Raw genomic sequence first — 144,179 nt, forward strand, 5'->3', positions numbered from 1 at the left:
AACAGCATGGTCTGGTATTTTTTCAAACTGGTTACCTTTCCTTTCCCACCGCAGGAAGCCAGAGGGGATTTTTTTCCCTGTTATCCACTATCAGAACCCGGTTGGGCTCTAGGAAATAAAACTCAGACTTCCACTGTGTATGCCCCCCTAGAGTTTTTAACTCAGACTTGTCCACATTGAGTGTCCAGAAATTTGTCATTTACAGTTCATGTTTCCCACCCAGTACTGGCTTCTGGAGAGATTTCTGTTTGCGAGTTTCCTATGAATATGAACATTTATTTTATCATCATTTGTTGTTGATTTGGTGACATGGTTTCCGCCACTGTAACATCCATAATGTTTGAATATTTCTGGCAGTAAAAATATATGTGGGCTGGGTGCAGTGGCTCACGCCTGTAATCCTAGCATTTTGGGCGGCTGAGGTGGGCGGATCACCTGAGGTCAGGAGTTCGAGACCAGCCTGGCCAACATGGCAAAACCCCTATCTCTAATACAAAAATTAGCCGAGTGTGGTGGCAGGTGTCTATAATCCAAGCTACTCAGGAAGCTGAGGCAGGAGAATTGCTTGAACCCGGGGGGTGGGGGGACATGGGACAGGGAGATGAAGGTTGCAGTGAGCTGAGATCACGCCCCTGCACTCCAGCCTGAGTGACAGAGTGAAACTCTGTCTCAAAAAAAAAAAAAAAAAGTATATGTGTATTTTTATACTCAGACATTTCCACAACTGGAATTTGGTGACATTCAACATGGTTATTAGAGGCATTAGAATACATTAAAACCATAATGTGATTAAACTAATTACATTATTCATCTGATTGATTTGAACCAGCACGTATCTTGGATTCAAAATTGAAAATGACAGATAAGAGTCTTTATTAGGCGATTAAAGAACTTATAATGCTTTATCTTTCAATATGAAAAATCTGTCTCTCCATGCATTCTAATTTGTAGTAATTCACACATGAACTAAAGCCCTTTATTTTATTCCATAAAAATGAGTGAGGAAAATGACTTCTAATTTTTTTTTTTTTTTTTTGAGACGGAGTCTTGTTCTGTCGCCCACGCTGGAGTGCAGTGGCTGGATCTCAGCTCACTGCAAGCTCTGACTCCCGGGTTTATGCCATTCTCCTGCCTCAGCCTCCCGAGTAGCTGGGACTACAGGCACCCGCCACCTCGCCCGGCTAGTTTTTTGTATTTTTTAGTAGAGATGGGGTTTCACTGTATTAGCCAGGATGGTCTCGATCTCCTGACCTCGTGATCCGCCCGTCTCGGCCTCCCAAAGTGCTGGGATTACAGGCTTGAGCCACCGCGCCCGGCCGACTTCTAATTATTAACACGATTTTTTAACAATCAGAAATTCTATGAAGACCTTTTCAGATTTAAACTTTAAAACAACCCCTTTAAGAAGTTGCTACTATTACAGCCCTTTCATGGAGAAAACACAGGCAGCTCAGAGAGGTTACAAGAGTTACCCAAGCTCACACAGCTAAGCTGGGATTTGAGCTAAGGCAACTTGACAAAGAGTTCCATCTCTTTTTATTTTTAACAATATAAAGTATGATTTTTAAATTTTAATTTAATATTTTAAATTTATTTAGAGACTGTGTCTTGCTCAGTCGCCCAGGTTGGAGTACAGTGGTGTGATCTTGGCTCACTGCAACATCCTCGACCCTCCCACCTGAAGCCCCCTCAACCCCAAATCATTTACTTAAGAATCTGATCTGATGCCCCGACACCACAGCAGTCACCTCTTATCCATAGAGGATACATTCCAAAACCCCTAGTGGATGCCTGAAACCATAGATAGTACCAAACCCTATATATTACTATGTTTAATTCTACACATGCATAGTTACGATAAAGTTTAGTTTATAAATTAAGCACTATAACAGATTAACAATAATATTAAAATAGAATAATTATAACAAATGTGGCAGCAGCTTCTTCATTGCCAGACACTGCCTTCTCCAGTAACTTCTACATTTTTCAGTCTAAAACTATTCCTGAATCTATGTAACCATCTCTTACAGCAAATGGCTTGGTGTCACTCATTTCAGGGGCTCCCTTGCTGAAGTCTTTGTGCAGGCTTAATGCTTTCTGGTACAACACATTGCTGTGACTAGAAACACATTTCTGTTCATCTCTTCCACCCATAAATTTAATAATTTTTCCATCTTAACTAAGCGTTTATCACGCCCTGAGGCTGTAAGTTTTGCAGTTCGAGGTGTGACAGCAAAACTAGCACAAATTTATTTTTCCTTCTTAAAAATTTTATAGATAAAAGATTCATTCTTACCATAGATCTTAGCAACCTCAGCATATAATTTTGTTTTCTTTTCTTATTAAGTCAAGAACTTTCACCTTCTCACTTAAAGGAAGCACTTTACAGCTTCCCTTTGGCATATTTAAATTACCAGCATCACTGTTCTTGCATTTGGGGACCATTATCAAGTGAAATAAGAATTACTTGAACACAAGCACTGTAATACCGTGACAGTCTACCTGATAACCAAGACAGCTACTAAGTGGCTTATGGGTAAAGTGAGTAGACAGCAGGGATATGCTGGACAAGGGACAATTCACATCCTGAGCTGGATGAAGCAGGATAGCAAGGGATTTCATCATGCTACTAACAGTGCATAATGTAAAACTTATGAATTCTTTATTTTTGGAATTTTCCATTTAATATTTCTGGACCATGATTGATTACAGGTAACTAAAACACAGAAAGCAAAACAGCAGATAACGGGGGATTACTGTATTTTGTACAAACAAGGACATTCTCTTGCATAAGCACAATAGAACCATCAAAGTCAGGAAGTTAACCTGATACATTACCACTATCTAATCCTCAGATTTCATTTAAGTTTTTCTCATTGACCCAATAATGTCTTTTTTATGAGAAATGGATCAGGTTCAGAATCACATATTGCTTTTAAATGTCAGATCTCTTTAATCTCCTTCAATCTGGAATAGTTTCTCAGTTTGCTTAATTTTCAAAATGTTGGCACTTCTGAAAATTATGGGCCAGTTATTTTGCAGAATATTCCTCAGTTTCAGGGTTTTCTGTGTGGGTTTTGATTGGATCCAAGTTACTAATCTTTAACAGGTGAATCACAAAGATGATGCTGTGTTCTCATTGCATCATATCCAGAGGCATACATTTATGTTCATGTTAATCTCTTGATTAAGGCGGCGTGTACAGATTTCTCTGCTATGAAGTTATTTTTGTTCCTTTTTAATTAAAATAATTTTAGGAGAGGTTATTTGAAGATATTAAATATCCTTTCTTCATTAAACTTTTAGTTTATTCATTTATTATTTATATCAGTATTATCGCATAGATTTCTACTTTAAGACTTACAGTCCACTACTATCATGATTTATTTCTATGTTTATTTTAGCCAGTGAAAGCTCATTTATGCTGGCTTCTGTGTCCATTTGACATGGTAACATCATTTTTTGGATCACTTTTTTACTGTTTGGTACAGTTGCTTTGAATCAGCCATTTCTTCTAGGTTCTCTGGTTCCTTTGAGTGGAGAAGAATATTTGGAAGCCCAGATTCAAGTGCTAGGTGTGCTCATTACTATTGAGGTTTTGTTCCTATATCTTTTCACAAAATGAGGAATATTGTATATACACTTCCCGAATACCTATTTTCATTTTTACTTTTATCTCTCTACATTGAAATATATCAATTCACACCAACACCTCCAATTCTAATCCAATACCCCAGAGTTAACTGTAATTTTTTCCCTTTCCTTATTTGTAACTTCCTTCTCAGAAAGTTAGAGCCTATCTCAGATTATCCATTCTTTTGTCTATTTGATCAATCTGTACGCAATCTCCCATCTCCACCACAATCCCTCTCTTCATTCTTTTTATTATTTATTGATTTATTTATTTATTTACGTTTTGAGACAGCGTCTTGCTCTGTCACCCAGGCTGGAGTGCAGTGGCATGATCTCAGCTCACTGCAAGCTCCACCTCCCGGGTTCACACCTTTCTCCTGCCTCAGCCTCCCAAGTAACTGGGACTACAGGTGTCCACCACCACGCCCGGCGAATTTTTTTTTCTTTTTTTTTTTTTTGGTATTTTTAGTACAGACGGGATTTCACCATGTTATCAGAACCCAACATTTGCCCTGGAACACTTCTCCACGTGAAAAATCTCTTCATCTACCTCAGCTCCAAAACTTCTCCAGGGCTTTTATCCACATGGATAATTTTATCACCTTGCTTGGACTCTACACCTTACACCAAGCTGAATATTCCTCTTGCCCCATAATATGTAGGTGCCCTCATCACCACACTTGGACTAAACAAGCCTAACATGAATCCCCTTCCTAAAACTGACACCCAACACCAGTACACCTATGGTGTGAATGTTTGTGCCCCTCCAAAATTCATGTTGAAACTTAGTCTCGAATGTAATAGTAATAAGAGATGGAGCCTTGAGAAAGCGATTAAGCCGTGAGGGGTCCTCTCTAATTTGAATGCAATTAAGGTAAGAAACTTAGTTGTTTACCCTTCCTTCTTCTGCCATATGGAGACACAGCAACGAGATGCCTTTTTAGCAGGAGAGAGCAGCCCTCAACAGACACTGAATCTGCTGGTGCCTTGACCTTTGACTTCCTATTCTCCAGAACTGGGAAATAAATTTCTGCTCTCTATAAATTATTTAATCTCAGGTGTTTTATGATAGCAACACAAATGGACTCCGACAATCACATCAGACCTTTCTCCTGCAGAAAGCCTTTTTCACACTGGAGCCTAGTTCTTATCCACTCACATGAGCAAGGAGGAAAATGAGCCTTTTACACTGAATCCACATTCTAATTTCATTTATAAGTATTTGTACGTCACATGATAAATAAAAGCTGTTATTAAATCTACCTGCCCAGAAAAAGAGAGAAGATTAAGTAATTCATTTTACCCTGATTTCCGAGATACCCTAATCAAAATAAAGCAGGTTACAGAATTCGTTTCCCAGTGATTCCATCTTTCCGATCTTGCCCATCTTTCCCGGGACATGATATCTATCTCTTTGAGTAGCTTCTGTAAAGCATCAGGAAGATACAGACTTAATGAGCAGGACAAATTCCATTTTATTCTGACAGAAAATGCTGAAGCATTCAGCCTTTTAGGCTCTTAACTGCTTTAGTCTCTGCTAGCACAGAGGATGAATTCCTTTCGTGGTAAGCTCTGCTCTATACATAAAAAGACATCACTTTTAAATCAGCCTCCAATATTATCATAATAGCTAATTATTTCATTTATGCCACTTTGTGCTCCCAACTAATTTAAAAGGTTCAAGAATCACATTGTATTCATCTTCGTATGTGTAGTGCTGAAACAACATAAGCACTTAATAAATTTTTAATGAATGATTGGATAACTGAGTAAATGAGTGAACAGAAGGAGCTATAAAATGAAACTTCTTTCAACACTCATCATAATGCAAAGCAATGAAGCTTCATAACCAAACCATCAGCATACATGTAAATACACACATACACACACACACACCCACCCCCTATTTTGTTTACCAATACGTGTTGCTATAAAGGACAAGCATTCTCATATTTCTTATGAAGAAACCAGGGTGACATGTGAGCCATTATAATTTCAAAGCCTCTTCTTTCTTAATCTTTGAAACATCTATCTATGATTATAAGACGAAGAGTCTCTTTTCATGTCTTCCCCTGTTCCGTATCATACATTAGAGCATATAGGATCATCTTCAAGGTATGAGGTTGTGCATAAGCAAGAATTTATGTTTTTGCTTTAACAGACACACACAAACAGTAGTGAATAGGGATGGGCTAATTCTGACCACCAATCTATCAACACCTATGATCCGCATTTAGTATATATATAGTTCTAAACCATATAAATCTGTTCCTGTCTATGCAGAATTTTATAATTCTAATACTACTAATATCCAATATAATTTGAATAGCCAGTGAGTGCTGAACAAGAAATCTTTTAGGTCGGGTGCTGTGGTTCATACCTGCAATCCCAGCACTTTGGGAGGTCAAGGCAGGTGGATTGCCTGAGCTCAGAAGTTTGAGACCAGCCTGGTCAGCATGGTGAAACCCCATCTTTACTAAAAATACAAAATTAGCTGGGCATGGTGGTGCAGGCCTGTAATCCCAGCTATTCAGGAGGCTGAGGCAGGAAAATTTCTTGAACCGGGAAGTGGAGATTGTGGCGAGCCAAGATCATGCCATTGCACTCCAGCCTGGGCAACAAGAGCAAAACTCCATCAAACAAAAACAAAAACAAAAAACTATCAGTGAAGATATTACTAGTGAAAAACTTTAAATCAGCTGTCTTAAATATGTTTAATTTAGATAAAAGAAACTATGGACAAAAATCAGGAGAACACTATATTAACAAACAAGAAATGCCAATTTAGAGATAGAAATTACAAAAAAAGAATTAAATAGAAATTCTGAAGCTGAAAATTGCAATCACTAGAATTAGAAATTCACTAGATGTTTGATTTTTTTGGGGAGTTTCACTCTGTCGCCCAGGCTGGAGTGCGGTGGCGCAATCTCGGCTCACTGTAAGCTCCGCCTCCTGGGTTCATGCCATTCTCCTGCCTCAGCCTCCCAAGTAGCTGAGACTACAGGCTCCTGCCACCATGCCCGGCTAATTTTTTGTATTCTTAGTGGAGACGGGGTTTCACCGTGTTAGCCAGGATGGTCTCGATCTCCTGACCTCATGATCTGCCCGCCTTGGCCTCCCAAAGTGCTGGGATTTGTGAGCCACCACACCCAGTCCACTAGATGATTTTAACAACAGATTTGAGCAAACGGTAGAAAGAAGCAGCAAATAACGAAATAAAAAAATTTCCAGATCGAGGAGCAGATAGAAAATTTTAAAATGAACAGAATCTGAGAACCTATAAGACACAATAAAACATACAAACATATGGCCAGGCGTGGCGGCTCATGCCTGTAATCCCAGCACTTTGGGAGGCCAAGGTGGGCAGATCACGAGGTCAGGAGATCGAGACCATCCTGGCAAACACGGTGAAACCCCGTCTCTACTAAAAAATACAAAAAAAAAAATAGCCAGGCGTGGTGGTGGGTGCTTGTATTCCCAGCTAGTTGGGAGGCTGAGGCAAGAGAATGGCTTGAACCCGGGAGGCGGAGCTTGCAGTGAGCCGAGATCATGTCATTGCACTCCAGCCTGGGCGACAGAGTGAGACTCAGTCTAAAAAACAAAAAGTAAAAAATAAAAAAAACATACAAACATATACATCATAGAAATTCTAGAAGAAGAAGAGAGAAAGAGGCAGAAAAAATGTTGAGGAAATAATGGCTGGTACTTCCTAAATCTGAGAAAGACATGAAAGTCTACCTCCTAGAAACTCAACAAACTCAGGACAGGATAAATGTGAACAGGGCCACATCAAGACATCAACTATTGTCAGTTTGTTAAAAGCCAAAGAGAAAGAGAGAATCCTAAAAGCAGCAAGAGAGAAGAAACTCATTATGTACAAGGGGCCCTCAATAAAAATCACACTGATTTCCCATTTGAAATCATGAAGGTCAGAAGGCACTGAGAAAACCTACTTAGCGTGCTAAAACAAAACAAAACTGTCAATCAGGAATTCTGTATCTGACAAAAATACCCTTCAGGAATGAAGGACAAATTAAGAGATTCCCAGATAAATAAATGCTAAGAAAGTTTTTGTTATTAGTGGGCCTGTCCATGAAATTAAGGGACACTAGACAGTAACTCAAAGCCATAGGACAAAATACAGAACATTAGTAAAGGTAACTACTTAGGTATATTTAAGTCTGTATTCTTCTATATTTGGTGGGTAAATTAATTTTTTCTTTATGACTTAAAAGGCAAATGCATTAAACAATAATTATAAATCTACGCTAATGGCCACACAATATATAAAGATGTAATAACAATTTTAATATATTGTTACAATAACAATATAAAAAGGGGAAGAGGCAGAGACATATAGGATCAGAATGTTGCATACCATTAAAACTAAGTTAGTATTATTCAAGCTAGTTTGTTATAAGTTTAAGATGGTAGTTGTAAAGCCCAAGGTAATCACTAAAAAAATAACAAAAATAAACAGAAAATGAAAGAAGAAAATAAAGATAGTACATTACAAAATATCAAATAAGTGAAAAAAAAGTCAGTAATAGAGGAATTGAACAAAAAACAGATAGACATATAGAAAACCAATAACTAAATGTCAGAAGTTAGCCCTTCCTTACAGCAACTACTTTAAACATAAACTCTCCAATTAAAATGAAGAAATTGTCAGAATAGATTTTATTTTATTTTTATTGTTCTTTTTTTGTGACAGGATCTGGCTTTTACTCAGACTGGAGTGCAGTAGCATGATCGCGGCCCACTGCAGCCTCAACCACCCTGCCTCAGGTGATCCTCGAACCTCAGTCTCCCAAGCAGCTGGGACTACAGGTACGCACCACCATGTCTGGCTAATTTTAAAATTTTTTGTAGAGGCAGAGTTTCACCAAGTTGTCCAGGCTGGTCTCAAACTCTCAGGCTCAAGCGATCCACCCACTTTGACTTCCCAAAGTGCTGGGATTACAGGCATAAACCACCACACCCAGTCAACAGAATAGATTTTAAAAATCTACCTATAATTATGTTCAAGAGACTTATTTATTTATTTATTTATTTATTTATTTATTTATTTATTTAGAGACAGTTTTGCTCTTGTTGCCCAGGTTGGAGTGCAACGGCACAATCTCGGTTCACTGCAATCTCCACCTCCCAGGTTCAAGCGATTCTTCTGCCGCAGCCTGCCAATTAGCTGGAATTACAGGCATGTGCCACCATGCCCAGCTAATTTTTTGTATTTAGTAGAGATGGGGTTTCACCGTGTTGGTCAGGCTGGTCTCAAACTCCTGACTTCAGGTAATCCACCCACCTCAGCCTCCCAAAGTTCTGGGATTACAGGTGTGAGCCACCACATCTGGCCTAAGAGACTCATTTTAGATACAAAGACACAAAGAGATTGAAAGCAAAAACATGTAAAATGATACTACATGCAAAGAGTGATGACAAGCGAGATGGAGTGGCTATAGGATTATCAGACAAAATAGGTTTTCACGTCAAAAAAGATTAACAGAGACAAAGGATGACATTATGTCTTAATAAAAGATACAATCAATCAAAAAGATGTAAAAAAAGTTTTTTTTTGAGCATGTACCTAACAACTAGGCCCAAATATATGTAAAACAATAACTGGCAAAATTGAAAGTATAGATATTTTTACGATAATAGTTGGAAGTTTCAATACCCAATTTCAATAATTAATAGAACAACCAGACAGAAGATCAATAAGGAAATAGAGAATTTCTAATAGGTTTATTATAATTTTAGAGCCTACAGACATACCAAACTGTCTACCCGAAAAAGTACCAGATACGTGTTCTTAAGTACTCACGGAACAGTATCCAACATAGATCACATGTTAGGCCACAAAACAAATTTAAGTAAATTTTAAAAGACTGAAGTTAAACGAAATATATTTTTAACTACAATGGAATGAAACTAAATTTAAACAGAAGTGGAAATCTCACAAATATGTGGAAATTAAACAACGTATTCCTAAACAACCAATGAGTCAAAGAAATCATAAAGGAAGCTAGAAAATGTCTTGAGATAAGTGAAAATAACAACACAACATATGAAAACTCATGGGACACAGCAAAAGCAGTACTCAGAGAGAAATTTATATGACTATAATGAAAAAGAAAAATATCTCAAATTGATTCCCTAACTGTATACCTTGAAGTACTAGAAAAAGAAGAGCAAACTAAACTCAAAACTAGCAGAAGGAAGGAAATAATAAAAATTAAAGTGGAAATAAATGAAAAAGATAGAAAAACAATAGAAAATCAATAAAATCAAAAGTTTGTTCCTTGAAAATATCAACAAAATGGAAAAATCTTTAGCTAGAATGACTATTAATAAAAAGGAGAAGATTCAAATTACTGAAATTAGAACAAAAAGAGGAGACATTACAACTAACTTACAGAAGTGAAAAGGGTCATAAGAGAATACTGTGAACCATTGGCAGTTGCATGACAAGTTAGATAACCCAAATAAAATAGACAAATTCTTAGAAATGCATGAAATAAAGGGACTGTCTCAAGAAGAAATAGATGACCAGGAAGGGTGACTTATGCCTCTAATCCCAACACTTTGAGGGGCCAAGGAATGAGGATCACTTGAGGCCAGAAGCTCAAAAGCAGCCTGGATAACATAGTTAGACCTCCTTTCTACAAAAAAAAAAAAAAAAAAAAAAAAAAATTAGCTAGATGTGGTGATGTGCACCTGTGGTCCTAGTTATTCAGAAATTTAAGACAGGAGGATCTCTTGACTGGGAGGCTAATGCTACAGTGAACTCTAATTACACCACTGCCTCCAGCTTGGGTGACAGAGTAAAACTGTCTCAAAAAAAAAAAAAAAAAAAAAAAAAAAAAAAAGGGGGAAGAAATAGACAATCTAAACAGGCCTAAAAAAATAAAATCAGTAATCAAAATCAGTAATCAAAAATCTCACCAAACAAAAAAATAAAAAGGCTCAAGACCAGACTGTTTCACTGATAAGTTCTACCAAACACTAGAGGAATTAACACCACATAAATTCTTCTCAAACGCTTTCAAAAAATTGAAGAGGAGATACTTTGTAACTCATTCTATGAGACTAGCATTACCCTGATACCAAAACAACAATAAAAACACCACAAGAAAAAAAAAAAAAGCTATCCTTTATGGAGATAAATGCAAAAATACTTAATGAAACAACAGCAAAGTTAATTCAGCTGCATATTAAAAGAACTATACATCATTATCAAGTGGGATTTATCCCATTATTCATGGTTATTTAGCACACTAAAATCAATGTAATATACTATATCAATATAATGAAGAAAAACAAAAACACGTCATTTCAATTGATGCAGAAAAAAAGTACTTGACAAAATTCAACACCTTTGTATGGCAAAAACGCAGAATAAACTATTAACAGAAAGAACTTCCTCAAAACGGTAAAAGTCAGATGTGAAAAACCCACAGCTAACATCATATTCAATGTTGAAAAACTGAAAGTTTTTCTCATAATATCAGGAACAAGATAGGATGTCTACTTTCACTACATCTATTCAATATAATACTTGAAGGTCTATTCAGAGTAATTAGGCAAGAAAAAGAAATAAAAGGCATTCAAATGGGAAAAAAAGTAGTTAAAACGAATTCTATTCATAGATAGTTTAATCTTGTATGTAGAACGTCTTAAAGAATGTACAAGAAAAAGATGTTAAAGCTAATAAACATCTTCAGCAAAGTTGTAAGATACAAAATGAACATGCAAAAATCAGTTCGTATACTACTGGTAAACAATCCAAAAACGAATTTTTTTAAAAAAAATCCACATACAGCCAGGTCACCATGGCTCATGCCCGTAATCCCAGCACTCTGGGAGGCCAAGGTAGGTGGATCACCCGAGGTCAGGAGTTCAAGACCAGCCTGACCAACATGATGAAATCCCACCTCTACTAAAAATACAAAAATTAGCCTGGTGCAGTGGCGCACACCTGTAATCTCAGCTACTCTGGAGGCTGAGGCAGGAGAATTGCTTGAACTCAGGAGGCGGAGGTTGTGTTGAGCCAAAATCAGGCCATGGCACTCCAGCCTAGGTGACAGAGCAAGACTCCGTCTCAAAAAATAAAATAAAATAAAATAAAATAAAATAAATAAGAAGAGGCTGGGCGAGGTGCTCACTTTGGGAGTCCAAGGCGGACCGATCACAAGGTCAGGAGATCGAGACCATCCTGGCTAACACGGTGAAACCCCGTCTCTACTAAAAATACAAAAAATTAGCCGGGCGTGGTGGCAGGCGCCTGTAGTCCCAGCTACTCGGGAGGCTGAGGCAGGAGAATGGTGTGAACCTGAGAGGCGGAGCTTGCAGTGAGCCGAGATCGTGCCACTACAATCCAGCCTGGGCGACAGAGTGAGACTTTTTTCTTTTCCTTTTTTTTTTTTTTTTTTTTTTTTTTGAGGTGGAGTCTCTCTCTGTCACCCAGGTTGGAGTGCAGTGGCGCGATCTCAGCTCACTGCAAACTCCGCTTCCTGGGTTAACACCATTCTCCCGCCTCAGCCTCCCGAGTAGCTGGAACTACAGGCGCCCGCCACCACACCCAGCTAATTTCTTGTATTTTTAGTAGAGATGGGGTTTTACCGTGTTTGCCAGGATGGTCTCAATCTCCTGACCTCGAGATCGGCCCGCCTCAGCCTCTCAAAGTGCTGGGATTACAGGTGTCGGCCACTGCGCCCAGCCAAAATCCCCCTTACTCTTAATAGTAGCTCTTAGTAATTTTCCACCCACTGACCCTCAGTCTGTTCCTTGGCTATCAATTCCCACTTGCACATGCTGTATCTGGAGTTGAGCTCAATTTCTGTCTCCCACTCTTGTGGTCCCTATGTGCAGGACTCTCTAACTGATCCTGAATAAAGTCTGCCTTATACTTACCAATATCTGTGCTTTGATAAGTATAATTGAATAACTTTTACTTTAATAAGGCCCTTGAAATTATGTACAACTGTCTCTAAGACAGTCTTTTTTATTAGACAGGGCTTCATTCTGTTGCCCAAGCTGGTGTGATCACAGCTCACTGTAGCCTTGAATTTCTGGGTTCAAAGGATCTGCTCACCTCAGCGTCCCAAGTAGCAGGCTAATTTTTTATAGTTTTTTGGTAGAGATGATGTCTCTTTATGTTGCTCTGGCTGGTCTTGAACTCCCTACCTCAAGTGATCCTCCAACCTTGGCCCCCTAAAGCGCTGGGATTACAGGTGTGAGCCAATGTGCCCAACCAACTTTCTGGCTGTTTTTGAAAATGATGTTTATCAGGTTAACAGGAGACTTCAGACCTGAGTATTATTTGTCTCCATCTATTGTGAATCCCGGTATTTGTTACATACAGTTCATTGTATTGGAAAATGAGACCATCAAGTGTGTTCTCAGGATGAAAATAAGCACAGTTTAGGAGGACAGACAGTACTATGTCAAGTTAGTGAAACTGCAGAGAATTGGGAATAAATCAAATAATATGTATTTTGTACTGTTAGTAGCAAGACAATATTCCCCTTTTTGATACTTTTTTAGTTATTTAATTTTTTAAAATATTTTTGTTATTCTGTCTCTTAGAGTTAGCCTAATTTTAGAAATAAAGGAATTGAGACAGAGTTCAAGGACATGCCAAGTCATAGTCAATGCTTCCTTGAGGGGTTTGTACCAAATAGATGGATACAAAGTTCAAACAATGATCTCTGATTTCTGACCTTTTACTTCAAAACTCTGTTTGCTAGTTTTCTTTTATTGTTATTATTATTATTATTAATATTTTATTTTTTCTTTTAAGATGGAGTCTTGCTCTGTCGCCCAGGCTGGAGTGCAGTGGCGCAATCTCGGCTCACTGCAACCTCTGCCTCCCAAGTTCCAGCAATTCTCCTGCCCCAGCCTCCTGAGTAGCTAAGATTACAGCTGTGCACCACCACACCTAGCTAAATTTTTTTTGGTATTTTTAGTAGAGACAGGGTTTTACCATGTTGGCCAGGCTGGTCTTGAATTCCTGATCTTGTGATCTGCCCGCCTTGGCCTCCCAAAGTCCTGGGAGTACGGGTGTGAGCCACTGTGCCTGGCCCTGTTTGCTAGTTTTCTATATGCTGAATTAATGCCTTTTTTCCCCAGGTTTCATTTTTATTCTCCTTCAGAATATGTGATTAGGATTGCATTTTAATTTTTTTTATGTTGAATGATAGCATTTACTAATTTTCTTTTTTTATTTGTTTGAGATGGAGTCTCATTCTGTTGCCCAAGCTGGAGTGCAGTGGTGCGATCTCAGCTCACTGCAACCTCTACCTCCTGGGTTCAAGCAATTCTTGTGTCTCAGTCTCCCGAGTAGCTGGGATTACAGGCCCCTTCCACCACACATGGCTAATTTTTGTATTTTTTAGTAGAGGCAAGGTTTCACCATTTTGGCCAGGTTGGTCTCGAACTCCTGACCTCAAGTGATCCACCCACCTCAGCCTCCCAAAGTGCTGGGATTACAGACGTGAGCCGCTGTGCCTGGCCTACTCATTTTCAAAAAGAGTGACACAACTTCTAACAATTGCTGATCAGATAAAATCAGGGATGTTCTATACTTTGATTAGAAGGCTGAATTTGGAGAGAAAGCTGGGAGAAAAATGAGATTTTCCTGTAGCTCACTGGCTAATAAATATACCTCCAGGTGAAGGGAGTCACAGCGAGTATTTTGGCACCGCTTTTAGTTAATTAAAAGCTAGACTACACATACTAACTATTTGTAATTGGGCTATCTTCTTTGAACTACTATTTACTTAATTGTAAACATGAGAGTACACTGGTATTTTGCTTTACAAATGGAATATCAGAAGTATTGCATTCATTTAGTCTGATTGATTTGTGTCCTATGAAACAGAATGAAACATTGGGTAGAACTAAATCAGGGTATTAATATTTGTCTACTATCTTCTAATTAAAATGATTTTCTGTTAACATTTTGTTTCCCATGCTATTAATAGTGAAGGAAAAGACCGGGTGCGGTGGCTGTTGCCTGTTAACCCCAGCATTTTGGGAGGTGGAGGCAGGTGGATCACCTGAGGTCGGGAGTTTGAGACCAGCCTGGCCAACATGGTGAAACGCTGTCTCTACTAAAAATACAAAAATTAGCCGGGCCTGGCAGTGGATGCCTGTAATCCCAGCTGCTTGGGAGGCTGAGGCAGGAGAATCACTTGAATCCATGAGGCGGAGGTTGCAATGAGCTGAGATCATGCCAGTGCACTCCAGCCTGGGCGAGAAGTGAGACTCAAAATAACAAGGAGGAGGAGTGGGGGAGGGGGAGAAGGAGTAGAAAGAGAAGGAGGAGGAGGAGGAGAGGGAAAAAAACCGCTTCCTTTATTCTGGTAAAATGTTTAACATTTTTCTTCTTTCCTTCCCCCAGCCCCCAAAAGTCGTAATTCTATCCCTTTCATGATTTATAAGAGCTCTCCTGAGGCATTCATACGCATACTTTGAAGGTCTTGTGTGTTATTGTTCGTTAGTGATTCTTATAATAATTAAATCATTTTCCTAAATCCAAATTTTACTTTTGACTAACCTATTTGGTTCTAATGTGTATATACACAGGTTCTAATGTGTATATAATGTGTATAATTCACAGGGTCCTCTATTCTCAAAATCAGCAACGCTTCTTTGGATGCTCTGCAAGAGGCATTCAAGGTTAAAAGTCAGCATGACTCTCCCAGCGAACCTTGTACCTTCATACCCACCCCCATCCCAGCCACGGAGGAGTTTCCTCCTCTCACTTCCCCCAGAGAAGGAAGCTCAACAATATTAGCACACAAATGCAAAATAACCAGCCAGGATTCTTCCTAGGAATACAAATTAGGGGCAGGTAGTTGAAGAGCTTAGAAAGCTGAAATTGTTCACTATGAAAGGATGAATAGATGTGAGACTGAAAGTGGGGTAAAGTGTTCAGCTTTTGTCATTTAAAGTGATGTATTTAACTCTTTGCCTTCTAGAGACTACCCTTTGCCAAATAATAGAGCTTTACAATCAAGAGTTCCTGGGTTAAAAAAAAAAAAAAAAAAAAGGTATTGAGCTTCCTTTTAAAAATTAGATATTGGTTTCACTAGAGCATAAGTCTGACAAAAAAATACAGTAGAGAGCTTTATGGCATTGAATAACTTATTAGCAGATCTTTTAATTTTTTTAAAAAAGAGAGTCTATATTAGCTGATTAGTACATTTTCTTTTTTTTCTTTTGGCTGCCACTTTTAGCTAAATGCAAATCATGTTTTACTGCATTTACATTTGGCCGAGTTTTAACTTGAGAGGTGTGTTTGGCTGAAAGCTTGAATTTTATTTTCCAATTAGATTTACCTTATTTAGTAGTCAATGGGATAGTCTTGCCACAGTTCTTCTGTAATAATTATAAGATGAATGCCCAAACAAGTCATTTTCTAGATTGCTGAAGCTTTGGGTACGTATCCTGGATATCCAGAAAGTAACATTGTGGGGAGAATAATCAACACTGCACGCACATTCTCAAGCTAAAATCTGACTAGTTCAGCATGACGCTGCATCAGTGGCTAAAAACCAAACTTAAGGGCAGGAAGATGCGTTAGTGTCTTATGAGACAACAGAGGAACACAAAAGTATAAAGTTAACTAATAAAACTCAGGGTTTCTACAACAACAGCGTGTTTTGACCTTGGGCTAAAATTTTTGTTTGGTTTGCTTTTATTAAGAGAGTATTTCCTAGCCGGGCACAGTGGCACACACCTGTAGCCCCAGGTACTTGGGAGGCTGAGGCAGGAGGATCACATGAGTGCAGGAGGTCAAGTAAACCATGACTGTGCCTCTGCACTCCAGCCTGGGTGACAGAGCAAGACTCTCTTTCAAAAAAAAAAAAAGGTATTTCTTCTTTTGAAGATACCAACCTTTGCTCTGATAGAGATCATAAATGATGTACTATATTTATGAAATCCCTTCTGTGTACCCTTCAACCAGACTGTGCTCATCTTTGGTAGGACAATTTGGACCAACAAGTTATAATTGCTGAAGAAGATATAATGTCACTGAAGCACAGAGAAAGTATGTAAGACATAAATAAATCCTAAGATATCCAAAATTGGTTTTTTTTTTTGGCGGTGGGGGGAGTGTACGGGGGCGGCGAGGAAAGAGTTTCACTCTTGTTGCCCAGGCTGGAATCCAATGGTGCTATCTTGGCTCACTGCAACCTCTGCCTCCTGGGTTTCGGCTATTCTCTGGCCTCAGCCTCCCGAGTAGCTGGGATTGCAGGCGCATGCCACAGTGACTGGCTAATTTTTGTATTTTTAGTAGAGATGGGGTTTTACCATGTTGGCGAGGTTGGTCTCGAAATCCTGGACTCAGGTGATCTACCCACCTCAGCCTCCCAAAGTGCTGGGATTATAGGTGTGAGCCACCGCGCCCAGCCTCAAAATTGTTTTTTATACAATGGTATTGGGGTAGGGTAACTGGGAGATATACAAGTATTAGAGGATGTAGGCAGCCATGCATATAATGAGATTTTACATCTATTATGGCATTAAATTTAGAATATTTCTACTGTATAGGAGGAAAGCCCAGAAAGTTATGATTTTTTGCTTTACTTTTTTTTTTTTTTTTGAGACGGAGTCTCGCTCTGTCGCCCAGGCTGGAGTGCAGTACCGTGATCTCGGCTCACTGCAAGTTCCGCCTCTCGGTTCACGCCATTCTCCTGCCTCAGCCTCCCGAGTACCTGGGACTACAGGCGCACACCACAGCGCCCGGCTAATTTTTTGTATTCTTAGTAGAGACGGGGTTTCACCGTGTTAGTCAGGATGGTCTCGATTTCCTGATCTCGTGATCCGCCCGTCTTGGCCTCCCAAAGTGCTGGGATTACAGGCGTGAGCCACGGGGACTGGCCTTGCTTTACTTTTACAATGACACTTTTAACAAAAGGCAACCTATTACCTTGCACACTTTTTTCTCCTATTTCTCCAGTGATATATAGTTTTTTGAGGACAAAATGTCCTTTCCTTTCTCAGTGTCTTGAATAGTCCTATTTACAATATTAGTGCTTAAAAATATCTTTAGGACAGGGTGTGGTAGCTCACACCTGTATTCTCAGCACTTTGGGATGCTGAGACAGGAAAATAGCTTGAGACCAGGAGTTAGACCAGCCTAGTTATCATAGTGAGACCCTGTCTCTACTTTATATATAAATAAATAACAAAACAAACAAATAAAATAAAAATACTTCTAGTGGCTTAAGGGTACCACACCAAATCCCTGTGTCCTCATAGATAACACAGAGGTATTTACCATCTTTGATTTCTGCTCTGAAATCTATCAATAGTAAAATCCACATATAAAATCTAGGAAATGATTATTTATATCAGACACAGTTCTAAGAAAGACACTCTATGAAAATTGTCATGATTTTTGTCAAGGGATTTCCCTAGAAGGCTCCTTTGCAGTCTCCTTCTCTTTAGGTTGACATTGGGATTGGAGAGTAGAAGCCTCTCACCGTCCTTCTTGTTTTGTTTCTTGATTATTTTTGACATTTTTTAAAGTAACCTTGTAAAATCATGATGAATACAGGTATAATAGGATGGAAGTTAGCCAATAAAGACTTAAATTCTGGAATTAGATAAAGTTTGAATAGAAGGAGGTTCTGCTGTTTATTACTAGTTGTGTTATCTTCAGCATTCCCTAACATCTTTGAGCTTTGGTATATTATCTACAGATGAAGAATAATAATATCTACTTCACAATAGGTTGTGAGGATTAAATGGAATCCTGTTTGTAGGTAGCCTAGCCTAGTAACTGCTTAGTGTAGCTGTTCAATCCATGTTAAACCATGTTCTTCCAGAGAATGAGCAGAATTTGCTTATTGTAGCTGGGTTATTCATAGGGAGGATGACTTTAGGATGGATAAATCCAGGAGCTCAACCTACTATCAATGTGAGACTAAACTGGGTTTTGAGGAGGAAGCTGTTGAAGGATGCACACTGAAGACTGAAATTCAGAAAAGATCAAGGTAGACTGGTTTGAATAAGAGGCTCTCTGCTATTAACCCATTTTCTCTCTCAAACCCCTAGTTCTACCTTTCAGTAGACTATAAACTCTTGACTCTATCTCATTCCTGGATACTGAACTTCTATATCCAAGAGTTTCTGGACTCTGTTTGGATGTTCTACATACATCTCAAACCAAACATGCCCCAAACTGAATATATAATACAAAATTACATCTAGAAAGGAGAAATAAGTTCTAGTGTTCTATGGAATTGGAGGGTGACGGTAGTTAACAATTCATTGTGTATTTTCAGATAGCCAGAAGAGAAGATTTTGAATGAAGAAGTGATCAATGTTTTGGGTAATGGATATGCTAATTAAATTACCCTGAGTTGATCATTACACATTGTATATATGTACTGAAATATCACACTGTACTCCATGAATATATACAATTATTATGTGTCAATTAAAAATAAATAACTGAATGTTTGAATTTCTCCATCCAAATCCACTCTACATCTTGCATTCCCTAACTTGGTGATTGGTGTTGATATGTAACCTGGAAAACTGAATTGAATCATTAACTTGATCTTTGTCGAGTACATTCAATCGGTCATTGGCTCATGTACACTCTTCTTCTTAAAGTCATTTGTTCTGAACCTTTAACATTACTCATATTTTAAACTTGTTCTTTGATGCACTCCCTAGCTTACATACATACAATTCTCTTCACCTCAAATGCTATTCACTTCCCTTCTCCACCTCAGGAATAACTAGTCCTATTTCAAAAAGCAACTCCACTGTCCCCTCTGTTAAGCTTTTCTCAATGTGTTCAGTGGCAGCTTGCTCCCACTCTGTGATTCAGTAGCATCCATCTAAAGAGAGGAAATTTAGAATATACTTCATCCTATTGTTTATTATTAATTTTTCATAAATGTCTCCATTTTTAAGTTATAAAACTAATCTTAATAGAAAAAAAAACAAGAAAGTATTCATAATAAATGATTTAGCAATGTATAAAGTAAAAAGTAAAAGTCTTGCATATTCATTCCCAGAAAAAATTGCCACACCTTCTTCTTTGAAACAGAGTCTCACTCTGTTGCCCAGGCTGGAGTGCAGTGGCACTATCATGATTCATGTAGCCTTGGCCTCCTAAGCTAAATTCATCCTCCCACCTCAGTCTCCCTAGTAGCTGGGACTACAGGCGCATGCCACCACATCTGGCTAATTTTTGTATTTTTTGTAGAGACAGGGTTTTGTCATGTTGCCCAGGCCAGTCTCCTACTCCTGGGCTCAAGCAATCTGCCGGCGGCAGCCTCCCAAAGTGTTGGGATTGTAGGAGTGAGCCACTATGCCCAGCCAAAATCACCACACTTAACCATTTGGTATGTATCCTTCCACCCTAAATAAAGAGAAACATACACATACACATTCACACATGTACATGAGTACAAATACACACATATTTGTAAGAATGAGACTTGAAATACAGATGATTCTATTCTCTGATTTTATATTTTTATATATTGCATAATACTAATTAATACTTAAATGTTTTAACTTACTCATATGGAATACATTTTTATCTGGTAGAGCAATTATGTAACTTCTAAAACTTTTTTGCTAATTTTATGTTCTTACTTATTAGAGTCAGTGAATAAAGCTCAACAAAATTGTATTTTTATTGGGATGGAAACAAACTAATAAATAATTCATAAAGAACACGTATCTTTAAAAAATGTAGGCTTCTCATTCATAAATATGGTGTAATTTTTCACTTGCTAAAAATCTACTTATATTTTTAGACACTTTGAAGTTTTCTTGATACAGGTTTTATATATTTTTATTGTCAGTGCTCAATTTATTGATACTGTGAATAGAATATTTCTTCCCTTGTTTTGTTCTGCTTTCTGCTTTTGTAAGAGCTATTGCTTTTTGTTTATATTTCTTATATCAACATACCTTAATTGAACTGTTACTAAGTTTGAAAGTTATTTATAAGATACACTGATTTTCAGGCGGGGCTTGGTGGCTCACGCCTGTAATCCCGGCACTTTGGAAGGCCGAGGCGAGCGGATCACGAGGTCAGGAGATTGAGACCCCATCTCTACTAAAAAAAAAACTCAAAAAATTAGCCAGGCATGGTGGCGGGCGCCTATAGTCGCAGCTACTCAGGAGGCTGAGGCAGGAGAATAGTGTGAACCCGGGAGGTGGAGCTTGCACTTGTAGTGAGCCGAGATTGCGTCACTGCACTCCAGCCTGGGTGACAGTGCCAGACTGTAAAAAAAAAAAAAAAAAAAAAAAAAAAGATACATTGATTTTCTTTTCTTTTTTTTTTTCTTTTTTTTGAGACAGATTCTTGCGGTGTCACCCAGGCTGGAGTGCAGTGGCACAATCTTGGCTCACTGCAACCTCCACCTCCCGGGTTCAAGCAATTCTCCTGCCTCAGCCTTCTGAGTAGCTGGGATTACAGGCGCCTGCCACCACACCCAGCTAATTTTTGTATTTTCAGTAGAGATGGGATTTCATCATGTTGGTCAGGCTGGTCTTGAACTCCTGACCTTGTGATCCGCCCACCTCGGCCTCCCAAAGTGCTGGGATTAAGGTGTGAGCCACCGTGCCTGGCCTGATACCCTGATTTTCTCAATAAACAGTCATGTCACCTGCAAATAAATGATATTGCCCCAAACTTCCTATCCATTTTTTCCAGCTGAGTACACTGGATAGGATCTCTAGAACAATCTGGAATAAGAAGCGCATTGGCAATATTCAGGAGGGTGCACGTATGCCCTGAGTAAGATGCTGCAGAACTGGCCTCAAGGCCTCTGTGGACGGATATAAAAGGAAACAGGTTTCAAAGGACGGTGCTCTAGGGCACCGTGTGCTCCATGGAAGACCTCCTGTTCCTCAGCTTTGCTGACATTCACAGTCTCAGATATAGCAACTTTCCTAAGAACCATCTGGAAAAATCCCATCATGTTCTTAACCACTGTTTTTGTCCCAGTCACGAGACATTTAAGACCGCCTGCTCATTCTTTATTCCCCAGACTCTAATCCCCAAAGAGTTTGGTAAAACACTTTTTCTGACCTCATCTCTTACTGTTCCTCATCTCCTTTCACCCTTTCACCATGCCGTCTGGAACTCCACATCATCTTCTGTGAAATTTTTGCCTTCTCACTCTGGAACCTAACCTTGTCCTGAAGCCATCATTTTCCTAAGGTCCTTGCAAGAGACATCTGTTTTCTCTCTTATAGCCCTACTATCACTAGGCCTGGTGGTAGATTAGGTATCCTGTGTTCTGGAATAGTTTGAACAACATAGGAATTATAATTTCTTAAAATTATTTTATATATAGAATAGCCTATAAATCTCAGGACTTGACATGCTTCTAGTTGTAAATCTTTAACAACCTTTTCAATGTTTCTGTGTTGCCCATCTATTCATATTTCAGTCTCCTTGAATAAATCTTGCGAATTCATATATTTTTAGGAAAGTTTCAATTTGATCCAGATTTTCAGATTGTTTAATAAACAACCCCAACTCATTAAAAGTTATTTTCTTTAGGCCAGGTGTGGTGGCTCATGCCTGTAGTTCCACTGCTTTGGGAGGCCGAGGCAGGGGGACAACTTGAGACCAGGAGTTTGAGACCAGCCTGGCCAATACAGTGAAACCCCGTCTCTACTAAAAAGGTATGAAAATAGGCAGGGTGTGGTGGTGCATGCCTGTAATCCCAGCTACTTGGAGACTGAGGCATGAGAATAGCCTGAATTGGGGAAGCGGAGGTTGCAGTGAGCCGAGATCGTGCCACTGGACTCCATCCAGGTCTGGGTTACAGAGCCAGACCCTGTCTCAAAAAAAAAAAAAAATATATATATATATATATAATTATATATATCATGTTCTTTGAGTGCAGCATCATTAATTTCCCTTTTCCTTTTTTTTTTTTTTTTTTTCCTGAGATGGAGTTTCGCTCTTGTTGCCCAGGCTGGAGTGCAATGGCCGGATCTCAGCTCACCGCAACCTCCGCCTCCTGGGTTCAAATGATTCTCCTGCCTCAGCCTCCTGAGTAGCTGGGATTATAGGCATGTGCCATCACGCCCGCCTAATTTTGTATTTTTAGTAGAGAAGGGGTTTCTCCATGCTTGTCAGGCTGGTCTGGAACTTCCAACCTCAGGTGATCCTCGTGCCTTGGCCTCCCAAAGTGCTGGGATTATAGGCCTGAGCCACTGTGCTCAGTCCATTGGTTTCTCTTTAAGCCGATATCAAATTGAGGGAAACCACCTTGAAATCCCCTGTGTATCATAAAATTGAATTTTTTGCTTTATATACCTGATGAAGGAATAGAAGCACTGAGGTCTTTGCAGGCATGTTTATTGAGGGAGGGGATTGTGACCTATTTCTTTGACTTGGCTCATCACGTGTGTTAGAGGCATTGAACACTCAAAAGGGGATTATATTGACTGTGCCAGATGGAGTCAGAATTTCTTCATTTCCTGCATAGGTTCATTGGGTGTCAAACTAGGTACCTCACTTATCTCCTTTATTTTTCCTGTACTACCTACGTTGAGTATACTTATATATCTGTTCAAATCTTGGACAATCCTATATCCTGAAAGTATCAAAACAGGAGTACTGTGCCTTGCTATTATATTAAGACATTAAACCAATTAAATTGAGACCCTAATATGGACAAAATACTATACTGAGAAATATAAAGAAAAATGAGACATGGTCTTTGCCATCCAAGAACTGACAATCCGCCGGGCGCGGTGGCGCAAGCCTGTAATCCCAGCACTTTGGGAGGCTGAGACGGGCGGATCACGAGGTCAGGAGATCGAGACCATCCCGGCTAACACGGTGAAACCCCGTCTCTACTAAAAAATACAAAAAACTAGCCGGGCGAGGTGGCGGCGCCTGTAGTCCCAGCTACTCGGGAGGCTGAGGCAGGAGAATGGCGTGAACCCGGGGGGCGGAGCTTGCAGTGAGCCGAGATCGCGCCACTGCACTCCAACCTGGGCGACAGAGCGAGACTCCGTCTCCAAAAAAAAAAAAAAAAAAAAAAAAAAAAAAAGGAACTGACAATCCAATTGGCAAAACGTGTGTTGAAGAAGCTCCAGTAAAAGTCAGTTTATAAAATAATTACTGGCTGGGCGCGGTGGCTCACGCCTGTAATCCCAGCACTTTGGGAGTCCGAGGTGGGTGGATCACGAGGTCAGGAGATGGAGACCATCCTGGCTAACATGGTGGAACCCCGTCTCTACTAAAAATACAAAAATTAAGTGGCACGTGCCTGCAATCCCAGCTCCTCGGGAGGCAGGAGAATCGCTTGAACCCAGGACGTGGAGGTTGCAGTGAGCCAAGATCGTGCCACCGCACTTCAGCCTGGGTAAGAGAGCGAGACTCCGTTTAAAAAGAAAAAAATTATGAAACATCACTATGGTATTATTCTATTCAAATGTCGATCCAGTCAGTTTTCATATACCCAGTGCTATACTGGACATTATTTGTACAAAGACTAGTAGTCCTCAAGAAGCTAATGATTTAGCAGAGAATCTCAGATATATAAAATTAGCCACACTCTGATGTAATTTATTCATCTCTGTGATGAATAAAATGCCACGTGAGAGTCCAAAAGAAAGTTGTGTCTCGGTAAGGAAATGAGTGGCTGAGAAGATGATAAATTTAACTAACACAGGAAATGCAGGCAAAATAGCTCATTTTAGTGGGATGCTCATTTTAGCGGTTGGAGCTGAAGATTAAATTTTGAAATCAGCTTCACTTTAATAATAACTAAAACACTGGGGACAAATGCCCTTGCCTGGGGAAAGAATCTGTAGTAAGATAAGATTTAAAAAAAAAAAAAATCAGGCTAGAATCATGGGAAAAATTCAGGATGTGCTGACGTTCAAAACGGGTGCTGTGAGAGTCTAAGGAAGGCAAAGTTTCATTCTGGCTGAGATCATCAGGGAAGGTATTTTGGAGGAAGTGAGATTCACAATGGAATTTAAAAGTACAGATGAGGAGAGCATATAATATTATAGAAGATGGAAAGATCTAGTTCTCTAGATCTAGAGAACTATTTGAATAATAGTTGATGAATACTGCTTCAGAAATGTAGTTTATACATAAGAGTAAAGCTGAGGAGAGTTGGAGAGAAATTGTACAATGATTGTTACAGCTGGTTATTTCAAGGCATCAACTAGTGGGGGATATGTTTGGCTATGGAAGAATTTTGAGCAGGAGAGTTTCAGAATCAGTTGTGAATTTCAGAAAGAAAGCTTTTGGAAAGCTCTCTGTGGAAAAGTAAGACCCTCTATCCTTTTGCAGGCCAGATCTCCAAATGGCCCTTGTGTTAGGGAACCAGGGAGAAATCTCTGTCTTTCCTAGGCAGAAAAAGGAGATGGAAGGATATTTTTTTTTCTTCAAGATCCTAGGTAATCTTTAACTCAGACCCCTATCTGACCCATGAACTAGAGAAATAGACTCATTAATCATCTAATTATGAAAAATCTGGCTTTTAACTTGAGCAAATGTATAAACTAGTTATGACAGGCTGTCAGAAGAAAAATATCTTTCATCATCCCTGTAACTTAAAGAACGGAGTCTTAAATTGTGTATTATTTATAACATTGAAAACTTGGAAATTGTTCAAAAGTTTGTCACTGATGAATAAATTATTTGTGACTTTATAATTATTTACATTTCAGATATATATTTGTTCTTACAAGTAGATAAAAAATGATTTTTTATCTATGAAATTCTGTAGCTTCCTTTATTTACACATCTCAGTGATTTATGAAACACATATTTATGCTTTTTTATTAAAAAAGAAGAAGAAGAAAAAATGGTTTAGAATTGTTATTCTTGGAAATAGTTCTGTTTATGCATGGCTTTTAAGTTTTTAAAAATCAATTTAAAGAGGGTCTTCCATTATACTTTACTTTTCATTTCATATTTTACATATTTTTTCCTGAAACACTAACATTGAAATGCTTTCGGTTGTAAATTTCTGGGGGAATATAGAAATGGCATTATTGAAAAGCATAAAGAAGATTAAAAAGAACCAGGAGAGATGCAAATGACATTTCAAATAAGGATGTCGAAAGCTTCTTCATGTCATTTGCTATTTGCAGGAAGGGTGAGAAGTTTTGCTAGCTAATGTTGACAATTGTTTAGAAAACTTTTTACAAGAATTGGAAGGACATGCGACTTTCCCATGAGGAGAAGAGAGCAGGTATTTCGCCAGGTTGACGTTAACCTCAAGTACCAGAGACAGAAATGAAACTTACTCTTCTGAGAGAGTTAGCAGTGGTGTTCAACATTTTGCAAACTCTCCCCAGAGTCTGTTGCAAAATTTGTGCCCAGCAATGTTCATACCTTATTCATGCTCCATAAAAGAGAGGTCAAGGGATGTTAGAGTTTGTTGATTTCAACAGCCTGAGAATTTGAGTCCAGTGGGATTAAAATCCCCTCTCACTTCCTTTATGAAGCCACTGTGCTATTATTTGAATAAGTTGTCTGGGTATCTTTTTGATTTCTGTGAGGCACTACAGTAAGGAGAGATGCCATGATGAGAATCAGAACTCACTTATTAAGCACACGTTTACTCTGGGCATAGACCTAGACACTGGAGGTTTCTATCAGCTAACTTGAACATTAATATTCACGACATACAGGCAGCAGAACAACATTAAGACAAAATATACATAATCGGAAAGGCAGTTTTCCTAAACTGTGTTTTGAGATATGTTCATATATGTTCCTTGAAAATAAACAGGTAAAATATCCATTCAAAGTACAAGATGGATTAATAGATTTTCTTGTAATTAAGTATGAAAAGTTCATTGATACGATTTTGGATTCTATATTTCAACTAACCCTTAAGAAACTACCAGATGCTAAATTTCAGTATAGTACTACAGAATAACCACAATTTTCTGAAAATGTTATTTAGAAACTCGTGCTTTTTAAACTACATATAATACCAGATTTTCTTCAACTACTTCATCCAAAACAACATTTCACAAGACAGCAATAGCAGATAGGAGTATTCAACTGTCTACTTTTAAGCCAGACATTAAAGTGATTTGCACAAATGTAAAACAATGCTACTGTTTTCATTGATTTTTGCTTTTTAAAACAGTTTTCATAAAAATATGTATATTAACACATTAGGGTATATGTATTGTAGCTATTTTATTTATCTATTTTTATTTTACTTATTTTTTTAAGCAGGATCTTGTTCTATCATCCAGGCTGGAGTGCAGTGGTGTGATCACAGTTCACTACAGCCTTGACTTCCCAGGTTCCAACAATCTTGCCACCTCAGTCTCCCGAGTAGCTGGGACTACAGGTGCACACCACCACGCCCAGCTCGTTTTTATATTTTTACTGGATTCGGGGTTTCACCACATTGCCCAGGCTGGTCTCGAACTTTTTGGCTGAAGTGATCTGCCAGCCTCAGTCTCCTGAAGTGCTGGGATTACAGGTGTCAGCCATTGTGTCTGGCTGTAGCTATTTTTAATTAATTAATTAATTAATAGTTTATAAATTTTAAAAATGGCTTTTAGGGTCAAATGCACTTGAGAAATGAAGATAGAATATTGAATGTCTTCAAATAAGAATAAGTCTCAATCGTATTAACAATACAAGAACAAATTGGTTCTTTTTTTTTTTTTTTTTTTTTTTTTGAGACGGAGTCTCGCTCTGTCGCCCGGGCTGGAGTGCAGTGGCCGGATCTCAGCTCACTGCAAGCTCCGCCTCCCGGGTTCACGCCATTCTCCTGCCTCAGCCTCCTGAGTAGCTGGGACTACAGGCACCCGCCACCTCGCCCGGCTAGTTTTTTGTATTTTTTAGTAGAGACAGGGTTTCACCGTGTTCGCCAGGATGGTCTCGATCTCCTGACCTCGTGATTCACCCGTCTCGGCCTCCCAAAGTGCTGGGATTACAGGCTTGAGCCACCGCGCCCGGCCTGGTTCTTTTTTTTTTTTTTTTTGAGATGGAGGAGTCTCACTCTGTCGCCCAGGCTGGAGTGCAGTGGCCCGATCTCAGGGTTTACACCATTCTCCTGCCTCAGCCTCCCGAGTAGCTGGGACTACAGTCACCCACCACCTCACCTGGCTAGTTTTTTGTATTGTTTTAGTAGAGATGGGGTTTCACCATGTTAGCCAGGATGGTCTTGATCTCCTGACCTCGTGATCTACCCGTCTCGGCCTCCCAAAGTGCTGGGATTACAGGCTTGAGTCACCGTGCCCGGCCAACAAGTTCGTTCTTATTGCAAATAGTAAAACCACCATCACTGAATATACCTGATTTTTAAATTAATTTAATGTTTTATGATACAATGATTTAAAATTTTGATTCTAGATTTACTTAATATTGATCATTGGTTTGGCAGCTCTAAATGTTGGAAAAAAGACACATACAATTACATAAAATAATGCTTTAGGTGTTTCATTGCTAACAATAGTAAATATTTCACATATCTCCCTTCACTCCCATTTCCTCTCAGACTAATCTTTTTCTCTTGTATCATGACTGATAATGAACTTAGGCTTGGAATAGGAATATCAACTGTCATTTTCTTACTTCTCACCTGTGCTTACATTATTAGAATTACAATTTTTGGTCTTTATTTAGACTGTAAGTATGAGGCTAAGGTTGGTTTAAACTAGTTGATATAATGGACCAACACACCTAACCCAGGACACATAACTGTCAAATGTTGGTACATACTGAAAGCAAAGTGGTCAGGCGCGGTGGCTCATGCCTGTAATCCCAGCACTTTGGTAGACTGAGGCGCGCAAATCACCTGAGGTCGGGAGTTCGAGACCAGCCTGATCAACATGGAGAAACCCCATGTCTACTAAAAATACTAAATTAGCCGGGCTTGGTGGCACATACCTGTAATTCCAGCTACTCGGGAGGCTGAAGCAGGAAAATCACTTGAACCCAGCAGGCAGAGGTTGTGGTGAGCTGAGATCGCGCCATTGCACTCCAGCCTGGGCAACAAGACCAAAACTCCGTTTTTTTAAAAAAAGAAAGAAAGAGAGAGAGAGAGGAAGGAAGGAAGAGAGGAAGGGAGGGAGGGAAGGAAGCAAAGCTTGAGTGAAAGAGCCATGACCAGCCCCTTTCCTCTCCGTGAGGTGCAGCTCACCACACATGAATGCCTGGCACAAGGACCAGACCTTGTCATCACTAGTAGGTACCCCTATAATAAATATAATGAATGACACTTTGAGAGGCCAAGGCAGGTGGATCACTTGAATCCAGGAGTCCAAGACCAGCCTGGGAAACATAGCGAAACCTTGGCTCTACAAAACACACGCACATACCCATATTAGCTGGGTGTGGTGGCACATACCTGTAGCCCACCTACTTGGGAGGCTGAGGCAGGAGGCTGAGGCAGAGTTGCAGTGAGCTGTGATTGCACCCCTGCACTCCAGCCTGGGTGAAAAAGTGAGACTCTGTTTCAAAACAAAATAAAACAAAACAAAAACCCAATTATTTATTATTATTATTATCATCATTATTATTATTATTTGAGATGGAATTTAGCTCTTGTTGCCCAGGCTGGAATGCAATGGCACGATCTTGGCTCACCACAACCTCTGCCTGCCGGGTTCAAGCAATTCTCCTGCCTCAGCCTCCCCAGTAGCTGGGATTACAGGCATGCACAAACATGCCTGGCTAATTTAGTATTTTTAGTAGAGATGGGGTTTCTCCATGTTGGTCAGGCTGGTCTTGAACTCCCGACCTCGGGTGATCCACCTGCCTCGGCCTCCCAAAGTGCTGGGATTACAGGCATGGGAATAGGCGCCCGGCCTATTTGTTATTATTTTTAAGATAAAAAATAGGTATGGTCTTTCTATATGCCTATGCTTCACTGTACATACCTTTCAGAGGCATACCTCATTTTATAGATAATTTCTCTAGACCATTCAGGCTAAAAGAGAAAACCTGGTCAGAAATATAAGCTTCAATAAAAACAAACAAAATAAACATAATTTTTTTTTTTTTTTTTGAGAAGGAGTCTTGCTCTGTTGCCAGGCTGGGGTACAATGGCACAATCCCGGCTCACTGCAACCTCCACCTCCCGGGTTCAAGTGATTCTCCTGCCTCAGCCTCCTGAGGCAGGCATGCGCCACCACGTGATTACAGGCACGCACCACCACGCCCAGCTAATTTTTGTGTTTTTAGTAGAGACAGGGTTTCACCATATTGGTCAGGCTGTTCTCGATCTCTTGACCTTGTGATCCACCCACCTTGGCCTCCCAAAGTGCTGGGATTACAGGTGTGAGCCACCACGCCTGGCATAAACATAATTTTTGACTGATGAGGAAAACAATTTTATTACTTCTTGAAAATTAACAGCACTTTTGAATCATAAAAGGTGTGGATCACTTGAGGCCAGGACTTCAAGACCAGCCTGTTCAAAGCCCCATTGCTACTAAAAATACAAACATTAGCTGGGTGTGGTGGCTCCAGCCTGTAGACCCAGCTGCTCCGGAGGCTGAGGCAAGAGAATTGTTTGAACCTGGGAGGCAGAGGTTGCAGTGAACCAAGATCACTCCACTGCACTCCATCCTGGGTGACAAGGCGAGACCCTGTCTCAAAAAAAAAAAAAAAGGTTTTTTTATGCAATATAAGTTTATTTTGTAAGTACGAACTATTCACTTGAGCAAATGTTATTTAAATTTACAGTCAGCCTGTCTTTACCCTTCTTTTAATCGTACATATAAATCTGGTGGAATGAACTCCGCAGGATATTTCTTCACTCTGCGTTGAAAACTGAGTTTCCTGTGTTCGCAGAGAGCACAGAGGATTGAGAGTACTTTTGGAATGATGGCAGTGGTTGAAAAAATAGAAGAATTGCTTCTTGGTGACTAGATAGAAAAACGATACAAGAGTTTAGCTACTGCCAAGTTCTACTTTTTTTTTTCTTTACTAAAATCAGAATCCATTATTGCTGGAAAAGACTTTAGTGATCGAGTAGGGCTAATCCAATTCTCCTACTTCACAAGAGGCAAAAATGAATTAAACGGCTTGCCTGCTGTTACACAGAGTGGCAGAATCAGGATCAGAATCCAGTTTTCCTCACTGTCAGTCCCTGTAATCCACATTCTCTCACTGAGGAAGACTGCCCCACAAGTGCTCTTTTTGCAGAGTAATAGTCCTGCAACCAAGGTGCAAACAAAGTACTTGTGCCACCTCTGCTGTATAAGGCGCCCTTCCTTGAGGTGACATTTGTTGTCCAGAAATTTTATCTGTAAGCAGTGTCTCTGCTGAACTGCTTCACAAAACTCCTAGTTTCCCTGACACATATTCTTATTATGCCTTTCAATGAGCCCTTTATACTCAGAAGCTTCAAACTCCTACAGGTGGTAAAAATGAAAACAGTAGCAAAAAGGAAGTAAAGCAGTGGTAATATAAGCAATATACTGACTTAGGATAGGATGTGCTCTAGGAAGAAGTGTTATGATTTAGCTTCCTCATGTTATTGCAGTAGACACAAGTCATGGCAACAGAAGCTAGCATGTGGCAGTGTATAAGAAAACAGGAAAAGCCAATATAGTTATAGAAGCTTCGTTTTAGGCTGAATGTTGCAGGAATGAATGCCCACCTGTATTCTATCTGTAAAATATGTCTCCGCCGAACTGCCTCACAAAACTCCAAGTTTCCAGCCGGCCATGGTGGCTCACGCCTGTAATCCCAGCACTTTGGGAGGCTGAGGAGGGTGGATGACCTGAGGTCAGGAGTTCGAGACCAGCCTGGCTAACATGGTGAAACCCTCTCTCTACTAAAAATACAAAAATTAGCCAGGCATGGTGGTAGGCACCTGTAATCCCAGCTACTCGGGAGGTTGAGGCAGGAGAATCACTTGAACCCTGGTGTCAGAGGTTGCAGTGAGTCAAGATCGTGCCACTGCACTCCAGCCTGGGCGACAGAGCAAGACTCTGTCTCAAAAAAAACACAAACAAAAAACATAAAACAAAACAAAACAAAAACAAACCTGCAAAATTCCCTGATACACACATCCTTACCATTGTCTTTCAATGAACAATTTATATTCAGAATGCTGGTCTGCCATTGCTTTGCATGTGTGGCAGGTCTAATTGTACTAGGGCCTGGTCAATCATCTTGATGGAGCATGTCAAGGTCCTGGCCCCAAGTGTAGGGGAACATTCTATTAGAAATGCTTCATTTGTCTTTTTAGGCCATACCATGATGATTACATCACAGAAAGAGAAAGGCTCTCATCAACTGGATTTTGCAGAGGCTATGCAGAATATTAGGGTTATTAGAGCTTGGAGATCTTTTATCCCAGTGATCAGACCTAAGTTAATGCTGATGTCCTCAGCATCTCAAAACCTGCTTTCCGAGGTCCACCCAGAGTTTGGTCACAGTTGCCTTCTTGGTAGCTGAGTCACCCATGGAAATGCTGGTCACTCTGGGAGAGGGAGAAATGACAAGTCCTAAAAAGAGGTAACACATTTCATTACGGTCCTTCCTTCTGAGAAGGCTGAAAGGGGCACTCTAGTGGGAAGAGAATTAAAAGACAACTAACTATTCAGCCAGTGCCTTGCTTAACCACAAATCAAAAGCTGACGCACCAAAACCATGGGTATCATGAGAAGCACAGGCTGTCATTTCAAAGGTGAATATGATTGGGAGAAAAGTGGGAGATATAAAGGAAGTAACATTTATCAGCCAGCCTCCATGAGCTAGGTGCCATTCTTGGAAATGCATGTACCTTATCACAAATTCTTACAAAACTTGAGAGATAAGTATTACTTTGCCCTACTATAAGGGTGAAGAAAGTCAGAGAGGTTAAGACACTCACCCAACGTCACATGGTTTTCATATGGTAGAGCAGGGCTCAAATTAGGTTATCTCTGACTCCAAAGTTCATGTTCTTTCTGGGACGCTGCACCAGTGAATAAGTAGAATAAATAAATAAATGTGACTATTTGTTTTTATAGGATGTAACTCCCTTAGTAAAATAAACAAATAAACCAATGAATAAAATGAGTCAGAGGAGTCTTAGTTATAGGTGAGCTCCCTACCCGCATGTATATTCGCAGCAAAGGATCAACCTACATTGATGACGTTGACATAATCTATGACAAAACCTAAATCTAATTTGTTCTTGTTCCATGTGGAAAAGTGAAAGTGAGGAATCACTCAGTGAAGAAGAGAAGGGGAGAGAACTAGGCATCTGGCCCTTCCTTCCTAGATGCCTTCTTAGGCGTGGGCTAAGACACCTGGCAGGGTCACGTTACCTCATGCTTAGAGCAGAGGCTGCCACTTGGGCATTTCCAGGGGATCCCGCTCTGAAAGAGATCCCCTAGAAATTTGTTTTAAAAATTTAGAAGTGATTTTTTTTCTGTGACAAAGTTTTTTCTTTCAGCAATTGTGATCATACTACATTTAAAAATGAATAAATATGCCAGGCAGGGTGGCTCACACCTGTAATCCCAGAACTTTGGGAGGCTTAGGGAGAATCATTTGAGTCCAGGAGTTCAAGACCATCCTGGGAAACAAAGTGAAATCCTGTCTCTACAAAAAGAAAAGAAAAGAAAAATTCGCCAGTCGTGGTGGTGTGCACCTGTAGTCCCAGCTACTTGGGAGGCTGAGATGAGAGGGTTGCTTCAGCCAGGGAGGTTGAGACTGCAGTGAGTCTTCTTTGTACCAGTGCACTCCGGCCTAGGCGACAGAGTGATACCCTGTCATTAAAACAGAGACAACAAAAAAAGGAGAAATAAGCAAAATTTTCTCCTCTATATAAATGCCATGTTTTTAATACCTGCAAAATAAACAAGCGTCAAAGATTCCAGGCAATGACTGTAGAACTAGTGGTAATTCACATTTGTAGAGAAAGGGACAAAAAAAAAAAAAAAAAAAAAAAAAAAATCTCTAAACTCAGTTGCCCTATTTAATGAATTATGCAATTAAACTCAAAATTGATAAGATGGACCTTTAGGCAAACCAGTTCATTACTTAGTTACTCTACTCCCATTTTCTTCTCTACTTTGGTTTAAAATAATACCAGCATGCTCAAGATGTGAGAACTCTGGCAAAAGAAGGCAAGGTAATGACAAGGCAGGATCAGCCTGACATCAATTCCTCTCAGCCCTGTCTAAGAACCACTGGGCAGGAAGAATCTGAGTTCTTGAATTCTGCTACAGTGGCTGAGATCAGTCTTTCAATGTGTCTAAATGGGAGATAAATCATTGTTAACTTAAAATGCAACATGGTGATTTAGCATGATTTTAATTGGATTTGGGCAATAAAAATACCCTTTGCTACTAAAAAAGAAAGGCAAAATTTGAAAATGGTGGTTATGTAACCTCTTTATGGCAAAAGAGCAGTCTTTTGAAAGATTGTCCTTCTCACAATAGAAGCTGATTTTATATTCCTAATGAGGCATGGGAGACACAATCTATTCTTGAAACGTTTCAGCTCTCCTCAGTGTTCCCTATTTAATTAGAATTGCTCCCTATACTAATCTCCCTAGCTAGCAATCTAATAGCCATTAGCAGAATTTATTTACTGTTTAAATTGCTACTTAAAGTTTAGGCTTGCTTCCAAGGATTTAAGCAGGTAACTAAGAGAAGGTTTGGCTTTTTAAGTCAAATCCTTGCCTCATTTCTTCCTTCAAATTATGCATAAGAAAATCCCTGTAAAAATAAATCAATAAAATCATAGCCCTAGTAAAGGAGACTTGTTTATTTTGGGGGGCGGGGGCAGAAGAGATGAGGAGTGAGGGTGCAAGCAGATAGTAATTATATATATCTGAATGCACCTGCAAATCTGTTGAAATTGGAAATGTTTATGTATTTGTTTTCTTTTTTTGGTAAGTGCATTTACAGATGTGAATCTTAGAGTTTCATACTCTGTGAGACAGCCAACATATGAAAACAATTAAAACAAATCTGCCACACTTACCAGGTTAGCATGTTTTACTTTCCTAAATGAGAGAAAAGAAAGTTACAGGAGTAACCAACCTAGAATTTGGGAGGTTCATAATGATAACTCCAGTACATTCCTGGGGAAACCTTACATTAGCCAGTTCTATGGAATTCAAATAGAATGTGAAATTTAGTATTAATAGTTTTGTTTTTAAATTCCCAGCTCTTTTTCTATTTTTAGATTAATCTAATTTAGAACAGCCATAAAATAATTACATTCGATAGTTATTAGGAATAGGCATATCAATGAAGATAAAATGATACATTCCTAAATGATAGTTGACCAGGGAATTAAATGGCAAACTTTGTGTAAAACATTAAATAAATTATTCTTAAATTTAAGGAACATGAGAAAACTCCCACAGATTGTTCAACTACTTTCTCACTTGTGATTCGTTAAAATGCAACACATAGAAGGGATAGGAAATATATTTTCATGGATCTCCCTTTAGATATGTTTCCAAATCAAGCAATTTATGTATCAAAAATAAGAAGGTTTATGTATTCTTTCATTATTTTATAGGATTAGAATTCCTGAAAAGTAATTGGATATGATCTGCTACTAATCATTGACTTGAAAGAATAGTAACAATGCTAATAACAATTCCAACAACCAAAATTATAGTAGAACTCATACAAGAAGACAGCTTATCTTAGAATAGCCTAACTTTATTATTATTTTTTATTTTTTATTTTTTTACAATTTCACTCTGTCACCCAGACTAGAGTTGCAGTGGCATGACCTTGGCTCACTACAACCTCTACCTCCCGAATTCAAGTGATTCTTGCTCCTAAGCCTCCTGAGTAGCTGGGCTTACAGGAGCACACCACCATGCCTGGCAAATTTTTGTATTATTCATACAGATGGGGTTTCACCATGTGGGCCAGGATGGTCTCTAACACCTGACCTGTCTGCCTTGGCCTCCCAAAGTGCTGGGATTACAAGCATTCTCCGTGCCCAGCCTAGAATAACCCAATTTTAAATAGTACATGGTTGCCCAGGTATAAAAATGACAGAACAGAAATATCATCAGGTAACCAAGAATGCATTTAAGAAATATTTCTCTGTAAGCAGAGATAGAAGGAAACAACTATAAACAATCATAACATTGGTCTTGGAATCAAAAGTCTAGGCCTCAGTCAAAATATTTTCATTTGCATGCTATGTGATTTGGAGCAATTCTGTCACCTACAGAAACTCCAATTTCCTCTTATGTAAAATCGGCATATTAGTATCTATCTTACATGCATCTCAGGGCCAACTGTGAGGATCAAAAGTCAAAATGAGACAATGGGGTGGACATAGTGGCTCATGCATGTAATCCCAGCACTTTGGGAGGCCGAGGTGGGCAGATCATTTGATCTTAGGAGATGAAGTCCAGCCTAGGCAACATGGCAAAACCCTGTCTTTACAAAAAGTACAAAAATTAGTTGGGTATGGTGGCACATGGCCTGTAGTTCCAGCTACTTTGGAGGCTGAGGCAAGAGGATCACTTGAGCCCAGGAGTTTGAGGCTGAAGTGAGGTGAGATCACGCCAGTGCACTCCAGCCTGGCCAACAGAGTGAGACCCTATTTAAAAAAAAAAAAAAAAAGCAAAACATAAAGCTACAAGTCAATAATATGGTACTGTGTCATAAAATGTAAATAATTACTATGATTCATACAAATATAGCCTCAGTTTTCATGTTAAGATCTGAGACTAGAGCTCAGAAATAAGATAGATCAAGGAGACATTAATATCCAATGAGGGTTAATCTTAGATGATTTTATTTATATCCTGCTTCACCCTACAATGAAAGTAAAGTGGCTGTCAACCAAAGCTGCCATTTATATAGTGCTTTGTTCATTGGCATGTACTCATGCCACAAATGTTGCAATTCAAGGCAGTGCTAGATGCTGGGGATAAAATATCCCTTGCCCTGCAGAGGAATATACAAACCAACTTAAAGAAGACAGTAGTAATATAACATAGTTTTAATTATGAGATGTCCTATGAGAAAGCATTTTTAATCCCTCTTTTATATGTGAGTAAATTGATGCTCAGGAAAGTTAAGAAACAACCCCAAGGCTATTCAATAAATGGAGGTGCCATCTATAAAGTTCCAAAGTCAGTTGACTTGGGCTACTATATTTGTATTGTATCAAATCGAAAATTGTTGGTGCTTTTTTAAGAAATCCTTCTAAAGCTCTAATAGACAGTTTATAAGTTTTCAGAAAAAAGTATATTCAATATGCTTGAATATGGTTTTCTGTTTAATACAAGAGGTTTAGTGTCCCACTTTGGTTTTTTTGTTTGTTTGTTTGTTTGTTTTTTTGAGACGGAATCTCGCTCTGTGGCCCAGGCTGGAGTGCAGTGGCCGGATCTCAGCTCACTGCGAGCTCCGCCTCCTGGGTTTACGCCATTCTCCTGCCTCAGCCTCCCGAGTAGCTGGGACTACAGGCACCCGCCACCTCATCCGGCTAGTTTTTTGTATTTTTTTAGTAGAGACGGGGTTTCACCGTGTTAGCCAGGATGGTCTCGATCTCCTGACCTCGTGATCCGCCCGTCTCGGCCTCCCAAAGTGCTGGGATTACAGGCTTGAGCCACCGCGCTCTGCCTAGTGTCCCACTTTGTTAAAGTCTCACCCACTTATCATCAGCAGGCAGCTAATTTATAATGTCTTGGTAAATCTAAAGAGATACAAAAACATACCCTTTGTGTGTGTGTGTGTGGTTTTTTCTTTTCTTTTCTTTTTTTTTTTTTTGAGACGGAGTCTCCATCTGTCGCCCAGACTGGAGTGCAGTGGCGCTGTCTCGGCTCACTGTAACCTCTGCCTCTCAGGGTCAAACGATTCTCCTGCCTCAGCCTCCCAAGTAGCTGGAATTACAGGCGCCCACCATCACACCTGGCTAATTTTTTTTTTTTTTTTTTTTTTTTGGTATATTTAGTAGAGACGGGGTTTCACCATGTTGGCCACGATGGAGACCTAACTATTTTAATTAAGAACCAAGTCTTTCCCTGTATCCTTGCTTCCTATGATAATTAATTTTATGCGGCAACTTAGTTGGGCCACGGTACCCAGATGTTTGGTCAAACATTGAACATTTTGGGTGTTTCTGTGAGAGCGTGTCTGTGGATGATTTAAATTGGTGAACTTTAAGCAAAGCAGACTGCCCTCCATAATGTAGAGTATTCTCATTCCAGGAGCTGATGGTGTTACTAGAACAAAGACTAAACTCCCCTGAGCAAAGAGGAATGCTGAGAGCAGACATTTTTGGTCTGGTTTATATTATTTATTTTTTAGACGGAGCCTCACTCTGTTGCCCATGCTGGAGTGAGGTGGCGCTATATCAGCTCATTGCAACCTCTGCCTCCCAGGTTCAACAGCTCTCGTATCTCAGCCTCCTGAGTAGCTGGGATTACAGGAACACGCCACCACACCTGGCTAATTTTTGTATTTTTGGTAGAAACAGGGTCTCGCCATGTTGGCCAGGCTGGTCTCAAACTCCTGGCCTCAAGTGATTTACCTGCCTCAGTCTCCCAAAGTGCTAGGATTATAGGCGTGAGTCACCGCGCTTGGCCCATCCCTGTCTTTTAAAACCTTACCATCAGTTCAGTAGAAGCATAGATGTGTAAGTAAGAGCAGTAATATGATACAGGTGCCCCACCCAAATGACAATGAATCCAGTACTTTAGAGAAGAAAGAAGGGAGAGGTAAGTTTTTCTTTAACTAGTTCTTGCATTTCTAATTCATTCCACCAAAACAATCATCTGAGTTTCTCAAAATAGCTACTTCCTCATATCCTTCCTTTCTTAGATGCCAACAGTATATCTTTACTCTCTGTTGAATTCATTCATTTATTCATCAAATACTTATTGAGCTCCTCCTATGTTCCAGGTGATGGGTGTGATCCTGTGAATCCAGATGTCAATCAAATAATAAAGGTGTAATGGAGACAAAGACATTAAACAAATAATCACACCAATAGTTAAACTTCATAGCTAATATGTGCCATGAAAGAAAAAGACTGAAGAAGATGACAAAAACCACGAAGGATTTTATCTAATCTGGACTAGGGGTTGGAAGCAGTTTTCCCGGGGAAGTGATATTTTTACTGAGTTATTGTTTGTTTCTTTGTTTGTTTTGAGATGGAGTCTCTCTCTGTTGCCCAGACTGGAGTGGACTGGCCGATCTTGGCTCACTGCAGCCTCCGCCTCCCAGGTTCAAGCGATTTTTCTGCCTCAGCCTCCTGAGTAACTGGGATTACAGGCTCCTGCCACCACGCCCAACTAATTTTTGTATTTTTAGTAGAGAAGGGGGTTTCATTATTTTGGCCAGGCTGGTCTCAAACTCCTGACCTCAGGTGATCTGCCCACCTTGGCCTCCCAAAGTGCTGGGATGATAGGCGTGAGCCACCACGCCCAGCCTTTACTGAGTTTTAAAGGAAGACTAAAAGTTTGTCAGGTGAATGGATGTGGGATGAGGGTTAAGGAAGGGGAGTTTCCAGGTAAAGACAACAATATTGTGAAGGACATGTGGAGGAAAGGGATGAGACTGAAGCTAAGGAAAGAGACAGAAGGCAGAGCAGCTGTGGTGAGCGTGTAAGGCTGGTAGGAGGATAGTTATTGGCATAGGGAAGAACCGGATCTTTATGGATCTTGAAAGAACTGGAACTTTGTTCAAAGTGCAAAAGGAAGTCATCAAACACATTCTTTTCAAAGGTCTAAATTCTTAGAATATACTCTTAAAACATCCCTCTCACAAATTGATTGAAAAATGTTATGGAAGGGCCAAAAATAGATTTGGGGAGATGCATTAGGATGAAGTCCAGATTCTTTAGTTTGACTATCAGGCTCCTTAGAATTGAGGCCAAACCATGAGAATTGCTTGAACCCAGAAGGCAGAAGTTGCAGTGAGCCGAGATCGTGCTACTGCACTGCAGTCCAGCCTGGGCAACAGACCAAGACTTCGTCTAAAAAAATTTAAAAAATAAATAAATAAATAAATAAATAATAGTAAAGAATTGAGACCAAACCTATCCTCACAGTTTTTTTTGTTTGTTTTTTGGGTTTTTTTTTTTTGAGATGAAGTTTTGCTCTTGTTACACAGGCTGGAGTGCAATGGCATGATTTCAGCTCACTGCAACCTCTGCCTCCCAGGTTCAAGCAATTCTCCTGCCTCAGCCTCCTGAGTAGCTGCTATTACAGGCGCTCACTACCACATCCAGCTAATTTTTGTATTTTTAGTAGAGACGAGGTTTCACCATGTTGGCTAGGCTGGTCTCAAACTCCTGACCTCAGGTGATCCACCCGCCTCAGCCCCCCAAACTGCTGCTGAGATTACAGGCTTGAGCCACCGCACGTGGCCTATCTTTACAATCTTAAAACTTTTTATTTCTTTTTTTGTGGCACGATCTCGGCTCACTGCAACCTCTGCCTCCTGGGCTCAAGCAATTCTCCCACCATCAGCGTCCAGAGTAGCTGGGATTACAGGCACATGCCACCAGGCCCAGCTAAATTTTTTTTTTCCCCCCATAGAGACAGGGTTTCGAACTCCTGAGCTCAAGCAGTCAGTCTGCCTTGGCCTCCCAAAGTACTGGGATTGCAGGCGTGAGCCACTGTCCACCCCAATCTTCTTTTTCATTTCACTTTGACATGAATGTGCACTTCTGCCAGCCTGGTCCATTCACTGTCTCCTGAACAGGATTTTGCTCGATCCTGACTTTTGTCTTTCCAGAACACCTCCTCACTGCCTATTTTTTAAGATCCAGACAAAATTTTGTCTGTCCTCAGTATCGAGGTTGACCATCATCATCCCTTTCTCTGAATATCCAAAGTGACTATGTATTTCTACACATTTAAGATGCAACAGATTGTAAGAAACTACATTATTTTTGAACTACGAAGAAAATAAAAGTACTGCTGATAAATTCATGACAAAATCTCAATGTTAGCCATTTGAGATACATAAATTGGTCATGCCAGCTTATCATTGACTTGAAATTTCTCTCATCTATTCATCTACTGTGGCGCCTCTCCCTTTCTTAGGTCCAATAAAGAGTTTAGTTGTTTTTTTGCAAGAAAAATTGGATTGCAATCCTTTCTCCAATAACAGATATTTGTTTTCTTACTATTAAATTTAAGCCAAATAACCTAATATTAAATATTCTTGACTTTGGGCATATACATTTTCATTTGAAGGTATTTTATTTTATGTATTTATGTAATTAATTAATTAATTAATTTTTTGGAAACAGAGTCTCACTCTTATTGCCCAGGCTGGAGTACAATGACACGATATCAGCTCCCTGCAACCTCCACCTCTTGGGCCCAAACGATTCTCCTGCCTCAGCCTCCTGGGTAGCTGCAATTACAGACCATGCCCAGCTAACTTTTGTATTTTTAGTAGAGATCGGTTTCGCCATGTTGGCCAGGCTAGTCTCGAACTCCCAACCTCGGGTGATTCACCCACCTGGGCCTCCCAAAGTGCTGGGATTAGAGGCGTGAGCCACTGCACCCGGCTGAATTGCCCAGTCTTAGGTATTCTGTTATAGTAACAGAAAATGGACTGAGATGATTGTAATATTCAACAGTAATAGGTCCACACACATTTCTTTTTAGACTTCTATCTTATTAATGGATAATCCAATTTAGAGTTACTTGTCATATAAAAAATTTCATTGCATTGCCAAAGGAATTACCTATGTCTTTTTTTCAATAGAAGTGTATTTTAAAGTCAATTAGTTAGGTGAGTGGGCAGAAAATAACATGTTAGCATCTATTAACAATCAAAGATGAGTGAGGAAAGGAAACAAAGGGCTTCTGAATATAACTTTAGTCAATAATACAACTTTTAAAAATTGATTGTTACTTATAATGGTTTATACTCATCTGGGTGCGGTGGCTCACACCTGTAATCCCAGAACTTTGAGAGGCTGAGGTGGGCAGATCACGAGGTCACGAGTTCAAGACCAGCCTGGCCAACATGGTGAAACTCCATCTCTACTAAAGATACAAAAAATTAGCCAGGCATGGTGGTGCACACTTGTAATCCCAGCTACTTGGGAGGCTGAGGCAGGAGAATTGCTTGAACCCAGGAGGTGGAGGTTGCAGTGAGTTGAGATTGTGCCATTGCACTGTAGCCTAGGTGACAGGGCAAGACTCCATTTCAAAAAAAAAAAAGGTTTATACTCATGTTTGCTCTGAAAGTTTTCAAATAACTTAAAATAAATGAGAATATATACATCACAAATTGGAAATTGGCCAGGCGTGGTAGCTCATGCCTGTAATCCCAGCACTTTGGGAGGCCGAGGCGGGCGGATCACGATGTCAGGAGTTTGAGATCATCCTGGTCAACATGGTGAAACCCTGTCTCTACTAGAAATACAAACATTACCCAGGCCTGGTGGCACACACCTGTAGTCCCAGCTACTCAGGAGGCAGAGACAGTAGAATCGCTTGAACCTAGGAGGCAGAGGTTGTAATGAGCCAAGATCACGCCACTGTACTCCAGCCTAGGTGACAGAGCGAGACTCTGCCTCAAAAAAAAAAAAAAAAAAATATATATATATACACACACACACACACACACACACACACCCCACAGATTAATTAAAACTAGGGTAGACTAATAATTTTACTTAGTGGACCATTCTAAAACTAGGGTTTTCATCTGGTATTTGTTTATTTATTTATTTATTTATTTATTTAGAGACTGAGTGAGTCTCACTGTGTTGCCCAGGCTGGTTTTGAACTCCTGGGCTCAAGTGATCTTCCTGCCTTGGCCTCCCAAAGTGCTGGGATTACAAGCGTAAGCCGTTACGCCCAGCCTATTTTGTGTGTTTTTTAGGGAACAAAGGGGTTTTGTTGATTTTATGGGACAGTTGACTAAGTTCTGCTATTCAAACAAATTTACGTCCAGTAAGAAACATCAGGCCAGGCGCTATGGCTCATGCCTGTAATCCTAGCACTTTGGGAGGCTGAGGCGGGTGGATCACAAGGTCAAGAGATCGAAACCATACTGGCCAACATGGTGAAACCCTGTCTCTAAAAATACAAAACTTAGCTGGGTGAGGTGGCACATGCTTGTAGTCCCAGCTACTCGGGAGGCTGAGACAGGAGAATAGCTTGAACCTGGGAGGCAGAGGTTGCAGTGAGCCAAGATCGCACCAGTGCACTCCGGCCTGGTGACAAAGTGAGACCCTGTCTCAAAAAAGCCCCCCAAAAAAAACAAAAGAAAAAGGCTGGGCACGGTGGCTCATGGCTGTAATCCCAGCACTTTTGGAGGCTGAGGCAGACGGATCATGAGGTCAGGAGATTGAGAGCATCCTGGCTAACACGGTAAAGCTCCATCTCTACTAAACATACAAAAAAATTAGCCGGGTGTGGTGGTGGGCGCCTGTAGTCCCAGCTACCCAGAAGGCTGAGGCAGGAGAATGGCATGAACCCAGGAAGCAGTTTGCAGTGAGCCAGAGATCGCGCCACTGCACTCCAACCTGGGCGACAGAGTGAGACTCCATCTCAACAACAACAACAACAAAAAGAAACATCAATAAACAACATTTATAACATCAACAGACTCTAAAAATGCACATCTCTTTATATATATTTGTGTGTATGCAATTACTAGAAGCCATTATTTCAAAACTGAAATCTCTTATAAGTAAACAATGATCTGAAATTTATTAATTCTTTTAGCTTCATATCACTTTTTTTCTTTTTTACAAGACCAAATTCCTTTCTCATCCACGCTTGGATGTCTGTGGACTCCTACCTACCACTTCATTTTTGGAAAATCATCCAAGTCCCTTTGTGACATTACCCTAAGAAACTTCCCTGATCCCACTTACCACACCCAAGATAGTCAGTCACTTCCCTTTCATATGTATTTTAAGTCTTTTATCATGTTTCTTATACTCTGTAGTAAATATGTATGTAGTTTTCCTACAGACAACTTCCAGGAAGGCAGATGATGTCTTGTACCTTCAGTATTTAAAACTGTGCCTGACAAGGGGAACTGCTAGGGGGTGGAATTCAACTGAAATAAGAAGTTAGAATTACTGTTTCTTTAGTACTTACTTTGTACCAATCACAAAGGCTAATATTTCATGCACATCTCTTCACCCTTCACAGTAAGCTTTCGAGCAGGAACTATTATCTCTCAGATGAAGACATTAGGCTTGGGAAAGTTGAGTAACTTGCCTGTGGCCGCACAGCTAATAAGTAACAGAGAAGGACGTTTGTACAGGGGCTTATCACCAAGGCTAATGAACTTAAAGCACTATAGGAAAGTAGGTGTATTGCACATATATTGATATTTTACAGATACAGGTCATTTTTCTTTTCTTTCTTTTTTTGAGATGGAGTTTTGTTCTTGTTGCCCAGGCTGGAATGCAATGGCACGATCTCGGCTCACTGCAACCTCCACCTCCCAGGTTCAAACGATTCTCCTGCCTCAGCCTCCCAAGTAGCTGGGATTATAGGCATGTGCCGCCACACTAGGCATGGGGTTTCATCATGTTGGCCAGGCTGGTCTTGAACTCCTGACCTCGTGATTTGCCCGCCTCAGCCTGGGATTTCAGGCGTGAACCACCGTGCCTGGCCCTTTTTTCTCACAGAATTTTAGAGACTTAGCACTTAGAATGGAAATTCCAAAGTTATGGTCACAGTAATCTCCACCTGTCCTTTGACCTCTTTCTCTCTCACACAGTCGACAGCCTTTCTTGCTGTGTATTGGAAGGATATATGAATACATTACATTCTCCTCACTACTCTCTCAGCTTTCTCTGTGGCAGGTTTCTTTTTCTTTTTCTTTTTTCTTTTTCTTTTTCAAAGAGGGGGTCTTTTCTGTCTTATACTCACCATAACCTCAAATTCCTGGGCTCAGGTGATCCTCCCACTTCAGCCTCTTAAGTATTAGCTAACAAGTAACAGAGAAGGGAATTTGCACAGGCGCTTGTCTCCAAGGCTAATGAACTTAAAGCATTAGAGGAAAGTAGGCATGTTGGACATATATAGATACTTTACAGATATTGATCATTCTTCTGATAGAAAAATTTTTCACGTGTAAGCTTACACTTCCACTTCAAACAAAACTAAATCAATTAAGCTGTATCCTAATGGTGTAGGTCAGAGTCCAGGTGACATCCAGACCTAAATGCAAATGTTGATTGTGTGGTTGCTCATGTTCCTGGAGTCAGTTACTCACTACCAGAGTCATGGGTCAGAAACAAACATCTCTTGGGGCATCCTAACCATTAGCTTTGCCAACAGAGCAGGTACAAAATTTATCCAAAGGCTTTGTATGTGCTATTGCTTGATACATGCTAGGCTGCTTGGTCACTACATTTTATAATGTTCACAGTGGCCATTAGATATGCAAACTTTGTGTGTGTGTGTGTGTGTTTGTGACAGTCTTGCACTGTCGCCCGGGCTGGAGTGCAATGGCATGATCTCGGCATATTGCAACCTCCGCCTCCCAGGTTAACATGATTTTCCTGCCTCAGCCTCCCGAATAGTTGGGATTACAGGCACACACCACTATACCTGGCTAATTATTTGTATTTTTAGTAGAGACAGGGTTTCACTATGTTGGCCGGACTGGTCTCAACCTCCTGACCTTGTGATCCGCAGGCCTTGGCCTCCCAAAGTGCTGGGATTACAGGCGTTAGCCACCGCACCCAGCCTAGATATGCAAACTTAAATGCTGTTCTGAACTTATAAAGATGACTTTCTAATAGGAATCTCCGGAGCAGCCTTCTAGTGTGAGTAGCTACAGATAAATGTTGGCTATTTTATGGCTACTTTGGAGGAGGAAATCTGTGTTTGAGGCCAGAATGGGTGCACTATGCCTATTAAGAATCTGGAGAAATGAGAGATGATACAAGCATGATATTTATTGGAACCCTGCTTGACTGTAAACACTATTGATTCAAGTCAATTCACTAGATGTTATTTGGAGCAAAACCCATTCCAAAAATGAAAGTTGCATTGGCCTAGGAACTGGAGAGGGTCACATAAGTTTTGAGAGCCATGTGAACCTGAGCAGCCAGGTCTCGGGTGTTTTTTGGCAAGGGCAGAATTGCTCCAAAGCTCAATCACTTCTTTTCACAATATCATTTACACTTTTCTTTTTCTGTTTTGCCCCCCCAACTTATTTCCAATTCATCCTTCTCTAGGTACAGAAGCAAGCTAAAATTATGGTTAATGACAAAAGGTAAATTCCAACAAGAACTGGAAGAACAAGAATAGACAGATATTTTCAACTTGTTTCTTAGTTCTACATCTTGAAAAAGCATTTTTTTAAGGGAAGGTTTTAGTGAGTCATGAATCTCAAAATTAAGAATAAACGTAGTGACTGGGCGCGGTGGCTCACCCCTGTAATCCCAACACTTTGGGAAGTCGAGGCAGGCAGATCACCTGAGGTCAGGAGTTCCTGACCAGCCTGACCAACATGGAGAAACCCCGTCTCTACTAAAAATACAAAATTAGCCGGGCATGGTGGTGCATGCCTGTGATCCCAGCTACTCAAGAGGCTAAGGCGGGAGAATCACTTGAACCCAGGAGGTGGAGGTTGCAGTAAGCTAAGATCATGCCCCTACACTCCAGCCTAGCCAACAAGAGCGAAACTCCATCTCAAAAATAAGAAAAGAATGAACATAGCAACAACACATGTTGTTCACATATTCATTAAACACCTCTACAATTCATTTTAGTAAGTGGATATGAGGATGGTGAGCATAGTTTTATTTAATGAGTGATGCTAATTCTGTTGTAACTGTCTTAGCAAAAACTCTTGGGATATTTAAGATTAATCTGAAACCATTGCAAAGACATGGTGATCAAATCAACTAACGAGACTGCATCAATGTTTCCCTCAATTTCTGTACTCACAGCATTTTGCATGTACTTCTGTTGTAAGTCCTATCTTGCATTAGAGTTGCTGCCACTTTCCTTTTGCATTAGATCAACTAGCCCTGTAATTTGTAAGCAGTAGGCATCCAAAAACTAAGTTGAAACACCAAATTTATAGTTCGGTACCCAAATTTCTTCCAAGACTTAATTTGACTTAATGAGTCAAATTATTTGTTCTTCTCTGTGTATTAGCAACTGTTTTGAGAAATAAATTCGTAAGTGATGCTGAAGCCTTACATGCCTCATCTAGCCAAGCCAGAGGCCAAGGCTTCTTTCTAATCTCCTCTAATAGTTTATTTAAAAAAAAAAAAAAAAAGTATGAGTTGCCAAATAAGATTGACTTTTAAAAATTATTTAAGTCACTCAAAATGCACTAATAAAAATGTAAAACATTTGCTAGGCATGGAAAAAAGTTTACATGTTAATTTGTTCCTCTTTTACTATATTTCTATCTCCTTTTTTCTTCTATTGTAAATTAAATGAAAGTGTTAAGTTAAATTTTGAGCAGAGATGCAGTATCATCAGCAGTATTCACATTTTGCCTCTCATTATTCACATAGTTGTCTCTTGTGGTGAAAGGGGAATGGCAGTGTGGCATACAAATAAAATCTACAGTATAAGACATATACAATCTGACTCTTATCGTCTTGTGAATGGCCAAACCCATGATGAAATACTCCAGATGTATAGCTTGACTCTGATGATCAGTTTTAGGTCAAATCGGACAGGCCTTGTTAAAATTCTAATCTGGACTTCACTCAATGGAGACCCACCCTTAGTATGTCATAAAGAAGTGAAGCATTAGACCAAATTAAAATAGAAATTAACATGACTTTTGTCTTAACGGATATTGCAAACCAGAGACTGGATACTGATACAATAACAATAATGATGTGACTAGCTAATAACCTACTATTATGTTTTCTTTGTGAAAATAATGTAAAATATTCTCCATAAGTTGACAGACCTGTTTTTGATCTGTACAATTAAGCCCATTTTCAAAGTTGAAACTTCTGTGTTTTTACCCTGGTCCTTGTGCACATTTAGGAGAGGAAGACAAATGGCCAATTGTGGGTATGACTTCAAGTGAAACTCTAAAACCATTAAACCTTTGAAAATTTTGACCTAAATGCTTAAAAGTTAATAAATTACATCAAACCCATCAACTGCGTATCAAATACCTTGCAGCACTGTGCAAGAGCAAATTCATTTATCTGACATCATCAGTACCTTAACTTACATATCCTGGAGTCAAGTAGTTCTTGAGACAGAAGTATACTGAAGAAAGAAGTTATGCAAAAAGTTTGGTTGGGATTACTTGCCTGGGTTTTGGCTTTCTTCTCTCATAGACAATCCCCAGAGCAAGCTACAACATGGCAGAAGTTTGGCAGGGCCTTAAAATCTCCTCCTCAAAATACATAAATGAATGTTTTAAGTAACAACAATCAAGTTGTCATTCTTAAATGAATCTCAAATATAGAGCATCCACAGGTTTAAAAAAAATTAAAAAGCAAGAAACCACAAAAATGTATTAAAATTCCCCTAAATGCTTAGCAGTTATGTTTGCATTATCATCATACTTCTACTCTATCACATCAAAATAATGGCCATTGGATTACAAATTTATCATGTTATAATTTTTCATGAACTTAAAATAGAGATTAAGAAATTGAAGTTATTCCTCCATATTTTTTCCCAAGTGAGATAATTTGCAACATTAAAAAAATTATTTTTGGCCAAGTGTGATGGATCACCTGAGGTCAGGAGTTTGAGACCAGCTTGGTCAACATGGCGAAACCCAACCTCTAATAAACATACAAAAATTAGCTAGGTGTGGTGGCATGCCCCTGTAGTCCCAGTTACTTGGGAGGCTGAGGCAGAATGGCTTGAACCTGGGAGGCAGAGGTTGCAGTGAGCCAAGATCCCACCACTGCACTCCAGTCTGGGTGACACAGCAAAACTCCACCTCAAAAAATAATAATAACACAAAAAAATAAAATTGCCGGGTGCGGTGGCTCACGCCTGTAATCCCAGCATTTTGGGAGGCTGAGGTGGGCAGATCACCTGAGGTCGGGTGTTCGAGACCAGCCTGACTAACACAGTGAAACCCTGTCTCTACAGAAAATACAAAAATTAGCCGGGCCTGGTGGTGCGTGCCTGAATCCCAGCTACTCAGGAAGCTGAAATGAAGCAGGGGACTCTCTTAAACCCAGGACGCAGAGGTTGCAGTGAGTTGAGATCGCACTATTGCACTCCAGCCTGGATGACAGAGCAAAAAATGAAAATGTCTCAAAAAATGAAAATAAAAAAGAGAAATTAATTATTTTTAATGCAGTGAATGAGTGCCAGTTGTTTTTAAATCTATTTAGATGTAAGTATTTAATCTTCCATATTTTGAAAATTAATTCTATGCTGGTATATAGATAAAGCCAACATTTAACAGGTTAGTTGGAAGCTTCTTGAGAAATCCAATTTTCTTTTCTTTTCTTTTCTTTTTTTTTGGAGACAGTCTTACTCTGTCCTCCAGGCTGGAGTGCAGTGACACGATCTTGGCTCACTTTAACCTCCACCTCCCAGGTTCAAGCAATTCTCCTGCCTCAGCCTCTCAAGTAGCTAGGATTATAGGTGCCTGCCACCACGCCCACTAATTTTTGTATTTTTAGAGACGGGGTTTCACCGTGTTGGCCAGACTGGTCTCAAACTCCTGACTATCAGGGGCGGGTCCCACCAATATCCGTTCGGGGTCCCTGACTTCCCGCAACACCTGACCTCAAGTGATCCACTTGCCTCAGTCTCCCAAAGTGTTGGGATTACAGGCGTGAGCCACCATGCCTGGCCTCCCATTTTCTTATATATCTTTAAACAAATTATTTCATAGGACTTAATATACTTAATTCAAATCCTCTTCCAATTTCAGTTGACTATCACTTTATGCTCTATATTCGAACCAATGAGTTATACTTAAGATCAGAGCCCATTAAAAAATTGAATTAGAAAGCAATTGCTAGGTCAGTTGTTGCCATACTGCACGTAATCACTTGTAGAATGATTAAAAATGCTAACTCCTAGGCCACACCATCAGATTCTGACTCAGTAACTATGGGAAGAGATTCTTACTTTTTCAATAAACATTCAAAGGCATCTGATGCAATTTGCGTAGGAATACTTTCAAAGCCACTTATGCGGTGAAAAAAATACATATCTATTTAACTCACAATTTCTATACCAAAAAGAGCTCTGTCGATGCACATGGCAGTTTTTGATGAACAAAGCTAATCAGTCAAACTTTTTGTGCTTTACAAATCTTGCAAACTATATAATGAATAAGAAACCCTACCCTATTTTCCAGCAATCGAATTCTTCCTTGGATCACCAGGGTGAAGTTTTAAGAGTGTTAGAATCGAAACAGTCAGTAACTCAAAGTTGAAGCTTAGATCATGTCTACATTAACTTAATCCTCTGTTTCTTAGAGGAAGTCAGAGGAAACTGAAGGTCCTTAGAGCAATGTCTTAGTGTAGGAGGCTGTATAGTTCCTTGAAAGCCAATTTTAAAAAACAAAACAGAAGACAACCTGTACTAAGACTTAACCTAATAAGAAGGAGCCTCAGAACAGGAAACAAGAGATTAAACAATAATGACAGGTAAATTATTTTCTAGACTTCCGGTGACTCTTGGCAGCAAAAGTTTGCACTTTTGGGGGGGAAAAAAAAAACATCAGCCACAAAGTGACTAATCAAGTGACTTAAAACCTAGTATTTGTCAAGATGGGCTTGCAGCAGCTTGCTGTACCTTTGCTTCTAAAAGACAACTCCAAGCACACTGACTCTCATGCTGCATCTTTTTCCCAGAGCAAAACTGAACAATCTTCTGAATAATCTGATTGAATAAGTCAGGGCCCTAAACTGGCCTTCTTTGGCTTGAGTAAGACCAATATCAGATAAAATTTTATGATACCAAATACCAGAATCAAAGCAAGTTCTTTTTTTCATGTCTTTTCTAACATAAGGAATTTGGTAAAATGGTGATGTTTCAGAGTCAAAAATTAAATAGACTGGAAAAAACACTGCCATGATCAGCTAAGTCAAGAAAATATTTTTGGCCTTAATTGTATGAACTGATCTGTGGATACTGCATGTCTGAGACACAGGTGACATTCAATAAATGTTTGTTGAGCTAAACTCATTTCACTAGTCTTGAATTATCCTCATGGAATTAATCCTTGATACTGTATATAAAGAAAACACCTGTTAATTTTTAAGGAAAGTCTCCCGAATAAATCAGTTCAAAGATTAAAAAAAACAAAAAACAAAAAACAAAAACCTCTGCAAAATAAACACAAGTCAGATAATCTGCAAATATAAAAATAAACAAAGGGCGGGGGGGAGAAGAACAAGAACAATTCCATAGCTAAAATAAGCTCTCTTATAAGTATAGATATTAAGTCAAATGTTGTTAGTTCTGCTGATTGCTAGAATTGTCTCTGAAAGTCATCAAATCCAGCTTACTTTAAAGCAGCAATCACAAAATAATTCTACAGAAAAGTGGTTAACTATTTCATTAAAACGTTACCCTTAACATAAAATGCAGTTTCTCACACTTGAAAGAAACAAAAGATAAAAGACGACAAAACAGCTCAGTTTAATTTCAAACGTTAATATATTTTCTATTTTATATTGGACATATGCATCTGTAACCCCTCATTTGCAGCAACTATCACATCCTCATAAAAGGGGCAAAATTTGTAAGATGCCTCTTAAAATAAATATTCTTTTTTATAAAATAATAAAACTTCAAATAAATATTCTTTACACTAAACAATATGTTGAAAAAATTAGAAAATAAAGGTTGAATTTTACTGTAACTGTACAATATACATGAAGTCCAAAGGGAAATCAGAGTCTTACAATAAAGGCTTTCTGTAAGGCAAAATACAATCTAAAAACATACTGATTGATTCACATTCTTCCGAATGTACAACATATTAGTATAATATTTTGTGACTGTGCCATGTAGTATGGCACAACTTGTTTTTCACAGTTGCAAATATTATTGTATATACAAAAATATAGCACATTCTCTCTGGAGAAAACAATGGAAAAAAGTCATCTGCTAATTTACAAGTTTTGCAAGTACTATTCACAAACAAAAACTTTGCCTAGGAGTGTCTGTGTTGCTTTAGCTTATGAAATACATGGGTCACCAAGTTCTGTATCTCATACTTTGAGCTCCATTAGCTGAGTTCTAACAAGCATATCAGTTAAAATGGCACATGGACAAAAAGCATTTCACTGCAAACAGCAAAGACTATCCCAACTCTCTATTAACAGTGCCAAGGTTATAACTGTTTAGTTGGTTGCATATGTGTGTTAAAAAAAAGAAAGAAAAAATCCTCATTACTGTAATATTCCTGATTAATGATGCTATGTTGGTTTTTCAAAGTTCCTGGGGGGGACAGTGGGAACTTTGCAGCAAACTGTATTTGAGTTTTTACAACGGCATCCAGGCCTGTTAACCCGGTCATAACACCCCTGGCACAATTTAAGGCAACCCTTGGCTGGAAGGTAACACCATAAACAAGGCAAAAAGAGGGACATGACACCCATGGCCGACCATCGTGTACAACAGTGAGACTGGCTGCAAGAACATGGGTTGTCAGCACAGTTGTCCTCATCATCATTAGAACAGTGATAGAAGAGACCTTTCACACAGCATACACAAGTCCCATAGTCAATCACGTTCTGGGCCGAGCAAAGGCACTGCTTGTCGCAGATCCAGTCTGATGGCAGAGGCCTTGGGTAGGTGCACTCCTTACATTTGCACTTGCCACAGTCCTCACACCTGTAGGCATGCAGGCCCAAATCTTCCTTGCTCAGTGGCTTAAGCTCACCTGGCTTGAGCTCAGATTTGGGTTGCACCCGGATTATCCCATCAGCAACAGGCCCGGAGGAAAAGGATGATCCTAGCAGTCTCTGTTCAGAGGAGCTGCTGCTGGTACTTGTCCTCGTACTGCTCCGCGACCCTGAGCTGACCGTGCTTATGGATCTGGACAGAGGGGCTCGTGCAGAAGAATGGACTTGCGAGTGCTGGAGCCTAGGAGGCTGGCGGTGCTCCGGCAGCCCGTGGAGTCTCTCGTGTTTGTGCTGAGTGGAGGGGCGAGGAGCAGGCTTGAGCCCAGGTCTTGGGACGACAGTAGGCCCCTCTGTGTACTCATTGGTGTTTCGGATGGCTCTGATCTGATCCAGAGACAAGACATGTACCTGCTGGGTGAGGGCGTCTCTGGGGTCGGGCTCCCCACGCTGTCTGCCACCGTCACGGGGCGTCTGCAGCAAGGGCTGTGACCCGCTGCCACTCTGAGCTCTGGCCTCCATCAGGTCTTGGAAGTGTGGTCACTCCAGCAGGCTTAGAACACATCTGAACTCCTGAGGAAGCCAAGAGGAAAGAACGGTTGATACTCTAAGATACTTCCCACTCTCCACCCACCTGAATTGACTCCTCACTTCCCACTTTCCCTAGAGAAACAGGATTTGAAATGGAATGGCAGTGGGGAGGTATTAGCCATATGATCAACAACGCCTGTACCCAAAAGTAAAAATTACGACTGGCTACTGACAATTTTGTAATCCCGTGATGTACAACAACACAAAGCTGATCTTTGAGTCACTTAAGTAAGAACACCTTATTCGAAGAAACATAACAATTTGTAAGGCTCAGGTTCAATGTAAGAACCGCAAGAAAGTATCGCTGGAATATAACACTGCTACCAACGTTTTCAAAAGTTGAAAATCTTTTCAAAATTTGAAATAGGTTTCCATTTGTCATGGCCATTTTTGCCTTAAGTGTTAATAATGCAGCCTAGAAGATTCTTTCTGGTTCTTAGTTTTTACTTTTACATCAAACACTTTAACTGTGACGTATCCGGTATTCTGTAACTTTTTCAAACCCGGTAGAATTAATATGGCATGCAAAAAAGTAAATACTCAAAACAGTTAAAAATTTTATAACAATCATGCCATTTTTAATTAATTGTATAGTAGCACAAAGTTATAGAACTAAAAGCAAATCAAATCCTATTAGATGCCAGAAACACATTAAAGCAAACTTACACAACAACAAGAAGACAAGAATTTATTTTCAACTTCTCAACAACTTTAGAATTAAATATTTTACAGTCTGATAGCCTAGAACACCACCTTAGATTCTGCTGCTAAAAGGTTGTTCTCCCTGTTTTAGAAATGAAGCATGTCAAAAGCTCAACTAATTTTCTGTTTTCAAAAAATTGAGAACACAAACGAAATGATAACCAGAAAAGTGTTTTAAAAATTCAAATGTCATATTTCATATCTAGCATTCTGTCAAGGAATTCCTTAAACTATAGTCCTTCTTCAATTTCAAAACGATCACCCAATTTCCCAAGCCTATACGGCAATAAAAAGCATAAAACAGGCAAAAGCGGACCTTTATCCAACCTCCGCTCTTTAGAATAGAGGCCACAGCGAACAAGGCAGGTGACAAACGTCTCCCAATTCGGAGCAAGGCAGCGCTGGAAACCGGATCTCCTCACCTCCAAAAGAATGGCAGAAGACAACGCTGCCCTTTGCTTTCACTTAGTTCATCGCCTCTCTGGGCCCCAACACCGTCCCCAGCAGGTGGGACACAGCTGATCCCCTGGGTACGATCCCCTGGGTACGTTTCTCCAGGCGGACTGACGCTGTCCAAGGGCCAGGCTGCCCCCCTGCTTACGATCCCAAGACTCACAGACAAGACTCACAGACAGGCGGGGGCCGCGGGCGCCTCCGAAAGGGACGTGTCACGAAATGCAGGAGCACACTTCCCCCGCCTCCCTCTCCCCAGTTAAGATCTCCCCCAACTCTAGGGAACTGCCTTGCAGCCCCAAGGAGCCACTCTGCCCCGAGGCACAGGTCACGCAGTCCACTGCTAGGCTTTCTGCAAAGCCCCTCGGACATCCGGCACAGGTTTGCCACCCTGACACGGCGAGCACGAAAGCCCTGCCTGAGACACGCAGCCGGGACGCACAAGTCCAACCCACGCACACACTGCGACTCCACGCTGCACTGACCGAAGGGAGCATTGCCTATAATCTGCACACGCCTATCTCCTTTTGGGTCGAGAAAGACAAAAAAAAAAAAAAAAAAAAAAAAAAAAAAAAAGATATCATATTTCTTAAAGTGAAAGAAAAATTGCTTTTTTTTTTTAAAAGGGCATTTTCCAGGGCCCCACTGCTCACTCCGGGCGCGCAGAACCCAGCTCCCGGAGCTGTAAACTTTTGGTGCAGATTTGCTTGCAGTCAAAGTAGCATCTTTGAAAGAAAAGGGGGCTTTTTTATTTTATTTTTTAAGTGATTTCTGCCGATCCGATCCCTGGCCTCCTCCTTCGAAGCTGGACTCCCCACCTCCGCCTCTCTTCTCTTTCCCAGTCCCCCCTCCCCTTTGAAAGTGCTTTGAAACCCCCATTAAGAACAGTGTGTGATCAGACTGAGGATTAGGGGAAAAGAACTTCAGCTCTAGGGTGGGGCAAACGGACACAGAAACTGCTTTGTAAAAAACACACAAGAATCCAAATTAAAACACAGCAACAACAACAACAAAAGGAAATAAAAAACTGCCTCTTTTGCCACCTACTTTCAGGTAATGGAAAATGATCGCGACCGCTTGATGACTTTCTTCCTGCGCTGGGTCAGCCTGAGCTTCTAAAAATAAAATAAGTGTGACCTAGGCTGACCACGAAGAACGGAAAAGAGAGAGAGCTGCACTTCCGAACCGCAGAGACCCGGCGCCAGGCAGGGCGACGTTCCCACCCGCTCCGGGCTAGACTGTTCACACGGAACAGGCGGGGACTCCCTCCACCCGGCACCCTGCCTTTTTCTCACCCTGGGGGTCTCCTGCCCCCGAGGCGAGCAACCCGTGTCCCCCAGCCCCACCAGCGCCCCGCCTAGGGACAGCCTCTCTCCGGACTTTGCCTTCCACCAAGAGGAGGAACAGGTTAGAAATGCGGGCGCCTGCAAAGGCGACCTGGAAAATACAAAGTGTCTTTCTCTCCCTCTCTCGCTCTCAGCGCCGAATTCGTGGCCAGTGCACGGCTGTGAGCAGGCTGCGAGCTGTCCTCCGTCCCAACCCCCTAGAGCGCGGGCGCGCGGGGTCGCCTGCCGGGGACACTGCACGGGGTGCATACAGAAGTCCCCGCAGAGGCAGGCCGAGCCCGAGCCCCGGGCAAGGCAGGTTCGCGGGGAGCGCCCCGGATCCTCGCGAAGACCCTGCGGGATTTGAGAAGGGGAGGCTCGGGGAGAGACGGACCCAACTCTTGGTCCGGCTGCACCTACTCCATGTTGCCCACAACGCGCCGGCCACGGCGCCAGGAGGGGAAGAGCCAAACGTGCCTCACCGTGATCGCGGCTTTGCACCAACCCCTCTCCCTTGGATTCTCTTCTTTCTGCGATGTGCAAATAAATCCAGTCTCGATGCAAACTTTTTTCCCTTTCTTTCCAACCTCTGCTTCAGTCCAACTTCCGAGCAATCGGCGGGAGAAAAAAGGAGGAGAATTCGGAGCCAAATTCCCCGCTGATGAACACTCTGGGGTGCGAGGCTGGAGACGACCCCCCTTCTAGAAGCGCACGCGGAGTATTTCCTCTTTTTTCTCAATGAACAAGAGGCCGAAGCGCCAACGGCAAGTCCCTTTTCCTGGCAGATGAGCGAATGGGAAAAGAAAACGGCCTTACGAAGAACCTAAAGCCAGATCGCCAAGTGGTGCGGCCGCAGCCGCGTCGTAGCCGAGGCTGAGCGGGGGCGCGGGCCGGGCCGGGCGGGCGCGGGGGCCTGGGCGCTGCGCGCTCCGCCGGCCCCTCTCCTCCGCTAGCGCTGCGGCGCGCAGCTCTCGGCGGTGCAGACTGGGCGTTGTGGAGGCGAGGCAGCGAGGCCGAGGCGGGGGCGGTGGGTGCGGAGGAGGAGGAGGAGGAAGAGGAGGAGGAGGAGGAGGAGGAGGAGGAGGGTCTGGGGCCCGCCCGGGGGGGGCTCGCCGTTGGCCTGCGCCCTCGCCTTTCCGGAGGAGGCAGGGAGCTCTGCGGCGGCCGCGGCAGCAGTAAATGGCGTCATGTGGATCCGAGGCGGAACAGAGCAGTTGTTGTCCCAGAGGATATATCGCATCCGGTCCCAGCTCATTGGCTCCGCGGGGCTACATTCACTCACACTCCAGCGCCCGCCAGCGCTCCGAGCCGCAGGAGGCATTCAAAAGGGCAACCGCGCCGCCCCGCGCGTCCCCAGGCCGGTCCTGCAGCCCGGGCGCCGTCACGCGGGGCGCCCGCGGGGCCGGGCTGGGCACTGCAGGGTCAGTTTATCTAGTTTCAAGGAAACACTGACCTTAAGGTTTCCCCAGAGGCAATGAGGACGAGCCAGAGGCTCGAGCTGACTTAGGGAACTTTCTCCTTGCCACCAGGAAAGGGGAATGAACATTTAAGACTAATCCAGGCCACGCAGGGTTAGCATGAAAAACAAGTTGCAGGTTTTAAGACTTTATCCGGAATCCATTTCAAGTCTACCTCTCCCCTTTTCTGTTCCCCTTTGCGGAGGGGGTGACGGGGGCTGGGGCGGGGGGAGAAGAAGGGGGAGGGGAAGGGGAGCGGGAAGTGAGGTGGGAGGGCTATTGGTTTATTCTTTGTCTACTGGATTAACCCGATTATACACCAGGCACTAGCACAAACCGCCTCCCCCACCTCCGAGCCTTGTACGGGAGGAACGGAATGCAGATTCGAGTTTCAAGTACCTTCTGCTCTTGCTGGGATTGGCTTTTGAGTGTGTCGACTTGTAGTTTTTCCGTTTATTAGAATTTCATTTTTAAGGGGGGTTATCTATGAATGGAGGCTTTTTGAAGAGCTTCCTTACTGTTTTGCTTCATGCAATAGCTAAAGTCTACAGTCTAAGCCCTTTAACTTAATTCATTAATAGACAGAAATATGATTACTCAGGGCGACAGCATGGGCTTCCAAAATGGGGGGGGAGGGGGAGGGAAGGGTTGGCTCACTGTTTCCCTGCAGATTTCCTTCTTCCCTTAACTAAAAGTAATCCTTCATTTCCCATTTTTCTTGCCACCTAGAACATTTCTTAAGATCCTGTTGTCCATGTTGAAGGTGTACTATTCTTTCCCATTAAAAAAAAAATAAACGTAGAAAATGCATACATATGCACTGTCCTAGCTGCCGTTCCTTTTTTAAGAAATGTGCCTTCACGTGGGAGCACCAGTGGAAAATTAAAACTCGCGCATACACACGCCTAATACTGCATTGTGTCGAGCGACTTACAGAATGCTTTTACTTCACAGGGAATTACCTGCTTGTACGGTCAAAACTCCCGAATAGCACCTGTGATCTTGCCCCATGCGGGGTGTTCTTGAAAGCAGTGTTAGGAAAACATGGTGCTTCATTCGTCCAGCTTTAACCCAATCCATTCGCAGCTACCCTGGAACTAGCTGCCTTCTTCTGAGCTCTCGCTCTAGAACGTCCCCAGCGCGCTCTCTGCCTCGCTGCGCTCTCACCCTGACTTCTCCATGTTTCTCTAAGGCTCTCCTCTTTCTCTAGGGATTTGGAACCAGAGATGGCAAGGGACGTGGCATGCGTTATTTCCGGGCGTTGGCCTACGTCCCCCGACCCCTAAGATGAGGGTGGACAAGGCTACAAGGGACTGCTGCCGAGAGTCCCGGGGCTGTGGGCGCAAGACAGCTGGGCCTCTATGGCCACAGCAGGACGCCGGACGCCCGAATCCCTTGAGCCGCCAGTGAACGCAGGCGCCGCTGTGCTCGCAGCCCATCTGGCCACCAGGGGTCGCCCGCCCGGCGCGGGCCTGAGGCGGCTTTCTTCTCCGGGACTCGACGCGAACAGGCTGGGTTACCTTCCAAAACGTGTATGCTTTAGGCAGGTTGGTTTAAAATGAATACAAAGCTATTAATATAAATGACACAGAAGATAGCTTTCCCTCCTGTCTGCTCGAGAGGGCCAAAGCCTGGTTGTGCAAGGCCAGGCGGGAACGTGCTGCTGGTGTGCGGCCAGCAAGTCTCGAGCAGAGCAGGTGAAAGCAACGCCATCTCTTCGCCTCTCCAAACTCCTACACTCGATGGCGGCTTTCTAGGAGACACTTGTGCCTTGCTCGTCTCCCAGCGCTACAGGAACTTTGCGAAGACACATTGTTAGGTATCAAAGCATGCAATGGAATTTAGATCGGGAACTTCCAGTTGTTTAGAGAACCTTATATTTTTGGGAAAATCTAGGAATTTATGTTATCTTCCATGAGCTATAAAGAATCTCAGGTCATCTAACTCTTCCCCCCCACCCCCTTTCCTCACAATCTCCAGTTTGCTGGCTGGGAAAACATTTAACCTGTAACTTAAGTTCAAGATAAACACAAGAATCCGTTTGATTCTTTCTAATTTACTCCTTAGTCTTTATATTAATTACTGCAGTTGTTACTCTTTCTCAGAGAATGAAGTGTGTAAAGATACCATGTTGTGCCTCCAAAGTTTACTTAGTGAATTATAATCCAGAAGAGGAACTATGTTGTTGTGTATGTGTGATGCATGCACAATGAAATGCCTACTGCAGCTACTGTAATGTGTCCCCAAACTGATTCTCATGTTACATTCCAAAATTATAACTGCAACTAATTTTGGAAGATACTTTAAGAAATATGATAAACCCAGCACTTTGGAAAGCTGAGGTGAGAGGATCACCTGAACCCAAGAGTGAGAGACCAGCCTGGGCAACATAGGGAGACCCCGTCTCTATAAAAAAATAAAAAAGTAGCCGAGTGTGGTATGGCACATGCCTGTGGTTCCAGCTTTCAGGACGCTGAGGTAGGAGGATCACTTGAGCCTGGGAGTTTGGGGCTACAGCGAGCTGTGGTTGCGCGGCTGCACTCCAGCCTGGGCAACAGAGTGAGACCCTGTCTAAAAAAAAAAAAAAAAAAGAAAAGAAAAGAAAAAGAAAAAGAAAAGAAAAATTCATTGTAACATTGTTTGTTAGAGCAAAAGTTAGAGAATAACCTAACTGTCCATCAATAGGGGATTAATAATACAGTTTTTCTCTGTTAAAAAGAATGAACTAAAATTGCATCCGTCAACATAAGTCTCAAAAAGTAGATTGAGTAAAAAAAAAGTACAATCAATGTATAGCTAATTACTATGTATGTAAAGGTTAAATACATCAAATCCTACTGTATATTATTTGTGTATAAACATGCACGTGGGAGTGATACACTCAGCTTTAGAACAGTGGTTGCCTCTGAGGTGGGAAGGAGGAGACAGGGATGAGGTATGAGGTAGATAGGCACTTCAGCTATATCTCAAACAATTTATTTCTCTCTCTCTCTCTTTTTTTTTTTTTGAGACGAGTCTCGCTCTGTTGCCCAGGCTGGAGTGCAGTGGCGCGCCTCGCTGCAAGCTCCGCCTCCTGGGTTCACGCCATTCTCCTGCCTCAGCTTCCTGAGTAGCTGGGACTACAGGCGCCCACCACCACGCCCAGCTAAAAAAAAAAACAAAAACAAAAAAAACAAGTATGATAGAATGTAAAGCAAAACTTCACACACACACACACACACACACACACACAGCTTATTTTCAAATGTGTTGTGGAAAGTTCTAGAGAGGCAACCCTGACACATGAACAGGTGCTGCCATTTGCCTAATGCTGGAAAATACAGAATCCATGGAAATCTATGCTGCACCAATAATTCACTTCTAAATTTTTTTCTTTCTTTTTTGAGATGCAGTTTCCCTCTTATTACCCAAGGTGGAATGCAATGGTGATATCTTGGCTCACTGCAGCCTCCGCCTCCCGGTTTCAAGTGATTCTCCTACCTCAGTCTCCCGAGTAGCGGGGATTACAGGTATCCACCACCACGCCGGGCTGATTTTTTGTAATTTTTTTAGTAGAGATGGGGTTTCACCATGTTGGCTAGGCTGGTCTCAAACTCCTGACCTCAGGCGACCCACCCACCTCAGCCTTCCAAAGTGTTGGGATTACAGGCATGAACCACCGCGCTTGGCCCCAAGTTTCTAAAACTCACCAAGTAACATACCTTCCTAGTACTTGTTAAATAGGATTCTGGTCACACACTGGGATCTGTCATCTCTGGCTTCATTTTATATTCTGTATTCATTTATTTATAATTACTTCATCTTACAACTATAATCTCAACTTTTTTCAATGAGACAGTACATAAAATATGTGAATTTGTTTTTCCCAATCTTTGGTTGAAGACAGCAATAGACATGTTTCTTTTCTAGTAGTTGTGTTGCGTGAGTTGAAGTGAGATATTTGTAAGATTGCACTTGCTGGCTGGTGTAAGCTTTGGATTTACGTTGTAGTAACGGGAGAGTGCAGCTTTTAGCAACTGTAGCTTGTTTCTTTCTGGGATTGAGCAAGCCACTTGGCCTTAATAGGTTTAGTCCTAGTACTGATATCTTGAAATGATATCACACATTCGTGAGAAAAAGAAGAATGAATAGCTATTTGGTTAGTTTGTTAGTTCTATTACCAAGGCAGTCTATTTGAAGATGGCACAGAACATAACAGTGCATGCTGCTTCCAGGACTAACAGTTTGGGGCTTTCAACCATTATTTCTCTTAACAGCCCAGTTGAAATAGTAAAATTAGTCTCTGCATGGCCTCTTCAGGGACCTTCCTAAGACAAAGGGTTTTGTAATGATGGACCTTTTGTTTTGACAACCGTGACTCTAGTCATTTCACTTTTGAATTTCCCAAATTCTGGGCCGTAACAAAAGATGCAAAGGAATTCAAAATAGACCACTTGAGTTCTTATCTAGATTGCTTGAAGGACTGGAAACAGTTATCTCTGGATCTAACCTTCTTTGGAGATATATTCTTTATCCCTAACTAAACTGGGGGAAAGCTCTGGGGTTATCTCAGGGTAAGAGGAGTGGTGTTGCTGAGTCGACCTTGAGCTCCAGGCTCCTGTGGGTCTGGTTTTTGCTGGAGGCCTTGTATTCAACTGGGATCCACCTGGTGATTTTTACTGGTTAATTAATGAATACTGTGAAACGTATGCACATTATGACTACAGTTTATGCAAGGTCTGATGTGAACTGAAGTTCTGTAACAAGGCAGAAACAGAATTTCTCTGCTGGCCAACACTATTTTTCTCATTATTTTTTCAATTTATTTGTCCTTTGGTTTGAAGATTAAACTTCTTTGTAGGACTGATGTGTGCAGAGAAAATGTGATCAGTGAGGACGTTGCATTCTTTCACTGCATTTCCCTGAATAGCCCTAGGTTTATTTGTTTTGGTTTGTTTTTAACATTTGATCCTCTGTGCTCTGGAATCTTTTTAACCCAGATGCTAAAGTATCATATCAGTGAAAATCATGAATTGAAATTAGTATTAGGATATTACTGGCCAAGATTAGTAGCAGTTGGAAGATTTTAGCCTCTGAATAGTTGGAGGGTTTTGGTTTTATACTTCCTATTATGTGGACACTTGGTCAAAAGGGCATAGGAAGTTCAACCTGTTCTCTAAGAAAGATGTAGTTAAACAGATTCCACTTAAGCCATTCTTATTGTGCAGATGCCACACAATATCAGGGCTCCCGGCCAGCTCAGAATTAACCTCCGCTAACAGATCAGGTCCAAAATTGTTCTATTTGGTAAACGGACTATGATTGCATGCAGATTTAGTTTGTTTGTTCCTTTGGACAGGAAGTGTTTTGAAGTTACAGAGAATCATTTGAGAATATTGTGGTAGAATATTGTGGTAGAATATTGTGGTAGGTAGAAATCGCTTTGTTTGTGCATACTGTGTTGGATGGAACTTTACAGGAGAGACTGCTTCAAGGATCTGGGGACTGTATATCAAGGCTGACTTGGACTTCTTTGGAACGTGGAATTGAAACAGGAAGATTCTTCACCCTCTCATTCCTTTTCTTTTCTCTCTGTTTTTTTTTTTTTTCTTTTTTTTTTTTTTGACAGGTGTCACTCTGTTGCTTAGGCTGAAGTGCAATGGTGTGATCATGGCTCGCTGCAGCCTTGACCTCCCTGGCTCAAGGGATCCTCCCACCGCAGCCTCACAAGTAGCTGGGACTACAATCACATGCCACCACGCCAGGCTAATTTTTTTAAATTGTTAGTAGAAATGGGGTCTCACTATGTTGCCCAGGCTGGCCCTGAATTTCTAGGCTCAAGTAATCATTCTGTGTCAGCCTCCCAAAGTGGCTTACAGGAGTGAGCTACTGTGCCCAGCCCAGCATTTCATTCTTAAAAAAAGAAAGATCTCTGTAGACACTAGACACTCAATAAATGCTTTCCAATGAATGAATGAAATTAAGAAGTATGATTAAAATAAGATAATATTTTAAAGTCTTAATTTTGTAAGAGGAAATTCACAGTTTTTGAATTCTTTAATGGCAGAAGTCATTCTGCTCTTCTAGAAATTACCGTTGTGTTTTGCGTAATTATTAGGAAGTGACTGAAACAATTCTGTTAAGGCTATGATTGTTTTGTTTTGTTTTGTTTTGTTTTTTGAGACAGAGTCTTGCTTTGTTGCCCAGGTTGGATTACAGTGGTGCGATCATAGCTCATTGCCACCTCTGCTTCCTAGGTTCGAGTGATTCTCCTGCCTCAGCCTCCTGAGTAGCCGGGACTACAGGCTACCTATTAGCCTGTCACCATGTCTGGCTAACTTTTGTATTTTTTCTAGAGGTGGGTTTCACTATGTTGGCCAGGCTTGTCTTGAACTCTTGACCTCAAGTGATCAACCCAGCTTGGCCTCCCAAAGTGCTGGGATTATAGGCATGAACCACCGCGCCCAACCAGGGCTATGATTTTTAATAGGTGGAATATTAAATTATAAATAAATCTTTATGGAAATGTTAGGTAACTGGAAAGAAAGCTGTAGGGAACATCTAGTTTTAAACTATATAGCAAAGAAATTAGCAAACAGGATGGTGATGTGTGGGTAAAGAACATAGGTAAAAGTAAACTTTTTACTTTGAAAAATACGACTATATTAATAATTAAAATTAAGTGTTAAACTAATTTCAAATAAGAAGTTAGCACTCTGTTAACTTTCAAGAACACATTTTAAAAATAGCTTAAGGAAGCCGTCAATTAGTGAAAAATGTTTGCCGTTAGTGTTCTATGTGAGAAATCCCCTTGCACTTTTGAGAAATATTCTTCTTACCCTCATTTTACACGACAGAGACTTTCTTGCATTATATCCTAAACATAATAAATATATGAGCAAATAAATATATGAGCAAAATTAAAAATTATATATGATATATATATCATATATATAAATATGTGAGGAAAATTAAAAATTAGATTTTCAATCTGGGCAGGGTGCTTCATGCCTGTAATCCCAGTACTTTGGGAGGCTGAGGAGGATGGATCATCTGAGGTCAGGAGTTCGAGACCAGCCTGGCCAACATGGTGAAACCCTATCTCTACTAAAAATGCAAAAATTAGCCAGGCATGGTGGTACACACCTGTAATCCCAGGTACTTGGGAGGCTGAGGCAGAATTGCTTGAACCCAGGAGGCAGAGGTTGCATTGAGCCGAGATTGTGCCACTGTACTCTAGCCTGGGTGAGAGAGAGAGACTGTGTCTCAAAAAAAAAAAAAATAATAAAAATAAAATAAAATAAAAAAAAACACACACACAAACAAAAAAACCCAGAAATTAGATTTTCAAAATCTTTATTTTTTTCTTTTTTTAAACTGTAATTGCTAATAGAAAAACATGCTCAAGATTAAACTTTTGATATCATAATACGTTCCAGAGACTTTGGTAGTTCAAGATATCTGGATTTGGATGCAATCTAGACCACTTTGGGCGAATCTGATCACGACTGCCTGTTGCTTCAATTCTCCCCTGGCTTCACATTACTTCCTGGGTAAAGATCCAAGTCTTTCAAACAACCTCAAGGTCCTACTCTGGTCTGGCTGTTTTCCCGCACCAAACTCCTGTTATACCAGTCTCGTCTCGTCCTCTTCTCTTCTCTTTTCTTCTCTTCCTATTTTTACACACTCTCTTGCTTTCTACCCTGCAGTTATGAAGGCTACTTTTTAGGGGCTCAGAAGCACCTCTCTCCTGCCACAGGGCCTTATTACATGCTATTCCCTGATGCACTTTTCTTATTAACCTTATTTGCTTTATTAACTCTTATGTATCTTTCTTTTTTCATTCTCTTTCTTTTTTTTTTAGACACGGTCTTGCTGTGTGACTCAGGCTGGATGCAGTAGTCCTATTCTGGCTCACTGCAGCCTTAAACTCCTGGGCTTAAGCAATCCTCCTAGTTCAGACTCCCGAGTAGCTGAGACCACAGGCATGCACCACTACCATGCCTGGCTAATTGACTTTTTTTTTTTTTTTTTGGTAGAGACAAGATCTCACAATGTAGCCCAGGATGGCCTACTTATCTTTCAAATCCCTGTTGTCATATTCTCAGGTAAGCTTTTTCTGACTTCTCTGACTAGGTGAAATCCCACCTTTTTTTCTCATGACCTTCTCCAGTGCAACTATACATATAATTGTGATTGTTTCATTAATAACTGTCTCTTTCACTGTATTTTAAGGCCCATGAAGGCTGGAATCCAAGTCTGGTTTTGCCCACCATTGTATGTCCAGCACCGAAGGGCCTAATACATACAGGGAGCTCAAACATTACTTTTCAATAGAATGAATGAGCTGGGAGCGGTGGCTCACGCCTGTAATCCCAGCACTTTGGGAGGACGAGTCGGGCGGATCACGAGATCAGGAGATGGAGACCATGCTGGCTAACAGGGTGAAACCCCGTCTCTACTAAAAATACTAAAAATTAGCCGGTCGTGGTGGTGGGCGCCTGTAGTCCTAGCTACTTGGGAGGCTGAGGCAGGAGAATGGCGTGAACCCGGGAGGCGGAGCTTGCAGTGGGCCAAGATCATGCCACTGCACTCCAGCCTGGGGACAGAGCTAGACTCCGTCTCAAAAAATAAATAAATAAATAAAAATAAAAATAAAAATTGGATGAATGAATACATGACTGAAATAATTAACCTTAGTCCTTAGTCCCCACCTGTAAAAGAGAGGCAGGGGGTCACTTGGAAGATTGGATGACATAAAATATCTATCCAGTCTAGCATATGGGAAGTTCTCAATAAGTATCTGCAATAACTTCAGTTAAATGGGACTTGATAGTTTATTTAGTAAAATTAGCTGTTTTGCTGCCATACTTTCAAAAAGCTTTAAACTTAGTAGAATTTGATTTATTTTATGTTTGCATAAACACAGGAATAATAATTTAGAGATTTAGAATAAGTTTTAACTGCATTTAGCTATATTTACCTAGTAATAGAGAGTGTTTCTTACATTAAATCTTAACCGTACATTGACTGGGCTTTCATGTATGACTTCTTCAAAGTACATAAAACACTTTAGGGAAGAAAGGAGCTGTTTAGCTTGTATGGTTGTTTCTAACTAGAATATCTACTCATTGAATTATTTGTTCAGGAAATCGGGAAGCTTGAGAATGTAAATTCCCTCTCACTTGAGGGAACATTTAGGATATTATCCATCGTTTAGGTTCTTATCCAACACTGGATTGAAGTATATATTTTTGGAATGAAGACTTGTGTGAAATGGTTTAGAAGCTCCATCCCCCATTAGGAGGAACAGATACATTCACCTATAATAAATTATGTAATGGCATAGATATTTCACATGGCTAGCCAGTTTTCCCAACACCATTTATTAAATAGGGAATCCTTTCCCCATTGCTTGTTTTTGTCAGGTTAGACAAACAACTCTTTTCATGTGTTTGGCATTCATTTCCCCAGAACTTCATACAATTGATAAAATAAGTTGTTTTTTCCTCTACCTTCATAACTACGTTTCAAGTTATTACAAATCGTGATACTTTTTAAATCTAAGCTAATATCAAATACCCTCTGCCAGCTTGCAGTATCTGAAGGGTAAGTACCTCTTCCACGTGGTCACTAGCATCATGGCTCAGCAGGTGTTATAAAAAGAACCAGGAGGGATCAGGAGGGATTTAGAATGCTTTCAGTAATAAAGAATTTTAACAAAAATCTCTAGTATATTTTAATACCCATTTTTCATCAATTTATACTGAATACTTTATGTTCCAGAATTTTCCAGAAAAAAATGCACATGTTCTTTTTTTCCTGTAATTGCTCTCCAAATGGCAAATGGATTTATTTATTTATCTTCTGAATTATATACTCACTGTATGAAAAAAAAAAAAAAAACTCAAACAATTCCTAAACTTATAAAAGCAAAAATCCCAGAAAGAATTCTGTAAGTATGTTTGAGACATCATTGTGGCATTTCTGGTTAATATTTGGTGAATATTTACTTTAAAATTCCATATTGCTAGTCATTAGATTCCAGACATCTGGAGGTTTGGGCACAGGTTGTTTTGCTAGAATAAATAGTGTTATAATAAGCATACTTCTTTATATTTGCACATTTGTGTTTTCTTAGGATACATTCATGAAAATAGAATTTGAATCAAATGTGTACATATTTAAAATTTCTAATAATACTGCTAATATGCTCTCCAAAACATTATTCCAGTTTACCTTTCTAACCCGTCTGTGAGGGTGACTATTTCCCCAAACCCTGACCAATAGTAAGCTTTGTCAAAATTTTAAATCATTGCTTACCTGGTATGTGATGCAGAATATCTAATTGTTCCATTTTTTCTTTGTTTACTTCAGAAGTTAAGCATATTTTCTTATAGTCATTGGACATTTGCTTTTTCTTTTTTCTTTTTGTGAATTCAAGTTCATATCCTTTTTCCATGTTCTAATTGAGAGGCTTGTCCTTCATTTATTTATTTTCTGATGTATCCTATTTGAAAATACAAATATTCTCCCATTTTCTATTTCTCTTTCAAACCTACTTTCAGTATTTTTCCGTTTATTTTGTGTTTTGCCATACAAGACATTTTCAACTTGTATGAAAACTCATGCCTATCAATTTTTTCATTTGTGGTTTCTGGCTGTGTTCAGTTGCTTAAAATAGCTTCTTGCAGCCAAATTATAAAAATATTGGCCCTTCTAGTACATTTATAATTTAACATTATCATTCGTACCAACTGGATTCCCGATGATTTTAAATTAGTGCTTAGGTCGGGCGCGGTGGCTCACGCCTGTAATCACAGAACTTTGGGAGGCCAAGGTGGGCGGATCACCTGAGGTCAGGAGTTCAAGACCATCCTGGACAACATGGTGAAGTCCCATCTCTCCAAAAGAAAAAAAAAAAAAATACCTGGGCATGATGGCAGGTGCCTGTAATTCCAGCTACCTGGGAGGCTGAGGCAGGAGAATCTCTGGAACCTGGGAGGCAGAGGTGGCAGTGAGCCAAGATCACACCACTGCACCCCAGCCTGGGTGAAAGAGAGACTCTATCTCAAAAATAAATAAATAAATAAGTGCTTATCTGGTAGGTGATGCAGAATGTCTCATTGTTTCATGTTTTTCTTTGTTTACTTCAGAAGTTTAGCATATTTTCTTATATTCATTGGACATTTGCATTTTTTTTCTGTGAATCATCCAGAATTTATTTGGTATGAATGATAAAGCCAAGTTGCTTATTGGCATACTCTCAAGGCCAAGCGTGGTGGATGGACAAGTTTGGTTGATGAAAGATAATAAAGGAACATGATTTTATGTGACATTTTGATTCAAAACATGAGAATTCTCACCCCAAATTAATCTATAGTTGCCAGAGCTAACAAAAACGTAGAACAATCAGTTACATTTTTATTACAGATAAACAACAGTTTCTTAGTATGTTTCATACTGTATTTTATCTGGTAACACAAAATTAAGTGGAATAAGTAAATAAAAATAAGTGATATTTGAAATGACAGCCAGAAAGTCATTATAAAATTTACTGATACCTTATGAATTGAGATACTTAGGTTATTCAGAATTTTTTTTTTTTTTTTTAGAAAACTATATTATATCCTAAAGATAACCTACATTCTCACTTCATTATTTCTACAGAGCTATTGTTTTTCAATGTATGATATGTTTCTATACAACCAAATAGAACTTTGAATCAAGGTTTATCCAAGACCTAACATACAGTTAATCACATGCAATAGGGATGTTATTGTATTTTTTTCAAATAGCAAGGATTCTTGTTTTGTTAACTATGTTAATGGTTCTCAACCCTGGCCATGTATTAGAATTACATGGGAAGATTAAAAAAAATAAGATGATAAGAACCTTCACATAGAGTATGATTTATGTTGATCTAGAAGGGGGCCTTTTATACATTATTCAATCTCCCAGTGCATCAGTTTCTTTACTAGTAAAGTGGGGGATAAAAGAATTTCCTATGTCAGAGCATCACTGTGAGGATTAAATGCTTAATGCGTGTGGTGTTTAGAAGATGTCTGACTTCTAATAACCCTTCAATAAATGAAAATCATTTTATTATTATACTTTGAATTCATAATAGGGATTCATAGCTCACCAAAAACAAGAATAGAATGTAGACAAGACATGAAACAAAGTATGGATAGATGATGGTGGGTGCTAGAACAGGCTTATACCTGCTTGCAAGAGCTGAATATGTACATCTCTTCCCATGTTTTTAGTAATGTCAGGTTCAAAAATTAGCCATGGTGGCCATGCACAGTGGCTGATGCCTGGAATCCCCAAACTTTGAGAGGTTGAAGCTGGTGGATCATCTGTGGTCAGAAGTTTGAGACCAGCCTTACCAATGTGGTGAAACCTTATCTCTACTAAAAATACAAAAATTAGCCAGGCGTGGTGGTGGGTGCCTGTAATCCCATCTACTTGGGAGGCTGAGACAGGAGAATTGCTTGAACCTGGGAGGCAGAGGTTGCAGTGAGCTGAGATTGTGCCATTGCACTCCAGCCTGGGTGACAGAGCGAGACACCGTCTCAAAAAAAAAAAAAAAAAAAAAGGAAAAGAAAAGAGAATTAGCCGTGGTCAATGTGGTTACAACATAGACATCCCCAGATGTTGAAATTTGTTTTTTTAATCCCAGGAAGCCAGTTATTAACATACACCACCAAAGAAGAGGATAGAGGTAGCTGATGGGGAAGTCTAAGAAGATACTAAAGGTTATTACCTTCACTTACTTCATGTTTTGACCTGGGCTTGGACTCAGCCAGTTGTGACATCTGTCATTCATGGAACAATTGCCTGAGCTTCAGGTTTCAGGTTCCAAGAGATAGTGGACAGAAGAGCATGGTGAGGCTTCACTTGGCTTTGAATATAGAATAACCAGGGTGTGATTGAGCTTTCAATCTATCTTTATCCTAAGACTTGGGGTAAGTTATTTAATCCTTTTCTCAAAAACCTAAGGGTTTTTGTGAGGATATGCTCAGGTGGCACAGCAAGCCACAAGATGGCATGGTGTATCTAACATTATTTCAATTTACATATACTTATATTTATATATATATACACTTAAAATACAGACGAAATTAAATTAATAAATGATAATAATACAAGCCCACTAAAGGCCTACTTTAGGTTAGTGTTAGAACTCCTCAGCTACCTGTTCACTGGCCTTTGCTTTTGTTGCGTACTTAGATGGAAATGAATGGAAAGTACATGCCTCTGCTTCCCCACTGAACAGAACAGGATAGTTGTCAGAATGAAAGGAAATCATGGATGTGGGCCATGGAGTAGTGGCAATAGCTCCTCTGTTTTTAGGAAGGTTTGTTGGGTCTGCTCATGGCTTAGGAATTTAACGATCAGTAAGCACCCAACCCAGGGTCTGAACTTTGACCAAGGCCTCAGTAGCCCTGAGTGCTCCCTGAGAACGCAAATCCTAATAGACTAAACATGGAAAGAGCCACAGTCTCATTACCTGAAAAATTATTTTTGCCAATCTCTACAAAAATCAGCATTTGTTATTGTTCAATTGTTGCCTTTATTTGACTTGCTTTAATGGAAGAAACATAGTAAAGATTTTCTACAAATGATTGAAAAATTCTTCACTTATGGAATTACATTTATTTATTTATTTTTTTGAGATGGAGTTTTGCTCTTGTTGCCCAGGCTAGAGTGCAGTGGTGCGATCTCGGCTCACTGCAACCTCCGCCTCTCGGGTTCAAGCGATTCTCCTGCCTCAACCTCCCAAGTAGCTGGGATTACAGGTATGTGCCACCGTGCCTGGCTAATTTTGTATTTTTAGTAGAGATGGGGTTTCTCCATGTTGGTCAGGCTGGTCCTGAACTCCCAACCTCAGGTGATCCACCCACCTCTGCCTCCCAAAGTGCTGGGATTACAGGTGTGAGCCACCACACCTGGACAGAATTAAATTTTTTTAAAGCACCTTGTATCATTCTGCTAATTCACAATAGATTGCAAATATGCAACATTGCTATTTCAATTTTTTTCTATGAATCTCTGAACAAAATCATACATGAAAACTTCAATGTGACTTTTAATTGCTTAATTTAAAAAAAGAAAACACAATTTTACTATTTTTGCAAGAAAGATAAATCACATAAGACTTACCTATACAAATAATTCAACCATAAATTTACCTTTTTGCAAATTTTCTTCTTTGGAAGCAGCAGATATGTAAAATCATTACACATTATGTTCATGCTGTATGTACATAAAATGGACTAGAGACCCCAAAAGTAAATTCTTTGGAGATTTGGTTCCAAAGGGGGAAAACAAACTCTCTTTGTCTGAACAGGTGAAAGGTACCAAAAAAGAGTGAAAACCAGTTTTCCCCTTTTTTTGTTTTTTTATTTTATTTCTTTTGTTTTTGTAGGAGAACCAGCAGTGGAAGAAAAGATCACTTTCTTTGTAGACACTTTATAGGGTTTCGGATTCTGTAAACTCTGGCACGTAACTCGACCTCAAAGTTAATGAAATCCTGTTAGACCTTCCCTGCCCTCCTTCCTGCTTCCATCCTTCAGATTATCTCACCTTTTAAAAACTCAATTTCTATTTGTATACATGTGATCTTCCTGTCATTGGCTTTTTATGCGGGCACTTTTCACCTACATCCTTTCCTTCCCTCATCTGGCAGCCAGTTGGGCTTCTTCCTGCCTTGAATACCACATTCCCTAGTTTTTCAAGCTCAGTCATTAGCACCCTGTCCCCCTACTAAAATTATGAATGAAAAGCCTTGTTGTTCTTTACAAATAACTCAGGCTGCCTCAGTCAGTCAAATTCGAATGGAAGTGACTGCCAGACAAAGGGCCAGGATGATGGACAGTGCTCACAGCAAGTCATCAATGCCCACAGGAAGTTTTTTAAGCCACAATATAGGTAGAGAGGCTTGGGCGTTCCCGGAGGACAAGCTTACAGAAGGAGGCTGGGAGGTGGGGGGAGGGAGACTTTCTGTGTCTGTTGGGAACTTAGAAAAAACTTCCATGAAGCTCAGAGATAACAATGTAGAGAGTCAGTTTTGCCCTAGCAAGAACTTAAAATTCCGGCCATGGAGACATCTACACCTTGCAGTAATTCTGGTTTGCACCGACACACACAGACAAAAGTGAAGGCACCAACCATTTACTTGGTTTTGAATGCTGAACGATGCAAGAGTGGGTTACATTCTTGGAGCTGCACAACTCCCTGCTGAGAAGTTGCATTGTCTTGGGCCCCTCTTTCACAACAGGGGAAAAGGTAATTGACAGCCCAATTGTTTGGCTGGGACCCCTGCTGTTATAAAACCCTAGAAGGCCCCAGTCACACGTTGTCAATAATAGCCGTCGGAGGTGAGGAGTGAAGAAGGGCTGTTCAGGAAACAGTTTGAGCCCTTCAAGTGGACAGGCCTCAGTGACTTCTGCACTCTGGCTGCCACAAGCAGCTCATTCAAAAATAACCTTAAAGTAATAAATCAAACTTGTTTCCTGAACTATACAAGGAACAGCTGGTTATTTTTCCTCACTTTTTTTTTTTTTTCAAAAGCCAAAAAAAAAAAAAAAAAAGGGAGATTTTACTACGGGAAACCAAGCATGTCAAAATTTGGCAAAGCAATTTGGATGATTTAACAGTTAAACACTTCTCTTTTTAATGTTATGCTTTCATCAGTCTTTTTTATTTAAGCTTTTCAGTTTTGCATTCTGTTTGCTGCAATTAGTGTCCCTTATCTGTTCACCCCCTACTTTTGAAAGGAAAATGAGTCTAGGATCCTGTCTTTAGAGTATTTTGCTGTGTAATTTCTAATGTACTGGTCAAGTAGCTCAACTTATTTTACAGGTAAAATTTGTTTTCTTCCACAGAGTTGAGCTTGGATTTAGATCTACAGCTCCACGTATTTGTTTCTCCTGAGACCCATATATTTTGGAGTTCTGACGACAAGGCAGTTTTTCTTCAGTCTATTGATTTAGGAACCCTGACCTAGGAGTGCATATGCTGTAACTGAAGTAGTCTGGTGTCTTAAGAACATTTTGCAATTTTTCTGTCTCTTTGGATCTCTGTTTGTGTCTTACTTTGTGTGCCTCTTTCTCTCTTTAAATATGTTGCACTCTAGATTCTAGAAAAAAACTATCTTCTCATTGACTTTACAAATAATTAAAATACAGGCACAAATAAATAATATAAAATAATCTCCTTCGCTAATGATTCCCTATGTATCTTTATTTTTATAGATGACTAATGTTTTGAACAGAAACCATTTTAAATGAAAATTTTTTTTATCAAAGTGTACATCTTAGAGATGAATTTTTCACAACTTTTGGACATCTAAAATTAAGAATGAATGTGTCAGATTTTAATGCACTGTGTCTATTTCAATCAATTTAAATATGATTGAACTGGTAATATTAAAATTAAGTATAAGGTTATGTAAAACATCTCTTTTCACAGGATAGTTTGATCACTGTAGAAGTGCTGGTCAGTTTAACAGTAAATGGAAAATTACAAGTTATACTTTGAGATATTGTTGTACATGTATGATTAATTTATTTTTCTCCTTTGATCATCCTTTCATAATAAAATGTTTGTAATGAAGTGTATGCTTACAGGAAGATAATAAAATCCAATTTACAATGGAATTAGGTCATGGTAGGCTTCATTTTCTTTTGTATTTGCAGTAAACAACCATGCCATAATAGCACAAGTAAGTCTATCTTTATGCTATATGGTTAGACTAACACACTTGGTATACTTACAGTATCTTGGCTGATACAACTGTGAATCCATATGGGTGTGGCTTCCATATAAATGTTTCTTCCATATATGGTTGATATTCATACTGAACCTGTTTTGATACAATTTTTCTTCACTTTCAGCATTTTCAGCTTCAAACATGTGTTACGTGACTAGATGGAATTCCTTGAGAACTGTATTAACATGTTTCAAAGAGTTGAATTAACAGGTTAGTACCATGTCAGAAAAGAGTGTTCCTTGAAAAGCTGCACGGTAGTTATACAGACAGTTCACAATTATAAAATTCGTAATTTATAAGTGAATTACACACAGAAAATATCATCTTTAAAGTAAATATTCAGTTCTATAGGTGATTCATTTCTTTCTCATTAAGTCTCAGCCTTTTGTGGTGCTAAAGGATACTCAGGAATTGATGAACTAAGTGGACCCTCCCGCAGCCTCGCCTACTCCCTCCCTTGGCTTCTGTGGACTCTGGGCGTTAGTAGGGATGAGATAGTGAGTGTAGACTGAAAGTGCTCTGTACAGACTTGCTTTCTGGCCTCCTGTTCAGCTGCCAGTCTCACAGCTTGCCCTGAGAATGGACTTCCTGTGCTGTCATTTACACTCAGTATCACACTAAGGGCTCTTTGTCACTCAGCCTTTGAGACAGAAGGGGGCGAGATAACAAATCTAGACTGCTTGTGTTGACTTTGTGGATAAAGTAAAGGGCTGGAGTCAAGAACCCTGGGTCTTATCCTAACTCTGCAACTGCCTTTCCTGTGACATTAAGCCAGCTTTTGACCTCTCCATTCCTCAGTTTTCCTCATCTATGAAATGAGGATCCCTATACTGTGTTCTCTTATTTTATCACAAAGATGTGGTTTCGGAAAGAGTTTCTAAATGCTTAAAGCCTTTAGTAAAAGTTTTTTTTTTTTTTTTTTTTTTTTTTTTTTACAAGCAGATAAAATAACCTTTTTCTGCTTTGGAGAGATGGGATGGATACTGCAGTTGATTAATTACTCCCTACTCCCAGAAATACTTCTCTTTAGAACCCTGTAAGTAGGGCCTTTCCCTTCTACCCTTGTAAGTTTTTTCTCATTATTTCCTTTTGTGTCCTGTCTCTTCCCTCTGCAATATTTCCTTCCTTTCTGTGTGGGAAACGATAGCCCCATGCTATGGGGTCAGGGTGAGTAGAAGTTGGTAAAGATGAAGTATACCTCTAAAAGGCTGTGTTCTAAAAGTGCATCTGCAGAGACGTGGAGGAAAACAAGGAGAGCATGCTGAGTGACAGGAATGGATGGGGATACACAGTAAAGGCCATGGAAGCCTCGGCGAATTTATTGGCTTCAGAAACGTAAATCCACAAAAACAGCTACCACCTGGCTAGATGGGTCTCTGGGTCCTGGGCTCACTAATTTAGAAGGATCTTTTTGTAAAAGAGATGATGTTGGACAGGGTCAGAACCTATAGTGAAATTCAGGGATTCTGTCTATGGAGTGGGATGAAGTGTCTCTTCCACTGGTATCTGTGGTTATATTCTTTTGCTTATTTAGTTCAATTACATGAATAAATGGAATGGAAAGGGATTTGCTCTACTTCAGTTAGAATTTGTAAAACATTGTGAGGGTTTTTTGTTTGTTTGTTTGTTTTTTTGAGATGGAGTTTTGCTCTTGTTGTCCAGGCTGGAGTGCAAAGGCACGATCTCAGCTCACCTGCAACCCCCACTTCCTGGGTTCAAATTATTCTCCTGCCTCAGCCTCCCGAGTAGCTGGGATTACAGGTGTGAGCCACCGTGCCCAGCCAGTATTGTGAGTTTTGAAGAATGCATTTTAATATATTTCACTTTTTAAAACTCCTAAGTGGTTTTGTTGCTAATTTTTTTAAGTTTTATTTTGTGAGGAGATTGGTAAAATAAATTGCAAAGCAGAAATTAATTCACCTAGTTTTCCTCATCACAGTTTAAGACGGATATTTGTATTCTGGTTTGCTTATTTGTTTTTCCGGGTCCACACATTCACTCATACGTGTTTAGATTTTTCATTTGGAAGGCAGTGATATAATTTCAGGCCTATATGTTTTGACACACTGTTCACACATGGTTGTTATATGGCCTGACATTGTGTTTACTTCACATTTCCTAATTTTCTACTGTATGTCTGAGGATATTCCATGCTATTTTGTTACCTAAAGACAGGCTACTCCTACATGGGGAGGCATACATACATATATGTAGGAGTACACATATGTGTGCATGTGTGTGTATTTATAAATGTCTCTCCATGTAGCAGTATACATATATATGTGTATATAAAATTTGTTTTTATGAGAAGGATGTGAAAAGATACACAAGTCTGTTTATAATACAGATCTGAAGGAGATATAGGAAAATATTGATTAAAAAAATTTTCCCCTGATTTGTTTCACTTTGTACGACAAACAGGTATTACTTTCTTAATGAAAAGCATCAATAAATAAAATGTTTCAATACTGATTAATTAAAAACAGTTAAAGGGGAAATTTAACAGTGGCAAATAATATTTGTATTTTATAAGGGTTTTACCAGTCTTGACAAAGTTATCTAGATATCCACTAAAAGACAGTTCCTTTTGTTTTTCAGAGCACACATAAAAAAAAACAAAAAAAAACCAAAAAAAACCCACAATGATTGGTGCTCCCTCTGCTGGTTTCCCTGCAACAGTTAGTTGGCTGATTTGAGAGGATGAAAAGTGCGAGGAAAATTCTGTTACTTTTGGTCTTTAAACACCATTTCTATAAACAAGTTTTATCCTTGATTGGTAGCAAATGTCAATGTTGTTTCTGAAAATTTATTCTTTTTGAAAATTTAATACTGATTCTGAAGTTGGGCTAGATAATTATAATCCTTATAAAATTAATTCCTCCTTTCTTGTATCATGAAGCAGGACGCAAAACATAACAATTCTTATTTATTGGGATTTTCTTGGGTGAGAGTTAACCTTATATAACTAACTGTCAGTAACTTGACCTAGCAGTAGTAAAGTTGGCTGTTTGAACACCAAGCTGACACTCCAGTAAGCAAAAGAGAGGTTTGGAGTGACATTATCACTGGAGAACTACATTTTGTAATTAAACACTTTGCTGTATCATTATTTTAGCCTACATCATCCTGTATGAAAGATATTTGGAAATTGCATAGTTGATTTAATTTATCTTGATATCCAAACTATAATTAAAGATTCTTAGAATTCTTTAGATTCATCAGTTTGCTCTCTGGGAATTTGTACTTTCATGAATCAGAGTATGTTGAACCATATACAGTGTTCATTTAACTAATACTTGTATTAAATCACTTCTAAATGCTTATTATACCCTGTATTATAGTATTATATTCTGAGTCTTAAAGGTGCTTAATGTGAAGATTCTCTCTCTACATATTCAACTCTTACTAACTTTTGGTTTTAGGTAGAAATTAGTTAATGTATTATATGATAAAATAGGAAACTATTTCACTAGGGATATAGGTATTCAGTAGGGAGCTTCGGAGACTCTATGAGCTTTTTCAGGAAGCGTTTTTAATAGTCGATTTTAGGGAGAGTTTTTGTAGTAAGATAAAGTAGACGAGAAAGTGTTGCCTCTGAAAAATCAACAAGCTGGGAATGTGGTGCAGAATGAGGAGAACCCTAAGCAATAGGCAACAAGGAGTAAAATGAAGGAGGTGTCATTCATTGAGAAAGAAAAGGAACTGTATGTCCTCTACTGAGAGCTGCTCTCTTCTTAAAAGCCATTTTTGTGAGGGGTGCTTGTGGAATGGTAAAACAGAAAGCAAAGTAGATGGTCAGATCTCCTAAATCAGCCTTACTCATCACTGGTGTGCAAGATACCATCATCAGATCATTTTAACGCTCTGGAAAATGCCACAGAGAGGTTTGGCAAGTGACAATTAATATCAGGGAGAAGCAGTTTCTAATAAGGAGATCCAGCCATTGCTGATGGAGTTTAGATATGGAATTTCTAAGCTCTGGAAAGTGTAGAGGCAGAAATGAGGTGATTACTTTCCTCTCCATCATATGGATTATGGCTAACACCCCTATAACAAAGACAGGCAAGAGAAAGGAATAATACATTTATTTAAGCATAGTTTCATATGATATGGGAGGCTTCAGAATGAAGACCCAAAGATGCAGGGAAAACTGTTGCATTTTATGCTTATGCTCAATGAAGTATGGATAGCCATATAAAATATGATTGGACAAAAAGGATAAAATCTAATGCTCTAATGCTAATAGGCAGAGTCAGGAAACTCAGCAAAGCCTGTCCAGATTTTTCTTGGCCTTTCTATGTAGCATTATTTTGTTGACAAAAAAAGCCAAACTCTGTAAGATATTTGAAGAGGTTTATTCTGAGCCAAATATGAGTGGCAGGGCCTGTGACACAGCCTCAGGAGGCCCTGAGAACATGCGCCTAAGAGGATTGTGTTACAGCTTGGTTTAATACATTTTAGGGAGACAGAAGTTATAGGTATGTAAGGTATACACTGGTTTGGCCCAGAAAGGTGGGACATCTCAAAGTGAGGGGGCAAGGTGGGGAAGGGGAGCTTCTGGGTCATAGATGGATTCAAAGATTTTCTGATTGACAATTGATTGAAATAATTAAGCTTGGCTTGGTGTTGTGGTTCACACCTGTAATCCCAGCACTTCAGGAGGTCAAGGAAGGTGGATTGCTTGAGCTCACGAGTTCAAGGCCAGCCTGGGCAACATGGCAAAAACTTGTCTCTACTAAAAATACAAACATTAGCTGGGTGTGGTGGCACATGCCTGTAATCCCAGCTACTTGGGAGGCTGAGATGGGAGTATTGCTGGAGCCTGGGAAGTCAAGGCTGCAGTGAGTTGTGATTGCACCACTGCACTCCAGCCTGGGTGACAGGGTGAGACCCTATCTCAAAAACAAAACAAAACAAAACAAAAACACTGATAATAATTAAGCTTTGCCTGATGACTTGAAGTCTGCATAAAGACTTGCTTGAGTTAAGATAAGGAGGGTTGTAGAAATCAAGGTTCTTATTATGTAGGTGAAGCCTCTAAATAATAGGCTTCAGGGAGAATAGATGTAAATGTCTCTTATGGGACATAAAAGATGCCAGACTCTTAGTTAAGTCTCTCCTGGGTCAGGAAAAGACATGCAAAGGGAAGGGGATTATTTACTGAATGTAGATTTTCTCCACAAGAGACAACTTTGCAGGGCCATCTGAAAATATTTCAAAGAAATATATTTTGGGGTAAAATACTTTGATTTTTTGGGGTGCCTGTTATTTGTCATGTGATACTATAAGAGGGTCAGGTTGAATTTGCAGTCTTACTGCTACAAAGAATCTGTTTTGTCAGCCTTATGTCCTTCCTTCCTTCCTTCCTTCCTTCCTTCCTTCCTTCCTTCCTTCCTTCCTTCCTTCCTTCTTTCTTTCTTTCTTTCTTTCTTTCTTTCTTTCTTTTCTTTCTTCTTTCTTTCTTTCTTTCTTTCTTTCTTTCTTTCTTCTTTCTTTCTTTCTTCTTTTCTTTCTTTCTTTTTTTTTCAGATGGAGTCTTGCTCTGTTGCCCAGGCTGGAGTGCAGTGGTGTGATCTCAGCTCACTGCAAACTCTGTCTCCCGGGTTCAAGCGATTCTCCTACCTCTGCCTTCTGAGTAGCTGGGATTACAGGTACCCACCATCATGCCCAGTGAATTTTTGTATTTTTGTAGAGATGGGGTTTTACCATGTTGGCCAGGCTGGTCTTGAACTCCTGACCTCAGGTGATCTGCCTGCCTCGGCCTCCCAAAGTGCTGAGATTACAGGTATAAGCCACTATGCCTGGCTTATGATCTCTATTTCAGTGTTAATGCTGGTCAGTGGTGTCTTAACTCCAAAAAGAACACAGTATAATAAGGCATGTCAGACCCCACTTCTTGTCATGGCCTGAACTAGTTCTTCAGGTTTCTTTCAGCTCACCTTGGCATAGAGCGGGGTCTATTCTGCCAGTTGAGAGGCTTAGGATTTTAATTTTTGCTAGCACATTCCTTTGGGATATGGAGCAGGACCCCTCTGGAATGAGGGTCTAATTTCTTTATGGCCAGGTATTACACAGAAAGATGGGGGAAGAATAGAGTTGTATTTTTATTTTTATATTTATTTATTTATTTATTTATTTTTTGAGACGGAGTCTCGCTCTGTCGACCGGGCTGGAGCGCAGTGGCCGGATCTCAGCTCACTGCAAGCTCCGCCTCCCGGGTTTACGCCATTCTCCTGCCTCAGCCTCCCGAGTAGCTGGGACTACAGACGCCCGCCACCTCCCCCGGCTAGTTTTTTGTATTTTTTAGTAGAGACGGGGTTTCACCGTGTTAGCCAGGATGGTCTTGATCTACTGACCTCGTGATCTGCCCGTCTCGGCCTCCCAAAGTGCTGGGATTACAGGCTTGAGCCACCGCGCCCGGCTAGAGTTGTATTTTTAGTCTTTAGGACTGGCTTTAGAGAAAAAGGTTCTAATTCTATGGCTTGTCTCAGCGAGAATGAGGGGCAAGAGACAGGAGGGCAGAAGGTTGGAGAGAAACTTTGCTTTGCAAGCCTTCACTCTGGGGTTTCATTTTCTGAACCCCAACACTTCTCATTCTGAAACTTCCTCAAGAAGTTTCACAGTCCAAAAATTAACTGATGGATTGTCTCATAAGCCATTGAATCAGTCTCTCAGTCCTGAGAATAGGCCAGTCTAGCTAAACAGTTAACAGTTGTGTCTCATTTCAGCAATGGTGTTGCAGATGGGCTTCCATGAAAGTCGAGTATCACTTCCTGAGCCCCAACAAAGGACTTTAGAGAGTGCTGAGTGTGGATGTTGTGGAGGGGTTGGACTGAGGGGGCACAAATTCTTGGATTCCGGTGCTAGAGGACCTGGAGTCAACAGGGAGTGAATCACAGCGAAAACAAGACTCAATTTCTATGGCTGGGCTCTGAGGTCAGGAGGACTAATGGTAGGATTCCTGCTCTGGAAAGTGGGATGTGGGTGGCTAGGGATAAGGCTGATTTGATACTAGCCCCAATATACTGCTACATTCCTTCATCCTGAGACTGAAGAGGGGTTTCACACATAAGTGCATGTTCAGTTTAGGACCTAGAAGCACACAGATAACTGCACCAAAGGGAGGAATTTTAGGAGATATTATTGGATGAGAGGTCATGCCCCTTGCTTCACAAAGCATGATGTATGAGCTAATGCTTACTTAGCCTGCTCATAGTCATTCTGCATTAGAGGTTAGAGACTAAAGGTACCAGAACACCCATTCTTCGAACAACTTTTATATTTGCTATAAGGACCACATAATTGTTCTCTAACTTTTCATATATTTGTTTTCAGTTTTTTCTCTTCAGATGATATATTTTAAGTTTGTTCAATGCAGAAACGTTTTTTTCAGAGCTTTTGCATTTCCCCAAGTGCCTAACTTAAATTTTTACCTAGATTATTCTAAATGACAGAGCTGTTGAAGTTTTTGTTTTGTTTGTTTGTTTTCAATGATGTTTCATAGAGCTGCAGGGAATCCACTGAGTTACTGCAGGAGGATGGGAGAGGGGAAAGATCTTTGATTTTACATATTTGGCCTTTGTATAGTGTTTCCCTTGAAGAAAGAATTGTCCTAAAAATTTCAGAAAACTGTAAGTGGATTTTGCTCATAATCCAGCTGATACTTGAAAACAATTGAACATAAGGAGCTTTTTGTTTAAGGCATATATATGTGTGTGTGTGTGTGTGTGTGTGTGTGTGTGTATATATATATTTTTTTTTTTTTAAGGCAGAGTCTTACTCTGTCACCCAGGCTGCAGTGCAGCGGTGTGATCTCAGTTCACTGCAACCTATGCCTCCTGGGTTCAAGAGATTCTCCTGCCTCAGCCTCCCGAGTAGCTGGGATTACAGGCTTGTGCCACCACATCTGGCTAATTTTTGTATTTTTTGTAGAGATGGGGTTTCACTCTGTTGGCCAGGTCTCGAACTCCTGACCTCAAGTGATCTGCCCGCCTTGGACTCCCAAAGTGTTGAGATTCCAGGCGTGAGCCACCGTGCCTGGCCTGAAGGCCTGTATTTCTAAGATAGCTTTGTTATGAGCTGATTTCTTCTTTTTCTGAATTGGTTTCTTTATGAATAAATTCTTTTTCCCCTCAAAGTAATAGAGGCCTTTTATTGCATCATTAAAATATCACAAATATTTCTTAGGAATCATCTGGCATCTTGTTTCTGTAGCTGGACAACTCTTAGCTCTTATTGCTCAACCTGCTGAACAACTGTTCCTTTTTCAGAGACATAGATACTATCCCCAAATTTTCTCATATCGATTTTTTTTTTTTTTTGAGACAGAGTCTCGCTCTGTTGCCCAAGGACATGACCTCTGCTTACTGCTACCTCCGCCTACCGGGTGCAAGTGATTCTCCTGCCTCAGCCTCCCAAGTAGATGGGTCTACAGGTGTACACCACCATGACCGGCTGATGTCTGTATCTTTAGTAGAGGCGGGGTTTCACCTTGTTGGCCAGGCTGGTCTCTAACTCCTGACCTCAGGTGATCCACCCACCTTAGCCTTCCAAAGTGGTGGGATTACAGGCGTGAGCCACTACGCCTGGCCTCATATTGTTGTTTTTAATTGTTGTGGTTTGCTAAATCAAAGCAGCTGAATTTGAAACAAGCTCAATGTCATTGCCTTCAAGGATTAATGTATCTTTCTGGGCTTGAGATTCTAATCAAGTAACACTTGGCTTCATCCAAACCCTGAATCTGTATTTCTCACTCAAGGAATTTCAGATTTCAACAAGAGACCCATTCTCCTGGATAATGACACTGATAGGGAAGTGAGCATACACAGACCTTATCTTAGAATAAAAGCCAATGCAACACCCTGGATCATGTTCTGTACCTGACCTCAAATAGTGTAAACAATAGCCAGTTCCTCTCCATTTCTCCAGCATTTGTTAACCCCTCCCCTCCTCTTTTTCTTTCCAATGAGACTGAGTTGTGCATTGATGTGGTTGAAGTCCCTCCACAGGTTTTTCTGACACCCTTCACAATGGCTGTGTGTCCCTTCAGAGTGATGTCGGGAATGTTGACAGCCTGGCTGCAGAGAATGGTCTCGATTCTTGCAATAGATGCAGCAAAGAATTATGAATAAATTCTTTATGAATTTATAGTCATGTATGAAACAACTAAAAATTAATTGTTTTTTTTTCTTATTTTGTTGATGATATTTATTTATTTATTTTTTGAGATCGAGTTTTGCTGTTTTTGCCCAGGCTGGAATGCAGTGGCACGATCTCAGCTCACTGCAACCTCCGCCTCCTGGGTTCAAGCAATTCTCCTGCCTCAACCTTCCGAGTATCTGGGATTACAGGCATGCGCCACCACGTCTGGCTAATTTTGTATTTTTTAGTAGAGACAGGGTTTCTCCATGTTGGCCAGGCTGGTCTCAAACTCCTGACCTCAGGTGATCCGCCTGCCTCGACCTCCCAAAGTGTTGGAATTACAGGCCTGAGCCACCGTGCCTGGCCTTTCTTTTTTTTTTTTTTTTGAGACACAGTCTTGCTCTGTTGCCAAGGCTGAAGTGTAGTGGCGTGCTATCAGCTCACTATGAGCTCCGCCTCCCGGATTCAAGGAATTCTGCCTCAGCCTCCTGAGTAGCTATGACTACAGCTGCACGCCACCATACCTGGCTAGATTTTTTTTTTTTTTACAAAAAACAGAATTTCACCACGTTGGCCAGGATGGTCTCGATTCCCTGACCTCGTGATCCACCTGCCTTGGCCTCCCAAAATGCTGGGATTACAGGAGTGAGCCACTGGACCCGGTCACTGATAGCTATTTTTAAAACTACTCTTTACATTGTTAGAAGAACTATTCTTTGAAAGAGTACTCATATGTTCTTAAGACTCTAGGAAATGCAGTTTGGAAAGGGAAAACTTTTATCCATATTCCTTAGGAGATCCACATGGAATAAGTTATGTGTTTAGATGGATGCGTGTGTCCCTCACCCTTGTACCACATGAAATCTGACACTAAGCAATGCATTAATCTAAATAAGGACAGGAAGCATATAAGATCTGTTGGAATTACTTCAAGCCTCACAGCTATCTTTTAGTTTTATTCATATTACTTGAGAAAAAAATGTGGACATTCTTTCTTGACCTCCATACCCTTCTGGTCAGAAGGATAGAGATCCTCCAGATCTACACTATTAATATGGTAGCGATCAGGCGCAGTGGCTCACGCCTGTAATCCAGCATTTTGGGAGGCTGAAGTGGGAGGACTGTTTGGAGCCAAGAGTTTGAGACCAGCCTAGGCAACATAGCAATACTCCAACTCTACACAAAAATGAAAAAATAAGCCGTGTGTGGTGGTGCGTGCCTGTAGTTCCAGCTCCTCAGGAGGCTGAAGTGGGAGAACTATTTGAGCCCAGGGTGGTTGAGGCTGCAGTGAGCTGTGATTGCGCCACTGCCCTCCAACCTGGGTAGTAGAGCCAGACTCTATCTAAAATAAAACCAAAACCAAAACCAAGGTATAGTAGCTATTATGCACATGGGGCTAGTAAGCACTTGAAATGTGCTGAAATATATACCGTGTTTCAAAGACTTAGTGCAAGGCCAGATGTGGTGTCACACCTGTAATCTCAGCATTTTGGGAGGCTGAGGTGGGAGGATCACTTGAGCTCAGGAGTTCAAGGCTGCAGTGAGCTGTGATTCTGCCATTGCACTCTAGCCTGGGCAACAGAGCAAGACTCTGTCTCAAAAACAAAAACAAAAACAAAAAAAAGAAAAAAAAGTCAAAGCCTTGGTACAAAGAAAAAGAAAAAAAAAGAATGTGAAATATCTAACTCTTAAAATATTGATGATATGCTGAAATGATATTGTTTGGATTAAATAAAATGCTTGTAAAGTTATTTTCACCTGTTTCTTTTTATTTTTTCACTATTCATAAATTTTTAGTTACTCACATGGCTTACGTTATATTTCTGTTGGACAGAGCTTCCCTGGGCCAACAGTTCTTAATCTTTCTTGATTAAATTTCTTTAAGTATAGGATAAAAGCTCTATAAATCATAAATACTGATAGATACTGTCAGTTCTGCTATACCCAGTATGTGTTCTTAAGATGTGTACTGTGCAATATCGTACAATAGAAACCACAGGGCTGGAATTAGGGGAAAACATTCAAAATTTTGTAACTGATACATAAAGTGATAGGAACTTAATAAAAACAGTAGCACGGTAAATGGTGAAGATCCATATCAATGCTGTAATAAATATAGCCCTTGAAAAGTATTTCATTTGTTTGTGGAATGGACATTTGCTACAACTGCTCTCAGACAGACACATGCCTTCCCTGTTTCCACACCGGCAGCCTTGTGTACAAGAGGAGATAGAAAAAGAATGAGGAAAAGGAGCAAAACAATGGAGAACACAGAGGAAAATGCAAAATAGGCTGAGAGGAAAGAAGGGAAAATTAAGGAGCGGGCAGGTGGCCACATGGCTAGTGTGCAGGATTGCAGCTTGCGAGTTATTGGAAAGTGAGGTGTACCTGCAGACATAGAAGGGTGTAGCCGCTCATTGTCCTTGTGCGGTGTGCGCATGTGAGGATTCCTGCATAGTTCAATTGGGCGCAGTTTTCCGTGTTGGCCTAGTGATGAGATTGGCAGATAAAATTGGCATAAGCAAATGTGGAGTAGCATTGTGCTAAAAGCTTTCCTAATATATCAGTCACATTGGACGAGATTTTCCAAACAAGCATTATAGCAGAACTGACTGTAGATACGTATGCATATCATAGTAGATTCATGCACAGCCCACACTGGCAACCTCCAGACTAGAGTGTCCGAGAAGGCCAAGCATTAGGCATCGATACTGGAATGCCAGCCTTAGATATGTTCAAGGCCTTGTAGCAATTTGTGGAGAGGCCATGTTGCTGTATGTGATGGGGGTGGGATTTATGGCACTGGAAAGATTTGTTGATTTTGGGGGCAGAGAAGGTGAATTCATGTAGTGACCAACTGGGAATGACCCAGCTACACGCTCTTTCTAATCTGTGCCAAAGCTGTACAGAAAAACTTATTTGTGAAGAGGACTGCCAAATTTGTTCCCAGTGACAGTAAATGAATACTTGGTGAGTAGGGAAATTCCAGTAGGTAACAGAGAAAATGGGCAGGTTCTGTCCTAATTTCCTGCTCCTACTTGTTCTGGGATTTAGTTGCAGTTCATAGCATCTGGTTCCTGTGCATTCACAGAAATAGGCCCAAGTACCTGTCAAAAGGAAATGAATTGAGAGAATCTTCAAGTCACTCAGAACAGTGAAGTAACTGAAAATTAAACCATTGAAGTTGATTGCCTATTAAACATGATAATGATAAGCTAACATTTATTAGACTTTTGGGATACACTAGGAACTACACTATGAGATTTTTGTGAACTATTTTATGTAAAATTTCTGATATTTTGAGGTAGATTTTATTATTATCTCTTTTTATGGATATAAGTAACTCAGCCAACATCACATAGGTATCAAGGAGCAGAGCTGGGACTTGAACTCGGGAAGTCTAAGTCAGGGTTTGCATGGGAACCACTGAACTCTTCGGTTTTATGAGTGGTATTACTGGGGCCTTTCATAGTCTACTGTGTACATATTCCCACTCTTGTTAAGTGTGTTTAATGAAATTCTGTTACTTATATTATTTTTTTAAACAGGAGAAAAACACCATAAATAAATAAATAAATAAATAAATAAATAAATGGATTTAAACAACGAAGGCTACCAAAAATGTTTTTATTGTTGTTTCTGAGACAGGATCTCACTCTGTTGCCCAGAGTGAAGTGAAGGCTGGAGTGAAGTGGCTCGATCACGGCTCTCTGCATTTTTGACCTCCCAGGCACAAGCAGTCCCCCTGCCTTAGCCTCCCAAGTAGCTGGGACACTACAGGCATATACCACCAGGCCTGACTAATATTTTAATCTTCCTGGAGACAGGGTCTCGCTAGGTTACTTAGATTAGTTTCAAACTTCTGGACTCAAGCAATTCTCCCGCCTCAGCCTCCCAAAGTTCTGGGGTTAGAGGCATGAGCCACCATACCCAGCCCCCAAAATGATTTTAAAGAATGGAAATCAACTTTGAAAGTCTACATCCAGTATTTTATAATGGATGTATTTCCACAGCATGACTTGAAAATGTACCTACTTTATACATGTGTGAAAGTTGCTTTCTATTCGTGTGTAGACTCTTAAGGGAGCTCCCTTTACTATCAAATGTGTGTATTACCACCCTTAAATTTCAGTAACTGCTGGTCATATAATCAATTTTAAGTTGATGTTCAATTTTATAGAATAAATGTTTAATATTAGACTACTAAAATATTAACAAGTGCCATTCATTATTTTTCAGGAATAAGTACAATACTAATTGTTTCACATGTCCAGTTAAATCTGTTTGTGTGATAAAAGAGAATGCTATGCTGCACCAAATGTAACACATTGTTCTAAAACCCTGTGGTATATTTGTCAAAACTATTTTCCAGTTTATTATCTTTGCTCTAGAGTCTAATTTATAACTAGTATATGTAGTAAGGTATCTTATATTTAAGATAAATCTATTATTAAATGAAAATATTTTTCATCAAGTGGTTATAGGTCATAGCTCATTTTATTTCCTTTGTTTTATAAATCTATTATTTTTCCAGGTACTTTTCCAGTTACTTGGTTCTCATGAGTAGATTGAAATGGGAAATCTTGGCCGGGTGCAGTGGCTCACACCTGTAATCCCAGCACTTTGGGAGGCCGAGGCGGGCGGATCAGGAAGTCAGGAGTATGAGACCACCCTAACTAACACAGTGAAACCCCATCTCTACTAAAAATACAAAAATTAGCTGGGCATGGTGGCCTGAGCCTGTAATCCCAGCTACTCAGGAGGCTGAGGCAGGAGAATCGCTTGAACCTGGGAGGCGGAGGTTGCAATGAGCCGAGATTGCACCACTGCACTCTAGCCTGGGCGACAGAATAAGACTCCATCTCAAAACAAACAAACAAACAAACAAACAAACAACCTCTTCTCCCCTTTTTAAAACCCCAGTTTCAGATATTACAAGGTTCTAGCATGTTTTGTCACACTGTCTGTTGTGTGAAAGAAAATAAGAATACACATTTCCAAATCAGATTTCCCTAAAGAACTGTCTCCCTCTCTTTTTTTAAAAAAGAATCCTAGTAGGAGTACATTTCTCTTACTTTTGGATAATAAATACCACATGAGGCATTCTTTCTCTTCCTTGGATGCTTCTTCAGATTTTGATGGAGAAGAAACATGAACCGGGTTTGCTCTCTGCATTCCTTTGTCTGATTTCCCAAACGTTCTTGGTTGCACTTCCCAGAAAGATGGAATGTCTGGGACTACCCAGGGGAAAGTGTTAGGTGCAGCTGCTCTCCCCTCCAGTGCTGGCCATCGCTCAGTTCCCCTGAAGGGAATATTCCTACATGGCTTCTCCAGTGGTGTAACACAGCTCTTCTGCCAGCAGCCTCGGCCAGGGGCCAAAGGACCAGAAAGACAAGACGGGGAGGAGGTAGCGTCTCCTTAGCCATCCCAGAGGTATCTTCCTGCCCCAAGGACGTGAAGCAAACTTAGTGCATACCATAGTGTTTTAGACGAAAAGTAAGAGTGGCTTGTGGGAGCTAATCTTTAATAAAGAGCATGTTGTACTGAAAAAAATGTGATACTATAATTTGTGCCAAAGTTTTAAGTTCTAGTGAAATAAAGTTAATGGCCATGTATTTGTGACCTCAAGCAATAGGTGGGCTATTTCCCTTTGAATCTGGGAGAGTGCTAGCATTTTTCTTAGAGGCTGAGTCAACTTTCCAGTCTTGATCATGAATTGAGGCATTTCTTGGCTTCCCTGGCATTACCATTTAGCTTGTCCAGAGTACTGGGAAAATGGCGCATTACCAAACTCTTTCCTTGATGAGGGAAAACAAAAGTTGGTCACTGAATTGGAGGGATGATTTTCATTGCTCTCTCTTCGTCCCTTCCTGCCATTTCTGCCTCTCTCACAGGTAAATATGTTCATGCTCACATTTAGGGTGGATGCCCTGGGACGTAGGCAGACATGGAGCAACATACTCGTGTCTGGCAGGGTTAAGCCTTACAAATCCCAGCACGTGTCCTTACAACTCATCTCGTCCCCATGACAACTGGGTGAGGAAGGGATTTGGGCTTATAGTTTCTTCAATATCTAAATAATGATTGGCTCTACCTCATCCTTTGGACACAAAATTTTATTTTATTTTTTGGAGCAGGGTCTTACTCTCTTGCCCAGGCTGGTGTACAGTGGCACAGTCATGGCTCACTGCAGCCTTGACTTTCCAGACTCAAGCAATCCTCCTGCCTCAAACTCCCTAGTAGCTGGGACTACAGGCAAGGACTACAATGCCCTTTAATTAAAAAAAATTTTTTTGTGTGGAGATGGGGTCTCACTATGTTGCCCAGGTTGGTCTCCAACTCCTGGGCTCAAGGGATACTCCCACCTTGGCCTCCCAAAGTGTTGTGATTACACATGTGAGCCACCACCCCTGGCCTGGACACAAATTTTGAAACACAATAATAACTCTAGCACTATCTTCCCCTCACTCTAGTGGGTTTCTATGGATGGGTCGGGGGTGATCGTTTTCCAGATCAACTTCTGTGTGCCCTAGAGAAAATAAGCTGTCATGCTAACAAAGTTATTAGGCATATCAAACATATCAATATATGTAATGAAGAAGGAGGCAATAAGTCCTTGAGTATTTAGGAAATATTTTATCCTACACATTAATCATTATACAAATAAACAAAGCTCCCACATGAAGTAGAATGTGAGTTTCTGAGGCCAGCCTGAAGTTTAGAGCTATTTTAGGGTAGGCAGGTCATGGACTTCATTTGCTTCATTTGCTGAGATTTTCTATTAAAGAAATGTCTGTTCCTCTGAGGAAACCTGCAGCCATGGGTACCTCTGCCAGGTACAACTAAATGGAATACTGTAAAAAGCACAGTCCTCTGTGAAAAAATAATTATGAGGCAATCTCGAATTTTGAACACTGCGTATTAGTGATAATAAGAATTACTGTTAATTTTTTAGGTTATATAAATGTATTGCAGTTGTTTCAAAAAAGTGCTTATCAGCTGGGTGCGGTGGCTTACGCCTATAATCTCTGTACTTTGGGAGGCAGAGGCAGGTGGATCACTTGAGCCCAGGGAGTTCAACACCAGCCTGGGTAACATGGTGAAACCCCCATCCCTACAAAAAATACAAAAAACTAGCTGAGCGTGGTGGTGCCTGTCTGTCGTCCCAGCTTCTTAGGAGGCTGAGGTGGGAGGATTGCCTGAGCTTGGGAGGTGGAGGCTCCAGTGAGATCGCACTACTGCTCTCTAGCCTGGGTGACAGAGCCAGACCCTGTCTCAAAAAAAAAAAAAAAAAAAAGTCTTTATCATAATATACTTTAAAATATGTTAAAACTATGAACATATCTCTATATAATTGTATATATTTAATATATAATATAATTATACCACATGATTATAATTAACATTGTCATTTAACATATTTTACATTATATTATAAATATATTAATTATGTGTTTAATATATGTACATTTAATGAGTGAAATGCTGTGATATCCAAGTTTACTTCAGAGCTATCCTGGTGTATGTGTGTGTGAGGTGGGCGTGGCAGTTAGGTGGTTCTTAGATGAAACAAGATTAACAGTGAATAGACAGATGGTGAAGCTGGGTGACAAACAGGACAGTTCAGGATAACATTTTCTCCATTTTCCTATGTATGTTAAAATTTTTTTATAATAAAGTGTCTTTTTATTTTTATTTTTGTTTGTTTTGGCTGGGTGCCGTGGCTCACACCTTTAAATCCTAGCACTTTGGGAGGCTGAGGTGGGCAGATTGCCTGAGCTCAAGAGTTCGAGACCCGCCTGGGCAGTGTGGTGAAACCCTGTCTCTACTGAAAATACAGAAAATTAGCTGGGCATGGTGGTGTGCACCTGTAATCTCAGCTACTCAGGAGGCTGAGGCACAAGAATTGTTTGAACTTGGGAGGCGGAGGTTGCGGTGAGCCGAGATTGTGCCACTGCACTCTAGCACGGTTGACAGAGTGCGACTGTCTCAAAAAAAAAAAAAAAAGTTTTTTTTTGAGAATAGACAAAGATAATTTTAATGTGTAAATTTGAAATGGTTTTTCCAAAAAATGTAGACAATAAATCTACAGTAAAAATTACTGTGATCGTGGCATAATGAAAACTTCTGTGTAGATGACAACAATTCCAAAAGGCCAACAATCAACAATAAAAACAAAAAGCTTAATCTTATGGGTAAACAGGAAAATGCAAATTAAAGCAAAACTCATTTGACTGGGAAACTCAATAAGGCTAACATTTCATTTTTTTTATTTTTTCTTTTTTTAGAGACAGGGTCTCACTCTGTTGCTAGGCTGGAGTGCAGTGGCACAATTATGGGTCATTGCAGCTTTCACCTCCTGGTCTCAGGGGATCCTGCCACCTCAGACTCCTGAGTAGCTGGAATTACAAGCACATGCCACCATATCTGGCTAATTTTTGAACTTTTCGTAGACTCAGGGTTTTGCCATGTTGCCCAGGCTGGTCTCAAACTCCCCGGCTTAAGCAATCCACCTGCCTTGGCCTCCCAAGGTGTGTAATCACAACTGCTGGGATCACAGGTATGAGCCACCAGGTCAGGCAGCATTTCCAAATTTTGATAACAATTCAGAAATTACTGAATAGCATAAGCTGCTGCTGTGTGCATAGATTGGTAGAATCATTTTGGAGAAATATTTGGCAGTATACATTACATTTAAACTTAAGTCTTCTCAAGAAAATGAATTCTTGTCCTTGGTATACGTGCCAGAGAAATGTGTGTTTATGTATGTATACCAAAAACCATGTAGCCATGTTTATAATTGTGAAAGTCATTGGGAATGAAACAAAAAGCCTTTAATAGGCAAAATATTTTTTTCTTCAAACCATCATAATGTGCTGTATACAAAAAAAACCCTTTTTCTCCCTATTGTACTGCTTTTACTCACAACACTTTACTGCTGACATTAGATTATGTGGATTTTTATTTCCTCACACAAAACAATTCTCCAAGACCAAGTGGGTGTCTAACAATTCAGTTCAATTCAGCTCAATTCTGTCACTAACCAGAGTTAGCACCGACCTCACTGATTAAAGGCTAAATCCCACTAGACTGCCTCCCACGTCACTTGCCAACTACAAGTAGTAGGTTCCCAGGTTACCCACAACTTCTGTCTGACTTGATTACAAATCAGAGGTTCTGATGACCCCCTCCCTTGGGTTCAGGAATTTGCTAGAGTGCCTCACAGAAATCAGAAAGACAGTTTACTTAGGTGAAAGTGGTGAGAATCAAAATGGAGTCACTACTGTTGAGAAAATCCTGATAAATAGAGCTAGGGAAGGCCTCCAAGAGGGGATTCTCATGCTTGTTTGCTTGATAACAAAAAAGACTCTGCAAAAACCACAACCTTGCACAAAGGCTATCACAACCTTACACAAAAAAAAATACTTCTGCAGGGGCTTCTGCCCAGCGACTGCTTGTCCAGCTTCGGACTGTTGTCATCCTTGTTATTGATTTTTGCAGCCAAGAATAAATATTTCAAAACAATTATATAATCTTTGTGGTTTTTTTGAAGACCTTTGTCTTCCTTTACCTTCCTGAATATGCACATAGTTTACTAAGGCGTGAGTATTCCCATTGCAGTGTTTTATTCCCAGTTAAGTATCTTTCCCTCTAGTGAGGATCTCTCTGTTATTTAGGTTGACACTTACTATTGTGGATTTATAACACAGGATATTGTAAATAATACAAATGAGCAGTCAGATGAAGCAGGACATTGGATAAGGTCTGGAAGGATTTCAAGCACACGAGCTTCTGTCCCCGTGAAGTTGGGGTTAGTCACCCTCCTAACATGGGAATGTGTTCATCAAACTGAAAGCTCTCCAAATCCCTTACTCTTGGAATTTTTATGGAGGCTACATCATGTAGGCATGACTGATTGTTAACTACATGTCTAGCCCTTCTCCATTCTCCAGAGAATAGGGGATGGGGCTAAAAGTTCTAAGCTTTTAATCATGGCTTGGTCTTTCTGGTGATCAGCCCCATCCAGGAGATGAACAAGAGACTCCTCAGTAAAACAAAAGACACTCCTATCACCCAGGAAATTCCACAGTGTTTAAGAACTCTGTATCAGATATTCCTATCACTAAGGAAATTTCAAAGGTCTTAGGAGCCATATGTCAGAAGCTGCATCAAAGTTTAACTATTAGAACAAAAGATTCTCCTAGAACCCCTATTTACAAGGTTTCTAGGAACTCTGTGTTGGGAATCAGGGACAGAGACCAATGTACATATTTCCTGTTATTTCAGTGTTTACGCCTGGTCTCTGATCACAGACCCCTCACCACAAAATGATCATATCTACCAGAACATTTACATTTAGTGTAGCATTTATAGAACAGATAGAAAGTAGTACCAATACATGTATGCCTAACATTTGGAAGCCAGAATGGAGAAAGGATAGATTTAAATAAACAATTAAATTGTCCCATAAGGCTATTTCATATGTTTTCGTATTGGTTTTTTTTTTCTTTAAGAGACAGGGTTTGCTCTGTTGCCCAGGCTTTAGTACAGTAGTACAATCTTGGCTCACTGCAGCCTCAAACTCCTGAGTTCAAGCAATCCTCCTACCTCAGCCTCCGGAGTTTCTGGGACTACAGTTGTGCACCACCATGCTTGGCTCATTTTTTAAAATGTTTTTGTAGACACAGGGTCTCAGTATGTTGCCCATTCTGGGGTCTGAAGTTCTTGACCTCAAGTGATCCTCCTGCCTCAGCCTCTCAAAGTGCATTTGGATGTTCTTATACTAATATAATTATTCTTACCCCCTCCTCATCTACACCTGTTTTTGCCTTATGATAAGATTTTATAGATTTATTTAGCACAAGAATGAGGTGATGGTTAACTAGATAAAGTTATTCGACAAATCATTTTCCCTAGATATTTCATCCTGAGGAGGCTTTAACTCAATCTTCCAATACACTTGATCATCAATATCAGATCATGAAACTTATTTACATGAAGTAGTTTAATCTTACCAACAATGCCAGTATTACATCTTTTTGTATTGTGACCATAGTCTAATTCAATTTCATAAAACAGCAAGAATTTCAAAGGTATTTGCTCTTCCTTCCCAACAGAATCTACTCTTGCTCACACAAGGGCAAATGTCGGTACAATTAGACAGGACAGTTATTTCTGTAAATTAATTGGGAACAAAGCCAATCACCCCATCTTATCTCACAGGCTTGTACTGAGGTTGATTTCCATTGTGTGTTATTACACAGCAGGGCCCACCTCACACCTATGGGGAGGACACAGTAATATTTACAAGACCTTGTATCCTTATTAACTGTCTCATGGGATGTATTTTAATATCAACCAGTTATGGATGTGAGAATAGTCCTATTACAACTATGTAAATTACAAGTGTCCCCAGAGAACTTCCACATGTTTGGGGAGCCATAAGACTCACACAGGTGTGCTGCTGGAGCCTCAGCAGCTAGGATAGAAAGCCATTGCCTCATACCCACTTCAGTTTCCATTTGAATTAGTCATGAGGCTATGTTGGGTCCCAGCACAGACCCATTTCCAACATTGGGTTTTAGCAGTGTCCAGCATTGTTTATTGAGTCTGCCTAACCCACTTTGCTAAAGCCTCATTATCTTCCCAGGCTGATACCCTTTGCCTTCTTCCCAAAAGAGCATTCTTTCTCTTCTAGTTAATACATCTTTTTCCTTTGAATGCTACTCCTCGTTAAAGAGCAAACACAACTCATCTTAGTATACCTAGCTTGGCATCTATCTACCCTGTAGCCTGTTTCTGTCTTGTGGGTCAGTGTTGGTTAAGCCACCATTAAATTATCAGTTACTATTGTGCACTAACGACACCAGTGCGATTAGAATACATGTTTTGCATCCAGAAATGCTGGGTCCCTCATACTAGGTATAGCTGAACAATCACACGCAGAAATAATTTAGTTTGAGTGTGTCATGAGGCCTCCCAGGATTTCCTTGTCTCAGTTTGGGGCCATTCTTTAGGGGTAATTTGGATCTACCAAGTGATGCCCCCTACTTTAATTCCATCAGAAAACACATCGTTTTTCCCCTTCTTTTCTTTTCTTTTTCTTTTCTTTTTTTGAGACGGAGTCTCGCTCTGTCATCCAGGCTGGAGTGCAGTGGCACGATCTCAGCTCACTGCAACCTCCACCTCCCGGGTTCAAGCAATTTTCCTGCCTCAGTCTCCCGAGTAGCTGGGATTACAGGCACCCACCACCATGCCTAGCTAATTTTTGTATTTTTAGTAGAAAAAAAGAATATGAAAACACATGAAATAGCCTTATGGAACAATTTAATCGTGTATTTAGTTTCACCATGTTGGCCAGGCGGGTCTCGAACTCCTGACCTCAGATGATCCGCCTGCCTCAGCCTCCCAAAGTGCTGGGATTTCCTCATACCTATGGGGAGGACACAGTAATATTTACAAGACCTCCTATCCTTATTAACTATCTCATGGGATATATTTTAATATCAACCAGTTATGGATGTGAGAACAGTCCGTGCCCAGCCTCCCCTTATTTTCTCCAATAGGTTTCCATCCACAAAAACAAGGTTGATACATAATTGTGCATGGAACATTGTGGGATATTGGCCATGCTGCATTATATTTCAAAGCCCAGTATAATAATCAGGGCATTTCTAAGCTTTGGATCATCAAGATTTATAGTTACACAGTGATTACTATGTTTGGAGCTGCATATTACATGGTTTGAAGTCCTAGCAGAAAGCAGTTCTAAGAAATTTCTTCCCAAATGATATCTTTTGTAGTAGATGCCATATTGGCTTTCATCCACAGGCCTTAATACAGCAGCTGTCCAAACAGGATGCCATCCATTCATCTTGGATCCGCCATACTTAAACCAAGTGACTCTTTGTTGAATTGACAGCTGTTCATAGGGCACTGTCTATGTGGCAATAGATCCTGGCAGCTCCTCGGGTAGTTCCAAGGTCAGTCCTGAGCTGAATCCAGCAGCTCACCAGCCACCATAGGACACTGTGAGCAAAGGGGAGACCTGGGCATGGTGGTCCCTATCCTGGTTGTAGTGCTGGTCACCCTGTGTATTGCTGAGCCTCAGAACCACCTCAGTCTGACAAAGGGCAGCAAGTCTGGTGATAAAGGCGATGCAGAGCTAAAACAAAGAGTTTTTCTAAAATGATGACATATCCATCAAATATATGTTGAGGGCAGAGACAAGCAGATTCTACTACATCACTGATTTTAAAAATATATATATTAAAGAATTGAATTTTTTTCATTTGTTCAGAATGTTTCCAATGAGGAATTAATTCTTTTGTAAAGATTTCCTCTTTCTGCATGTTGAAATTGCTAATTTAGTCTGGGTACAGTGGCTCATGCCTGTAATCCCAGTACTCTGGGAGGACGAGGTGGGAGGATCACTTGAGCTCAGGAGTTGGAAACCAGCCTGGGCAACATAGTGAGACCCCATCTCCATGAAAACTAAAAATAAAAAATTAGCCAGGAATGTTGGTATATGCCTGCAGTTCCAGCTACTTGGTAGGCTGAGGTGGGAGGATCCCTTAAGTCTGGGAAGTGAAGGATGTAGTGAGTTGTGATCATGCTACTGCACTCTGGCCTAAGTGGCAGAGCAAGACCTTGTCTCAAAAAAGAAAAAAGAAACTTCTTATTTAATAGTACTTTTTAATGGATACACTTTAAGATTAATTCAAATATTACATTCTCTGTGAAGTGTTGCTTAATTCTTTAGGCTGAGTTATTTGCTCCCTCTAAATTTTTCTTTTCGTCTGTTGATTTTTTTTTCTCCCATTTTATAACTTTATCCAAGCACTCATTCATTCATTCAGTAAATACTGAAAATCTACTAAGTGTTCGTTAAATGTGTTAGATGCATATTTATAGTTATTTGTTTTCATATCTATTTTTTCCATTAGACTATGGAATTCAAACTCCAGGGACAGGATTTGTATTATCCTCTCTTGTGTTTACATTGCCTATAGCATTGCCTAGCACGTAGTAAATGCATAATGAATGACTGTTAAATGAATGACAGATTGACAATATATTGGAAAGCTAAACAGTTAGTTTCTCAATAAAACAATCCCCATTTATAGAAACTTTTTGAATATACCAAATCTTTTGATAGCAGAAATAGCTCCATATCTATATTCATATAATGGAATCGGATGTCACAAAAATATGAATTCTGCTCTATTCATATAGGTGGATATGTAATAAAAAAAGGAAGGAAACTTGCAAATGTTGTACCTCTGTACCAAAGCAGTAATATTAACATATATTGAGCCTTTACTATGTGCTAGAGGTATTGAAACTCTTTAAATGCATTAACTCAGTTAATCCTCATAACAACCCTTCTTATTTAAGACATTAAAAATTGAGAGGCAGAAAATTTAAATAACTTGTTGAATGTCCCACTTAGTAAGTGAAGGATCCCAGATTTGAGCCCAGGCAGTGTATCTCCTGTTTGCTTTCTTAACTACTATGCTGTAACTATAAAGTATTAGAATGATTAATTATGCTCAATTCTTTCACATGCTTATGAACTCAGCTCCAATGCCTGTCGTTAGTGTAGCACCCCAAGCATTAGTTTAGCACTAAGCCTTGGGGTGTGCTAAGCTAAGCTCTGATGCTTGGCTCACAAACCAAGAGGGTGCCAAACTCATCGGGTATGCTGTAGACATCTCTCTCCTGTTTATTTTGTATCCCTATTTCCAGTCCCATACATTAATATGGTCTCCTGTGCCTAAAGAAAATACTTGAAGATTTAATATAAGTTATCCTGATTTGGTTAATATAATAAGCTCTAAAGAAGTCATACCTCAAGCCTAGGGAAAAAAAAGAATTGCATTAATGAGCCTTGAGCCCAACAATGGCCTCAAGATAACTAATCCCAAATGAATGGGTAGAAGATCCAACAGTCTTTACCATGAGAACTGTGGTTAGTTTGCTAGGGCTGTCATGGCAAAATGCCACAGATTGGGTGACTTAAATAACAGAAATTTATTTCTTACAGTTCTGGAGCCTGGAAGTCCAAGATCAAGGTGGTTTTTTTCCTAAGGTCTCTCTCCTGATGGCCTCAATTTTTTTTTTTTTTTTTTTTTTTTGAGACGGAGTCTCGCTCTGTGGCCCAGGCTGGAGTGCAGTGGCCGGATCTCAGCTCACTGCAAGCTCCGCCTCCCGGGTTCACGCCATTCTCCTGGCTCAGCCTCCCGAGTAGCTGGGACTACAGGCGCCTACCACCTCGCCCGGCTAGTTTTTTATAATTTTTTTAGTAGAGACAGGGTTTCACCGTGTTAGCCAGGATGGTCTCGATCTCCTGACCTCGTGATCCACCCGTTTCGGCCTCCCAAAGTGCTGGGATTACAGGCTTGAGCCACCGCGCCCGGCCCGCCTCATTTAACTTAATTACCCCTTTGAAGACTTTATCACCAAATGCAGTCATATTCTGAGGTCTTTTTTTAAATGTAACATTAAGTATAAAACTCCAACATACTGTATACTGAGGTACAAGAGGTTAGGGCTTCAATGTGTGAATTTTGGGGAATAGGATTCTTTCTTTAAGATGACTAATTTTTCTTTGTTCTTCACTTAGAACACCCAAGCAGTAATAGGCTTGTACCCCAGGATTTTCTTTTGAAAGGCAGGATGGAGCACAAACTCTGAAGTTAGACTGCTAATGGTATAAATCCCGACTTGATCACTTACTCCATTTTTTGCTTTGTGTTCTCTGGCACTCAATTTTCCCATTTGTAAAATCTGTGTAATATCTTCAAGAAAATGAGATAATCTGTGTAAAATTAGGTGACATATCTGTGTAAAATGACTGTGGCAACGATGTAGGCGGTAAGGTTAGTTCCATTTCTCTCTGTTCAAGGAGTAGGTTAAGGTTTCTGTTAGAATCTTTGGAAGACGTCCTTTACTTGCTCCTCTGTGGGAATTCAATATTTTCCCAAGGGAAAGAAAACGCTGTATACTTGAGAGTAGTTGAAATACAACTTTTAGGTATACCATGGATTACTTAGGCTTTTGTGGGTTAGACTGGGGACTAATAATTATGTATAGCCCTTTATATTGGGGAATGATACTCAGTTTGGGAATAAGAAATAAGGTGTCAGGAGCTAAAGAAGGGGACAAAAAGATGTTTGGATGGGAAATTAAGGACCCAACTATATGGTTGCTGAATAAACTAATACAGAAAAACTATCACTAAGATGAAGCAAACATAGAGGTGTTTCACGGGCAGCTATAGCTCAGTGGGTTTCAAAGGAAACCACATTTGGGGCCACAAGACATGTCTCAGCTTGAACCTATTGGTGGAGCTCAGGCTTATGATATATTGTTAAGATGAACTGAGCAATATTCACTTGCAATTAGAATCCTATAGAATTTTTTAGAGTAAGACCAGGAAGAGTAAGATTGGATAGTGGTCTGCCAAATAATTGAGGGTAACTAATAAGCATTTCCTGTGCATAATTACTGCTCACACACTTTGCCCTTTTATCTCATCAGAGAAATAGACTGAATAAGGTATAATTTATAGTTTATCACCATATTTCTTTGGCTTTCAGATCACTTCTAGAAAACATTTCTGATTATATGTATTTGTATGTGTGCATATATATTATAATAACTATCATAATGGTTTACAGTGGAGCTGCATGAAAAAAAATAAAGGAATAAAGTTAGGTAGAAAATGCCAACATAGTGCATACTGGTAATTTTCCACTACTTAAGAGAAAATGTAACTTTTCTCCCAAACAATCAACTTCTTACTCTTATCACCAATCTACATGACATGATTGATATTGCATATCTGCTATGTAAACATTGCTTTAATATTTTTCATTACTTTTGTCCAAATGACCTTGAGTAAATGTAGTATCTGGCACAAGGTGCTGGAGTTGTGGCACTGTTTGAAAGCCAGTGGCTTTGTTGCACAACATGAAACCCTCAGAACTTTGGCACAGCTAGAGTTTTTTTAAATTTTTTATTGGAAATTTGATTTTTATTATCCATGAAGCTCTATTGTCTAGTAATCAGACACTAAAGGCTAAAGGAAACCAAACAATTGATATAATTTTAACTCTCTCATGGGGTAATAATTTTAAAGATGCTATACACATGAATTGTACCCAGTAGTTGGCAAAATGTTACCATACACACACACACACACCCCTTTTCAGTAGAAATAAGACTTTATTTTGACAAGAAACTTACTTTCTAAAAAAGAGAGAATGTTATCTCCTCATTCTCTTTCTGTGAATGTCTTCATATTGACTAATGTTAACATTTGCAGATAATTTTTTAAATCTCTAAGTCACAGTTGTATTATTGTTCAATGCAGACAATCTATCCACTATCTTCCTACTAAATCGGGTATCTTTCAAGAGTGTTTAGATTTCTATGTTATACCACTTAGAGCCAACGTAAACAATATTTTTTTCATTATAGTGAGAAATTAAGTAGAAACTGTTCTGACATAATATTTAACAATCCATTTTAAAATAACTTTTATTTAATCTCCATGTCGAAAATGAAACGAGTGTATACACATTGAATGATACTTTCTATGCTTACAAAGTATTTTATTATAATTTTTTTCTGAATAATTTTTAAAAATAAAAACTTAATGGATTGTTAAAAGAAACCTCTCAAATGTTAATCCATAGTGCTCACAATAAAATCATTAATTCTCTTAAAAATTAAAAAAATACACTAACATTATAAACAAGGTGGATATAAATTTTCATGATTGAAAAGCTAAAGCTGAATTAACAAACACATTGGAAATAATTGACACTTATTTTTCATCATCATCATCATCATCATCACCACAGCCACAATCACTGCAGAATTTATTTTTCTGGATTTTGTCAAATACAGTTCTTCAACAGAAGCTTTTTCCCTATAAAAATATTCTGAAATCCTCATAAAACACAAAGTAGTTCAGTTTTCTTTCCTCATGGAGGAAAATCTGTTTATCAAAAATTTAATCAGATAAAATGAGAAAGAATTTGAATGAAAAACAATGAATAAGCTATTGTTGTAGAGCTGGGCTATGATGTGAGTGCAGAGTTCTAGTTCCTGGTGTCTAGATTTCAATTTGCCACTTGAAAGCTGTGTGATCTTAGGTAAATCATTTAATCCTCCCACCCTCATTGCTTAGGGTCTTGGTTTCCACATCTGTAAAATGGAGCCTCAATACCTTATCCTGCTTACTTCACACTTACTACACTTTAAGATCAAATGAGATCATGCAAGTGAACTGCTATTGGTATTTCCAAGTGTTATGCAAATATAGTGGTCGTTATTATTTTTTTGAGTAAAGGTGGAAAGCTTGGTGGACTTGCTCAGAAAACCTGAATCCAAGTTTCGGTTCTTTCACTTACTAGCTAGGTGGACTTGAAAATATTGGTGGAGCTTTCTCTAAACTGCTAAAAAGGACATAAAAATGCCAACTGCACATATAGAATATATAAAAATTTTTATGAAATTCAAGGTAGTCCAGCTTCTTCCTGGATAGAGGCAAAATTGTCTGTCATAATTTTATTGAAATGAGGTTTTTCTATAAAGCAAAAAAGAATTCAAGTAAGAGGTAATAATGCGTAAGCTCTTTAAACTGTAAAAACAGTAAAAAGAATGTGTTTTCAAAACTGTTAAACTCATTGCAATGCTTAAATCCACCTGCTGACAGCCTCTGAATTTTTTTTATAGGATGAACTAGTGGAACGATCAGGCTTAAAACAGCAGCTGAATAGCCCATTACCTGAGAGTCAGCAAATATCCATGGTCCTCATCAAGCGGTGCCAGAGAGAGGACCCAGTAGAGGTTAGTGGAAGGTACCAACTAACTCCCTTGTGTTGCTACTTTAACCCTTTGTTGAAAGTCAGGCAGAATGGTCTAGAATTTCTTTGAATGAAATAATAGAATCTGGCCCATTAAGAGATGACTTAGAAAACAATGAACATGTACATGAAAATCTTGAACTTTTTTTTTTGTTAACTAGAGCAGACTTTAAGAACTCAAATAGAAATGACTTCTGTGAAATAGAATAGGCAGTTGTTAATATAACCATATAGCAGCTTCAAACTCTAATGATTAGTAAGTTCTTGCTAATATCTCTCATATAGATTTTTATATTAGTAACTCATTGCTAATGCTGCTTTTTATATGGCACAATTCAAAAGGACTAAGTGCCAGAAATATTTAATAAGCCCCATTCATTTGCATGGCTTTAAGCAGAGTTACGAAACTTCCACTATTTTCCTGGTTGTTTAGTTTTCCTCAGAAAGTGGCTCTCATTGCTCTCCAGTTCTGTAATCTTTCTACTTCAGCTCTTTAAATTAACTTGGTGCCAGCAATCAGTCTATTTGGCTTTTGGGATGTTTTAATAAATGTTGTGCAGTTTAGCAATAGAAAGCAGGCAAAGAGTCAGACGACCTTCCACCAGATAGCCTTTTATGGTTATGAAAATACTACAGCTTTCCACACTCTTGCCTATTTCTGATAAAAATTACTAAAGTGAGGGAAGAATTGCAAAGGACCCAAAAGATTCAAAAGAAGCCCTGTCCCTGAAGGTCAGTGCAACAGAGAAGGAGAGATGTCTGGGTTGGTAGTCACAGAAAACTTCCCTACTTGCTTTTCATAATTAAGTCAATGCAGTGTGCTTGGTGCACTTGCAAGGTGTCTATGGAAGGGGCATCCATCTGAAGCTCTGAATAACTTGTTCTGACAGATTAAAAAAAAAGGTAACATGATCACAGATTGACAGTTGTAGTGACCAGAGAATAACAAATACTTTTCATTTTTGAGTGTATTGAGCTCTCCCAAGAAGAGTGAGTAGAACAAACTATCAATGCCCAATGCCAGATAACATTGATACATACGTCTGACTAGAAAAGACATTTCCCAATCAGTCACCGGTTGAGAAAATTTTGTTCAGTAATTAATGTTACACAACAACCATTGCCCCATCTTATGATAATAGCACTTTAACTTTGAAGGAACTTTTTTCTATCACCTGAGTCAGTTCATGTGGATTGAGTGGAATGATGCTTCTTTGGAATTTGGAGGTATATTTAACTGAATCCTAGTGAATCAGGGCTCTTTATTCCCCTGGCTAAGGAATTTGTATTCCCCTGGCTAAGAAATGTGTGTACAAAGTAAGCCAGACTAATGAGACCAATTCCAAGATATTCTCTAGAACCATTGGAAAAGAGAAACTCTTTTTGCTGGAGTTGCTAAGCTGGTAGAATGTAAACCAAGCACTGCTGGAATTCATCATGTAGAGAGAAACTATGTAGGAAAACAAAGCAAGAGATAGAAAAAGTAACTTGAGTCCTGAGCACCTGAATTCAGAACTGCCTGAAGTGTAATTAATCTGGATATTTGCAATTATGTGAGAGAATAAATTCTCTTCCATTTTTTCTTGTCAGTTTTTAAGACAGCTCTAGTGTATGATTTACATTTAAGAAACAGTCCAACTGATTTTCAAAGTGGTGTATAATTTTATATTCCCACTAGCCTTGTATGAGAGTTTCAATTGTTCCACATCCTTGTCAACACTAAATATTGTCTGTCTACTTAATTTTAGTCAATTGAATAGGTGTACGGTGATGCCTCTTTGTGGTTTGAATTTTCATTTCTCTAATGACTGTTGGATGTCCTTTCATGTGCTTATTGGTCATCTGTATATCTTTGTGGGTGAGAAGTGTGTTCAAATATTTTATTCATTTCTTTATTGGATTGCTTTCTTATTATTGAGTTTTGAGAGGTTTTTTTTTATATTCTAGATTCAAGTTCTTTAATAGAAATATACCTTGCCAATATTTTCTTCTAGCCTGTGAATTGTTATTTATTCTTTTAAGAGTATCTTTTAAAAAGTAGAAGATTTTAATTTTGATGAAGTTCATCAATTTTTTCCTTAATAAATTGTGCTTTTTGTGTCATAGCTAAACCTTTGCCTAATCCAAGGTCACAAAGATTTTTATTATATATTTTTATAAAAGTTTCATAGTTTCAGATTTCACATTTAGGTAAATTATCCACTGAGTTAATTTCATATATATTGCAAGTGAAATTCATATTTTTGCATATGACTATCCAATTCTAGCACTATTTATTAAAAATTCTATCTTTTCTACATTAAATTATCTTTGCACTTCTGACTGTCAAAAACCAGTTGTCAATATAAGGGTGGATCTATTTCTGAATTTCCTACTCTGTTCTTTTGATACACTTGTTTATCTTTATACTAACACATCAGCAGCTTCATATTGTAAGTTTTGTTTATTTATTTATTTATTTTTTGAGATGGAGTCTCGCTCTGTTGCCAGGCTGGAGTGCAGTGGCACAATCTTGACTCACTGCAACCTCCGCCTATCAGGTACAGCAATTCTCCTGCCTCAGCCTCCCGAGTAGCTAGGACTACAGGCACGTGCCACCAGGCCTAGCTAGTTTTTATATTTTTAGTAGAGACGGGGTTTCACCATGTTGGCCAGGATGGTCTCAATCTCTTGACCTCATGATCTGTCCTCCTCGGCCTCCCAAAGTGCTGGGATTACAGGCCTGAGCCACTGTGCCCAGCCCATATTGTAGTTTTTAAATAAATCTTGAAATTTGATAGTGTTAGTCATCCAACTGTATTCTTCTTTTTCAAATTTGTTTTGACTATAAAATGTCTTTTTAATTTTCATGTAAGTTTTATAATCAGTATGTCAATTTCTCCAAAAAAAGCCTTCTGAAATCTTCAGAAGATTTATGTGTAACCTATTGATCAATTTGGAGAAAATGAACATCTTAATACTGCATCTCTGACTCATGAAGAGGATATATCTCTTCATTTCTTTAGGTCATTACTTTCTTTCATCAGTTTTTTAGAATTTTCAGTGTATGGGTCTTACAAATTGTTGAATCAGATTTATGCCTAAGTACTTTGTATTTTTTTATGCTATTTCAAATAATACTGTTTAAAGTTTAAATTTCTGGCCAGGTGAGGTGGCTCATGCTTGTAATCCCAGCACTTTGGGAGGCCGAGGTGAGCAGATTGCTTGAGGTCAGCGGTTCAAGACCAGCCTGGCCAATATGGCGAAACCCCGTCTCTACTAAAAATACAAAAATTAGCTGGGCATGCTGGCACACACTTATAATCCTAGCTACTCTGGAGGCTGAGAAGGAGAATCACTTGAAACCGAAAGGCACAGGTTGCAGTGAGCCGAGATTGCACCACTGTACTCCAGCATGTGAGACAGAGCGAGATTCCATCTCAAAAAAAAAAAAAAAAAAAAATTAATTAAAAAAATTTAAATATCTAATTGTTTAAGCAACTATATGAACATATAGTTGATCTGTATTTATTGATCTTGTATCATGCAACTGTGCTAAATTAATTAGTTTCAACACCTTTTTGTGTATTTCATTTTATTTTTTCATAATCAAGTCACTTGTGAATATTTTCCCTTCATTTCCAACTCCCTTCCTTCTTTCCTTCTTTCCTTCCTTCCTTCCTTTCTTCCTTCCTTTCTTCCTTCCTTCCTTCCTTCCTCCCTATCTCCCTCCTTCCTCCCTTCCTTTCCCTTCTCTTCCCTTCCCTCCCTTTTCCCCCTTTCCCTCTTTCTCTTTCTTTTCTTCTTTTTTTCTTTTCTCCTTCCTTCCTTCCTTCTTTCCTTCCTTCCTTCCTTCCTTCCTTCCTTCCTTCCTTCCTTCCTTCCTTCCTTCCTTCCTTCCTTCCTTCCTTCTCTCTCTCTCTCTTCTTTCTTTCTTTCTTTCTTTCTTTCTTTCTTTCTTTCTTTCTTTCTTTCTTTCTTTCTTTCTTTCTTTCTTTCTTTCTTTCTTTCTTTCTTTCTCTTTCTTTCTTTCTTTCGTCTTCCTTTCTTTCCTTTTGGCACTGGCCAGAGCCCTCAGAAAATGTTGAATAAAACTGATGAGAATAAAAATCTTTGTTTGTTTCTCATCTTAGGTTGAAAATATGCATTTTTAACTCGATAATATTGTCTATATTTTTGGTAGATGGTTTTTGTCATGCTGAGGAAGTTATCTTCTATTCCTAGTTTGCTGAGATTTTCTTAAAAATCAAATGGATGTTGATATTGTCACTTTTTTTCTGCATCTGTTGAGGCAATCATATGCCTTTTTTTGTTGTTGTTAATGTAGTGAATTCCATTTGTTTGTATTTGAATGTTAAAAATAAATTTGCATGTCTAGGATAAACATTACTTAGGCATGATATATTATCCTCTTAATATACTATGGTAGGCTGAATAGTAGAACTCCAAAATAACAAAGTCCAAAATCCCAGAACCTGTCTATGTTACTTACATGGCAAAAGGGACTTTGTAGATGTGCACAGATTAAGGATACTGGGATGGGGAGATTATTCTGGATTGTCTGTGTGGGCCATATAGTTACTCTTCAGTGTTTTCATAACAGGAAGGCAGAGAGAAGATATACTACAGAGAAAAGGTGATGTGATACTGGAAGCAGAGATAAGAGGGTTATGTTTTGAAGATGGAGGAAGGGACCACAAGTCAAGGAATATAGGTAGCCTCTAGAAACTGAAAAAAGCATAAATAAATAAATAAATAAAAATGGAGTTTCCCCTTGAGCCTCCAGAAGGAATCAGCACTGCTGACACTTTGACTTTAATTCAGTTGAACCGATTTCAGACTTCTGACCTCCAAAAGTGTAAGAGAATACATTGGTATTGTTTCAAGTCACTAAATTTGTGGTGATTTATTATAATAGCAATAGGAAACTCATACATATTTTGGGCATGTAGAAGTGAGATACGACTGTAACAAATCACAAAAATGTAGATGTGGCATTGGAGTTGGATAATGGGTAGAGTCTGGAAGAATTCTAAGGCACATAATAGAAAAAGCCTACATTGCTTTGAACAGACTGTAAGTGGAAATGTAAATGTTAAAGACTCTTGGTGAGAGCTCATAAGGAAATAAGGAACATGTTTTGGAAACTGGATAAATATCTTTTTTATATAATGACAGAAAGCTTAGCTGAATTATGTCTTGAGGTTATGTGTAAAAATCTTGTAAATGATTAACGTGGATATTTAGCTGAGGAAATTTCAAAGCAAAGTATTAAGATATGGTGTGTTTTCTTTTCTTTTTGCTGCTTATAGTCAAATGGGAGAGGAAAGAGATAAATTGAGGAGAGAATTATTAAGGCAAAAAGCAACTAAGACTTGATAATTTGAAAAATTTTCAGTCTATCCAGATTGCAAAAGATGCCAAAATGAAGATTCACTGTCAGAAAAGAGTGCTCTTGAGAGCAATCCAAGAGAGTAAGTGGACAACTTTTTGCAAGTGCTTCAGAAGTATTGCAAGATTAAAGTATTCAGTCACACAGAAGTCTCTTTGAAAAGATGAGTCAAGTGACATATGGGTTCTAATACATACATAGGAGAACCACAAAGTTTTTGAGAATGATGTATCAGCAGAAACTCTGTAAGCTTTTACTGAAAGGAACAGAGGGAAGAGGAAATAAAAGAAGGCTGTTGTAGTTCCAAAATTTTACAGGTAGGAAACAGGCTGATAAAGTTATTCAGCTGCAATCACATACTATCATTTATGAAAAAAAAGAAGGGTTCAGAGGATGGATTCAGAGCTTGAGACACAAAGGGTTCAGAGCTTGAGACACAAAAAGATAGCCTTGAAGTCTAATAGAGTTTGCTCAGTTGGATTTCAAATTTGCTTGGGATTGTAGACCCCTTTATTTCTTCTGTTTTTTTTTTTTTTTTTCCCCTCCCAATTAGAATAGAAATGCCTGTAACTATTATCCCATACCTGTTTCAAGTATTTTGACTTTAGCACAGTGAAACAGATCTCAGTATTCTGATCTCCAGGAATATAAGATAAATTTGTTTTTTTTTAAGTCTATAAATTTTTGGTAATTTGTTGCAAAAACAATAGAAAGTTTATACAAATCTTGTTGTATTCGATCTTATACTTTGTTTTTCAGTGTTATGGGTACACAGATGGAGGGGGATTATGCTTTAGGACGGAGCATATCTAAAGTCTGATTTATACCTAATTTATATGACTTAGATGATGAGATTTGGGATATCTGAGCTGATAATATTATCTACTTATTTGTTTTTCTATTGATATATAATGTTTGTACATATGTAAGCAATACATGTGATATTTTGATGCATGCATGGAATGTGTAGTCATAAAATCATGGTATTTAGGGTATCTATTACTTTGAATATGTATCATTTTGTTTGTGTTGGGAATATTTCAAATCTTTTCTAGCTATTTTGAAATATACAATGTACTGTTGTGTATCATATATTGTATAGTTACCCTACTATGCTATTGAACACTAGAACTTATTCTTCTATCTAACTGTACATCTATATCTGCTAACCAACCTTTCTTCATGCCCTCCCATCCCATACCATTCTCAACCTCTGGTAACTCTCATGCTTTCTCTACCTCCTTGAATTGATAATATTTAGATAAGACTTTGGTCTTGAACTGATGTTGTAATAGGTTTAGACACTTGGGGAGGTTGGGATGCATTAAATGCATTTTGCATGTAGGGTGGATGTGAATCTTTGGCAGCCAGAGGGCAGACTGATAGGTTGAAAAATGGTCCCCCAAAATATCTACTTCTTTATCTCCAGAAACTGCAAACGTTATATGGCAAAAGGTATTTTGCAAAAGTGATTATGCTAAGAATCTTGAGATGACATTAGGGAAGATATCCAGATGAACAACAAAAGTAACCACAAGTGCCTTTATAAGAAAAGAGCAGAAGAAGATTTGATTACACGGAGAAGAGGGTGATGTGATTATGGAAGCAGAGTCTTGGAGTGATGCACTTTGAAGATGGAGGAAGATGCCACAAGTTAAAGAATACTGGCAGCCACTAGAAGCAAAAAAGACAGGTGAATGGATTCTCCCCTCAGAACCTCCAAGAAAAATTAACTCTGCGAATATTTTGAATGTAGCACGATGAAAGAGATCTCAGAATTCTTACCTCCAGGATTATAAGACAAATTTGTGTTTTTTAAGTCTATAATTTTTTGGTAATTTGTTGCAAAAGCAATAGAAAGTTTGTACAAATATTGTTGTATTCGATCTTCTAAAATTTTGATTGGAATTTGTGCTTCTGTGTTCATTAAAAATATTAGTCTATAGTTTTTTTTCTTAAATGCTTATTTATTTATTTAGTTTTTAAATTATAACAATGGGCTGGGCATGATGGCTCACGTGGGTAATCCTAGCACTTTGGGAGGCCGAGGTGGGTGGATCAAAAGGTCAGGAGATCGAGACCATCCTGGCTAACATAGTGAAACCCCGTCTCTACTAAAAATACAAAAAATTAGCCAGGCGTGGTGGCGGGCACCTGTAGTCCCAGCTACTTGGGAGGCTGAGGCAGGAGAAGGGCGTGAACCCAGGAGGTGGAGCTTGCAGTGAGCTGAGATTGTGCCACGGCACTCAGCCTGGGTGATAGAGTGAGACTTTGTCTCAGAAAAAAAAAAAAAAAAAAAAAGACAGAAAAAATTATAACAATGTATTATTTCTTCAGTTTCAAGAGTATAATGCCAGAGATTTTTTCCACTTTATTAATTTTATTTTATTGTGGCAAGAACACTTAACATAACATATACTCTTTTAACAAATTTCAAAGTGTACAATGCAGTAGTTTTGACTATAGAAGAATACCTTGGCGATACTGTTGGTATTGATTCTACACTATATCAAAAACATTAATATCACAATAAAATATCATACTGATTTTTTGGTTTCTGGTGCAAATAAAAGTATGTTTACATTATACTGTAGTCTATTGTGTGCAGTAGTATTATACCTAAAAATGTGTGCAGTGGTATTATGCCTAAAAATGTACATACCTTAACTTAAAAATACTTTATTGCTAAAAAATGTTAAATATCATCTGAGCTGCAGTAAGGTGTAATCTTTGTGCTTGTGACGGGTCTTGCCTCAATGTTGATGACTGCTGACTGATCAGGGTGGTGGCGTTGAAGGTTGGGGTGGCTGTGGCAATTTCTTAAAATAAGACAACAGTGAGGTCTGCCACATCAATTCACTCTTCCTTTCATGGAAGAATTCTCTGAAGCAATGCTGTTTGATAGCGTTTTATTCACAGTAGAACTTCTTTCAAAACTGGAGACAGTCCTCTCAAATCCTGATACGGCTTTATCAGCTCAGTTTATGAAACAGTCTAAATCCTTTGTTGTTATTTCAACAATGTGCACAGTATGTTCATCGGGAGTAGATTCCATCTCAAAAAACCAATTTCTAGGTCAGGCACAGTGTAATCCCAGTGCTTTGAGTAGCTGAAGTGGGAGAACTGCTTGAGGCCAGGAGTTCCAGATTAGCATAAGCAACATAGTGAGACCCCTGTCTCTACTGAAAAGAAGAATAAGAAAAAGGAGAAGAAGAAGAAAGAAGGAGAAGGAGAAGAAGGAGAAATCACTTTCTTTGAAGATTGCAGCAATTCTATCAAGCCTTCAGGCTGCACTTCTAATTCTAGTTCTCTTGCTATTTCCACCACATTTGCAGCTCCCTCCTTCACTAAAGTCATGAGCCTCTCAAAGTCATCCATGAAGACTGGAATAAATTTATTTCAAACTTCTGTTAATGCTGATATTTGGACCTCCTCCCATGAATCACTAATGTTCTTGATGGCATCTAGAATGTTGAATCCTTTCTATCAGGGTTTCGATTTACTTTGCCCAAATCTATCAGAAGAATCGCTATCTATGGCAGCTATGGCCTTACAAAATATATCTCTTAAATAATAAGATTTGACTGTCAAAATGACTTTTTGATCCATGGGCTGCAGAATGGTTGTTTGTTGGAGACTGAAAGAACGAGAGTCATGACCAACTCAGTATACCACTGGAGGCTATATGAGTAAACAGCAAACTGTTCTCATGAAAGCAGGTTGTTGGCAAACTGACAAACTGCATCTGCTACCCAGAAGGAATGCTGAGGGCCAATCACACCTCAAACACAAGTGTTTCTTGTGATTAGGCACATCTGAAGCCTGTTAGCCATAATGTGAACCTGTGATCAATTAAGCAGCTGATCAATTGTTAACTCGTCCTCCCTGCTCTTTCTACCCAATAAATACGAAGGGATGCAGAAGCTCAGGGAGGCTGCCTTTGCTCACTAGGAGTAGGGAGCCCTTTTCTTCCCCTGGTCCCTTTCTTTAAAACAGTTTCTTTTAAGTTTTCATTTCTGTGTTCGTCCTTCGTTCAGTCCCATGGCAAACCGTGGCAAACTGTGGTAAGTGGCACCTGAACAGAGACTAGGACAGATAGGGACAGATGAAGATTAGTAGAGACTAGCAGAGAATTGCAGGGGCAGATAGGGACAAACAGGGACAGATAGGGTCTTATAGGGACATGAATGAAGAAGGTCTGCTGGAGCAGAAGTAAAACCAGATGAACCAGAAACCCTGTGACAAGTCTGTCGGCAGCAATATAAGGTCAGTGCCCTAAAGAGGTACAGAGAACGGGAAGTTTTATGAATCAGGGTAACATGGGGAATAATTTGGCTATTTCTTTTCTCTTTTTTGTTTGGAGTTTGGTTTGTACTGTCTTTTTGTCATTTTGGGGTTTGAGATAATTTTTTGCCGCACCTACAGCACCTGTCGAGGGTGGTGAACAGGAGAGGGAGGATGAAAATTGGCTTGTACCGTCTTATTTTGTGGCTACAGAAAGGTTAACTTGACTTTTGAGAGTGCAAACATGGATTGTAAACATGCACTGGTACCTGTGAGATGTACAAAAAACCTGTGACGTTTTCTCAGAGCTGATCAAGATGTGAGAAGTGAGCTTCATTACTCTACAATGTTGGCTCAAACAATGGCTAATTTGGTAGTTGATAGATCTAAAAGGGGCCAAGGGTCAAGCCTTAAAGTGGGAAAATGTTAAAAGTATAGCAAAATTGGACATTTTTAAGAGTGCCATCAGACCTCTGGGCAGAAGGGATCTTATAACACAGTTCCCCTCCAAACAGAAAAAAATGCCAGGACTTTGCCCTCGTTGCAACAAAGGAAATCATTGGGCTAATCAATGCCACTCCAAATTTCATCAAAATGGCACCCCCCTGTCGGGAAACAAGAAGGCAGCCTGAACCGGGGCACCTCAAACAATAAGGGCACTCCTCGTCCAGGCCACAGCTCCGTTTCAGGGGTGGGTTTCTGCAGGCACATCGATTCTCCCTCTCCCCAGGAACACCTGGAAGCACAGGATCGCATCTCCCAGTCAGAGAACGGGTTACGTTAATTGGAGGAAACAAACTCACTCAGATTCCCACTGGTGTTTGGGGACCTTTGCCAACAGGATACATGGGATTAATTTTGGGTAAAAGTCATCTTACAGGGCATTACTGCAGTCCCAGGAGTTGTTGATTTTGATTGTGGAGGAGAAATTCAGGTGGTGGTGGTGTCACAAGATCTTTAGGTTTTTGAACCAAGGAGAATATATTGCTCCACCGTTGCTTATTTCCTGTAAATTGCACCCTTCTCCACAAAAGGAGAAACAAGAGAATCTGGGATTTGGAAGTACAACTACACAGGAAATTTATCTATCACAACCCATAGCATCTAGTAGATCCACTTGTGCAGTGCAAATTGAAGAAAAGTTTTGTGGGCTTATGGATACAGAAGCAAGAGGCTGATCTCTCATGTTAATAGATCTTGAGGGGTTTTTTTTGTTTTGTTTTTTTGTTTGTGGTTTTTTTTTTTTTTTTTTTTTTTTTTGCCATACTGTTGCACGAGAAAGATAAGCCTTGATTTGTTTTGTTTTCTCTGTGCCTTCTGTTAGTCAGAAAGAGCCTGCCTCTCGTTATCAATGGAAAGTTTTACCCCGCGGTAGTTAACCAAAGAGGAAGAAGCTGAGTTGCAGCTTGTGGAGCAGATGCATCAGCAACAGCATGCCTCTGCCTACAGCCACAAAAGCCTTTGCCTTTGTTTCAATTAATTTGTTAACATGGGGATGAGGGTACGCTTGTGTTTTTGCAGGAGATGAACAAACTCTGTGGGTGCCCTCAAGGTATGCACGACCATGGAATGGGAGACTGGAGGGACCCATGAATCCTAACCATGGGCCTGGTTCCCCCCAGTACGAGCTGAATGCAAAGACAGAAAGAACCAGCAATTGAAGGCTGCACATTTTGCAATTGCTTTTCTCAATTAATTCAAAAACACAAAGGGAGAGATGTTGGAGACCGAAAGAATGAGGGTTGTGACCAACTCAGTATACCACTGGAGGCTATGTGAGTAAACAGCAAACTGTTCTCACAGGTTGGCAAACTGACAGTGTCTGCCACCCAGAAGGAATGCTAAGGGTGGTCACGCCCCAAGCACAAGTGTTTCTTGTGATTAGGGACGTTTGAAGCCTGTTAGCAATAATGTGAACCTGTGATCAATTAAGCAGCTGACCAATCGTTACCTCCTCCTCCCTGGTCTTTCTACCCAATACATACAAAGGGCTGTAGAAGCTCAAGGGGGCTGCCTTTGCTCCCTGGAAGCAGGGAGCCTTCTTCTTCTCCTGGTGCCTTTCTTTAAAACAGTTTCTTTTAAGTTTTCATTTCTGCATTTGTCCGCCTTTGTTCAGTTCCGAGGTACCTGTGGCAAACCGCAGCAGATGTTGTGTTAGATATGAAAATAACTATCTCCTTGTACATATTCATCAGAATTCTTGGGTGACCAGATACACTGTTGATGAGCCGTAATATTTTGAAAAGAATCTTTTTTTGAGCAGTAAGTGTCAATATTTGGCCTACACTATTCACTAATCCATGCTGTAAACACATGTTCTGTCATCCAGGCTTTATTATCTCATTTATAGAGCATAGGTAGAATAGATTCAGCATAGTTCTAAAGGGCTATGAGATTTTCAGAATGGTAAACAAGCATTGGCTTCAGTTTAGTCACCAGCTGCATTAGTTCCTAACAAGGGAATCAGCCTGTGCTTTGAAACTTTGAAGCCAGACATTGACTTCCCCTCTCTAGTGATATAAATCCTAGATGGCATCATCTTCCACTGTAAGGCTGTTTAATCTACATATAAATTCTGTTTTTTAATATAGCCATCTTCATCAATTATCTTCTGGATAACTTGCTGTGGCTTCTACATCAACGTTTGCTGCTCCACCTAGCACTTTTATGTTACGGAGATGGCTTTTCTTAAACCTCATGAACCAACCTCTGCTAGCTTCCAACTTTTCTTCTGCAGCGTTCTCACACCTCTCACCTTTAAGAAATTGAATTGAGTTAGGGTCTTGCTCTGGATTAGGCTTTGGCATAAGGGAATGTTGTGGCTGGTTTGATCTTCCATCCAGATCACTAAAGTTTTCTTCATATCAATGATATGGCTGTTTCACTTTCTTATTCATGTGTTCACTGGAGTAGTAGTTTTAGTTTCCTTCAATAATTTTTCCTTTGCATTCACAACTTGGCTAAGTGGTTGTTCCAAAGGTTTAGTTTTTGGCCTGTTCCTGCTTTTGACATACCTTCCTCAATAAGCTTAATTACTAGTAGCTTTTAACTTTAAATGAGAGATGTGAAACTCCTTTTTTCACTTGAACACTTAAAGGGCATTGCCAGCTTATTGATTGGCCTAATTTTAATATGACTGTTTCTTAGGGAGCAACGAAGCTAGTCAGCATAGCAGCCAGAACACACATCACATTTATGGTAAGTTTGCTGTCTTTTCTTAATTTTCCAAAATTTTTTTTTAAATTTAAGTTTTTATAAAACTTTTATTTTAGGTTTAGGGTACATGTGAAGGTTTGTTATACAGGTGAACTCATATCACAGGGATTTGTTGTATAGATTATTTCATCACCCAGGTATTATGCCCAGCACCCAATAGTTACCTTTTTTGTTCTTCTCCCTCCTCCCACCCTCCACCCTCAAGTAGACCCCAGTGGCTGTTGTTCTCTTCTTTGTGTTCATGAGTTCTCATCGTTTAGCTCCCACTTATAAGTGAGAACATGTGGTATTTGATTTTCTGCTCCTTTATTAGTTTGCTAAGGATAATAGCTTCCATCTCCATTCATGTTTGTGCAGAAGACATGATCTTGTCCTTTGCTGTGGCTGCGTAGTATTCTGTGGTATATATGTACCACATTTTGTTTATCCAATCTGCCACTGATGGGCATTTAGATTGATTCCATGTCTTTGCTGTTGTGAATAGTGCTGCAATGAACATACACATGCAAGTGCCTTTATGGTAGAATGATTTATATTCCTCTGGGTATCTACCCTGTAATGGGATTGCTGGGTTGAATGGTAGTTCTGCTTTTAGTTTTTTGAGGAATCACCATACTGCTTTCCGCAATGGTTGAACTAATTTACACTCCCATCAACAGCATATAAGTCTTTTCTTTGCCACCTCACCAGCATCTAGCTTTTTTTTTTTTTTTTTTTTTACTTCTTAATAATAACCATTCTGACTGGTGTGAGATGGTATCTTGTTGTGGTTTTGATTTGCATCTCTCTAATGATCAGTGATATTGAGCTTTTTTTCCATATGCTTGTCAGCTGCATGTATGTCTTTTGAACAGTGTTCATGTTCTTGACCCACTTTTTAATGGGGTTTGATTTTCTCTTGTAAATTTGTTTACATTCATTATAGGTGCTGGATATTAGACCTTTGTCAGATGCATTGTTTGCAAAAATTTTCTCCCATTCTATAGGTTGCTATTTACTCTGCTGATAATTTCTTTTGCTGTGCAGAAGCTAAGTTTAATTAGCTCCCATTTGTCAATTTTTGTTCATGTTGCTATTGTTTTTGGTGTCTTTGTCATGAAATCTTTGCCTGTTGCTATGTTCAGAATGGTATTGCCTAGATTGTCTTCCAGGGTTTTTGTACATTCGGGTTTTACATTTAAGTCTTTAATCTATCTTTGAATTGATTTTTCTATGTAGTGTAAGCTGGGGTCCAGCTTCAAACTTCTGCATATGGCTAGCCAGTTATCCCAGCATCATTGATTAAATAGGGAGTCTTTTTCTTATTGCTTGTTTTTGTCAACTTTTTTGAAGATCAAATGGTCGTAGGCATGTGGCTTTATTTCTGGGCTCTCTATTCTGTTCCATTAGTCTATGTGCCTGTTTTTGTAATAACAGTATGCTGTTTTGATTACTATCGTCCTATATAGTTTGAAGTTGAGCAATGTGATGCCTCCTGCTTTGTTCTTTTTGCATAGGATTGCCTTGGCTATCTGGGCCCTTTTTTTGTTCCAGATGAACGTTAAAATAGTTTTTTCTAGTTCCGTGAAGAATGTCATTGGTAATTTGATAGGAATAGCATTGAAAATATGTACATTACTTCGGGCAGGATGGCCATTTTAATGATACTGATTTTTCCTATCCATGAGCATGGGATAATTTTTTCCTTTGTTTCTTTGATTTCTTTAAGGAGTGTTTAATTCTCATTATAGAGCTCTTTCACCTCCCTGCTTAGTGGTAGTCTTAGGTATTTTATTCTTTTTGTGGCAATTGTGAATGGAATTGCTTTCCTGATTTGAGTCTTGGCTTGGCTGTAGTAGGAATGCCAGTGATTTTTGTACAGTAATTTTGTGTCCTGAAACTTTGCTGAAGTTGTTTACCAGCTAGCTGAAGGAGCTTTGGGGCCAAGAGTATAGAGTTTTCAAGATACAGAATCATGTCGTCTGCAAACAGAGATAGTTTGACTTCTCTCCCTATTTGGATGCCTTTTCTTTCTGTTGCATGATGGCTCTGGCTAGGATTTCTAATATTATGCTAAACAGAAGAGTAAGAGAGGGCATCCTTTTCTTGTGTTGGTTTTCAAGGAAAATATTTCTAGCTTTTGCCCTTTCAGTATAAAGCTGGCTGTGGGTTTGTTATAGATGGCTGTTCTTATTTTGATGTATATTCCTTCAATACTTAGTTTGTTGAGAATTTTTAACATAGTGTTCAATTTTATTGAAAACCTTTCCTGTGTCTTTTGAGATAATCATATGATTTTTGTCTTTAGTTTTGCTTATGTGATGAATCACGTGTTAATTTGCATATATTGAACCAATATTGCATCCCAGGGATGAAGTCTACTTGATCATGGTGGATTAACTTTTTGATGTGCTGCTGGATTTTGGTTGTGGGCATTTTTCTTTTTTTTTTTTGAGGAGTTTTGCATTGATGTTCACCAAAGATATTGGCCTAAAGTTTTCTTTTTTTGTTGTCTCTTCTAGGTTTCAGTACTAGGATGAAGCTGGGCACTTAGAATGAGTTGGGGAGAAGTCCCTTCTCAATTATTCAGAATAGTTTTAGCAGGAATTATGATACCATCTCTTTGTGCATCCAGTAGAATTTGGCTATGAATTTATGAGGTCCTGGGCTTTTTTTTTTTTGGTTGGTAGGCTATTTATTACTAATTCCATTTTGGAGCTTGTTATTGGTCTGTTTAGGGAATCAATTTCTTCCTGGTTCCCTGAGAGGGTGTAGTGTCTAGGAATTTATCCATCTCTTCTAGGGTTTCTAGTTTATGTGCATAGAGGTGTTTGTAGTAGTTTCTGATGGTTACTTTTATTTCTGTGGGGTCAGTGGTAACATTCCCTTTATCATTTCTAATTGTGTTTCTTTGAATCTTCTCTTTTCTGTATTAATCTAGTTAGTGGCCTATCTTAATTTTTTCAAAAAACCAACTGATGGATTTGTTCTTTCAAATGGTTTTTAGCATCCCAATTTCCTTCAGTTCAGCTCTGATTTTGGTTATTTCTTGTCTTCTGCTAGTTTTGGGGTTGATTTGCTCTTGCTTCTTGAATTCTTTGTTTTGATGTTAGGTTGTTAATTTGAGGTCTTTCTAACTTTTAGTGCTATGAATTTCCCTCTTAACACTGCCTTAGCTGTGTTCCAGAGATTCTGGTATGTTTTATCTTTGTTCTCATTCATTTCAAATAACTTCTTGAATTCTGCCTTAATTTCGTCATTTACCTAAAAGTCATTCAGGAGCATGTTGTTTAATTTCCACGTAATTGCATGGTTTTGAGCAATTTTCATAGTCTCTTATATTTTTATTGTGCTGTGGTCTGAGAATGCATTTGATATGATTTTGGTTATTTTACATTTGTTGAGAATTGTTTTATGTACAATTATGTGGTTGGTTTTAGGGCATGTGGCAATGAGAAGAATGTATATTCTGTTGTTTTGAGGTGGGGAATTCTGTAGAGATCTATTGGATCCATTTGGTCTAATGTTGAGTTCAAATCCTGAATATCTTTATTACTTTTCTGCCTTGATGATCTGTCTAATACTGTCAGTGGAGTGTTGAGGTCTTCCACTATTATTGTGTGGTAGTCTATGTCTCTTTGTAGGTCTCTAAGAACTTGCTTTATGAATCTGGGCACTCCTGTATTTCATGCATAGATATTTAGGACAGTTAGGTCTTCTTGTTGAATCCATAATCATTATGTAACGTCTTTTTTTGTCTTTTTTGACCTTTGCTAGTTTAAAGTCTGTTTTGTCTGAAATTAGGATTGCAACCCCTGCTTATTTTCTGTTTTCCATTTGCTTGGTAGATTTTCTTCCATTTCTTTGAGCCTATGGGTGTCATTACGTGTTATATGGGCCTCTTGAAGACAGCATACCATTGAGTCTTGCTTTTTAATTTTTATTTTTTTGAGATGGAGTTTTGTTCTTGTCACCCAGGCAGGAGTGCAATGGTGCAGTCTCGGCTCAGTGCAACCTCTACCTCCCAGGTTCAAGCAGTTCTCCTGCCTCAGCCTCCTGAGTAGCTGGGATTACAGGCACCTGTCACCACACCTGGCTATTTGTGTACTTTTAATAGAGATGGGGTTTCACCATATTGGCCAGACTGGTCTTGAACTCCTGACCTCAGGCAATCTACCCACCTTGGTCTCCCAAAGTGCTGGGATTACAGATGTGAGCCACCATGCCCAGCTGGGTCTTGCCTTTTTACAGAGCTTGCCATTCTGTGCCTCTTAATTTAAGCCTTTGGCCCATTTACATTCAAGGTTAGTCTTAATATGTGTGGATTTGATCCTGTCATTGTGTTATTAACTGGTTATTATTCTGGCTTGTTTGTGTGGTTGCTTTATAGTATCACTAGTCTGTGTATTTAAGTGTGTTTTTGTATTGGCTGGTAGCAGTTTTTCCTTTCTATACATAGTGCTTCTTTCAAGATCTCCTGTAAGGCAGGTCTGGTGGTAACAAACTTCCTCAACATTTACTAATCTGAAAAGGATCTTATTTCTTCTTTAAAAAGGTTTTTAGCTGAATATTAAAATCTTGGGTAAAGGTTTTTTGTTTTGTTTTGTTTTGTTTTGTTTTAAGAATGTTGAATATAGATCACTAATCTCTTCTGGCTTGTAGGTTTCAGCTGAGAGGTCAGTGGTTAGACTGATTGGAGTTCCCTTTGTAGGTCACCTGCCTGTTCTCTCTAGCTGCCTTTAACATTCTTTCATTTCAACCTCGGAAAATCTGATGATTATATGTCTTGGGAATGATCTTCTTGTATAGAATTTTGTAGGAGTCCTCTATCTCCAGAATTTGACTGTTGTCCTCTCTAGCAAGTTTCGGGAAGTTTTCTTGGACAATATCCTGAAATAAGTTTTTCAATTTGTTTGCTTTCTCCTCCTCTCTTTCAGGGATTTCAATGCTTCATAGATTTGGCCTCTTTATATAATCCTATATTTCTTGGGTTTTGTTCATTCTTTTATTTTTTCTTTATTTTTCTTCTTTTTTATTTTGACTATCTTACTTCACAGAGCCAGTCTTCAAGTTCTGAGATTTGTTCCTCAGCTTGGTTTATTCTGTTAATACTTGTGATTGCATGGAAATTCTTGTGTTATTGCTCTGCCAGATTAATTAGGTTCTTTTTTATGTTGGCTATTTCATCCTTTAGCTCCTGTATTATTTTATTGTGGTTCTTAGTTTCCCTGGATTGGATTTTGCCATTCTCCTGAATCTCAATGATCTTCCTTCCTATCTACATTCTGAATTCTATTTTTGTCTTTCCAGCCAGCTCAGCCTGGTTAAGAACTCTTGTTGGAGAACTGGAGTGGTCATGTTAAGGAGATACGACACTCTGGCCATTTGAGCTTCCAAAGTTCTTGCATTGGTTCTTTCTCATCTCTACATGTGGGTGTTCCTTTAACTGCAGTGTAGATTGAGTACAGTCCATAGACTTGTTTTCTGGATGTTTTCACTGGGCCAAGGTTTTGTGTAGGGTGTTTATTTGCAGCTGACTTCTTGTCTCTGGTTTCAGAGAGGGGCATGTTAGTGAGGTATTTTTGGTGCTGACACCTTGGGGCGTGATCCAGTAGGTGTTATTTGGTGTATTTGTCAGTAGTAGACTGTTGCCCAGTTCTGTGGCCCCTCTGTTTCCTCAGAGTTGCAGCCATGTTCCCTCCAAATGCTCTGAAAGTATAGGTTCCCCTCCTCTTTGAGTGCTGGCTGTAGATAATGGCTGGGCACTCCTGGGCTGCCCACTGCAGCTCAGGGGTGATCTTAGTGTTGCTTTTTTTTTTTTTTCTTTCCTCAACTTGGAGGCAGCAGAAGGGGACCTTAGTAGTGGCTTATGGCCAAGGCTGCTTTGCTTGTCTCCTGTGGACTCCACCTGGGAGAGATGCAGATCAGCAATCACTCAATGCAGTCAGCTCAGAATGGGCCCACATTTGGGGTGTCCTGTCTGGTGACAAGCAGCGGGGGTGGGTGAGATCTGTGGGAGACAAGCTGGCCTCCTGTCCTTGGGTCGACTGCAGCTTGTTAGAGGTGTGGATAAGGCACTTAGGGTCTTTGCTCCTTCATTAGTCCAAGGGTAGCAAGTGCAATTCCACTGCAAAGGCAGTGACAGAGCCTTTTAGTTTCCCCTGGGAGATCTGCCCAGGGAGTTGCAGAGCTGCTGCTGGCTCAGTAGCCCTGACAGGGAGTGGTTAGAGGATCTGCCCAGTGAGGAGATATGAGAACAGACACCCATGTAACAGACTGGCCACTTTTCTATAGGGCTCTGTGGTATGCTTAGGCTTGCTCCAGTCCTTGGTCACCTCAAATTTTCCAGTACCTGGAGGTATCAACAGTGAATGCCACAAAACAACCAAGATGGTAGCCTGCACTTTTCTCTGGGAGCTCCATTCCAGGGAGATACAGACCTGTTGCTGGCCCAAACACACCTGTGGGAGGTGGCTGGAGACTAACTTGGTTGGGAGGTCCCCCCCCAGTGAGGAGGAAAGGGATGAGGGACATGCTTTAAAAAGTACTCTGGCCATGTTTTAGTACAATAGCTGTGTTGTGCTAGGGGACTGCTTCAGCCCCTGGTTGGCTTGGACTCTCCAAAGTCGGGAGGCTGAAATGGCTAAATCACCCAAACAGCAAAGATGGTAGCCCACCCGTTCCTCTGGGACCTTCATCCCAAGGAGGTTTCAAATCTGTCAGTCGAAAATACCAGCAGCGGTGGCTAGAGACCCTGCTTGGAGGTCTTGCACAGTGATTAGAAATGGGATTTGGGACTCGCTTAAAGTCTGGCCACATGTTTCTAGCATGGCCACAGCTATGCTGTGCTGCAGGACTGCTTCTGCCCCACCTCAGCTTGTACTCCATCTCCAAAATCCAATGGCTCAACAGTTGAAATGGCCAAGTTGTTCTACAGCAAAGATGGTGGTCTGCCCCTCCCTCTGGGAGCTCCGTCTCAGGGACGTGCAACACCACCTGGTGGCTAGTTGGAATTCCAAGCCAGTGGGTCTTATCTTGTGAAGTGCCATGGAAGTGAGGCCTACAGACTGTGGCTGCTCAGGACCCTGGGTTCAGCCACTTTCATGTGCCTCAGCAGCTGCTCTGCTGAGACTCCATGTAGCTCTGTGTGTCAGACTGAAGGCCTTGGTAGAATGGGTTCATTAGGGGGTTTCCTGACCCAAGGGTTGCAATTTGTGTGGGAGAGGCGTGGGCTTCTGGGGTCGCACATTCACTCACTGCTTCACTGGGTGGGGTGTGGGGTTGCAGGAGGTTCCCCTGATTCTGTGACACTCCTGGGTGGGCTGTCATCCTGCCTTGCTTTTCTCTATTCTTCATGGGTCAAATTATTTCCTTGACTAGTCCCAATGGGTATACCTGGGACTAATCTTCATCACCTCCTGTGTTTGCCGTCTTTTAGGAGTGCAATTAGTGGTGCTCCAAAACAGTTACAATAATATCAAAAATCACTGATCATAGATCTCTGTAAGACATAATAATAATGAAAAGGTTTGAAGTGTTGTGAGAATTACCAAAATGGGACAGACATAAGTGAGCACAGCTGTTGGAAAAATGGTGCTGATAGATTGCCTTCACACAGGGTTGTCACAAACTTTCAATTTGTGACAACTTGCAATTTCATTTTTTGACCCACACTTCACACATTTAAAATTTGAAACAGATTTTTAACTTTAAAAAAAAATATTTCTTGTGTAACATTTGAAAAAGGTATGGAAAAGCACAAGGACAGAAGTGAAAGCACAAATAATCCCATCACCCAGTCTCTTTAATTTTACCTTTCTCCTAGTGGTTATTTTTTTTTTTTTTTTTTCTGACTATAAGAGAAATACATATTCATGATAAAGTTTTCAAATAATACAAAAAAGTATGAGGAATAGAATAAAATCGACATAACTCCATTATCTTTACTGAAAATGAGTGCAATTTGTTCTAGTCTTTTAATTATTTTTTTGTTTGTTTTTTTTTTTGAGATAGTCTCAGTTGCCCAGGCTGTAGTGCAATGGTGTGACCTTTGCTCACTGCAACCTTCACCTCCCAGGTTCAAGTGATTTTCCAGCCTCAGCCTCCTAAGTAGCTGGGACCTGGGACTTACAGGCATGTACCACCACACCCAGCTAATTTTTGTATATTTAGTAGAGGTGGGGTTTCACCATGTTGGCTAGACTGGTCTTGAACTCCTGACCTCAAGGGATCCACCTGCCTCTGCCTCCCAAAGTGCTGGGATTATAAGCATGAGCCACCACACCCAGCCTTGTTCCAGTGTTTTTTACTTAACTTGGCCATGCAGTATATATGACCATATGTACATATTTTTAAATAATCTTTTTATTTTAAGGTAATTGTAGAATCACATTCAGTGTTAAGAAATAATACAAAGAGATACCATGTACCATTTATTTGATTTTCTTCAGTGTTGTGTATAACTGTAATGGAATGTCACAACCAGGTAATGTTAATGAAGTGATACAGAATATTTCTATCACCACAAGGATCTGTCATGTTGCCCTTTTATAGCCCCCTTCACTTCTTCCACCTTCTATTTTCCCTTAAGTTACAGAAACCAATAACTTCTTTCATTTATATACTTTAGTCATTTCAAAAATGTTATATAAATATAATCCATCCCTTTTAGAATTGACTTTTCACGCAGGATAATTCTCTAGAGACTTATCTAAGTCTATGTTTATTAATAATTTGTTCTCGGCCGGGCGCGGTGGCTCACGCCTGTAATCCCAGCACTTTGGGAGGCCGAGGCGGGCGGATCACAAGGTCAGGAGATCGAGACCATCCTGGCTAACACGGTGAAACCCCGTCTCTACTAAAACTACAAAAAAACTAGCCGGGCGAGGTGGCGGGCGCCTGTAGTCCCAGCTACTCAGGAGGCTGAGGCAGGAGAATGGCATGAACCCGGGAGGCGGAGCTTGCAGTGAGCTGAGATCCGGCCACTGCACTCTAGCCTGGGCGACAGAGCGAGACTCCGTCTCAAAAAAAAAAAAAAAAAAAAAAAAAAATAATAATAATAATTTGTTCTCTTTTTGCTCAGTAATACACAACATTACTATATCACAATTTGTTTGACCATTAAGACATCTGAGTTATCTTCAACTTCTGAAATAAATATGAATAAAGCTGCAATCAATATTCATGTGTAGTTTTCTTTTTTCTTTTTTGTAAACACAAGTCTCCATTAAGTCTAGGGCAAATGCCCTAAATGAAATATCTGGGTCATATGATTGTTACACGTACAGTTTCAAAAGAAGCTGCGAGAATGTTTGGCAGAAGGGTGGTACCATTTTACATTTTCACCGGCTATTTATGAGAAACTCAGTTTCTTTCCATCTCTGCTACCATTTGATGTTATCACTAGTTTGTGTTCTGGCCATTCTGATTAAGTAAGTGTCTCACTGGCCACTTGGATTAAGTATGTCACTGTGGCTTGAATGTGCATCTCCCTAAAGGCTCACAATGTTGAATATCTTTGCATATGGGTTTATTTTGCATCTGTGTATTCACTTTAATCTGTTCATGTCTTTGCCCATTTTCTAATTGGATAGTTTGATATTGAACTACTGAGTTTTGAGAGCTTTTTATACTTCCAGATACAAGTCCTTTGTCAGACACATAGTTTGCAAGTGTTTCCTTCCAGTCCGTTGCTTCTATTTTCATCCTTTGAACAAGATTGTTCAGTTTTTAATTTTGATGATGTCCAATTTATCAATTTTCCTTTAATGGATTATTCTTTGGTGTCAAGTCTAACAGCTCCTAGCCTAGCCCTAGAAACTTAAGAGTCTCTCCTGGTTTTTTCCCAATGGTTTTATAATTGTTCGTTTTATATTTCAGTTCATATTTCATTTTAAGTAAGTTTTTGTATAAGGTATGAAGTTTAGGTCAAGTTCTATAGTTTTCACCTATCAATATCCAATTTTTCCAGGTTCATTTGTTGAAGAGACTGTGTATTTTAATTTTTTTTTTTTTTTGCAGCTTGGTTAACAATTAATTGGGCATATTTGTGTGTCTATTCTGGGATCTCTATTCTATTCCATTGATCTGTGTCTATACCTCCTCTAATAACATATCCTAATTACTACAGCTATAAATTAGGTTTTATAATCAGGTAGACTGATTCCTCCTCCTCTTTTTTTTTTTTCAAAACTGTTCTAGCTATTATAGTTCCTTTACCATTTCATGAGCATTTTATAATTTTCTCTATATTTACAAAAATATTTTCTGGAATTTTGATAGAAATTATAAAACTTATAAAATTTTATAAAATTATAAAACTTACAAATTGGAAGAATTTTCATCTTTACTGTCCTACAATCTATGAAGATGGTATGTCTCTATTTATTTAGATCTTTCACCAGTGTTTTGTAGTTTACACCATACAAGTCCTGTCCATGATATGCCAGATTTATACTTAAATATTTCATCTTTTTAAGTGGTTGTAAATGATATTTTTTTCATTTTAGTTTCCATGTGTTCATTGCTAAGATGTAGAAGTATTTTATTTTTCTAAGTTTATTTTCCATCCTGTAATCTTGCTAATTCTCTTATTCTAGAATTTAAAAATATTTTCCTTATTTTTAAAAAATTTCTTTTTTTTTTTTTTTGAGGGTGAGTCTTGCTCTGTTGCCCAGGCTTGAGTGCAGTGGCTCCATCACAGTTCACTGCAGCCTCTATTTCTCAGGATCAAACAATACTCCCACCTCAGCATCTCCAGTAGCTGGGACTATAGCTGTGTGTCACTACACCTGGCTATTTTTTGTATTTTTTGTAGAGATTGGGTTTTGCTATCTTGCTCAAGCTGCTCTTGAATTCCTGGATTCAAGCAATCTACTTTACCTTAGCCTCCCAAAGTGCTGGGATTATATGTGGAAACCACATATGCCCGACGCCCTCTGATTTTTTGCCTCATCTGCAACTAGGGACAGTTTAAAAAGTTATTTTCCAATCTATGTGTTTTGTTTCCTTTTCACAACTAGGATATTGACATTGATTGAAGTTAAGATGCATAACTTTCTGATTATCACAGGATCTTTTACCTTATCCTTTCGTAGTCACACCTCACTCCAGTATGTGGCTACAATTTCCAGTGTTATGTTAAATAAAGTTGATGTCCTTGATCTTAGAAGTAAGCATTCAGTTTTTTACTCTTAAGTTTAGCATTAATAAAATAATAGCTTTTATTGTTAAAATATATACATTTTCATTTGTTTTCAGTATGAGCTTTTAAGATCTGAGTTTAAAATATTACTGATTGAAAAAATTTTTAAGAAACATAGGCTAATTAAGAAATCCAGAGGGAAATTTGAATGACTATGAAAATACAGCAAGATAAAGACTTTTGTTGTATTTTTTGCATATGTTATTTAATAAGGTTTCCCTTCTTATTTTCTGGAGAATATTTAGCCTAAATAGCATCAATTGATCATGCAGTTTTTCATCTTTTTAAACCCTTGTTGCATCAATTGATATGATCATGCAGTTTTTCTTTAGCTTATTAATAGAATGGGTTCTGTTGATTAATTTTTTGAGTATTAAACCAGCCTTGCATACCTGGAATAAACTCAACTTGCTCATGCAATATAATTTTTTAAACCATTGTTGAATTTTATCTGCTAACTGTTTTGATTTTTATACCGGGTCTTATTCTGTTACCCAGGTTGGAACTATAGGAATGCACCACCACCCCCAGCCTTATTTATTTATTTATTTATTTTATTATTATTATTATTTTTAGTAGAGTTGGGGTTTTGCTATGTTACCTAGGCTAGTCTCAAACTCCTTGCCCTTGCCCTTACAAAGCACTGGGATTACAAGCACGAGCCACTATGCCTGGCCTATTTAACATTTTCATGAAACATTTTATGTTATATTCTTGAAATATATTGATTTGTAGTTCTTTTTTTGTGCTGTCTTTGTCTGGTTTTGGCATAAGATTAATACTACATGATAGAATAAATTGAAATTGTCTTTATTTTCTGGAAGAGCTTCTGCAGAATTTGTCTTAATTCTTCAAAGATTTGATAATTCTCCAGAACTACACCTGAACCTTGATGTGTATTTCTTGTGAAGTTTTTAAATTACAAATTCAAATTCCTCTAATAGTTATAGGCTATTCAAATTGTCTGTTTCACATTGGATAAAGTAAAATTGTTTGTGCTTTTCAAGGAATTGATCCATTTAAGTTGACACATTTGTGTATAGAGATATTGATAATATTAGTCATTTGATGTCTGCAAGGCCCGTAGTAATATCCCCAGTTTCATTCCTGATATTATTTGTGTTATTTCATTCTTATCTATTAGTCTTGCTAGAAGTTTCCTAATTTTATTAATTGTGTCACAGAATCAGTTTTCTTTTAATATTCTCTACTGTTTCTCATTTTTAAATTTTATTGATTTCTACCTTTATGTTTTATCTTCTTTCTTACGATTGCTTTGACTTTACTTTGCCCTTCTTTTTATAGGTTCTTGAGGAAAGAGCTTAGATTATTTGAGACTTTTTCCTGATATGAACATTTGTTACTATAAATGTCCCTCTCAACATTCTTTAGCTGTGTCCCAGAAATTTTAATATACTGTATTTAAGTTTTCAGTTAGTTCAATGTACGTTTAGATTTCCTTTGTGACTTCCTCTTTTAACCATGTTATTTAGAAGTGTGACTTTTACTTTCCAAGTGTTTGTATGTTTGAGGATTTTTCTGTCTTATTTCTGTTGATTTCTAGTTTTATTCCACTATGATCAGAGAACATACTCTACATCATCAAGTCTTTAAAACTTGTTGAAGCCTGTTTTATGGGCTAGAATATGGTCCACCTTGGTGTGTGTTACAACAAATCTTGAAAGGATGTCCATTCTGCTGTTGCTGGGTGGAACGTTCCATCAATGTTGAATAGCTCCTGTTGCTTGATGGTGTTTTTGAATTATTGTATATCCTTATACTGATTTTCTGTAGAGTCATTTTATTAACTGTTGAAAGAAGGGTGTTCAAAGGGAAATACAAATCATTCTACCAAAAAGACATATGGTAGAATGATTTATATTTTCATCCCATATGTTCATCACAGCATTATTCATAACAGCCAGGACATGGAATCAACCTAGATGTCCATCAGTGGTGGACTGGATCAAATATGGTACACATAACACCATGGAATACTATGCAGCCATTGCAAAAAAAAAAAAAAAAAAAGAAATTCTATCCTTTTCAGCAACATGGATTCAGCTGGAGGCCTTTATCCTAAGTGAATTAATGCAGCAACAGAAAACCAAATGCTGCATGTTCTTACTTATAAGTAGGAGCTACACAATGAGTACACATGGACATGAGGAGTGGAACAGTAGACACCAGGGCCTACTTGAGAGAGGAGATTGGAAGGAGGGTAAAGATTGAAAAATTGTCTATAGAATACTATGCTTATTAGCTGGGTGACAATCTACACACCAAACCCTTTTGATATGCAGTTTACCTAGGTAACAAACCTGCACATGTACCTCATGATACTAAAAATTAAAGTTGAGAAAAGAAAAAAGAGGGGTGTTAAAATCCCTAACTGTAATTGTCAACTTATCTATTTTTTTATCTTATCGGTTTTTGCTTCAAATGCTTTGCAGCTCTGTTTGTTTTGGTGCATTCACATTTAGGATTGCTATGCCTCCTTGGTGTATTGAATATTTTTATCATTATGTAATGCCCTTCTCTGTCTCTGGTAATTTTCTTTGGTCTGAATTATATTTTAACTGACAATAATACACCTACGCCTGCTTCCTTTTAATTGATGTTTTATATGATATATCTTTTTAATACTTTTATTTTCAACCTACCTATATAATTATATTTGAAGTGGGGTTTTTATTTTATTTTATTTTATTTTATTTTATTTTATTTTATTTTATTTTATTTTATTTTTTGAGGAATTAACAGTCTTTATTGGGCTCAGACCAGGAGTCCGTGGGTCTTGAGGACCTGTGTGTATTTGTCAATTTTCTTCTCCACGTTCTTCTCGGCCTGTTTCTGTAGCCTCATGAGCTGCTGCTTCTTCCTGTAGTGGATCTTGGCTTTCTCTTTCCTCTTCTCCAAGGTGGCTGTCACTGCCTGGTACTTTCAGCCAACCTCGTGAGCCAGGCGCCCCAGATAGGCAAACTTTCTTGTAGGCTTCAGATGCACGACCTTGAGAGCAGCAGGAACCACCATCTGCTTTTTCTTGTCGTAGGGCGGTGGGATGCCGTCAAACACCTTGAGGCGGTCCAGGGCAGCCTGGCCTCGCTTGGTCTTGTGAGGCAGCTTGCCTCGCACGGTCCGCCAGAAGATGCGGCTGGGGGCCCGGAAGTGGTAGGGGCCTCGGGAAGGGTTGGTGTTCATCCGATTGCGGAGGAAAGCCAGGTACTTCAACTTGTTTCTGTAGAAATTGCCAGAAATGTTGATGCCTTCGCAGCGTACGACCACCACCTTCCGGCCCAGCAGTGTCTGTTGAGCCACGATGGCCGCCAGGCGGCCCAGGAGATGGCCTCGACCATCGAGCACCAGGACCTGCACCTCCGCCATCTTTGGCAGCCGCCTGGGAAAGCTGAAGTGGGTTTTTAAAAACATGTAGCATATAGGTGAGTGTGTGTCTGTGTTTACTACTCTGCCAATCTGTTTATTAATTGGTGTATTTTGACTACATATATATTTTCATTATTTTACTTTAATCTACTTGTGTCTTTTTGTTTAAAATGCAAATTTTTTTTCATCATTTCAACTTTTATTTTAGATCCAAGGGTACATGTGCAGGTTGTTACCTGGGCATCTTGTGTGATCAAAATGCAAGTCCTACAGAAAGCATTTTGTTAGATCTATTTTTTTTCTAGTCTGACAATCTTTGCCTTTAATTGTACAGTTTGATTATTTACATTTAATGTACTTATGTGGTTGGATTGTGTTTTATTATCTTACTCTTTGATTTGTATTTGTTTCATCAATTTTTGTGTTCATTTTCCCCTCTTCTTTTGAATACATTTTATTTAGCATTTTATTATATCTTCTCTGTTGACTTACTGGCTATTTTTTAAAAGTGGCTACTCTAAGGATTGCAATATAAAAATCTGGCTTATAATTGAATTTCAAGCAATATTATATGACTAGAAATAGAATTCTAGTTTGGTTATTTTCTTTAAAATACCTTAAATATTCCACTCTCTTCTTCCATGCACCGTTTTTAACAATAAGCTCTTGTGATTCTTATCCTTGTTCTGTATCGAAGGGTGTCGCCCCAACTCCACACTGGCTCCTTTTAAGTTGTCTATTTGCTTTGGTATTCTCTAATTATGCCTATGCATGATTTTTTTTTAAAAATTTATTCTTGGTGTTCTCTGGCTGTTTGAATCTGTGGTTTGAAGTCTGTCATTCATTTTGGAAAATTCTCTGCCATTACTTCAAATATTTATTCTTCCCTATTCTATCTTTTCTCTTTGGTATTTTCATTATGCATATGTTATACCTTTTGAAATTTTCTAATGGTTCTTGACTGTTCAGCATTTTTTACTTTTATATTTTGCATTTCAGTTTGGGAAGTTTCTATATTGTCAGACTCACTGACTCTTCAGCGGTTTTTAGTCTACTGATGAGCCCATCAAAGGCATTCCTCATTTATTGTACAGAATTTAAAAGAATTTCTGGTATTTCCTCATGATTCATTATTAGAGTTTCTGTTTCTCTGCTTATGGTACTAATCTATTCTTGCATATTGTCTCATTTTTATTAGTTTTTAAAAAATTTTTATTGAATATTGGCAAATTATAATGTATATGTGTATAACCATAGTTATGTTTAATTGCTTTTCTAATCTCAACATCTATATCATGTCTAAGTCTGGTTTTGAAGCTGACTTTGTTTCTTCAGACTGTGTGGGCTTCATTTTTGTTTCTTTGACTCGTAACATGCTTTGTATTTCCTTGTTGAAAGCTGGATATCTGGTATTGTGGCAAATTTTACTGAAGTAAATAAGTCTTTAGTTTGAGGTTTTATGTTGATTTGGCTTAGAGTTAGACTGTGCTCATTGTTGTAGAAGTACATGCCATAGGCTTTCAGTTGCTCTAGTGTCCTTGTTTGTTTTCCCTATTGACTATGTGCTTCCCTAAGTACTCCTCATCAGAGTCTGTATTTGCAGCTCTTTCAGCTATGACCACTGTTATGATACTGGAACCCTGTTGATAATGGTGGCAAAGGGTTTTGGGGGAGGTATTCTGTAATTTTATTAAATCTCAGTCATTTAACAGGCCTGTCTCGCTGGGCTGTAACTTCACTACTGTTTCTTAGCTTTATGACCCTCCTTTTCTCCATCTGGTAAGACAGGAAGCTGGAGAGGGAGAAATGTCCTTCCCCCAGGTCAAATAAGGCTTTGGTAATGTATTTTTCACAGGAGAGTAAGCCTTTTAAAGAAGAATGCTTTCACTATATCTCACAATTGTTACTCTTCCCCTTCTCTGAGCCACAAGACAATCTTTGAGAGTTCTTCACTGTGAGAACGTGGTGAAATTACTGGAGGTAAAAACCCATGAAAGTGTGAGGGCCTCCCCTAACACCTTGGCTTCCAGGATTCTCTCACTCTCATACTAGTCCATATTCAGCCTCCAGCAATTTGTCAGAATTACTATTTAAGTGTTCCTCCTATTTTAGGGCCTTCTTGGCCTCTGCTTTAGATAGACAGATCTTAGCAGTGACTCTGGTGTTTCTTGTTTCTCCAGATTTTAGGGTGGCAGTGTTTCCTATGACCTCAGTGTTTTAATGGGTCTGAAAAAATCATTCATTTTTAGTTTGTTCAGGTTTTTCTATTGTCATAATGGTGGTGATTACTTCCAAGATCTTTACATGTTGGACCTGACACCAGAAGTCTGTATCATTTTTGAAAGACATTTTGCTGGGTATAGAATTCAAGTTTGATGTATTTTTCTTTCATAACTTTAAATGTGTTCTACTATTTTCTAGCTGCTATATTTTCCCATGAGAAATCATGCTTATCTTTGTTCCCGTATATGTAGCAGGGGGTCTTGTTTGGTTATTTTTGCTTTGGGCTTTTAAGTTTTTCTCTTTATTTAAGGTTTTGAGCAATTTGATTCTACTGAGCCTACTGTTCCTATTTTTGTTATTAATCTCTTCTCCCCCTTGTCTGCTCCCCCTGCTCTGCTCCCCCTGCTCTGCTCCCCCTGCTCTGCTCCCCCTGCTCTGCTCCCCCTTGTCTTCTCCCCCTGCTCTGCTCCCCCTTTTTTGCCAGAGCACACAGAGGTAACCAGAACCTTTGACAAAGAAACACAGATCCTAGCAGGTAGGCTGTGAACTGTTATAAGATGACAATCACACCAGTAGCCAGAACCACACTTTTGAGCAGATTTCAGAGATGTCTTAGAATACAGCCTTAAATAGTTTTTAATGCACATTTAGCTTTTCCTAAGCACATAAGCCAAAGTGTGATACATTAATTGCACTAGTAGTTTATATGGCCTCTTGTATCCAAGCTCTTTTAATAGTGTTCTGATTCTGGGCTTCTCTACGTGAATTTCTTTGGCCAATAGGATAATAGCAAACATGATTCAAGTAGACGTTTGAGAAAGTGCTTGCATGATTCTACTTTTTTCCTTGGAAACCTAATATTGTTATGAAAACAAGCCTGTGTAGTTTGTTGGAGGATATGAGGCCATATGAAGCAGGAACATTTTTCCAGTGATGCTAGTCTAGCTTACCTGACTTTTATGTCTTTAGCTGACTGAAAATCCATGCAGGAATCCAAATGAGAGCAGCTAAGTCCAATCTAGATTTTAAAAAAATCCAGCTGATATGTAGATTTATAACAAGTTATAAATAGTTCTTATCTTAAGTCTAAGTTTCAGGATAGCTTGTTACACAGCAATAACTGCTACATGGATCAAAGTTCCAGAAATAGAGAAAGAGGGTTCCTTAGAGGCTTCTTAAGCATTTTTGTCCACTTCTCTACTTCCGCAATTGGTTCACTTAAACTGTCAGGCAGATGAGATTTTTGGCTTTCATTCTTAATTTCAGACCCAAATAGTTAGTGCTAGACAGACTCACACAAATTCAGCTGAATCTTTCTGAGAACAGAATAAAAAAGACATTGGATAAAGAAATTATTCTGATTCTCATGGCCTGAAACATTGCATGGGTACTTTCTTCACTAGGCTCAGTTTTAAGAAATATTGGTTACTTCATATTATGAATCTCTTAAGATTTTTTTCAGTTAAATGTGGAGGTAAGATGAAAACTTAATTAGGAGAACTGGCTTTATTTTTCTCTTAATTTTAAATGCCTAAGCTGTTGTTTAGCAAGAGATAACATCCATTGTGATATAAGGCTGAAGATGCCTGGTCACAAGAATTTGTGGATGCTATCTCAGAGAGAAACTATATTAAGTTTAGCACTGAGGTGAATGAAAACCAAGAGGTTTTGAGTGTGTTTTAAAGGGGAAACAAGGTATCTCAAATAAAATCAGGAGACTGGAACTGTCTACTGCAAATTTCTATCTTTATAAGAAGCAGCATACACATTAGGATGCTCTACAGGAAACAACAACCCCCAGTCTCAGTGGCTCTTAACACAACTGTATTAGTCTGTTTGTGTTACTATAGAGGAATACTTGAGACTGGGTAATTTATAAAGAAAAGTTTAATTTGCTCACAGTTTTGCAGTCTATATAGGAAGCATAGTGGCTTCTGCTTCTAGGGAGGCCTCAGGAAACATACAGTCATGGCAGAAGGCAAAGGGGAAGTAGGCACATTCTACATGGCCAGAGCAGGAGGAAGAGAGAGTGAGGGGAGATGCTATACACTTTTAAACAACCAGATCTCTCCTGAGAACTCTATCATGAGAACAGCCCTAGGGGTAGAATGCTTAACCATTCGTGAGAAACCACCCGTATGATTCAGTCACCTTCCACCAGGCCCCACGTCCAACACTGGGGAGTACAATCCAACATGAGATTTGGTGGGGGCACAGATCCAAATTGTATTATTCCACCCCTGGCCCCTCCAAATCACATATCCTTCTCACATTGCAGAATCCAATCATGACTTCCCAACAGTACCCCAAAGTCTTAACTCATTCCAGCACTAACTTCAAAGTCCAAAATCCAGCATCTCGTCCAGGCAAGGCTTGTCCCTTCTACCTATGAGCTCATAAAATCAAAAACAATTTAGTTACTCCCGAGATACAATGAGGGTACAAATACTCCTATTCCAAAGGGGATAAATTGGCCAAAAGAAAGGGGCTACATGCCTCATATATGTCTGAAATCCAGCAGGGCAGTCATTAAACTTTAAAGCTCCAAAATGATCTTTGACTCTATATCCCACATCCAGGGCATACTGGTACAAGGGGTGGGCTCTAAGGCCTTTGGAAGCTCCACCACTGTGGCTTTCCAGGGTTTAGCCCCCACGTCTGCTTTCAAGGGCTAGTGTTGAGTGCCTGCAACTTTTCCAGGAAAGGGTGCAAGCTGCTGGTGGATCCACTCTTCTGTTGTCTGAATGTATTAATCCGTTTTCACTCAGCTACAAAGAACTACTTGAGACTGGGTAATTTATAAAGGAAAGAGGCTTAATTGACTCACAGTTCCACATGGCTTGGGAGACCTCAGGAAACATAATCATGGTGGAAGGCAAAGGGGGAGCAAGGCACATCTTTTTTTTTTTTTTTAACTCTACTATACTTTAAGTTCAGAGATACATGTGCAGAACATGAAGGCTTGTTACATAGGCATTCATGTCCCATGGTAGTTTGCTGTATCTACCGACCCATCTAGGTTTTAAGCCCCACATGCACTAGGTATTTGTCCTAATGCTCTCCCTCCCCTTGCCCCCCACCCCCTGACAGGCCCCTGTGTGTGATGTTCCCCGCCCTGTGTCTGTGTGTTCTCATTGTTCAACTCCAAATTATGAGTCACAACATGCAGTGTTTGGTTTTCTGTTCCCGTGTTAGTTTGCTGAGAGTGATGGTTTCCAGCTTCATCCATGTCCCTGCAAAGGACCTGGACTCATTCTTTTTTACAGCTGCATAGTATTCCATGGTATATATGAAGGCACATCTTATATGACAGCAGGGGAGAGAGAGAGAGAGAGAGAGTATGTGAACAGAAGGAAAGTGCCACATTTCAAAACCAATAGCTCTCATGAGAACTCACGCATCGCCAGAACAGCATGGCGGAAACCACCCCCATGATTCAGTTGCATCCCACTAGGTCCCTCCCTCAACATGTGGGGATTACAATTCAGATTATAATTTGAGATGAGATTTGGGTGGGGATGCAGTCATATCGTATGACTGGAGGATGGTGGCCCTCTTCTCAGAACTTCACTAGGCAGTGCCCCAGTGGGGACTCTGTGTGGGGGCTCCAACCTCATATTTCCCCTTCACACTGCCCTAGTAGAGGTTCTCCACGAGGGCTCCACCCCTGCATTAACATTCAGGCATTTCCGTACATCTTTTGAAATCTAGGCAGAGGCTCCAGGCCTCAATTGTTGTGCTCTGTGTGCTCACAGGCTTAACACCACATGGCGGCCTCCAAGGCTTATGGTCTGCACCCTCTGGAAGAGTAGCATGAACTGTACCTGGACCCTTTATAGAGGTATGGCCGGAGCTGGAGTGGCTAGGATGCAGGGACCAGTGTCCTGAGGCTGTGAAGGGCAGCAGGGCCCTGGATCTGGCCTGGGAAACCATTCTGTTCTCCTAGTTCTTTGGGCCTGTGAGGGGAGGGGCTGCCACAAAGGTCTCTGAAATGCCTTTGGTTTTTTTCCCCATTGTCTTGGATATTAGCAACTGGCTTATCTTTACTTATGCAAATTTCTGCTGCTGGCTTGATTTCCTCCTTAGAAAATGGGTTTTTCTTTTCTATCACATAGCCAGGCTGCAAATTTTCCAAAATTTTACATTCTGCTTTCCTTTTAAATATAAATTCCAGTTTCAGGTCATTTCTTTGCTCACACCTATGAGTGTAGGTTGTTAGAGGCAGCCAGGTCACATTTTCAATACTTTGCTGCTTAGAAATTTCTTCCACCATATACCCGAAAATCATCACTGTCAAGTTCAAAGTTCCACAGATCCCTAGAGCAGGAGTACAATGCAGACAACTTCTTTGCTAAAGCGTAACAAAAATATGCTCCAGTTCCCAATAAGATCTTCATCTCTGAGACCTCCTCAGCCTGGACTTCATCATCCATATCACTGTCAATGTTTTGGTCACAAGCATTCAGCAAGTCTCTAGGAACTTCCAAATTTTCCTTCATCTACCTGTCGTCTTCTGAGCTGTCCATAGTCTTCCAGCCTCTGCCTGTTATCCAGTTCCAAAGGTGCTTCCATATTTTCACGTATCTTTATAGCAATGCCCCACTCCTTGGTACCATTTTTTAAAATTAGATTATTCTTGTACTGCCGTAAATACTTAAGACTGGGAAATTTATAAAGGAAAGGGGTTTAATTGACTTACAGTTCTGCAGGCTGTACAGAAAGCATAGCAGTTTCTGCTTTTGGGACAGTTTCAGGAAACTTACAATCATGATGGAAGGTGAAGGGGAAGCAGTCACGTCTTACATGGCGAGAGCAGTAGGAAGAGAGAGAGAGGAGGTGGTACACACTTTTAAACAACCACATAGCATGAGAACTTTATCATGAGAACAGCGCTAGAGAGGTGGTACTAAACCATTCATGAGAAACTATGTCCATGATTCAGTTACCTCCCACCAGGCCCCACCTCCATCACTGGGAATTACAATTTCACATGAGATTGGTGGGAATCCAGATCCAAACTGTATCACTTACAATCATGGCAGAGGAGAAGGGAGAGACAACCCATCACTTAGAGAGAGTGGGAACAACAGAGAGAGAGGAAAGAGGTCCTAGGCTTTTAAACAACCAGATTTTGCATGAACTGAGTGAGAGTTCACTTATCACCATGGGGATGGTGCTACATTACTCATGAGGAATCTGCTCCCATGATCCAGTAACCTCTCACCAGTACCCACCTCAACATGGGGAATCACATTTCAATGTGAGGTTTGTAAAGGACAAACATCCAAATGATATCAACAACTTTACTTTTTTCACTTATCTTATGTCCTGTATGGCTCACATCAGTCTTTTAGGGACATAGCATGAGAGATGCTGCACCTCAACACTCACTTCCATAATTACCAAGTCAATAAGTAAATAAATAGGGCCTGTGAATTACATACTAGCTCTTAAAGCCACAACATGGAAAAACTATATGGCACTTTCACATTTTTGTATCCTAAAAAAGTTAGAGAAAGGGAAATAGAATCCTTTTGTTTGCCTGGAAAGAGAGGGAAACAAAACATATCTTAATATCTTCCACAGTTCTGTGCAATAAAATATTTATTTTAGTTTCTTTTTATGTGCAAAATACTCTTACTCCCACCCCAAAAGAAACAACCAAGAAGTCTCATAGAGCAGTGACACCAAATGCAAAGCCCAGAATACCTGGTGATATGCTGTAGTCTCTACAGCTGGTCTAGATGTGGTGCTTTTTGGTCTAGAGACTTTAGTAAGTTTTATCTCCTTTACACATCAAATATACAATGATAGTATTGGATAATTACACTGAACTCTTTCCCACTTGGAAAAGGAACAATTGGGAAATGTACAGTAGAGCAATTCTAAAATCCCACTACACAGACATTTTGAGAGATCTTTCACTGAGAGCACTGGCCCTCTTTTTATAATGCAGGTACAATTCATGTAATTCATGGCCTCTGTCCACCTCCTTACTCATTCTATCCAGAGAAAGTAGAGTGATTTGTCATTAATAAATTTTGAAAAATGAATTGGGGATGCTTACTTAGGTCAGCTCTGCCTTTCTTACTTATGGGAATGAGCAGCCTCAGGTAACGAACATTCACCTGTGCTTCTCCATGTCCATGATTTAGACTCCATCCTTCTATTAATACTTCTCAGGTGAAATGGTCTACTCTGATTTAGCATTGCCTAATGGATAAGGTAAGCCCGCCAAATACTGATTCAGACAGCATGTCTATTTAGCTGCACAACTAAGCTATATCTTCTGCCTTCAACAATAATGTAATAATGGTGATATTTTGATTTTTTAATCACTGACTTCTTTTTTCAGATGGGAATGATTAAACAGATTTATCTCAGAGAATTAAAGAATTGGGCTTTCTATGTTAGAAATTCCATTTAGCCTTATGTTTGAATGTGTTTTATCAGTATTTTCTCTAATTACTTTGATCCATTTGTTTTATCATGTGTCCATGACTTTTTCCAGGATGTTCTTTAATGTTAGGAGTAATATTTTTTGGATTCCTATTGTTTGTCTTTCTAATTTTTAAGTATTTAATAGTGTCATTTTAGTCCTAATTTTTTAAAAGTTATTTAATAGTGTCATTTTAGTCCTAAATTACTGTTTTTGCAGACGTCTGTTTTATACTGTTTTGCTGATATTTGAGTCATAGTCCAGATGTAGATGAAAATCTACATTAATTTTTGCAGATCTTGACAAACTGAATAAGAGTGATGAGGGGATGGAAGTGTAAAGATAGCCCTTGAATGTCTGGCTTCAATAATTGGATGGTACTATTAATTGATATCAAGATTTCAGCAGGAGGAAAATACTTTGATTATAGAAAGAAATTTGTTTGCACATTAGACCTGATTGTTTTTCCAGAAACATTAGAAAAATTATACTTGAAAAATCAGACTTATTTTTCTTATACTTGAAAAATTAGACATTTTGATTAGCGAAAAAGGAAAAATGGATCACAGGGCAGACCCGAGTGGGTTGTCTCTGTTTGGGTAAAGAAACGTAAGAGACCTGTAGACACTGAGTTTCTGAAGACAGTAGCTCTAAAATGTTAGGAAAGACTGCTAAAAAGTATTGAAAAGGTGATGAAGAATAACTTAATAAGTTTCAGTAATTTGTCAGTTTTTACAATCCTGAACTTCAGTAAAAAGGAAACCATGTTTCTTTTCATGGTTTCTTATTTGTATATATTATGATCCCAAGTTCCAGAATTCCTTACTCTATAATACCATAATTTATTCCACCTTCTAGGTTAGTGAGCTAATATTAGAATCTAGGAGCTATTTATAACATAGGAAAAAAAGCTTCAATTTCCAAAAAGAAAACAATGTATGAGAAAGTGCTATTGAATTGCATGGAAGATAAAACAGGAATTTAAGAAAAAGGGCTGAGGGTTGGCTATTCTTGGTCTCTCATCTCCACATCTTCCCATGCTTCAAGTCCATCTCCATGAGTTGGAGAACTTGGCTACTATCAGCTTAGGGGGATACTGAGTAGGAGGTTTTTATTCAGTATTATAAAACATAATGTAATATTAAAAAATCACCTAAAGGAAAAAGAAGACAATCACCAATACTTCCATCCCTTTAATGCAGTTATTGGAATGTTTTATTCATTTCTTTCTAGCCATATTCTGTAGATTTATATATATATTTTACATGGTTGCAATCTTAGATTGATTTTTTTCTCAATTAGTAACATAAGCATTTTTTTAAATGTTGTTATGTAGTCCCCATACTTTTTAAAATGGCTTTTAAGTTTGTTTTTGAGGGGAGATATATTTGGACACTAAATTTTAACATTTTTGCCACTTTAAATAATGCTTTTATGATTATACTGACAATGCTTAGGACATGCTGTCCTGAAATATGGCACCTTGGCTTTTGGAAGAAAAAAAAAAGTACAGAAGCAGGAGGGTCACTTTGACCGTCTCCCACTCTTTGTCCTTGAAGCAGGCCATAAAACTTAGGAAGGTCACTGTCTGACACCTCTTCCTTTCTCCCCTTGAAGACTTTCATGTGACAAGTATCCTGCCCTAGACCAGGAGAAAAGGAAATGTTACACAGGGATGCCAATGAGAATCTGAACAGATTTTGCTGAATTCCTCCCAGTTTATCCCCACTGGATACTACTACCCTTTTGTTCTCCAGTCAACTTCTGCACTACTGTTCATAAAAATATGCAATTTTCTATTTCTTTGGGTCTTCACTTCTGCAGACTGGCATGTCACATACAACATATTAAATTAGTATGCTTTTCTCTTCTCAGTCTGTCTGTTATAAGGGTTTCAGCCCTGAACCTTGTGATAGGTGAGGAAAATACATTACTTTTTCTCTTCTACATTTTCTGGCACATAGAGTGACAGACATCCTACTGGCTCTGGAGTCTGCAAATGAGATCCTGGGAAAACTGACAGAAGGGTAAGAATGCTTCCCAAGGACGGCTCTCTCAGATCTCTGTAGCTCCCTGTAGAGACTGAAAGGTACTGCTTTTTGTTTTTGTTTTTGTTTTTCTCCTTGGCTGGCACAATGGCTCTTGCTTGGAATCCCAACACTGTGGGAAGCTGAAGTGGGAGGCAAGAGAATTTCTTGAGCCCAGAAGTTTGAGACCAGTCTGAGCAACATAGTGAGACCTTACCTCTACAAAAAGCTTAAAAAAATTAGTTGGGCATTGGCATGTACCTGTAATTTCAGGTACTCAGGAGGCTGGGGCCAGAGGATTGCTTGCACCCAGGAGGTTGAGGTTACAGTGAGCTCTGATCTTGCCACTAGAAAAAAATTTTTTCTTGTCCCTTTTTTTTTTTTTTTTTTTTTTTTAAGATTTAGATTAGCAGGTGAAATACTTTACACCCTCCACCTCAAATTGTGAAGTGTGTGAAGTATTTCACCTGCTAATTAATTTTTTAACTTTTTTCTTATTAATCTGTCTTTTGTTATAGGAATCTCTGCCATGAACATTGTGACAGGTCAGAAAAATACTATTGTCTCCTGCAATACAAATATAGATAGGCCCTTTCTATTGGATTTTTACATAGAATAAAATTATCACAAAGGAGAGATTACTTGTAGAACAATGAATGTAATTCTTTTTAACCAAGTACTGGCAAATTGCTTCCCAAAAGGTTTTTTTTTTTTTTTTTTTTTTTCTGAGATGCAGTCTCCCTCTGTCACCCAGGCTGGAGTGCAGTGGCCGGATCTCAGCTCACTGCAAGCTCCGCCTTCCGGGTTTACGCCATTCTCCTGCCTCAGCCTCCTGCCTATAGTCCCGAGTAGCTGGGACTACAGGTGCCCGCCACCTTGCCCAGCTAGTTTTTTGTATTTTTTAGTAGAGACGGGGTTTCACTGTGTTAGCCAGGATGGTCTTGATTTCCTGACCTCGTGATCCGCCCGTCTTGGCCGCCCAAAGTGCTGGGATTACAGGCTTGAGCCACCGCTCCCAGCCAAAAGTTTTCTTTAATATATGTTGACATCAACACTGTGTGTATATTTTGTTAGCGTTACATGATCTAATTTTAAAGGCAACAATTGTTAGTTTTTATTAGGCAGATGTTATTATATAATTTAAAAGTCAATAATGATTATTCATCATAAAATGTTACTGTTTTTAAAAATTGCCTATTTTTTGTTACCGGTGAGACCAAAACTTTTAATATTTTGTTTATGCATTGTATTTTTATGTTAATTGATCATCTATATTTTTGTTCATTGAGCTGTCTGCCTTACCATTTAAATTATTTGGTTGTTCCTTAAAAGGTTTAAGTTTTTGTGGAATTAAATTTGTTAATTATTTCCTTTTGTTGTTTCTACTACCTTTAAACCTTTAAGAGTCATTACCTCTCCAAAGACATGAAAAATATTCTTTCCTAGGTTTTTTTTTTTTTTTTTCTCTGAGACAGGGTCTCACTTTGTTGACCAGACTAGAATGCAGTGGCACAATCACGGCTCACTGAAGCTTCACCCTCCCTGGCTCAAGCGATCCTCCTGCCTCAGTCTCCCAAGTAGCTAGGACAACAGATGTGTACCACTATCCCTGGCTACTTTATTTTTAGTAGAGACGAGGTCTCACTATGTTGCTCAGACTGGTTTCAAATTCCTGGGCTCAAGTGATCCTCCCACCTTGTCCTCTCAAAGTACTGGGATTACAGGTGAATCAATGCGCCCAGCGCTTTTCTAGTTTTCTACGATTATTGGATTTATAAAGGCAATGTACTCATTGATCTAACAAAAAATATTTTTGTGTAGAATGTAAGATGTATCTCCATACCTTGTCTTTTGCCAAAATTTGAACCATTAATCCTGTGAAAGATTTTTTTATAGTAATCAGAGCTGCGCAGAAATGGAGCGGTTCACTAATCCTAAAGGAGGACCATATATTGGGCACTGATTATTGTGTATTTCAAGCTCCAAATGGGTTGAATTGAATTATTATTTACAGATAGGATCTTGCTATGTTGCCCAGGCTGGTCTTGAACTCCTGGCCTCAAGCGGTCTTCCTGCCGTGGCCTCCCAAAGTGTTGGGAATTATAGGCATGAGCCACCATGCCTGTCCTGGAAGATGTTTTAAGAACTCCTTCAAACTTGAAGTTCAAGAAAAAGATGTGTTTAGATGGGAAATTAAATGTGTCTATTTCTCATTTATGAGAGATTTCCTAAGAAAAATGAATTCTTTATTGCTTTCCAGATGACTAATTGCAGAGGATTGTGATGAAAGTTAATTTAAAAAACTGAACTAATGATTTATTTAGAAAGTATCTTCTATCGACAAGAAGTAATCTGCTTAAAGTCACAAGTCAAACTTCTCACACTTGATCAGTTGTTAGTCTTTACAAATGACTGTCTGAAAAACTTTTCCTACTGTTTGATTTGCCACAAAGAAGAGCTAACAATGTATCTTTGGGGTATGTAGAGAGAAAGCTTCTTCCGTCCTGTAATGAATTTGTTCTCTTAGTCAGGTACAAACCCCTCTTCAGTGGAAAGTAGTACTCTATTGTTCACAGTCTAAGTGGTTTCTGATGAAATTTTTTACAACCACTTTATTTTTTATTTTTTTGTGACAGAGCCTTGCTCTGTTGACCAGACTGGAGTGTAGTAGTGTTCACTGGTCATCACAGCCTTGATGTCCTGGGCTAAAGTGCTCTTCCTGCTTCAGCCTCTCAGGTAGCTGGAACTACAGGCATGTGCCACCATTCCTGGCTAATGACTCTTATTTTTTTTTTTTTTTTTTTTTGAGACAGCTCTGTGGCCCGGGCTGGAGTGCAGTGGCGCGATCTCAGCTCACTGCAAGCTCTGCCTCCCGGGTTCACACCATTCTCCTGCCTCAGCCTCCCGAGTAGCTGGGACTACAGGCACCCGCCACCACGCGCGGCTAATTTTTTTGTATTTTTAGTAGAGACAGGGTTTCACCATGTTAGCCAGGATGGTCTCAATCTCCTGACCTCGTGATCTGCCCGCCTCAGCCTCCCAAAGTGCTGGGATTACAGTCGTGAGCCGTCGCACCCGGCCTTTTTTTTTTTTTTTTTTTTTTTTTGTAGAGACAAGGTCTCTGTTTTCCAGGATGGACTTGAATGCATGGGTTCACACAATCCTTCCATCTCAGCCACCTGAAGTGCTGGGATCACAGGCATAAGCTACTGTGCCCAGCCTATAGCCACTTTAAATTCTGCATTGACTACTGTTGTTCATTGTCTGCACAATGGAAGGCAAGGTTGTTTTGTACTGTTATTGTTGGAAGGTATCTGAGTTAGCAGCAAACCTATACATGTCTGCAGCAACCTCAGTTCTTGCCTCCTCAGAAGAAAAAATTTGACTGAGGGGCATAAGGCAGAAAGAGACTGAGGCAAGTTCAGAGCATGAGTAGAAGTTTAATTTAAAAGGCTTTAAAACAAGAAAGAAAGGAAAGTACGCTTGGAAGACACCCAAGCTGGCAACTTGAAGGACAAGTGCAATGTTTAATCTTGATCCTAGGACTTTCTAGGCTGTCCCACTTCTGGCATCTTGCGCCTCTTTCCTGTGATTCTTCTCTTAAGGTGGGCTGCCCACATGCTTAGTGCCCTCCTTATCCTTGGAAAGTGAGCATGTACAGTGTGCTTAGGAAGTTGTACGCATGCCCATCTGAGACTTTCTTCCCTTTTCAGATAAAGTGCCCCCAGAAGGTCATATTCTACCATTTTGACTCAATATACATGCCTGGCAAGTTGCTTCTCCCTGGTATCTATGCTCAATTAACACTTTAGTGCAACAAGTGCGGACCATCAGGAAATGGCCTTTCCCTGGCACCGGCTACCAATTTATCACTTTTAGAAAGGCAATGTGACAATTGCCAAACCATCGCCCAACATGCTTTGTGGGTGGGGGAGAGCCCTCCCCTGCCCCACTCATGCCTTTAACTACCTGTAACAGTACCAGAAGTCTTTAGTTTCACAGTAGCATATTTCCTTGTTAGACATCAAAATATGCCACACTAAAATATGGCTGAAATTTTTCATAAAACAAATTTACACCTATGAAGGGAATCTTCATTTGTAAGGTTGTCACTCTGTCCCCACACTGAAGAGAAGGATGACTAAATCTCTAGAGATTCCAAATCAGTGGTGAAGGTACTGACTTAAATCTGCAGTGCAAATTTTTCTTTTATTTAACGTGATTTACCTGCTCATTCTATTTTGATGAGGCATTTTCTCACATCCTTTTTTCTTTGTTTCACAAAATGGTACTTGAACTATACCTTTGAAATCAACTCTAAGGATTTACTCATTTCTCTGGTTATCTTTCATGTATATCTTCCAGGGAGATATACATATTATCAGACATACAGGAAGTGTACATGTTATTAAAC

At 39.6% G+C, this 144,179-nt stretch overlaps 1 protein-coding gene, 1 long non-coding RNA gene and 2 pseudogenes across 4 annotated transcripts; 1 reads left to right on the plus strand and 3 right to left on the minus strand.

The window, feature by feature from the left end:
* Positions 1-51,124: 51,124 nt before the first annotated feature.
* On the minus strand, positions 51,125-56,621 carry SPRY2 (sprouty RTK signaling antagonist 2). 3 transcript variants are annotated; one of them, XM_007960665.3, is made up of 2 exons: positions 55,887-56,621; positions 51,125-52,906 (listed from the first exon to the last, which is right to left on the minus strand). In XM_007960665.3, the coding sequence occupies exon 2, from the start codon at positions 52,853-52,855 to the stop codon at positions 51,908-51,910; it is 948 nt and encodes a 315-aa protein (XP_007958856.1). In that variant the 5' UTR covers positions 52,856-52,906; positions 55,887-56,621; the 3' UTR covers positions 51,125-51,907. The 3 variants fall into 3 exon arrangements, with proteins under 3 accessions (XP_007958856.1, XP_072870531.1, XP_007958857.1); XM_073014430.1 differs by lacking the exon at positions 55,887-56,621 and adding an exon at positions 55,127-55,378; XM_007960666.3 differs by lacking the exon at positions 55,887-56,621 and adding an exon at positions 53,943-54,645.
* Positions 56,622-64,783: 8,162 nt separating this feature from the next.
* Positions 64,784-108,889, plus strand: LOC140711463 (uncharacterized). Its single transcript, XR_012092677.1, has 5 exons — positions 64,784-64,948; positions 73,745-73,830; positions 75,283-75,409; positions 101,509-101,622; positions 108,440-108,889. It is a non-coding gene; the product is annotated as an uncharacterized lncRNA (long non-coding RNA).
* Positions 81,853-92,241, minus strand: LOC119627515 (large ribosomal subunit protein uL6 pseudogene; annotated as a pseudogene).
* Positions 108,890-128,427: 19,538 nt separating the features above from the next.
* On the minus strand, positions 128,428-129,098 carry LOC103214618 (large ribosomal subunit protein uL13-like; annotated as a pseudogene).
* Between the last annotated feature and the right edge of the window lie 15,081 nt (positions 129,099-144,179).

The sequence above is a fragment of the Chlorocebus sabaeus genome, chromosome 3 (assembly GCF_047675955.1).
Source record: "Chlorocebus sabaeus isolate Y175 chromosome 3, mChlSab1.0.hap1, whole genome shotgun sequence".
NCBI classification, from domain to species: domain Eukaryota; kingdom Metazoa; phylum Chordata; class Mammalia; order Primates; family Cercopithecidae; genus Chlorocebus; species Chlorocebus sabaeus.

What these genes read in the sequence shown, in the direction of transcription:
- SPRY2 (XM_007960665.3), bottom strand. Translation starts at nt 52,855, where the DNA reads ATGGAGGCCAGAGCTCAGAGTGGCAGCGGGTCACAGCCCTTGCTGCAG.